The sequence below is a fragment of the Pseudoliparis swirei genome, chromosome 17 (assembly GCF_029220125.1).
Source record: "Pseudoliparis swirei isolate HS2019 ecotype Mariana Trench chromosome 17, NWPU_hadal_v1, whole genome shotgun sequence".
Classification (NCBI taxonomy): Eukaryota; Metazoa; Chordata; class Actinopteri; order Perciformes; family Liparidae; genus Pseudoliparis; species Pseudoliparis swirei.
The window spans coordinates 16,761,909-16,906,087 of NC_079404.1; the positions used below are offsets into that span (position 1 = coordinate 16,761,909).

Below are 144,179 nucleotides of genomic sequence, written 5' to 3' on the forward strand. Positions count from 1 at the left end.
CCAGTGCAATAACGTAATAAGGATTTACTTCTGAGGCAAGCCACCCTGCTTTAATGACTAGCCTTTGTCTTAAGGAAACACAAGTCACGTAAACACAAACACACACAGACACAAAGCAGCAAAGAGTAAATTTTTTTTTAATTAAGAGTAAAAACACAGCGCTCATATAATTCAGTAGTGTGCATTAACAAGGGTATTCAATAAATAGACATTCCTTCTGTATTTTTTTAATGTATGTAAGCTTTCATTATTATCTCTGGAAATGCACGTAGCTGTGCACACTTCATAAAGGCAGGCATGCAAGCAGCAGTCATGCCGAAATAATTCAATAGAATAAAGGTAGGCGACATTGAAAAGTTCTACAGTGAGCATTTAAATTGAAAAGTGCTTCAGTCTGTTCAACTTTGCAGCTACATCAAACCTGTCAACGCTTCTGACTTCAAGAAAACACAGAATCTTTCACTGACTATTCAGTGAAAATGGCTCAATTCTCTTAAAACTCACTGGATGGACGGACAGACAGCAATCAGAAACATTCCTATTGTTTTTGCTTTGATTTTATTACCATTTGCATGAAGCAGATTGTAAACCGTGACAGATTAAGCGTGTAGTCCTGGTCCCCTGTTAACTGGAAAACAGTCACTGTTCATCATCAAAATAGCTTGAAAACAAAATAAACAAGTAACATACACAAAGATTTGGGTACAGGTTATCGCCCCCCCCCCCCCCCCCCCCTTGTGAAATAATCAGAGACAATAACAGCAGCGTAAAGTACGGAGTCTGACTCCAGATCAGCTGTCACGTTACAAACAATACAATGTCGACATATGCTCCTCCGCCAGGTATTATGTCATTATTGAGATAATGCTCAAGTTCTACTCACTCTGAATAGAGAATCCATTCCAGAAAGGAAATAGATGTTTGTGTTTACAGCATCTAAGTGTTAGTGTCATGTAAAGGTCATGAGATTTTTTGGAGAGCAAGAGCTTTGGCACACATACAGCAGCATGGGAAAGTCTTATGTATATTAAAGTGAATCACGGAATTGTTATGTTTATCACATTATTTTTTATGTATACTTTAATGCTATATATATATAAACTATTCTCACTACAATATGTGTTATCCTATAAAGAATGATCTGCTGATCATATCATACCAATAAATAGTAGCATCATTTCAGTTGAAACGTAAGCAGGAAAACCACTTGCATTCCCATGTTGCCGCCTTTTATACATTTGATAAGAATTGGTAAACATAAACAGCAGTTCAAAACAATGTATTTTTGAACTGCTTTTGTAAATGTGAGAATAAATGTTCTTTCTCAAGACATCCTCTAGAGGGCAGCATGTATCCGCCATGACCAGATAACAATGGTCAAGTGGTTTGTTTTGTTTCATTTCCCACTGGCATCAGTGGGTCAGCTGCGTGTGACCTGTGTGTACACATGGGGAACATGTTGTGATGCAAGTGAGCGCTGGCGTACATATTAATAAACTGTCGCACAAAAAGAGCAGGCATAAGTACTGTATGCAGAAAACAGGCGATATCCGCCATAAACAATGTGAAATAAACAATTATTTATGATTACAGCGAAACCTTTTATGCATTCTGACCAAAACATGCTATTGTTCTTCCTGCTAGGTGAATTCAGAGTGGACCCTCATGACACCTGTGCTCCTTTCCCATTAAAACACTGGCGATAACACCCTGCATATTGTCCATAAATACATCCCCGTGTTGCTCTCACTGGAAGTGGTTTCTCAATTAATGGCTTTGGAAGCGCTCACAGAAAATTGTGTAAAAGTCTAAAAAACGACATGCAATCAGTCAAAATGCAAATGAAAGTCGCTAAAAAAAGAAGAAAGAAAAGTAAATTAGTTGTTCTATGTTAACGATCATGTGTGTGTACCTCCACGCGGTACAGGTCATATATGTTCAGGACATTACAGGCAACAATGTCCTTGAGATCAAACTGCAGCAACTGCAACTGTCTGATAAAAAATCTTTGTATTGATTTGGCCCTCTGGTCCTTCAGTGTGTATTCAATGAGTCACATGCGTTCAAAAGCATCCTATAGATATCCATTCAATTTGTCTCAGTTTCCTCGGATCTGTATATATTGGAAATGGAATGATTATCTATGAGGACAATGGCCTCTCTTCCTCCGAGGAAACACACCTGTAGTTTTTCAATGCCGGCTGATTGGAAGACTCCACACCGCGGTACATCTGGTGTTGTCTAACGAGCACAGCAGAAGAGGTGCATTATATAATTCAATTATGACCTCCATAAAACAAAACATCTTGATAAATAGTGCATCATGTCCTGGATGATGAGACGGCTGTCTGTATCGTGTTCAGTGCTTCTGGTATCGTAGATGTAAACACGGTGGACATGATTTAATCCACCAGCTCCTCCACTGTGGATCACCACTCAAAACCAGTTCTGGGGTTGTTTCCATTACAGGACTAAAGAGACCATTGTTTTTATTACGCACACATTATTAAGCACTGCAATTATTGATTATTACAGATTTATTGGTTTTGTAAAAGTAAAAATAAATTAAGTCAGAAGCCAAAATGGTAAAAATGCTTTTTTGTCATAAATAGTTAAAAACCTCAAAATTACACACAAAAAACAACAACAATTGTTAAAAGATCAAATGAAAAAGAGTTGCATTTTTGCATCATATTTTATAAACTCTCCATATGTGTAATGAAATTATGACATTTGTAACATAACTAAAGCTTTTAAATAATTGCAATGGAGTAAAAAATACAATATTTACCTCTAAACCGTATTGGAGTAGAGATATAAAGTTACATTAAAACAAAAAACTCAAGTTAAGTAGCCACATTACCTCAAACCTATATGTAGTACATTACTTAAGTAAATATACTTACATTCCACCACTCATCCATAGAGCAAACACAAACAAAAAAGTGTGTGTCTGTTTGTGGGTGTGTTTTTGACCTTTTCACGGATTACGTTTTCTTTATCTGATAATATCATAATTATAATCATATCAATTAACCAATTAATGCAGATTATTCTAAAATGAATAAAACACAAACAGTTCAATACATCTCAGCTGTAAAAGGTTGCCTCTCTGTATGTTTGAATCATGTATTATTGATCCTAATAAAGTATTTAAAAGGGCTGTGCTACTTCAACCGTACAGCGATGTGGTGCTCTCTGTGAATATTAGTGGTCATTATGTTTCTGTATGAACTTTAACCAAGCTCCATGGAGGCTCTGTCGGGCCTGACAAACAGCCAGTGCAATAACATAATAAGGATTTACTTCTGAGGCAAGCCACCCTGCTTTAATGACTAGCCTTTGTCTTAAGGAAACACAAGTCACGTAAACACAAACACACACAGACACAAAGCAGCAAAGAGTAAATTTTTTTTTAATTAAGAGTAAAAACACAGCGCTCATATAATTCAGTAGTGTGCATTAACAAGGGTATTCAATAAATAGACATTCCTTCTGTATTTTTTTAATGTATGTAAGCTTTCATTATTATCTCTGGAAATGCACGTAGCTGTGCACACTTCATAAAGGCAGGCATGCAAGCAGCAGTCATGCCGAAATAATTCAATAGAATAAAGGTAGGCGACATTGAAAAGTTCTACAGTGAGCATTTAAATTGAAAAGTGCTTCAGTCTGTTCAACTTTGCAGCTACATCAAACCTGTCAACGCTTCTGACTTCAAGAAAACACAGAATCTTTCACTGACTATTCAGTGAAAATGGCTCAATTCTCTTAAAACTCACTGGATGGACGGACAGACAGCAATCAGAAACATTCCTATTGTTTTTGCTTTGATTTTTTTACCATTTGCATGAAGCAGATTGTAAACCGTGACAGATTAAACGTGTAGTCCTGGTCCCCTGTTAACTGGAAAACAGTCACTGTTCATCATCAAAATAGCTTGAAAACAAAATAAACAAGTAACATACACAAAGATTTGGGTACAGGTTATCGCCCCCCCCCCCCCCCCCCCCTTGTGAAATAATCAGAGACAATAACAGCAGCGTAAAGTACGGAGTCTGACTCCAGATCAGCTGTCACGTTACAAACAATACAATGTCGACATATGCTCCTCCGCCAGGTATTATGTCATTATTGAGATAATGCTCAAGTTCTACTCACTCTGAATAGAGAATCCATTCCAGAAAGGAAATATATGTTTGTGTTTACAGCATCTAAGTGTTAGTGTCATGTAAAGGTCATGAGATTTTTGGAGAGCAAGAGCTTTGGCACACATACAGCAGCATGGGAAAGTCTTATGTATATTAAAGTGAATCACGGAATTGTTATGTTTATCACATTATTTTTTATGTATACTTTAATGCTATATATATATAAACTATTCTCACTACAATATGTGTTATCCTATAAAGAATGATCTGCTGATCATATCATACCAATAAATAGTAGCATCATTTCAGTTGAAACGTAAGCAGGAAAACCACTTGCATTCCCATGTTGCCGCCTTTTATACATTTGATAAGAATTGGTAAACATAAACAGCAGTTCAAAACAATGTATTTTTGAACTGCTTTTGTAAATGTGAGAATAAATGTTCTTTCTCAAGACATCCTCTAGAGGGCAGCATGTATCCGCCATGACCAGATAACAATGGTCAAGTGGTTTGTTTTGTTTCATTTCCCACTGGCATCAGTGGGTCAGCTGCGTGTGACCTGTGTGTACACATGGGGAACATGTTGTGATGCAAGTGAGCGCTGGCGTACATATTAATAAACTGTCGCACAAAAAGAGCAGGCATAAGTACTGTATGCAGAAAACAGGCGATATCCGCCATAAACAATGTGAAATAAACAATTATTTATGATTACAGCGAAACCTTTTATGCATTCTGACCAAAACATGCTATTGTTCTTCCTGCTAGGTGAATTCAGAGTGGACCCTCATGACACCTGTGCTCCTTTCCCATTAAAACACTGGCGATAACACCCTGCATATTGTCCATAAATACATCCCCGTGTTGCTCTCACTGGAAGTGGTTTCTCAATTAATGGCTTTGGAAGCGCTCACAGAAAATTGTGTAAAAGTCTAAAAAACGACATGCAATCAGTCAAAATGCAAATGAAAGTCGCTAAAAAAGAAGAAAGAAAAGTAAATTAGTTGTTCTATGTTAACGATCATGTGTGTGTACCTCCACGCGGTACAGGTCATATATGTTCAGGACATTACAGGCAACAATGTCCTTGAGATCAAACTGCAGCAACTGCAACTGTCTGATAAAAAATCTTTGTATTGATTTGGCCCTCTGGTCCCTTCGAGTGTGTATTCAATGAGTCACATGCGTTCAAAAGCATCCTATAGATATCCATTCAATTTGTCTCAGTTTCCTCGGATCTGTATATATTGGAAATGGAATGATTATCTATGAGGACAATGGCCTCTCTTCCTCCGAGGAAACACACCTGTAGTTTTTCAATGCCGGCGGCTGATTGGAAGACTCCACACCGCGGTACATCTGGTGTTGTCTAACGAGCACAGCAGAAGAGGTGCATTATATAATTCAATTATGACCTCCATAAAACAAAACATCTTGATAAATAGTGCATCATGTCCTGGATGATGAGACGGCTGTCTGTATCGTGTTCAGTGCTTCTGGTATCGTAGATGTAAACACGGTGGACATGATTTAATCCACCAGCTCCTCCACTGTGGATCACCACTCAAAACCAGTTATGGGGTTGTTTCCATTACAGGACTAAAGGCAACGCTTGTCAATTTCAGTGTGTTCCTGTGGGTCGAAATGAACTTGCAATGTTGAGTTAAGGTTCTCATATGACATTGGAATAAATGAACAGTTTAGTTTATAGTTGATTAAGTCTGGAAGGAAGATCTAAAGTTATCATTGGAAATACAAATTGTTTGCATTTGTAAGTAATTATGTGAATGCACGGTAAATTATTCATAATAATGCTGGAGATTCCCAAACCATCCCACATATCCACTCAGAGGAGTGCAGTAAGGCTGGAGAGTGCATCTTTGATGCTAACTGTAGCCAGTGGAGCTACACGTCCATCTCTGCATAGACATCCAGGCATCTTTCCCCCTTTTAAAGGGTGATACACGATGACTGCCACACAACAGCTAAAGTGACATATTAGTCAATCAATACGATTTCATCTGGTGAGAATAAAAATAAAAAAAATCGTAAGGTTCTAAGGTATTATTACAGTGTATTACGCAATGTTCATTCTTTTAAAAAAGTCCATCAAAAGTGCGAGACTGCAGGTGAGCGCTTCTTTTCCTTCCTGAGTTCTTCCGTGAACACGTTCGAGTCCTTCAAACCAGATTTCACTTAAATCTTCAATTTTTTTGTTTATAAACGATAAAATGCTACAAAGACCGAGCGTGTTACGTCCATTGTCACTGGAAGTTGTCCTCGTCACAGGGACCCGTTGAGGATCTCTCTGCTGCCGCTGTTCTCAGCCGGCTGACTGGGTGGATCCATTGGATTGTCACGGTAATCACCTTTGACCTCTACCCGTCTGTCGTCGAGGTGACTCATTTTGACTCGTCCCATCTCTTGGTAACTGGCTATACTGGGCACCAGTCCACTGGCCTTGCCGTGGCGACCAATGTTGCCGAGTCTGTCGTCAGGGTGCTTTGTTTGAACTGGCGTCTGTCCGTCATCTTTGTGATTGTGTCTCATTGGTGCCGGTGCGCTGTCGTGCCGGCCCGCTCTGGTAGGCACTGTTTCATTGTCGAGGGGGCCGGCTCTGACCGGCATGTTGATCTGGTGCGTGGTGCAGACGGGGAACGTGTCGGCCTCCAGTGAGTGGCTGTAACGTGAAAACCAGTCCCTCTCGAATGCAGCCCTCAGCTGCTCCACCACGGTAGAGTTCTTCTCCTCCATGCCCTCCGGCTGACTGATCACCAGGCCGGCTCCTGCATTAAAGTTAAACTCATTCCCCACCCAGTCCAGGTTACCTGTCAGGTCACAGAGAAAGAAACAAAGAAGTACTTTAAAAACACAACAAAAACACTGAAAAACATTTACAAAAATAAATAAAAATTGCCACTTAAAAAAATAAATTTAAACACTTACAAAAATAAATTTAAACACTTAAACAAATTAATTAAAATCCAGTGGACCACATCAGTGGATAAATATACTGAATCAGACCCAATCCTCTTTTTTATAGAAATCGCTGACCATTTGGAGAAATATTTTGCTTTCTTTCTGAAAGTTAGACATTGAGAAGATGATGAGAAGACTGAGACCACTTTAATATCTGTGTGTCAAAGTAAAGAGCCAGGATGCGATGAGCTAAGTTTAGCAAAAAGACTGGAGGCGAAGGGGGAACAGCCAGCCTGGCTCTTTCCAAACATACAAAATAAGAATATCAGTAACAGTAAATCCCACTATAATTAATTAAAATCCATACGCACGCTAATGTAAAGGCAACAATGTGTAGTCCAACTGAAAGAGGTGAGACATGTATGACACAATAATAAAGTATAGGTGATGAGCTCACCTAAATAAATGGCTCTATCCGTCACCATAAATCTGTTGTGGTTTATTCCCTGGAGACTGCCATCCCTCTGCACTCTGGGGTTGAAGAACTTCTACACACACACACACACACACACACACACATACATACACACACACACACACACACACAAAGAGAGTGGTGCATCATGCATTGATAAAGTGCATTTGTAGATTTAAAAATAGTATGCTCTGGCCTTGTACTTACGGCTTCCAGAGAGCAGTTGGCCTGCTCCATGCACAGACCCCTCAGGGACCAGAGGAAGTTGGAGGTAAGTGGATGAGTCTTTTCCCAGCAACTTATCAGCAGTCGGACCCGGACCTTCCTCAGGATCAGAGCCTCCCGGATAAGACCGTCGATGCGGGACCAGTAGCTTGGCATGGATAGAAACACAGAGACAAGTGTGGACGCACAGAGTTTCATCACTTGAACGACAGCATCCACGCTTTTTATTTTTTTTAAACCCATCCAAAGAAAAAAACAGTTAGAAAGCAGCACAGTGTCTCTAACCTGTGAGCGTTATGGCTGAGGAGAGGTAGGTAATCGATGATGGAGATATAGAGGAAATGGCGGGCCTCCTGGATGACGCTGGAAATGGCTTCAAGATCACTGCTGCGATGTTTGGGGAGCAGAGCCTCTGGGGAGCTCTGTCAGAGGAGAGATGAGAGGTCGCACAGCAATACGCATACAACTCGTCATCACAGCAACCGACTCATCGTCTTGACTGTTCACCAAGATGACCATTATGATGCGATGCCTTTGTTTTGTGATGTGTTGGACATTTCATTTAGTTTGTTGCTGACAGTGACATGTGAATGTTTACCAGCCAGCGCGTCGCTTTCTGGGTGTTGATATTTATCTTAATCTGCTGCAGGTTGGATGACATCACCATCACTCTTTAACAGGAAGACGTTGACAATGAAAGACACTATATGTGTTGCATTTTAAAAAGTTATGCTCTCTTGTTATAAAACCTGAATAGTCTGTGTCTGATTTCAGCTGATAAACTGTTTGTAAAAAAAAGAAAGAAGGAGACTTTTTCTCTTATCTTAGCAGGTGTAACTGACAACACTGATAATGTTTCTGCTCCATTCAAAGGCCCCCGTGTCACAAGGCGTTGCCTCTTCTCGGGACTGTGTGGGTACGTACACAGGCAGTACATTATGCTTTACTTACACCCCTCCTAATCTCCTGCAGCAGCTGTTTAGGTGGGACATATTGCATCTTTATCGGCCTTATTGGTGACCTCTCATAAAACAATCAGAGAAATTAAAAACACCTGTGTAGGTGTGCAGGCCCTTTAGGTTCCTCGGGCATTTACTTCCGAGTTGAAATGTCCAACTTCTGAACTCTGAGTATTCTCGGCGCACAACGCCAAAACATACACAAAAACACAGCTGACTGTGGCAACCTGATGTTTCTTGTGTACACTTTAAATTATTCGGAAATTGCTGACTGTAACCAGCATCCTACTAACACGGTGACATTGCATGACGTCAATTTACAAGCAGAACAGGTTGTACTATAAGATTGAAACGTACCATTTTAACAAAATACAGGAGATTATACGTAATGTTGCCTTTTTGTTTATGGTTTATTATTTACAAGGAGCACTTCCAGTTCACAAGCAGGAACTCTCACTTTGAGCGCCACTCTATTGTAATTGTACTAGTTGCGAGTTATCTGGAACACTGCATATATATATATATATATACAGTATATTGTGTCTTAATGCACAATAGACCTTTTGACCTGTGCACAGGTGGATACATTTCTATAAGGATGGCTCAGCTCCATTATGTGTCCCAGTAAACCATACCAGTGAGCCAGCATGCACACGTCTTACAGCTCTGAAACTAACTCATCTAGATTGAAGGCAGCCGTTATTCATTTGGACAGTTACACCCGCAGTGCTTCTAATACAGCCGCTAGTTCTCCACAACTGATGTACAAACTTTCCCCAAAAACACTTCAGTTCACCGTCTTCACTGACAAATGAGACAAGATTGAATTATGTGATCCACCAATAAGACTATAGGTCATCTCCTTTTGAATGTGGGTAATGGAATGCAATATAATGTAATGTAATTATCTCATATGTATTCTTTTGTTTCAGAGTCATGACCAATTACAGAGGTCTCGTATATTCAATGGTTATTTCACGAATCACATAATTTAGTGTTCGGACAAGTACATTCAGTGCTCAACTGATCCTTAATAATAGATTTAGATTTTTTTATAAAGAACATTGTAAATATTGTAGTTCAAAATGTCTCCGACCAGGATGAGGGTTTCAAAAAAAGGACACTCTCTTATTGTTTGTCATACCAACCACATCCTTAAACACACAGGTTTTCCCTGAGCGTTTACATGACTTTACATGTCATTGACCGAATGAACAAAACAAAGTAATACTGTAACTGTCACTCACAGAGATGTAGGCCTGAGCCTTTGTGCTGTTGAGAGTGAACTTCAGCGGCTCTTCCTTGTTGAAGAGGGCAAAGACCCGCTTGGACCAGAAGGTGGCGATGAAGTCTCTGTACTGGAGCCCCCAGTAGAGGCTGAACACTCTGTGGAGGTCCAGAGCCAGACAGCTGCAGTCGTACACCAACACACCCAGCTCCTTCCTCTGGAGAACAGACACAACCTCCGTTAGATCCCCACCGAGCACCGAGACAGCCCACGTTTACGTCAGCCCCTTTGTGATAATCATGAACATTATTGGCATTAATAAGATGAAATGCTGTTCCATCATCTCCATCGATATCGGATTTCATTGTGCCTAAGTCTCCCTTCCATTGCAGGACCTCCCTCATCAACACAGCCAACAGCAGAGTCTGAGAGGACACGACTGTGCTTCTTCTCTTTGTTCTCAATTTTCTGTCTTTGCTCGCTGCTGCCTTCTCATTTCAAGGAGGCACTTCTCAATTTAAGCTCCCGAATTGCTTTTTTCTTTCCCTCCTGACATTCTCTCTCTCGCTCCCTGTAGAGTTTTTTATGAGCAGCGCGTTCCAAGATAAAGCTTAGACCCCACATTATGAGGACTTACTCGGCACAACCTAGTTTATCTGCCTCAAAACACACCGATGTCCTTCGTGTCTGCAGCTTTGTCTAAAGATAGACAAAGCTGCCTCAAAAAATGGGTCCGCACTTTCATGAACTGTGCAAGAATCTCAGCTTTGAAGAAGAAGATGAAAGAATGGCCACTTTCTATTTTTGCATGCCCCCCCCTAAACCACCACAACCATTCACACCCCCATATCTAGGACTTTTTGAGAGTAAATAAATCAACTGTATCTTTTAATACATCAACAAAAATATGGATACATTATCAAAAAAATTCAACCTTTATGAATCTGTAAATTATAATTATAATTTTATTATTACACATTTTTATTTTTTATTTTAGTATTTTATTTTGTTTTCTCTGTATATTTAGTATTTTAGTATTATTATTTAGTATTTTGTATTGTTATTGTGTTTATATTTTTATCTTTTATTTCTAATGCTCTAATGTGCACCCGCTGCTGTGATCCTGAAATGTCCCCACTGTGGGACTAATAAAGGATTATCTTAGCTTATCTTAACATTTATTTTTTAATTATTATTCACAGTAAATGACTTATGTTAGATATATAAAATCTGGACATAATTAATTAATTAACAGGCAATTATTGCCTAAAATTATTGCCGTTTTCAAGAGGGACGCCCATATGTATGAGAGCGCTGGGAACTTCAAATAAAATGCTGTACTTTTGAGTCTGTGCCAGTAGGACATCATCAAAGCACTGGACATTAGGGGCTACAGAACTAGTTGTGTAATGATATCTCACGTAAATCTATTAGATACAACATGGCAACAGAGGCTCTAAGTCTGTGTTACAATGCAGCTCCAGAGTTCACAGGACTGAAGACATGCACAATATTCTCAAAGGTCTCAGAGTGTGCATATGTTTAAGTATGAATGCGCTGATGAGTTTTACATACTGTGGCAAGTGATCTCCAGTCCATGCTGGCGCTGCCAAAGTAGAAATGTCTCCTGTCAACCACCCAGAAGGAGGACAGGAGGTGGCCGTTGATCAGCGCTGTCATGTTCACGTAGTGGACGTCGGCATCTGGAATCAGAGAGCGAGAGAGAAACAGAAACCGAGGGAGGGTTAAAGACAGAGAGAAAGAGAGAGAGAGACTGAAACACAGGAAGTTACATGTGAGAGGAGGAGGAGGATGGCCACAGACAAACAATGTTCAACGAGAAAATGAAACACGGGGCCAGATGAAGGGCGAGATGGAAGGAGACTGAGAGATTTACAGGACAAACAGTCATGTTTGAACACAGACACGCAGGATGCATAATGCAGAGAGAGGGGGAGCTGACTGTGTTTGGCGAGCATCACGAGCTCATTCGAGTCGATCATCCCGCTGGAGATCTTCAGCTGGATTCCTTTCGCTTTCAGGCCTTGCAGCCTGGACAGCAGAGCCCTGCCCTGAGGGAAACACATGGCAACACATCTGCTGTCACGTGACATGTATGCTGTGTGTTCAAACAAGACTCTTGTGTATTGTCTTTAAATCGGGGCTCCATCAGCAGTCCTTTGTGTGCTATCTCTATGCTACAGTTCTCAGCGACTGCCATGTCAAGTTTCTTTTGTTAAATTCATATTTGTGGCTGTCACTCATTTCTTTGTTTGTTCAGCTGCTCTCATTCTTAAAACCCATTTACACAAAGATGTGTCTAATAATGCATGTCTATTCACACAATAATTGGACACAAGCAGATATAAAGAGACCTGCGGTGCACATGCCTGCCACTGATATCTCCACCTCCACATCTTGTGACTTTACCATGACAGTATAATCAATTTTACGGTCCAGCGTCCCTCCTGATGAGTTGCCTTTTTCTTGCTGCTTTTTTTGCAGAGAGCTGCAGGTTGCAGGGCCATTAGCTCCCCTCTGCCCTGATGGCCTTGGGAAGGAGCTATTACTTTCCAATCAACAGCCTCAGGCTTTCATTACTCCGGACATGCTCTATTCTTGAAAACACATATGTGTGAGTGTGGGTGTGTGTGGGTGTGTGTGTGTATTGTGATGCATCCCCTTTTGAGTTAAGGATCCTAATGCCTCTTCTACCACAGCTTAATATGTAGAGGAGGCAAAGACATGGAGAAGCATGCTCGCTCCGGTTTTACCTGTCTGGCAGCAGGCTGGAAGCTGGATTCATAATCAGAGGAGTTGAGGAGCCACAGCGGGGAAACTATCTCCACGACCCGGATAGCTCGGTCCAGTAGGTTGTACAAGCCCATCAAGAGAGGGAGATTTGATGTTCCATTGTCGAAGAAGGAGATGTCTTCTGGGATGTTCTCCACCAGCACCGCTCTGAGGAAAAAATGATAGAAATATATTTTTTTCTTCTTTCTGCATAAAAAAACACAATTTCAAAAGAGCATCATTAAGCCATAGAGCCATAGAGACCTGCTCATGGAAACATTCTGATGAAACGAGTTTGAGGTTTGTATTCTTTCACTAAGCAATTATCTGTTTGCAGAAATATTATAATCTTGGGTCCCACTAATATGAGGTTATATTCATTCTGTCATACTACTGACAAATTAGCTAACAGGACCCTTGCTCTGGATCGTTAGTTTAATGAGAGTTATTACAATCCCTAGACCACACATGCCCTTTGATTCCATCAAGCATCATTACATATTGTACAGGTTGCCTCTGGCAGGGCCCGAGAATAATTGAAGGTTGAGTTGTCAGCAATGCAGATTCAATTACACCTAGTCAAGAAGAGTTGCACATTTCGGCTGTATTCTTGCTGGCTTCTCAGAAACACTGCTCCCTAAGCTATCACTCAGTGCATTAACGTAATCATCAGCAGTCTGATGCAGTATGATATACGACAGCAAGCATAATTCATTCACATACGGAGGCAATATCAATATGCCTGACGGAATCAGATTGCACAGAGTACAGAATAAACATATATCCATGAAATTGTCTCCTTAAAGCAGTCATAAAACTGACCCACCAAATTGAAAAGTATGTTGATGTGAATATCCCTGCACTTTCTGCCAAGGTGCATTGTCAATTTATCTGGCAAGCCGTGACTCTGAGCTCAGCTAATGCATCGCCAGTTCACATTTTGCCCCTCCAGACTGCCTGAAAGCGACAGGGGCATTAGCGCCGGAATCAACAGACTGAATTAGCTGTGGCAGCCCCGGACCTGCAGCCACACAGAACCAGCCAATTACCAAGCTCCAATGCTCACCACATGCTCTCTGTATCTTGCTTAGACATCGATTTCTGCCAACAACAATTTATCAGAGCAATAGAAATGGGGAGAGGGTGTTCAATGAGGGCGAAGTCGGATACAAATCCTGCACGTCAATGGGTGATTAGGTTTCTGGGTAAAATGCTTTCCAAGAAACTCAGAACTACTTCTGCTCAAGACTTAACCCAATTTGTCGTGAGTTGATGCATTTGAGAAGAAATGTTATAGTAAACATATTTAATTTGTTGGCTCTTTATAGCATGGAGTTAGAGGGTGTCTAAAGTGATACATCTATCTTAACAAACACAACATTAATGGATCATCACCGTACAAAGTTGATACACTGAACATATTATAGTTGCTTCCCTCAGAATACAACACTATATGATTCATTTTGAGTCGTGTTTCTGGCCAATATTCATCACCCTTTTTGCTCCGTTTTGGTCTCCACCACCTCCTTCGGGACTCTTTAGCTGCTTATTGCACCGCCAGGTTGACCGGGTAGTTGCTAAGACACGTTTCTGAGTTGGGAGAGTGAATAAAGTCGCAGGCTAAAAAAAAGAAGAGTTAACCTAATCCTCATGTGATCGATTGTTAATATTACAACAGTGCAGATTTAAAATGAGCTTGTGTAGTGCAGGATGTTTTTGTTGTGATTGTGTATTGATTATTCCTCCCAGCGAACATAAGCTTCTCTTCACATTTCATGAAAAAAAGTCCTACTTGATTTATTATCTCAATAAACATTGAAAAACATGCGTTTATGGTCTCAAATGCTAGTTTCAAGTCTTCCTTGATTGTTTTCAGGTCTTGAAAGTTATTTGTGCTCTGAACATATCTTAATCAGCTTTTGGTCGCGTCCCATTGAGGACCAGTATAGCTCACAGCTTCAAAACGTATTCCTGGCCAAAGTAAAGCTAACTCAGGTTTTGGAAAGTGTCCAAAGGTCAATCTTTAGGACTCACAGCTCCTCTGTGTTCATAACGCGCTGATCTCTCCTCATTAAAATGACAGGCAACATGCTATGTGAAGCAGAGTTGTGGAGAATCGAGTAAAGTTGGCTCAAGTGTTGCTGAGGTTGGATATTCTTCCACTCGTCAGCCAGTGAGAGTCAAATGAAAAGAGAAGTGTAACAAGGTGCAAACAAACCGAATTATAAAGAAGATTAACATTCTCATCACACGGTCGGAGACTCCGCTTTGTTGTGAAGACAGCGGAAACTAGGACGGCTACAGTAAACACCTCGCGGTGAGGAAAAACAAGGGTGGATGGATAACAGATGAGAAGGCGAGGTAATATTATTGTGAAAGAAATCCTCTCATCCGACCGGGGGGAAAGGGGGGGGGGGATGATGAATGGCGCTTCTGATTTAAACAGGCAGACAGGCTTTTCGTATTAAATGTGGAGAAAGCGAGAGACATCGTTGTGTCTCTGCCTGCAAGAGCTCCATCGATCAATGCGTTCTGTGATCCTTCCTCTGCAAGCCATCGAGGGTGTGATTCATCCACAGCAGCCGATACCTAAGTGGCTTGAACAAAAAAAAGTGTGTGTGTGTTTGCGTGGATACATGAGACAGCAAGAGAGAGAGTGTCTGAATATAAAATCCCTCGCTATCTGTATGATAAAAGATTCACATATTCACCGTGTGGTAGGTGAGTGAGCTGAATATCATGGAATATGCCTACTATGAACTATTCATACACTCTGTCACATTCATTGAATGTATTTAAACTCTAAATCTGTCCTTCTGTACACATGACATCTATTGCACCTGTCGATCCTGGAGAGGGATCCTCCTCTGTTGCTCTCCTGAAGGTTTCTTCCCTTTTTTTCCCCCTGAAGGGTTATTTGGGAGTTTTTCCTTGTCCGATGTGAGGTTTTGGGGCAGGGATGTCTATGTGTACAGATTGTAAAGCACTCTGAGACAAATTTGTAATTTGTGAAATTGGGCTATACAAATAAACTGAATTGAATTGAATTGAATATAGCAGAATGTAATCGTATGTTTCACACCATTCCAGAGCTGCCTGGTTAAATTGTAAACAAACCAATCACGTACTATTCACGTTAGGATACAGTATGTAAAAAAGGCCAATTAAACATGTGAGTGCATGTGATGCTGTGTCCCGGTTGGACCCCGTGACAGCGAGAGCCGAACCAGTGTCCCTGACATCTGATATAAATCATCCTGAGCTCTGGGTGCACATTAACATGGATATCACAGGTGCTGCCGCTGCTCTGCTCCCTGCATGCTGTTCATTTGAAGGGTGGTTAGATGTCACGTCCAATGTTTCATCGGTAACATGAGAACACTGTTGCACACTTTATATGTAAATTTAAATTCATTAGTTGAAACATGAGCCACTTAAATAGAGGTTTCTTTGGCCATGATCCTCCCGTGATGTGTTTTATGTAAATCGATGTAAACCGCAAGTGGCTAATTTATCCCATTGTTCCATGTCTGTCATGACTGCTTTTATTGGGTGTTCCCTGGCCAATACTTTGTCACCACTAATCAGAGCTCAGTATCGGACGTACTGTAAACGTTACTGTTCCGGATACAGCTTGTAGATACAGCTCCTTTACCACAGTCAGTTGTGTCACATTTAAAGGAACAGTTATATATTTAGGGGGATTTATTGGCATAAAGGAATATAATATTGATAAGTATGTTTTTTATTGTGTATATAGTTCCCTGAAAATTAGAATTGCTGAGTTTCCGTTACTTTAGACTGAGCCTTCTGTTTACATACAGAGCAGGTCCTCTTCACAAAGTAGCCTAAGTAGCCCAGAAAGGACAAACCTATGTTGTGTTATATATAAAAAAATATATATGTATATATATTTATAAATAAAAATAAATATCTATGTATAAATATTTTATATTGCTGCAGTAACTCATGCCACATCTCCTATCTCTGAGATGCAATAATTAGCGGAAAAAATAGATTAAAGGGAAATTTACATAAAAAACAGCTTTGTGTGACATACATCGCTGAGTCATTATTTGAGGCTGCTTAAAGGCTCATAAAGTATTGTATTGCTGAGAAGAAATATTGATGATTTTTAAGTTATTCACTGAATAATTATTAACGCGTGAATATGAAAAGGGCTTTACAAGCATTCCTTTAAAAAATTACAAGTAACTTTACGAATTTAAGTGAGCATAAGAGAGCCTCAGTGCACCTCATTATGAAGGCGTCAATCTCAGTAATCGACCACTTTTTCCATTTTGTACTGGGACTCGCTTTGAGGAAAATACTTTACACTTGCACACACGTTATAGGTCTTTCCATTGATGCATGTCGCAGTAAAACATCATTATTACACTTGTGGGATATAAGTAACAGTGCACATCTGGAACAATTTATAAAATGTTTCTTAAACTGCAAATAACAGCTGAATAATCTGTTCATCTTTCACTCATTCCAACCCCAAATCTACCCTGACACCCTCTTTTTTTCTTCCTTTACCCATCAACCCTTTCCCCAGCATCGTATTCATCTCTAATTCTCCACCCCTCTTCTTTTCGGGGTCCTTCACAGCAGGAGAGGAATCCTATTCAGCTTTTCAAGTTTGAATTGCAGCCTTAAGTGGAAGAGAGGGATGCCTGATAGAGTTCTCTGAAAGGTTGTTAAATGGCGGATTTGGGGAAGAGGAGGGAGAGACGAGATGGACACAGACAGAACAAAAGAGGCAGAGAGGGGGAAGTAATTGGAGGGTGAATGGTAAATTGGGAGAATCTAATGGAGGGGAACCAGTAAAGGAAGTCGAGAGCAGGAATTGCTGTATCAGAGAAAATGACTGCTGATCACTCTGGACCACCAAGAGATGCTGCAGTGGTTTTCAGGCCTATTTTCTTGGGAACCATATTCTTAAAACTTAAATAGGAGGGAAATTGCTTCACATCCAGGTAATCATTTCAGCACTGCGAGAGAGGCGACACAGATTTGTTTCGTATTGGTGCAACTTGGCACGTAATATTTGTTACTTTGAGATGAAAGCATACATTCTCTAAATGAATGCAAGCAATTTTGTGAGGTTTGCAGATGCTACACTGCAGTATTATATTAGTTAGACCTTCAGGATTGCAACAGGGCACCAACTGAGATTGAGATATGGTTTGAAACTGGAGCTAAAAAACAGTGTTTAGCATTGTAAGTTGTTGGAATGAGCTTAAGGTTCAAGGCCAAGGAAAGCCAAATGATTAAATGGAAATTTGGATAGAAGTTATATATTGCAATACATTAGCTTTACTGCTTTGATCTACACATTATAGCTACCTCGATACATTTGCATATATGAAGAATTTTTCCATATTTCTCTTAACACTGTAAATGAACTATGAGGGGCAAATCTACAAAATAATTGTGCAGCTCAGTTGCAAAACTTATTCCTCCAATATCAGTGTCTTTTGTGAATGGTGGTTAGAATCCACCCTTTATGAGTCGTTTGTCACTTTCTCATTTGGAATCTGCAAAAAACTAAACTGACTGTAATTTATAAACTTACTAACAAAAAGATGCCAGAAAATAACAAAAAATCAGCGAGGGTCATCTGGAGAAATGTAACATGGCTCAACACAAGGCTGTCAGCCCCCACTGAGGCCATGCGAGGTGTCGCAAGCGGCAAACGTCCGCAACCACTAAGAGTGAATCGTGTGCTTGCGGTTTTGCAGTTCTCACCTGCAGTTCCTGCTACAGTTCTCCTCGGTGATGCCATCTTCGTCATCGCCCCAAATGTCCACTGCAGAGAAAGTGAGCACCACCAGTACGGCGCAGCAGCACACCAAGGCGAAGATCATGATACACTTCTGCTGAAACTGCAAAAGAGAGAGAGAGAGAGAGAACCGCATTGATTTGCAAGGTGGGTTTTCTCCTCTTCATCACTAATGTAAAAACAAGGCCAAATTGCCCCAACCTTGGCTCCCTAGTTGGCGGCTCTGGCTGACACAACGCCTGATTTAATGCACAGCTCGGCAGGTCATAACATGATATAGAGGGGAATTGAAAACAAACATGTAGGTCTACGTGTGACCTCGCAAGTTCAGGCTTTAATGTAAAAAACACGAGGCAGGGCTGAGGAGAAGAAAGTAAAGAGGGAAGGAAGAAAGGAGAGAGCAAAGAGGGAGACAGAGAAGAAAGACAGACATGCCAGTTCTTATTATCTGGTAAGCTATGTTATTTTCCTTTTCTATAACCCCATTGTGAAGTTTTATTTGACACATCTTCTTTGGTGGGGAGGAGACAGATCTCATTTTCTGTACTACACAAACTGAGAATAGAACAGATGTTTTTGATACCAACCCTGTGTCCTGGAAATGACGTGTAAGCACTACTAATCTGTTTAGTCTAATACGTTTTGAAGGCAACGCAATTGCTGGCAGCATATATGCTTACTGGCAACAATTTGTCAATCAAGACAGTAATATATTCTTGTACCACACCGAAGTTGTGGGACACTTGAGGAAGAGTGTGCTTGTAAATATTTATGAAATAAACAGTGTTTCTAATCAGTGTTGACTTTTTGATTATTTAACCACCACCACAATCTGTCTTTACCAAGTTATTTGAGCCAAACGATAATGCTGCAGTTAATGAGCAGATTGAGGGGGAAACAAACAAAATAGGTTGTCTCACAGCGTTTAGCAGATGTTCTGTATGAATCTTTAATTAATTAATTTCAGTAAACTTCTCTCTTAATGTTGACAAATGTAATTTTTCCAACAATACAGTCCTTAAAAAGTATTCAATGGTTGTTCAAAAACACACTGTACATTGTTAATGATCATAATAGCAACGACACAACTGCAACTCATACGATTAATGTGGCATTTTTTGTATTAACTTATCATTCTGAAGTAAATGTTGATTGCACGCTTTCACCATGCAATTGTGTCTGCTAAAGTTCTTTAGTGACTATCCCCAGTAGCATTCATGTCGGATGTTGGAACAACCCAAAGTTATTGTGGAAAACAACATGCAGTGTGTGTGTGGTGTTAGTCGGCTGTGAGGAAAACAGAAGGCGACCCGGTTGTCTTAACTACAACAATGTCAACAACAATACCACTTGGAGGCCCTACTTTCATCCTGGCTCTTCTTTAACTATCTGTCCCACAAAGTCACGTCAGTGTGTAAATGTGTGTTGATACATGAGCCCTGAACAAATGGAAATCAATCATAATTCCTGCTATTGAATGCACTTGTGTTTGTCCTTCCATGACAGGTGAAGACTTGAGTTCAGTGTATTGATCGCTACCTGATACTGTCGGCATTATTCCACTCGTGTAAAGAGATAAGCTTTTACATTGTTTATGTAACAACACAACCTCTTATTCTTATTTTAGGGATGTAACATGCGTTTCATTATCTATTATTATCATATAAATATGTATGTATTTATTATCTCATGTTATTACATTTACATCACCCCCGGTCTGAACGTCAGTGACACAGTGCCGTCGGTGGATCTATTGCAGCCTCATCCATGCTTTCAATATGTACAATAGGTCTGTGCAATACATTAACTGTTTGTGAAATGATAACAAATGTATCCACGTCCCTTTGAAACCTTCCAGAAGAGCCACGACTGACTAATTACTCTTGAACACAGCAGATCATTAGCAGAGCCAGCCAGACTCTACTCATTATCCTGAGAGACAAATCTCATATCACACCCCATCGACCTCTGAGAGCCGCGCACACGCAAAGCCCCGGTTATTTTATTGTGCTTATTGTAGCTAAAGACCATTGGTTGCCATGTGGGATTTAAATGAATCTACCAGCCAGTCAAAGGAGCGTCCCCCAGTGAACCAAATAGACACTGTCGGGGACATTTAACTTCACACTCTCATCCTCACAACCATCTGCCTGAGCGGATGTCTGACGTGGGGAGAGTGTTTTCTATTTCTGCTTCTCAACCAACTCGTTTTCTCCCGATCCTCCGTGTCTCAGGGCGTCAACAGGTTAAACCTCATGACCACAAAAACGGAAAAATGCAGGTGAAGGAAGAAAAAAAAAAAAAAACATTCATCTCTACTGAAGGCACTTAACAAACGCTTGCTCAGCAAACACATGTGCACGCCAAATGGATGCTAAATCAAATCTCTCTCACGTAAAAGCCATAACAGATGAAGGTCTACCTGCAGAATAGACTCCAGCCCTGCATGCTTCTCATATTTCCAGTGTGTGTATACCAGCTGCTGTATTCACATGTGATCAGATGTGTATGTGCATCATGGCAGGTCTGTATAAAGAGGTCAAACTCAAAGTGTTCACTAGGGACAGCTAAGGATCGATACACCGACAGCTGCAGGATGTAGTGTGCCTGACAGCAACTTTTTAAGAATAGAAAGACTCAGTTTGAATGTAAAAGTCATGGAAAGGGAAAGAAAGTGTAGGCTACTACAGTAATTTGCCTGTATTTTTGCATCGACTGCAACTGAAATCTCAGAGATATACATCTCAAAACCAGGACACATGAAGGATGAACTATCTGCATGGCTCGATCCCATAGGGGCACATTTATTTTTATCATTTGGGTGAATGCACGTTTTCAAAGGTGCGTAAAACGAGATTCAGTTTGCTTCTCAAAAGCTCCCAACATGGCTACACCTGAGCTGGCGGCTCACGGCTAACGGTGCTAAAAGCGCCAACTGCTGCTTCGATGATAATGGTCGTGTAAATCCAACTGTGACGGTGGATACCACTCGCGGAGCGGCATGGTACATTTCATTGTCACAATGTCTGCCTCTGGAGTGTATTTTCCTGCTCATTCATGCTCATTCCTTGGTATTTTTACTCTTGCCTACCTTGTGACTCTGTAGGTGTTTAAGACTTCTCCACTGAAGCATTGAACTGATCCTGTCTGTGTCTGGCTTATTCGCCTGTTCAAGGTTCAAGGTTTACGGGTTTTTTATTTGCCATTTGTGCCTAGACCAACAGTCCCGACACATTGGAATTGTTTTGCAGGGCTCTCCGAGTCAACAGAGGTACAAACACACTATAATAATACGAAAAATATATAAAAACACACTGTATTCACTTGGAAATGATGCCAACAGCTTAGTTAGCTTAGCTTAGCAGGATGTCTGCAAGCTATTAGCTATTATTGATTAGCATCCGAGCTTTGTGGAAAAAGACAACATTGCTTCATGACTGAAGTACTAAAAAATGAGCCAGTGTCTCTACGGGGGGAACTAAATTGTACTTGAATAAAGGCTGTGGAGAAGGACACAGGAGCATCAAAGTGTGTCCAGTTCTCACAATCTAAGGAATGACCGCGCTGTCAGGGCTCGTCGTTTGAGCAGCTGCTTGCTCCCGCCTGATGGAAAGTGACAGAGTGCGCCTCTCCAGAGAGACCGGGTGCTCTTAGTTCATCCCACTGACTGGCTGCTCGCGTCTCCTGAGTGAACGCAGGGCTCCGAGTGCCCCGGCCAGCCGGATGAGCAGTCAAACAGATCTGCGCTAACTCAAACGCAATCACAGCAGCTTTATAAGGAAGTGACTTCATGATAACAGGGCTCACCTTCAGCGAGAGCGAGAAAGAGAGAGAGAGAGAGAGAATGATATGATAATGAAGATGATCTGTAGCCACGGTCATGAGGTTTCTACTGGCCACGCTGTGTAAAATTCAAACCCTGTTTTGGTGTCTTTGAGTAAGAAATGTCTTCAAGACTACAAACTACAAAGCAAATCCAGTTGACTGTGATATACAGAGGGCAGACGCTAGCTGGCTGAGAGCCCTTTTTCCATCTCTGGTTAATCTTAAAGAGGAGGAATAACCTGAGCTTGACGCCACTGGTCAAATAAAAGAAAGAAACGAGTGACCAGATTCTTGGCGCCCCGGTCTGTAATGGCTGGAGGCCCAGATCTACACATGTCTTTGAGAATTTGCCATAATCAGTCTGTTTGACAGCTTTGTCAAGTCTCACTTTTGTGTTGATGACTGCGGAACAGAAACTCTTCCTAGAAGCGTTTGTAGTTATAAATATGTAAGAGCAGAGACAGCTTCCATGTTAACTCTTTTCTAAACTTTTGTTCTACTTAATTCAGCCTGGCGTTGTGTTATTGGACAGTTTGACGTAGAGTTTTTTTTGGGGACTAATTGATAGAAATGGACTATTCTATTCCAACAACATGCTTTTAAATAATGAAATGTCTTTTGCTTTTCTTCCATAAGACCGGGAGATCAATGCCACTCTTGTGTCAGCACGCACAATATGAACCCGGAGCCAGGTGACCCTCAGCCGGGTTCTGTCAGCCTCACAGTGACAACAAGATGCCAGGAAGTTACTGCTCACAACTTGACTTGACTTTTTTCTTCCACTTATTAACTCAAATTGACTTTTATGAAACATGTATCATTGCACCAAGCTCAGATGTGATTAAAACACATTCTAGATATGGCCTTCTGCACACGGATGATTGGATTATTATTATGGCCAAAAGATTTTCTGTGGGAAATTTTCTATGGATGCTCTGATGGCCACATGCTGATGGTGTCATTACTCCTTCTCCATAAAGTCCTCATAGGATTTTCTTGTGGTAAATTTGAAAACATATTAAGAGTCTTACAACATGATCCACTTCATTCCACATTACCTGCCTCTAGCCTGATATGTGTAATAATAAACTCTCCGAACAGAAACATGACCTGGCTTCATGCCGACGTTTGTCTTTTTCACTTTCAGTCTGAATCCACACACACACACACACACACATCTTTGCAGCAAATCAATAGAGCAGGAACACCATCCATCTTTAAGACAGGTGCACACTCAGGAAGGAGGCTACAACCTAGAATACTGAAGAGAAGAGGCATCCCCCATCCCTATCTCACATGCTGAAGGGTGTCCAATACCACATTCTATGAGTTTAAACTGAATACAACAATCATTCATAACATGATTTATAGAACTTTATTTCCAAAAGCATGTCAACAAATTGAAGCGACTACTTTGAACCTGACTTTATACAATCATCACATTTCTGCTTTGGAAATGTATTTGCAAATTTCCACATATTTGCAAAAAATACCTAATCTTCCTATTCATGAACTAGAATGGGCACTCGGTAGAGCGCATACCTTCGCATATCACAAGATTGGGCATTGAATTATGAACATTTTGGCATTAGTTGCATGCCAATTGGACAAAAATGTATCGTGCTATGGTAAAAAAAGAGTTTGACCTTTCCATGACCTTGACCTTGACCTTTGACCCGATTGATCCCAAAATCTAATCAAATGGTCCCCGGATAATAACCAATCATCCCACCAAATTTCAGGCGATTCAAGAACATTTCGACCTGTTCATGACCTTTGACCTTGACCTTTGACCCGATCGATCCCAAAATCTAGTCAACTGGTCCCCGGATAATAAACAATCATCCCACCAAATTTCATGCGATTCGGTTCAATACTTTTTGAGTTCTGCGAAAGATTTTGACCTGTTCATGACCTTTGACCTTTGACCCGATCGATCCCAAAATCTAATCAACTGGTCCCCGGATAATAAACAATGATCCCACCAAATTTCATGCGATTCGGTTCAATACTTTTTGAGTTCTGCGAAAGATTTTGACCTGTTCATGACCTTTGACCTTTGACCTTTGACCCGATCGATCCCAAAATCTACTCAACTGGTCCCCGGATAATAAACAATCATCCCACCAAATTTCATGCGATTCGGTTCAATACTTTTTGAGATTTACGAATAACACGCATACAAATAAATAAATAAATAAATAAATAAATACACGGCGATCAAAACATAACCTTCCGGCATTTTCAATGCGAAGGTAATAAAGAATTTTACTACAAAAAAACGTTTCTTTATGTTATTAACCAACAGAAGAAGTGTCACTGTTATCCCCATTCAACTATTGTATCAAAACAATCTATTATATAGCCCTTGTTAATATAAAGATATTGATTTGAGCAGCTTTACTCTAAATGAGCCTGAAATTCATAAAGGTGGTATTTTATTAAAAGTGATCTTTCATTTGTCAAAATAACTGCATATTCCTTTTACATTGCCCCCCTGATTCATGTGCTGCAGGTTTCCACAATAAACACGAAGCTCACACAGCTACAAACACACTCTAATCAGATGTATTGGTGTTGACACTGTTATATATCATCTAGTATACAATAGTTATGTTCCTTTGTTTAATTTATGTGACAAATGACTTGAAACTGTTGTCGTACCAGTGAGACTTAAAATAAATAGTTAAATAAAGTTGTTATAAATTGAATCGCTTCTGTGTGAATGACGGAAACTATTCCTCTGTTGAAACTGAAGGCGATGCCATCCATCCCAGACGTCCTCTGACAGTCACGCGCCCTCGTACCCAAACTCATCAACTCCTGTTCAACCGGGAGCTGGGCTCTCAACCTGGTCATTCCATCCCCCCACCTACACCCTCCATCCCTGGATCTATTCCCCGACTCGCACTCGGGGCTCGTCGGCACTCTCTGTAAGCCCATCGCGATGTTCGTAAGGCTTGTTGAAAATCATGCATCACGAGGGAGGCTGGGATGCGGAAGCGAAGCTCGTGTAGCTGATGTGTGTAATTTGTGCAAAGAAAACCAGAGTTTATGATTTTCATTGCAGCTGCACACTGCTCGCAGCATCCTGTATCCTGGATGAGAGAGAGTCAGTGGATGTCTGAGGACACGAGAACTGATTGGTTCCTGGTGAGGGTGCATTCTCTGCCTCTAGATACTGGACCCAGCCAATCAGGACTAATTAATGGTTACACAACGGGTGCGATGAGTGATTTGGAAACTCAGTGATGGCCTACTTACGGTTTATATTCATCTTCATGCGTGTCAAATAATTCACCTAATGTCCTGATACTTGACCGACGATATCAAGTACCAATGCTGACATTCAAACACTGAAGGCAACCGCCCCATGCGTCATCTTCTGAAGGCCGGTTCAGATGCAGTCTCCCCCTCCCTCGCCACACTGTAACTTTTCCCTGACCTTTCCCCCCCCCCCCCCATCCTGCAATGACTGACTTAACGGAGAAAGGTCAGAGGAAGACGGACGGCGGCGCTGGCCAAAACGCTCTCGGATAGAGAAGGAGGAGTCATGAGAGAGATTCATATAGGAGGGGCTCAAAACATGACAAGATGATGAATTTAAGGTCATATCTCGTGGGGAAAAAAAGAAGACTGTTGCTTACGTGAAAACCAGACTTATATTGATTTTTGAATGCCGCGAAGACAGAATACGAGCCGTGTGGGTATTCAGGCAGTGTACACGTATGCTATCTGAGACATTTTAAGACACGGCGATGGCATTTCAGCCTTTAAACGTGCATTGTGTTTCTCCGTGCTGTCTTTGAAGTGGCTAAGAATAGCTACGAATTCTGGGTTCTAGCTCAAATGATGGCACTGTACCCTTTTGCTGCATTCTTTTCTTCTTCCGTTAAGAACCGTTAAGTCTGAGTGACCTTTACTTCGCCATGAATGTGTCACGAGAGGTCATCGTACCTCTTTTACTAAACCACAGCTAACGATGCACCAAGGAATTGAAGATCCTCTTTCATAATTCCTGCAGTCTTTTTCTCATTCTCGAGACTGCGGTGCATTCTCAAGAAATCACGTGTTATGTTGATATTGCAGTTTTTTACTAATCGCTTTGGCTCATTTTCACGGTGCAAAAGCACTTAACACTGTCGTATAGATATTTATGGAATATAATATGTATGTCTGACAGATTTTGAACGGATCATATTGCATGTGTTCAAACGATGAAGGAATGTTGTGAAGAGATGTGCTTATTGTGCAAACTGGAAACAATTGCACTAACCCTAACCCTTCGCATATACGGGCCAAACACGTGTAATTTGTTTTAATTAATGAGACATCTGTTGGGAGCAAAACACCAACTGTTCAAAATGAGAAAAAGCAGTGTAATAAATCATCATTTCTTTCATTTTTACAGCGGTTTACAACATAATCCCAGCGGCTCTCTCTCTCGCTCTCTCTCTCTCTCTCTCTCTCTCTCTCTCTCGCTCAGCTGGCCTCTCAAAATCAATAAGTCAATTATAGTCCCTGCATTAAAATGACAGGCAAACCCTGCTTACTATGATGAGACCTGAGCCCAATGATAACTCCCCAAATCAACCCTATCAAGGATATACATAGACATATATATAAATTCAGCATGGAGTGGGTGGGACGCGGTGGAAAGAATTATCTTTCTTTGAATGCCATGTCAGCCATAAGAATGAGCAAATAATATGTTGTGAGTTTGCTTCTTTTGTCTCTCAGATAAAAGAGATTTAACAATTTAATTTGGCCTGTTTCCTAACAAACTGTAATTATAGAGAGACCCTATTAAAAATGCAATTACTGTTCTTTTTTGGCCTCATGAGAGCTTCGTAATTAGTTGTGAACACAACATCGACATATCTTTGCCTTTTTAAATGCTTATTTGGCCTTCCAGCAGTTACGTAGCAACATTATCTTAATTTGTTGTTGTGTTGCAGGCCACTTGGCGACTATAAGCGCTCTCTCTTTTACCTCTGTATTTGGTCTCTACAAATTCCTGAGGGGAATGTGTGGCTCTGGCGCTGCTAAGTGCTTCACATTGTTCATCCGCTCGTCCGTAACCCTCTTAATATGACATGTTTTTCCTTAAAATGAGGATCATTTATTCCTAATTTGGATTTGGATAGGTGTCTCGCGTTCTCTGGATATTTAGATACTTGATTGGTTCATTTAATGTAATTTTTTTGCAATTATTGGAGGTGCATTAGATGTTCATGAAATCAGTTTTATCTTACAGCCGTTTCATTATTTTCCTCCAACAGCGTTTCGTTTTCCCGGTGTTTGATGATTCCACCAACGCGTTCATGTATTCTGCTTTCGTTTTCCTTGGAGAGCAGTTTGCAATTATGTTCAGGTTGACTTCTACGGATTACGTTTATTATCCTCACTCTTCTGCCTCCCCTCTTCCCTCCACCACACACAAACACAAACATAAGCTCCTCCAGACCCACAACCCTCTGAGTCAGCACGCCAACCCTCCTCCTTTACTACTTCTATACTTTCTACATAGATCGGATACTCCCACCAATCAATAATAAAATCATGATATCACACTAACAATATGCTCCCGCTGGCATAGCGACACACGAGCTATGTGCTTTTTGTCGACGGCAGTACTCACGGCGTTCTCGTCTTACGAAGAAGCTAACGTTTTTTGCAGATCTCGGCATTTTTCGACCACACTTCCGATGTTTAATCCTGCCACTGCTCTTTTCTTGCATATCCATAATCACGAGTGTATTCTATTGCCGTCGGTCTCGTCACTACCAACTACACGTCAGTGCCTATGTGTGTGTGTGTGTGTGTGTGTGTGTGTGTGTGTGACTCAATGTGTTTGTGGTGGAATCAGCAGGATGTCCAATTACACTGGCTCAGCTGGTGTGTATAGACAGAGAGGATGGTTTACAGCGTATACACACACACACACACACACACACACACACACACACACACACACAGTAAAGCACACGCATCATTTAAGAGCCAAGAGTGTTTCATTAAAGCTGCTTGGGCTTGATCCCTTGACAAGCCGCAGGCCTTGGCTAAATTACCGCGATGGCAGCGAACAAAGAAAGAGGAAAGAGAGAGAGGGAGACTGCCATGAAACGAATCAAATAAGTCCTCCGTCTCCTCTTGTTTAATTCCACTGGATTTTTGATGGCCAAGCAGCTTTAAAAACAGGGCACGAGCCAACCAATCATCACAGCGATGTCTCCTTTAATTAAATGAGATGTCTACACGATGGCCAGAAAGCCTCTGAACAGGTGCACTAACAAATCTACACACAAGACAAACTCATTTTAACTTTGGCTTTAACTTGATTCAGAACCAGAACTCTTTTTTTTCTGTCAAAGTCTGAGTTTTTTTTTTATATAGCCACCTTGGGGACGCAGAGAACTGCTCTCAGGAAGGGGCTTTGGCACATATCTGCAGTGCAGCTAAAATAATGCTGAGCAACAACTCTTCACCGTGACCTTTTTCAGAGTCTTGGGGCCAATATAACTTTTCATATTGCAGAACTTTGTGAAATACAGTAGTGTGTGCCTGTGTGTGTGTGTCTTTCTCACATAAATTCAAACCCTGCAGCAGCTTTTTGACAATGTTACAGTCGCATTGACTGTATATTAGTGGATCTAGTCTGACCAAAATTATGTGTACAGTTTTGAAGCTTTGAGTTAAGAAAATCGAACACTAAACGAAAAAGAAAAATCTTTATCTGAAAACACACAGTGAAGGAATCAGTGGTGTAAGATGAGAACACAGTAAGTGTTTGTGTGTGTGTGTATGTGTCTGTGTGTGTTTTTCTTAGCAGTTGGGATGACAACGTCGGTCAGTTCCTCCCTTTGGTCCGGACTCAAATATCTGCCTTGAAATTCTGAACATCAGAATCAGAAACCTTTTATTGTCAAGTATGTTTTCACATACAAGGAATTTGTCATGGCGGAACAATAAGATTAAACAATCAACAACAATCTTGATATGTTGCAAGAATTGAAACGCATTACATTTACAATATAAAGTGCACAGATAAACAGATAACAGCACTTTAACCTCTTGTTGCCTTCTTCATCATTTTTTTGAATATCATTATTCCTCTCGCCTCATTATATTTTTTTTTTTTCGATTCATCAATTCCCTCTCCTGTTACCTTTATATATACTTTACCATAGTTTTTAATTGGGTCTAATTTGAATTAACCTTAAAAAAATTAGAAAAATTATTTAAATATTGTTTTTTTTCCAAGTTTATTGTTATTACTTGTTGTTTGTTGACGACCTAACAGAGAACCGACACATTAAACATTGAATGGGGGAAAAAAAAAAATGGTGGGGGTGGGGATTGACTATGAATGATGGTTAAACAGAGTCCATCGATGTGATCCCTCATCTTCTGTGTATACCACCTAACAACACTTCTACCATGGCTGTGGACTCTTAGACGTGTTAGTCTGTGAGCATGAACCATGAATCTCGCGTGGAGGCAGTTGGCACTTTGTTATTGTGGAACAATACAGTACATACATACTTGAGTGGAGTCTATGGCTGGAATTTAATCGTTATCATCAGTTTTTTTCTTTTTCTTTTGAGAAATGATCTGTACAGGGAGGATATGTAGCTTTGGTGGATCAACCATGAGAAAATAAAACTGTAGTGAAAGACTACTCGTGTTGAAAACTACTCATTTTCAAGGGTGAAGATTTGTTATTTTATGACTATGTTGTTTTCAGGTTAAATTCCAGTCATAGCAGGAAAAGGCTCAGGTGCAACCACTAAACCAAAAGGCTATAACTTAACACGCCAAATGTGCTGCAGTATAGAAATAAACCAGACTAAAAAGATGAATATGTTAAGTTATATTATCTCTTCTTATTTTGTATTAATAATCAAAATATTGCAAAGAAACTAGTAACTTATGTTATGATAAAAAGTACAATATTAGCTTCCAAAATATAGTGTAGAGTAGAAGTATATTATAGAGCCATTGCCAGGGTATTATGTGACATGCTGTGTGAAACATCGAAATAGTTGAATCTCTAATGCCACTGTTTTCATGAAGCTTTCAAGATAACAGCAAATTTTTTTGACAAACGTATAATTTCTCTGCATGTTGCATCTCCCAATTTACAATTAAATAAATGCACAGTGACAGCAGCTTAAAGAGAATTGATTGAGTCAAACTGTCGCAGTCATGAAAACGTTATTACTTTAGTAACACAAAGCACTCAACTATCAGGGACATGATGCGGCTGAAGGGCCTGAGGGCCACAAACATGCACATCACATGCACTGAGTGGCTGCTGCAAATATATACCTCTAGTTTCACAACAAAGCCATCTGTCACTTAGACAACGGCTATAAAACTGGAAAAATTATACTGATCTATCATGATTGTGGCACAATTTACACTGGCTCACCCTGATCTCAAACTATCACGTTAATCCGTATTAGCCTACACATTAGCGACATGTGTGTCATATATTATGCTCTGAAAAAGTAATAAAGTGTTTGAATCCCGAATGAGCGATTATGGAAAAAACCTCAGCATTCTCTCCTCTCCCCCTACGCGTCTCATGTAATAAAGGCCTTTCCATAATTAATGCTTTGATAAATCAGATTGTGCGTCCTCTGTTAAGATCTTGTAATGTTCTGAGAGGTGTTATTTGTTTTGCTCGGCTGAAGCCTTGTTAGCACGGGATGACGGATAGTGTGTCAGAATTGGGGTTACAGGAGGAGAGACTGTGTGTGTGTGTGTGTGTAGGTGTGTGTGTGTGTGTGTGTGTGTGTGCATGTGTGTGTCCAATCAGTCGTGAGCAGGTCAACGCTGTTGGCTCCAGAAATATGTCAAAGCATTTGTTTTTTACCCACAAAGGCATATTTAAACACACACACACGCGCGCGCGAGCACACACACGCTCGCTGTGGCTCCCATTATTCATGTGGTAGATAGAGAGGTCTGTTGCTGCAGCTTCTCTGTTTATTTCCATGGGATGTAAAAAGAGAGCGAGGCTTTATTTCCAGGGCTTCTTAAGAAAAAAGAAAAAAATGCTCCTCTGGCTTTGCAGTAAATGTCATTTGTGTGAGATCTTGAGTGACAAAAACTGATTTCTTTCTCTTTCATCATCTCGGAAGTCATTTTGAATGATGTTTTGATCCAAATGGGCCACCGCCACTCGCTTTGAAACTGTAAAGGAGCTCCTGCTCCTATAGAGGGACATATAGATAGATAGATAGATAGATAGATATATACTTTATTAATCCCCAAGGGGAAATTTGTCAAAATCACATTACCCATGGGCCACATCAACCGTTGCAGTGTATGAGACATCATGTATGCTGAACAACAGGGAGGTGTTATTGGTGGAAGAGCGTACACTAGAGGCCCAGTGCAATATAATCAATACGTGGGACAATCTTAGCCATGTTGTTTTAGTTCTTAGTTATGTTGGTGTAGTTCTTAGTTATGTTGGTGTAGTTCTTAAATGTCGGGTTCTTCAAATTGATAGACTTATCAATTTAAATATTTGTCAGTTTGAGTGAAAGAAGTGACGCATAGAAAGTCACAGAAGCTCAATGTGTGCACGGGTTCATCAGAGTTTAGCGTGTCCAAGGATTTTCTGTTATTCCTCTTAGCTTGGTACTGACCCTCCAATCAAACTGCCACACGCTGCTGACACGTTACTGCCAGGATATCAAAGTCTCAGTCTGCTCCTTCCATCTCAAGAACTGTGAAGCCAACCGACCACTTAACATCAAATGGTCTGGAACACCACTTGAGCACTGTACCCACCCTGTCTACCTTGGAGTAACCCTGGATCGTACTCTCACCTTTAAAGAACACATCAAAAAGACAAAATCCAAAGTCGGTTCCCGAAACAACATTCTACGGAAACTGACCAACTCCAAATGGGGAGCCACAGCACACACATTAAAATCTACTGCTCTGGCCCTGTGCTATTCCTCTGCAGAATATGCATGCCCTGTTTGGGAGAGGTCAACCCATGCCCAGAAACTTGACCCAGCCTTGAACAACACCTGCCGTCTGATCACTGGCTGCTTGAAACCCACCAACACAAGCAACCTGCACCTCCTCGCTGGCATTGCACCTGCTGATATTAGACGGAAAGTTGCCAGCCGAGTCGAGAAAACAAAAGCTACTAGCGATGAACGCCATCTCCTCCATGGATGTCACCCTCCGGCCCAACGGCTAAAGTCAAGAAAAAGTTTTCTCAGCCAGGTCCAGCCCCTAACAAAGTCTCGGGAAGAAACCAGAATACAACTCTGGATGGAAAAACTTGAGAATGACCCACCTCCAACTGACATGGGAATACCCCCCACTGAAAACCTACCCCCTGGCCAAGAAGCATCATGGGCTCAATGGAAAACACTCAACCGCCTTAGAACAAGAACGGGACGATCCAAAGATGCTCTGGTCAGATGGGGCTACAAGACTGGCCCAACCACCTGTGAATGTGGACAAGCAGACCATACAATGGAGCACTGCCTTGTCTGCCCTCTACTACCTAACCCTTGCAGCCCAAAAGACCTTGCAGTATTCAACAAAAACGCAAAGGACTGTGTAAAGAAATGGGAAACTGCCATATAACTATCACGCTTCAGTGAAACGAAAAGAAGAAGAAGAAGCAGCCTTCAGAGTGACAGCCAAGACAGCACCCGTCTATCCTTTTCTCAGCCTTGACTCCCAGCAGAACCTGCATGATAATGCGATGCTTTTCTTCCACAGCGCAGCAACGCTGAGAGCCAGACACGCTCCTGACACGCTCAGCACAAAGGCAGCAGCCTGAGCAGGACTCTACGAGAATCAGTCCACAGAGCAGATTTAGACATACAGTATATATGCATTTTGAAAAATGGGTTGCAATCACAGACATAACAGGTACCGACACAAGCGCACTACGCACATACAGTATGCCTCCATCGTGCATGTGCATGAGAGACAGCGTTCTACTGAAGGCAGCAATACAACTCAGCACTCAGTAAGTATTTCTACAACATAAGGCATTCAGAGCAAATTAATTCGCAACTTTTAATGATAATAATAATAATAATAATACATTCATTTTATAAGGCGCCTTTCAAGGCACTCAAGGTCGCCGTACAACATATTTAAAAATGGACACAATTAAAAAGCAGAACAGTTAAAAAGCAAAACAGTTAAAAAGCAGAACAGTCTAAAAGAGGATTGCAGAAATAATATCTTGCCTGTATAGTATATCATTATGGAAGAAACATGTTGCCTCTATAGCTGAATGCACATTCTTAACTGGAGACGTGGAGGCATCTGCACCTCATTCCTGATGCACAATTAAAATATTTGTTGACGTACTGTCAGTAATTTCCATCACAACGGTGCAGTGGGTTCTGCCACTTGTTGTTTCTCATTGAGAGAGTAGCAGGAGGTATAACACGACAGAGCCGGACCGCTTTGACCCGGAACTGATCCGCACCAGAACCTGAAATGTCACGGCGAGCGCACCGACTCGGCATCTTTTTTACCACTGGTTTCTTTTACAAAACATGCAGTGAGCCAGTGGTTTTGGTTGCCATGGATACCATTTCAGGTGTTTTGGACTCCACAGTTTGCTGGCGCTCTGCACCATGGTCTGATGGGCTTCTGGGCCGGTTTGTGTGTGTGTGTGTGTGTGTGTATGCCATGCAGCATATTGATGGTGCCTGCAGACCTTTTTCTTTTTTTGTCTTTGCCACGCCACCTTTTCTGTCTGTAATCTCCTTTTCCCCATGTTCTTCTCTTTTCTCCTCGTTTTTTCTCCTCTCTTCTCCTCTACTCCATGGAGTAACAATGCCAGATTTAAACCTATCTGCCCCTCTCATTCTCTATTTAACCTCTCTACTCTCTCTCCATTAATACTTCAGCTGTTCTCTCGCTCCCTTCCTTCTCACTTGGCCCATTTCGCCCCAGCAGCCCTCTTGTGAAGGATGAAAGAACTCATGAGACCAGAAGGAGAATCGGGGAAGTCAACAGAGAGAAAGAAGTCATAACAATGAAGGGAAAACCTCGCTGTAAAAGTCTGGGGATGATGTAAAGCTGTGCAACGTGTTATGGCGCATGCTGGAGAACATTACAGTAAAACACCATTACAGATCTTTGTCTTCCTTCAGCCTTCTTTGGTTTGTGTTGTGATGAAACTCCTGTGGGAGTTAAAGGGATATCTCACTGTATATTATGATGAATACAGTTAGTGAGGCATGCTGACTTGAAAGACAAATCTAGAGTCGTTGTCATGACTTTTTATACTGGAAGGTTGATATTGATATTGAGTTTTTAAAGCATGATCATAAAATATTGGCAAACAGTAAATACTTAATAAAAAACTATAAAACATTGTTTCTTAATTAACATAAACATATTTAACATTTCTGTAATCTGTCATATCTTGTTCATCCTATAAACTCTGTTTCTACACTATACTCCATACAAGATACTATTGGTTGATTTACTGTCCTAGCTCTGAATTGTTTTCATAAACTAATTACTGGATGTGAATGGGATCAAATCTTTCCATTACCAAATATAGCTGTAGCCAAAAAGAAAAACCAGATCATATCATCCACTAAAAGTCTGGCTTGCTCTGCCCAGCAACAGAGACACACTGCAGCTTCCAGTTGTGTGACACTCAGACAGTGTTGCCTTAGGGTTGGGAGTCGCTTCTTCATCAGGTGTACAACACTGCAAACTATCATAGCTTCATGAAATATTAACAACACCGAGTCAGGATCAGCACCTTCTTCTAGATTTACTGTGGTACGCATGGACTCGCATACACACATGGAGATACTTCTGCGTCCCGTCATGTAAACATCAGAGGAACAGACAGGATCTGAATCGGATTCTTGGAAACAACTGTCTTCCGATCCTGCGCTACAATTCAAGACTCGCTCTTGGCACAGACACACACACACACACACACACACACACACACCTACACACACATGCACACGCACAGTTAAAAAAGCCACTTGAGTGTGAAACATGAAACGTTCTCACTTTCTTATCGACAGCACAATGTCGAGAGGATCAATCTCAGTTCTTAGATAGGTAGATATGTAGATATACATGGATAGCTATATATATATATTATATATATGGATACATAGATAGATATATTCATAGATATATAGATAGATACATATATAGATAGATAAATGGATACATAGATAGATAGATTCATAGATATATAGATAGATACATAGATAGATACATAGACAGATAGGAACAGGTACAGTAATAAGACCTTACCTTCATGGCGCATCCATCTGTCGCTAGTCCACTCTAAAACACATGTGCTCTTCTGGTGTGTGATGAGAGAAACACAGAGATAGTGTGTGTGTGTGTCTGTGTGTGAGCAATAAAATCTGTCGCTTGCCCCGGAGTCAGGGGAGGGGAGTCGGTCCCTCTCCCTCTCTGTCGCACAAATATATGGCTCGTAAAATGCACCTGTATGTGTGTGAAATGTGTGTGTGTGTGTGTGTGGGAAATGGCTGCTCCTCCTGCCTGTTCTATGAATGAAAAGTCGAAGACAGAAGGACACTCCTAAATCCTCACACAATGCTTATCTTCCTCTATCCGTCCATCCTCTGGTCACTTTCACCATCATCTGCTCTCCTCTCTATGCTTCCTGTCCTCCCTCCTCTCTGCCTCACTTTCCTCCTCTCGTCTCACAGGATCGTGTGCTCATCCACCTCCTTCTAACTCTCCCTCCCTCCCTCTCTCTCTCCACCTTCTCCCAATAGAAAGCTCACATTTCTGTGTTCTCGACACAGAGGGGAGGGAAGAGTGAATAAATACGAGATGGATGGTCCGTCTCTCCTCGGCTTTTCCTCTTCCTCTCACCCAACGGTGCTTGATTGTGAGCCCTGTGCTCACTTATTAAATCTCCATGTGACTAAAACAATTATGCACATATTTTTAATTAGCAGTGAACCACTTGCAAACATTCATAATTGTATAAACTGCTACACATTTCGGTTTAGCTTTCTGCTTAATCACATATTATGCAGCAAGATGCAATTACTGCACACACACACACACACACACACACACACAAACAATCATGCATTCCTGCTCCTGTTTGCGAATGACACAGAGGGAAGATGTCCTCGTGAATTCATTCTTGGAGGTTAACGATGCAGAGGCAGCATATTGAGATCCTGTTCAGAGTTGAGCGAGTACATCTTTTAAAGTCGGTCTCTGCCCTGCAGCTATGTACTGACAAAGGAGAGCCACCCGAGGGCGCTGTTTCCCTTCACAGGCCAGAGCAGTACAAAAGGTATAAAGGAAATACTTTATTTCTCCCAAGGGGAGATTCATCTCCATGTCAATGCATATCAGACAAGACGACGACACAAGTCAAACTTTTGTTTGCCTAAAATTAGTCAAACAGCATTTGTAAGAACTGTTCAATTTAATGTTAAATGTTAGTATTCAGTATGTCAGGCCTGGACTAAATTGAGGACTCAGATGCATAGGATAGAACGTATAAGCCCACTTTATTGAATTCCGAACCTCTTTGAGGAGTGACAAATAAATGGGCTCTGGAAAAGAACTCTCTACATATACTAGGGCCTGGCAAGATAACTCGCGAAAGCAAAAACGTACAAATAATGAAAGTCTCCAATAAAAGGAAAACCCACACTACAGAGAAAACGGGACAAAAGAAAAGGCACACCTAAAACTGGAGGCGCTACCAACTATCTAGGTCTAATCTAAAACACAAAATCACTCCAAACGGGAGGACAGAAAAACGGCTGACAACTAACACACTCTGTCCCAGCTTCTTTATTTCAACAGTATATTACAAGAAGATGGCGATATTAAAATCCTCCATTTATATTATCCTAACTCCATGTAAATCATCCCGAAATATAAAAGAGATGGATACACAATGAATCTAAGAGGCTTTCAGTATTAACCTCATGCTTGTCTCATCTATAATATATATCTGCATGGCTCCTTTCGACCTCTAAGGGATCTATAGAATATAAGATGCACATCAGATCAATAGCCCATCACTCTGCTATACGGCTGAGTCACTTCAACCTGCTGTGACTGCCTCTGAGCTCTGAAACGTCTCTCTGTGTGACTCTGTGCTCCACATCAGAGGAGCCTTCATCCCCGAGGGGACACCGGGTCATTTAGGAGCAAATAACTGACTATAAATAAAATACAACAGTTAAAAAACAAGAACATCGCCATGTACACTTCTGAGCAGGAGCGTTATAGGTGGCTAATATGACGATACTCTGGTGTAGGATGTGTCAGTTGAATTTGGTGTAGCATGTGTCAGTTGTATTTGGGGTAGCATGTGTCAGTTGTATTTGGGGTAGCATCAGTGCATCTGTATTTGTCTCAGTGATGAAGCACTCTACTGTAGACGGTGGAGAGTATTCGTAATTGTGTCGCTCTGCAGAACTGAGACTTTCCTGCTGACTTGGCAATACTCGCAACACGGGAGAACAGAGACTTTGGTCGGCCCTGGCTTATAATGACAGTTTGGCGTGTGTGTGTTGGTGTGTGTGCGTGTGTGTGTGTGTGTGTGCACTAACACAACTATCTCAGGTAATTTTTTAGCCAATCAGATATGAGCAGTATAGCTTTACTTGTCCTCAGGCAGGTGGTGGTAAACATGTTGTAACCCTTATTTGTCACAACCCGGAGTTTGTGTCTTGTTTTGTGTCTTATTTTGAAGTCCTTGTGTCATCTGTCTCCCTGTGATTGTCTGCCCTGGTCCTGATTGTTTCCTTCTGTGTGATTGCTGGCCCCGCCCTCATTGTGTCCACCTGTGTCTCGTTCCCCGTTGTCCAATCACCTCCGCCTGCCTGTGTATGTAAACCCTGTTCGTCTCATTCCCAGTGTGGCTTCGTACCGTTTGGTCCGCGTTCTGTCGTTCTGTGGAATTAAATATTGTTTGTTGCAGTTATGTTGGCATTTGGGTCCTCTCTCGTTGCGACATCTGTGACAAAACCTCCTGACATTATTGCTGTCCTCTATTTCTGTTCATCTGATGTTCATCATGTAGGCCTATGTGGCCATCATGCCAAGTGTTTAGCAGTTAGGCAGCTTCTGTGAGATTTAGTGTCGGGAGGATGGGGGTAAAAACCTTGAAAAGAGTTTCACCAACAAACATCAGATGCTCGATGTTGTGCATTTGCCTCTTCCTACAAGTTGAACATCCATCTGCAGCAGATGGTGATTTGTTACACTGGTGGTTATAAACTCATTTAAACGCAGGATCTCAGAGGTGTGAAGACAGGATAGAGACTCTAATGAAGCGATGATAGGCTTAAATCCTTCTGACAGTTCGGTGACGTGTGTATTTCACAGATCAGTGAGCCCCCCCCCCCCCCCCCCCACACACACACACACATACAATCACACTCATATAACTAAAATAACTTCTCTTTGAGTATAATGAGTTTCAGCTAATTGCCTAATTAGTCCACCTCACGAAAAGGCTTCCAGTAGAGTCCCCATTAATGTGTGTGTGTGTGTGTGTGTGTGTGTGTGTGTGTGTGTGTGTGTGTGTGTGTGTGTGTGTGTGCGTGTGTGTGCGTGTGTGTGTGTGTGTGTGTGTGTAAAGAGAGTGTGAGGCGGAAGTAAAGCGCAAGAGAGGTAACATGTATAGAGTCACACATAGTAAAGAACAAAAACAGCCAATTAAAGCCAATGAGCTGAGAGAGATGTAAAGCTCCCATACGGCTTACTTCAAACCCTTTTTGTCCTGTGGTGACATTTAATTAGCTCGTGTTGAAGCTGATGGTGTTCATTATCGCGGTACTGACACACACCTGCACACTCAGGTGTGTTCACAGAGACACACAGAACCCTTTGAGACTATAGCTCCCTCTACTGTTATGAATGGTATTAATCACTCAGTAATCTTTCATAAAGCATTCATTTTAACAGCCCTGTTTTACATTTATGTGGATACAAATACATATATAATTATATCATTAGATGTTTATATATTATAACACACAGCAGCACTCTCAAGGGTGCGTTATGCTTGATAGGTACGCTGATAATGTTTTTATACTTTAATATTTTCTTTTCAGTATTCTGAAAGCATGACTATGTCCATGAGCCATATTCTCTGACTGTCACAATTCATACACACACTTCAGTGCAAACCTCACTGCAGATGGATTCATGCCCAAATAGAAACAATAAAACACTGTTATTAATGATGTCTCACGAGCAATAAGACGACTGAAAGGTGTGTGGCAGAATGAATGGTTACAATGTTGATCCACGTGATGGATTTCTGTAATTTGAGTGAATCGTCGTCTTGATTTTGTCGAACAGCTGCAGCAGCATCAAACATTTTGAGCAGCAAACAGATGGAAGAGGGAGGAACACTTTAACTAAAAGCCAGAAGCCGGGGCACAACTGAAGTAAAGTGAAGCTGAACTTGAGCCAAGCCGTCAAACAGGGAGCCAAACACCCCGAGCATCAGTTTAATTGGTACCCGCTCTCAAACACTCTACATGTATCGATTCTAAAAATCTGAATCACGACGGCGACATATTCCTCTCACAGGAATATAACTCTCCCTTTGCCTGTCAAATTACTGTTATAACCTGGGTAGGATGAACATTCTCGCGCCTGAAAGTTCAAGACTTTAATCAGCCGCTGCAGGCCATGAAGAGGGCCCTCTCTCATTGGCTGTCTTCATCTAACACACAGAGAGAACATCCTGTCTGACGTGCATGAGGAAAACACCCTTAATTAGCCAATCAAACGATGGCAGTGTTTTTCAACTTTATTTTAGCTCTGGCACATTTCTTTACAATAAAAAAATCACCACATCTACAGTCTACATTTTTCTTTTAAAAATATTTGTGCATAATTTAATTCTACTCTCTTAAATGTTCAAGTAATTACTGAGCGACCTACCGCCACCTACTGGCACGAAAGAGTATTTAATTACTAGGCCAGCCCCTATATTACTGACACTCAACAATGGCAAATTATTTGCGACAACTAAATACGATATATTTTTGGACCGATTAAGTGAAATTGGATAAAACTCACCAATTAAAAATGAAAGGAGCACAACTATCTTTATCTGAAATGCCAGGTATGGGGATTCTTTAGTTTTAAAGTACTATTTTGTTTAGTTGTGTTCTGTATCAGGAGCAAGCAGACATTGTTTCAGAATTGTTGCAGTGTTGTTTTCATTTTGTTTATGTAACTTTTAAAACCGTAATCAATACAAATTAAATATATCTCAACTTTATGAATCTTGAGAACGGCGTGCCATTAGATCACTATTTATTACGATTGAATGAGATTCATTGAAGGGTATAGTTCCACTCCACCTCCTCTAGTTTATAGTTTTTAAACTTTATATCTTACTTTATATCTTACGGTAACTCTGGGTACTACGGCCATGTTTCAAATCGACTATTTAAGAAAAATATTGGAAGTTATTATGATTTTTGTTTTCATCCCAGATTTTGAGGAATTACCTTGATTTGTCGTTTCTGTGTCGTTATTTGATCCATGACAAAGTTCCTAAATTGAATTTACAGAATATTTTATAAATTGCAATATTTATTGGTAATGCATTGTTGAAATGCCGTGCAGATAAGTTTGTAAATTGATTGAACCAATTTTATTGTATTTCTTTTTTCATTCTCCAAATACCAACTTTATTTTTTGTATCTGTGATTGCGCGCTCGCCAAATAGATTCCTTAAGTCCTTCTGTTGGCCACTCATACTTCTATTTGATACTTGATGACATATGTGCATCAGGAAGATGCATAAAGCTAATCAAAAGGTTATCGGTCAAACTTTTCAAGGCATATAATCAATACCTTTAATTGAAACAATGGCGGAATCGGTTTTGTTTCAATTTGAGCTCAGACCACTTTGTGTCCCGGAGAGAACCGGACCGACTCTACACATCACCGCGAAATTGAAAATGCGATCAGGGTGAGAAGCCCGCTCTCCTCGAAGCTGCCAACCTTTAGAGGTCCCCGGGGAGATTTCACCGTCTTTGATGCCGACTGCCTCGTGCACTTTGAGTCCATCTTGAGAGCATTCGGTGAACACACTTTGGATCCAGTAACAGCCTCATGAGAATCCTCAAATGGTTCATACACCTCAAATGCAATGTGCATTAGAAAGCGAGCATGTAAGCTAACGTAAAATATAAGCATCCATAAAGCCATAAACCAACTCCTAATAGTATAACATCCACTTAGATGTTTTAGAAGAGCAACCTCGGTCAGCAGAGGTTCATGTAACAGCGAATAACTCTGTCAGCTGGCGCTCTGCTGTCTGTTTAAAGGACGATTACACTGCGCGATAGCAACAATTTCACAAGTTCACACTGTAGACGAGTAGGATGGTCATACAATGATGCCGTAGCGACAGTCACATTGTGGTATTTTGGTCCTAAATGTGTGGCGTCATCACATTCGGATGGAGCCTTTCACCAGAACTCTCAAAATCTATGATGGACTATCAGAGTATTTCTCAATTGTATTTTTCTTGGTGAACCAAAATGGTATCATACATCATACATCCTGGATGAATCATGTTCAAAAGGCCCCAGTGTGTGTGTGTGTGTGTGTGTGTGTGTGTGTGTGTGTGTGTGTGTGTGTGTGTGTGTGTGTGTGTGCTGATTCATCATCCTAGTTGCTTATGCAGACGGGCTCTGAAAGCAGCTCTCTCTGAAGCCCCGTGCAGAACGCTGATATTGTTTACCTGCGAGTCTCCTAAGGACCTTACACCTGCTTTATAACAGAAAGACAAAAGTGATTTTACAAAGAAATAAAAGACGAGTGTAAAATGAAAAAATAAATCTGCTTGTTCCTCCAGCAATAACAGAAGATCTCCCACAATACGTCACATTTAGAGACGGACACTTAGCAGTGGTTAACAGTCCGAGTGTGAATGGGACACAACGAATATAGCTACTTTATGGTGCGCCAACATTATTATGTACACACAATTAGGGCTGCAAGGGATTCTTTTCGTTATCGATTAATTTCATCATCTCCAGTTAATCAATTAATTGAGCAATCGTAAAAATATGAATATAGGAAGAATTCAAATGACCCAGAGCTCATAATGATACATTCAAATGTTTTGTTTTTTCCAACCAACATGCCACAACCAACAATAGTCAATTCACAATGATACAAAAAAGAGAAGCAGCAGATCCTCGAGAATAAGGACACTGGAAGTAACACACACTTCACAAATAGTTTGTGATTAGATTCCTGTATATAATCATTATCTAGAAACAAAGCCTGATCTCCAGCACTTCCATATTATTATTCTAATACTCATCCATTCTTCAATAATAATCCAGTTAAATATTAAAACGTTGCAGTCAACAGAACCCACATCCTCTCAGATTTTCACTGTGATATTCTGAACCCCTTATTAATAAAGTAAAAGGCAAACGCCCATGTTTTGTTTAAAACAAATTAATCTCCGCAGCCAACTTGTTTTCCTCTGAGACCTAATTTGACAAGTGGAAAGTGGCCAAGAGTTATAGCACCAAGTTACACATTGCCAATAGCATGACATCATCACTGGCTTACTTTTATGTTCCATAAATTACATTTTAGCCACCACCGTCCTCATCTGTATAAAATCCCCCCAAAAAGTTGCAGTTCTTCTTGAGACAAACTCACACATTTGTCGTTCACATTAGTGAATTTTCAACATTTGTGTTCCCCTTCCTCATGAAAATAGTTTTTTTTTTTTTGCAGTTATCGTCAAATGCCAGTTTGCTAACATCACCTAACGTTACGTCGTCACTGCCAACTCTTAATTGACATGTGATTATCACATTGTATTTTTTTTGTCAGAAGGAGGCGAGGTGTCTTTCAATTTTCTTGGATACATTAGTCGAATAGAGTGGGCTTTTTTAGTTTCTATTGCATTACCCTTTAATCAAAGGATTTATTATTTTGTCACAAACAATGAAGTATTTCTTGCATATATACAACTTTTTAGCTCTTTGATTTCTGTCTCATCATCTCAGCCTCATTCCATCTGGTCCTCACACCACAGCTCCAGCATTCAGAACTTACATGTTCCAGTTTGTCCTTCCTGCGAAGCCAGATGCCGGCTGAGTATTCCTTCTGCTGCACTGACGTTATAATGAAACTTGCTGGAATGCCAAACCCTGACCCATGACCCCTCAGCTCCATATTGCCAACTGGATGATCTCTCAGTGTTGGTAAAAAAACTAAAAATAAATCAACCTGTTGTTGTGAATAGCTGAAGAGAACTAGGGAACAAGCACTTAGCTCCAGTGTGTGGTCTTCTCTGTTGAGGTTATGGTGAAGATGAGCTAAAAATATCATAAAGCTTTCAGTATAACCTCAACTCTTCTTTTCTTCTTCTGAGTTTGAAGCATCACATTCCTCAAAAGCATCCCCACAAAGCGTTCACTGTCGTCATATCTCTGTGTTCACGAAGCGGGAGCATCCCTCGTCTTCACTTTGCTCTTGGCAAATGTCCACAGGCTGCAGCACCTCCTCTTCCAACGTGGCTCCAGAAAGCAGAGATCTGGACCGAGTTTAGGAGCGCACGGACCTGTTTGGCTCAGGGACTTCGGCAACTCTGATCGGGACTTCCACTGATCCCGGCATCCCCCGGTGTGGGAGTGTATATGTGTGAGGAAGAGGAGGAGAGACGAAAGGGGAGGAGTTCTAGAAACACAGAGGAAGAGGTGAATGAGAGAGAGAGAGAGAGAGGATGGAGAAAGTTGTGGTGATGCAGATGCAGAGTCATAGAGGAAGGTAGGAAAGCCCCCCCCCCGTGTAAAACGGACTCCAGTAGAACCAGCGGCCCTGATGGAAGCCCATGGACACACCCAGACTTCTTTCAATCCCCACATTATTTCCTGTTCACTATTTCTCTCATTCTAATTGCACTTTTCTTCTATCTTTCAGATACTTCTGATCAGATCTCCTCATCCCTCTAAATGTCGCCAACTCTCTCTCTCTCTCTTGCTACCTGCATGTACAGTCTCGTTCTCTTTCTTTAACTCTCTCAACTGACAATTGTGTTTTTCTTTTACTTATTCTGGTGTGTTGCTTTTCTCTTTTGACCCTATTGGCCTAATGCTATTCCTGGATACACATGTGCACCACACACACACACACACACACACACACACACACACTCTCTCTAAATATTGACAACATTAGTGGCAAACAGCCTGTGCACTTGAACTCAAACTTGAAATGGAAACCATTATCATTGCAATATTTGACTCTCAGCTGCTGCTGTTGAAACACTTTCAGCCAATCATAGAATATCAAGATAATCTGTTTATTATACGAATAATATATACAAATAAAATGTAAGGACATCTTGGTGTCTGTGTGTTTCCTTTGGGATAAGCACTGCAATTTAATGAATTCAGGGAGATGTACAAATGTGTGTTTATTTTCTGGTTGCGTCTCTATTGACCTGAATGGAGTTAAACCTCCAGCCACCAGTCAAAACTACGAGCATTACAATCTGCTGCTGCAACATGTAAAAAGAACATTCACTCTTTTTTTCTAAAAAAGAATAAAGTTACATCAGATATATCATATCATATGTGTCACGATTTTCCCACCTTCATAGTTATATTCATCCTTCCTGCATTCTTAATTACCTCTCCTGTCATTCCAGATCCTGTCTTCCTCACCTGATTGTCTCTCATTCCCTTCACCTGGTCCTCACGCCCTTCTCACCTGCAGCCCATCCCCTCATTAGTCCCTCACTATTTAGCTCCCTCACTTCCACTTGTCTTTTGCCAGATTGTCTTGTGTGTCAGCGCCAAACTCTCCAGTGAATTCCACAATACTTACGACCCTGCTTGCCTGTTGACCCGACTTAAGATTTTTGCCTGCCCCTTTTTGGATTTGTTGCCTTGTTTGACGAACCACCCGGTTTTGACCCTGCCTGAATTACTAAGTAAATATCCTCCTTCTCCATTCCTGCTTCTGTGTCGTGTTTTTGGGTTCCAGAACCTGTAACAATTACACCCTGTTCCGTTTCTCCTGTTTCTCCTCTGGCTTGATTAGTTAATTCCCTTCACCTGCCTTCAGCCACGCCTCTGTCTCCTTGATTGGTTAATTCCCTTCACTGTACCTTTGTTTCCCCCCCCTATATATTGTGTCTGTGTTTCCCTTGTCTCCTGTCTGTTTGGTGTCTATTTCTGTTTCGATGGCTCACTCTCAGTCTTTGTTCCCATGGTGATTCCTAGTGTTTTTTGTAGTTGCTTTGAAGCCCAAGTTTTTATGTTTTACCATGTTTCTCTCTCTGCACCTGAGCCTCAACCCGTGACAATATATATATATTAGGAATGATCGTGTTGTATTGGCAGCCTGATCTGCCCATATTAATGATTCTGGGCTTCAGTTGACAAAGTCTGAACAAAACAAATCTGGGTGGAATAGATCAATTTCCACACAGCGTCTACAATTTTACCTTCTATTGTATTATCTCAGAGTGGGAGGTCATATTTATTATAACTTTACTAATTTTCATGTTCAACGGGACAAATAATCCATATAACAATTAATATAGTGCCCCTACTCGTTTTTCCAGGAGGCAGAAATTATTCCTTTGGTTATTCCCAACAAGGCCGAGTCATGCACATTCATGAGGAAGCTCTCAAACAAATCCTCCACGGACTCCATCTCATTCAATCCAACCCCACGACTCTCTGCTGGCTGAGTGCACTGTAGACCGGCGGCCATCAGAGGGAACGCTTGCTGAATACTGAGCAGGAGGTTCATGGGAGGACTCACTGAACACGAGCCAAAAACATCAACATTGAGCCACGGTGAAAGGCTTCTGGATTTAAGACGTCGAAATGGATCACATCTGCTGGCAAGGCTCTAAATGTGTCCCTGAATTGATTAAAAGCTTTCATTTCACTATAGCGATAATGAAGCAGAACTAAATATTCCCACAAATTATCATTAAGCACCAAGAGCAAAATAGTGCAGAAATGCAATCAACACGTCTAACACCCAACACCATGTGGAAGCTGCAACACTCCTTAGGCAGGGCTCAGGTTATGAAACTATAACTCATTGCTTTTGACACAGGGGAGGGATATATATATTATCACATTGGATATACTAAAAGCGACGTCAACACAAAGTTTAAAACGCTCTTTGTATGTCATCAGTTGTCTTTGTCTACTAGGGAGCAAACATGCTCTCAACTATTTAGAAAGCTGTCACATTATATGAGGAACCTATCAAGCAGAAATGATCAATCGATAATCCATTTGCTTCCATTTTCGGTAAATTCTCGTCTTTTGACGACTGCTTTCCTGCCTGTAGACGGAATTAACAGACATGCCATGTGTCCAGTGCACTGATTATGAAGTATAATCATATCTCTGCCTCTGTCCTGAAACTGATGGACTTTCGTTCCCCTTTGAACTCTAACAGCGACAGAAACAAGCTTTGCAATCACAGTCTGGAGTATTAATATGAATCTCTTTCATTAGAGTACAAATGCAGCTGGGCTTGTTTAATTATTGATGAAGTCACAAAGCTATAAAAGTCAGAATTATTCATTGTTTTGCTTTTCACTGAATATAAACAAGTTCATGTTTATTTTCACTGCGTATTTTGAGCACCTTGTTTCTTTTAACATTACAACAGATTCTTCTTCTTCTTCAATCCAACTGACTGTCTGTTTTTGGTATACATTTCCCTCAATCGCATCGCTGTGATGATTGCACAACAGGCTTCAATGACCTTTCTTTTACAGTGGCATCCAAAGATTAGTCAGTCAAATATGCCTCAGCCAAAATCAATAACTCTCCTCAACCATCAACAGCTTTGAAGATCAAAGATGGCCTTACAGCCACCGCTCCCTCCAGCTCTCCCCGCTTGCTGTGCGTGAACGGTGCTTCATCTCTCGCACTGAACAGACCATAACATCCTGCGATGCATAATCCTGGATAAGGACAGGTTAATGGACCGTCCGTCCTGCAGAATGTGAGGATTAAATACTTTCGGGCCGTCTCGAGTAACAAAGTGCTGCAGAAGAAACCATCAAGTGTTTATCGGATCAGACTTCACGCTCTCTACAATAGAAACCAGAGCCAATGAGATTGATTCCTCTTGTCTTCCTCTGTCAGCTATAGGAGTGAGAATATGGGGGTTTGTACAAACTTCAGTGTGGTTTTAATGTTTAAAAAATAAATGCTTTGTGTAATATGGTTCACAGATTATGTTGATGCATCATGAGCTCTGTGCTAACGGCAGCATGAAGACATTTGGAAATATGGGGGTGTGCTGACTGTTTAAAAACATGTGAGTGGGCTGGAAAAGCAACAAAAAAAATCTAATGCAATGTATATGTAACTTGTAACTTAAGGTACTTCAACATGTTAGTTGTTCTTGAAGGTTCATCTAATTATCGTAACCCTGAATCAGTATCCACACATACAATGAACGCTATGTTATTTATACTCGGCAACAATTTATAAAGTATGGAAAATGGTAAAAAGAATGAACGGGATTAAAAGGGAGTTTGGGTATCCAGTCCTAAATGATGGGGAAACAACAGCAGTGAGAGATGAAGAGAAAGCTGAGATGTTGGTAAAAACCTGTCAACAGCCATAGTTCAGGCAATATTGGTGAAGATGGCAAAAGGGGGAGGGAAAATGTTTTACAGCAAGAGGAAGATAATAATAATCTGCTAAACAAGCCATTCACAAAGACAGAATTTAGGCGAAGTCTGAAGGAAAAAAAAATGTCGGCACCAGGCAAGGATCAAAACTGTTACATCATGTTAATCGAAATGAATCATCGCAGGATATATTGCTTGAACTATATGATAAAGTATATATATATATATGTGTTTATTTTCTATGTTTTTATTTTATTTAGTATTATTTGTTGATAAGCAATAAGTTATAGTCACCCTGATCCACACTCTATTCCAGTTAGTGGCGGTAATGCACCAGACAGTTGTTTGCCCACCGCCAATAAACCCAGAAGATGCAGAAGCCTGTGCAGACTTCTTGTTTATCCAGTAGGGGGCAGTAAGCTCGCATTTCAACAAAGTCACCAGACAAAAGAAGAAGAGACTCCAAAACTCACTGAACAGGGAAGCTATGTCAGGAGACAAGGTCGGAGTTTTCAACTGTCCTTGCTAACTTCACATTGTAGCCACCGTATTAACAAACAACAACCCGCCGGACCGACCCTGTCTCTTAGCGGTCCTCACTTTAGACTCAGTGTATGACGTAATTTGAAGAGTTAGCAGGACTAGCAATCTGGTGTGTGTTAGCTTGAACCCAAATGCTAGCTAAGTGTCATTATCCTGCTACTAACTCATTTAATTTACGTTAAAATATTCTGAGATTAACGGCTCGATGTATTGTTGTCGTACGGTGCCGTAAAGACAAACTACATAAATACGTTGTTAAAAGAAAGAATGAGCTGATGACCCACTGCTGATATATCGCTGCTTTACGTTAGCTGATGTAACCTAGCAACTAACGTTCTTCTGTGTTAACACTTTTACCTTTTCTCACCATGACGTCATGTGAGGGCCGTGAATCAAACACTTTACGACAACAAACAAGTGTGGACTGTTATTTTTTATTAATTGTAACTGTGGCCTTCAACAGCAAAGACAGGCCGAATGTACACTCGTTTCTTTACAAATGAGCTGTCTTATTGTTTTAGATTTTCCCAAACTTTGAAGTAAATATTCCATAATTTAAACTTTTTTTAAACCTAAAGCCATTGTTGTGGAAATTATATATTAATGTAAAAGATAGGATAGGTTTATATTTGGTCTTCAGTGTTTTTAAGTTTAAGAATTATCAGCATGCACAGATTGTGTCTGTGTATATGTATAATAATAATAATAATAATAATAATAATGTTTGGATGTCTAAAATGCTTCTTTTTTATTCCGGAAACCCTTGTCAGCTAACCTGTTAAATGTGTTCCATTGTGTCATGCAGGGTCCTCTGGACCAGCTCAAGGACCTGGTGGAGCTGAAGGACCAGCTGGAAGACATTCAGAGACGGATGGAGGATGAGATTCAGGCTGGGGTTCCTCCGGTAAAGTTCACACATGCACTGATACGTACATGCAAAGTTTAATCTGCCTTGCATTTTGCTCACAGGCAAGGCAGTTATTAAACATATGTAAATATGAAACCACTGGTCGGGCTACCGACTAGCAGGTCTAACCTCTCCTTTCCATTTGTCTTTAGGGAGGCAGTCTGCTGGGTTCTCCTTTCCTGAAGGGTTTTCTGGCCGGGTACGTTGTTGCAAGGTTTCGCTCTTCAGCTTTGATGGGTGTTGCCATTGGAGCGTGTACAGGTATCTATGCAGCGCAAAGATATGCCGTTCCCAACATTGAAACCACCATCAAAGACTACATAAGCAACTTTAAAGGCGGTTCCAAATAAGAGGTCCTGAAGAAAAGTAAGAAGACTAGAAGAGCAGGAGAGACGTCTGGAAACTTAAGGTGCCACTACAGCTGCAAACGGGAACAGATATATATATTTCATTAAACAACTTTTCTGTTGTTCTTATTTCCAGCTTCCACATCAATAGGGAAATTCTGCAAGCCAATTTATGGAGTAAGGGGACTCTTGCTTGGAATATCGGTGACTGACATATTCTAAATTGAGCATATAGGCAAGAATGTATGAAGGATTACAATTTAGATGATTAAATCGAGGGAGGCACTATTTCTTTCCAATATGGTCAATTGAATGTTGGACTGCTGCCTGGAAGAGAATCAATAAAACTGCCATAATTGATTTCTGTCCTCAACCCTATACTCCCCACAATATGGGCTTTCTGAAGATGTATTGATATATAATAAGACTGACCATTATCCACATGCGCAGGCCAGCTGTATTTCATCTATTTTCTTTACACCATATCACTTTTGCTGTACAGATAGCTGTTTAGTCTCCAAGAGGAAATGTGTCATTTTTCGCCCTCTTGCGGTCAGAAATCAATTGTAGCAGCTTTTACTAATTTGCACTTTTTTTCCGCTCGAGGTAATATAGCTTTTACAGATTTATTCACCTCACACTCAGGTGGCTCTTCATCCTAAAACGTGTCTACACCCTTCATGTTTGTAGGTGTCAGAGCTAAATCTGCTGTTGTGTGATTTTGGGACAACACACCTCACTCAACATGTTATTATAGGTCAATTCTACACTTTGTCAAACATTTTTATTTTTTACTTATAGAAATCATCTTTAGAATGGTTCATGGAAAAAATAATCCATGAATCCAAAAATATCACTCAGTTAAAAATATAATACATATTTCTCTAAATATTCCACCTCAATCTGCGTTAATTATTTTTTTACTCTATGCCAAAATAAATATTTTCTTGAAAGATTGCACTTGTTTTACCAAAACATGAAAGTGTGTGTGTGTATTTGGAGTATTTTATGAAAAGTATATAATATTAACAGTGCCTATTCTGGTCCGAACATGATATCATCTCATGCTGTGTGCAATAATCTTTCTCGGTGGGGTTCTTCCTCTTTCATATGCTGGAAACTAGTTGATCTTTTGCACTTGTATGAATTTTAGGGATTTTAACGTTGTTACTTTCTTTTTCAACAAACAATTATTTTGTTTTGTGTCCGAAGACATATCAAAACCTGTCAAAAGAAAATCAATGATACAGTTTAACGCACAATAATTGTGTGGCCTGAAAAAAGTATTAGATGTAAAATAAGCCATATTTGAGTCCTTTTGGTTTGTACTTTGTCTGCAACGTGCGCTCTATGTTTGATAACTGGAAAACAAACAACGTGTGCCTATAGACGATCATTGTTACTGTCTTTGTCTTTATTGCATGCTCTGTTTCTTTATTTACCGTCTTCGACTTCTGCATGTTTGTTCTTTTTTTGTTGAGGACTACCTATCTTTGAACATTTGATATGCTGTGGGTAGTAGAATACGGGTCAATGGGTGGTGCTTTATTTCACTATCATGTCATTATGGGCTTTCACTCGGGTTGAAATTCCTTTGTGATATTGTTAAAGAAAACCACCGGAATTGTCAAAGATTTTTATTTGGATTGTTCAAATAAATGGGAAAAATACAGTCCACTGTCTCAAAAGGGGAGTGTTTCTTTGTGTTTTAATCGTGCCCAAATGTGTGTCATTGTCTTTCCTCTCCCTTTAGCTAGACATGTAATGATTCAAGTAAACACACTGTTTATCTGAATATCTTAGGTATATTTAGTTAAATATTCACCGCCCTTTACAAACTTAGAACTTTTTTATTTATTTTTTATTTAACTGACATGATACAATACTAAAACAACATACACATCTTTAACTTTAACCAACCATTAAAAAAACACCTTCAGATGGAATGTAAGCAATCGCAAAATCACCTGTCCATTTAGTATAGGTTGCAGAACACGTGCAATAAACTGATTAGATGATGGATAGCAGATAAATGACTACTTTTTATTTATTTTGTCAGCAGTATATAAAACCTTTTATGCTTGTCAAGTACTAACGATATGAAGGGAATTAGTTGATGAATAAGCAACATGTCATGATTTGCTCGTGTTTGGAGGAGATGTCTTCAGCTTCAATGACCCAGGAAAGAAACAAAAGGACAAAGTTAGCATGTAGAAAGTTTAAAGAAAAAGAAGAAAAAAACCACTTCTTGATAGAACAGAATAAAACTATGTTGTAACTACAGTGGCATAAAATATCCTGGACACTTTAACCTGCTGAAAATTCACTTCACTGGTTACGGTCTTGTGTATGTATTTTTTATTTTTTATTCCTCTGTATATTTAGTATTGGGTTTTGTGTTTTTTATTTTTATCTTTTAATGCTCTAATGTGCACCCGCTGCTGTGATCCTGCAATTTCCCCACTGTGGGACTAATAAAGGATTATCTAATCTTATCTAATAACTTCCTACATACAGCAATGCTCACAGCTATAAATGAATGGATACATAGAGAAGTAGAGGCACTCCAGATGTGTACTCACCAATCAAACAGCATCAGGCAGAGTCAACAGGTGTGTTAGGCTGCCTGCAAAGACGGAGACTTCACTGTCAACGGCATTGTAGCTCAAAAACAAGTTCACAAATCATCATTATCTTAATAATAACACTGTTTGTATATTTAGAAACTGCGTCAAAATACAATAAAGTGATAATAGAATTACATATGCCCGATGTAATCCATAAAAGGTAAAAAATAATTGATTGGGAAAAATTATCTACACGAAACAATAACTTATTGTTCCCAGGCTCTTGGCGAAATCCAACGTATATCCATTGAAACTAAGCCCATATAAAAATATAGGGAAAATATAACTTAATCCATTATACTGTACATCTGACTTCATGAACAGTTATCTGGTCTCACCAGGGAAAGATGCGCCGCAATGGGCTGGTCCTTTGGTCAGGGATCCGGGGAGCGGCTGCCCGTCGGCCGGGTTCACACACCAGCAGTGACGCACAAAGCACTGCTGCTCCCGGTAGAGGCCGCGCTCGTCACAGGCCGGCCAGAAACCTGGCAGCTGCACAGGCTTCATACCAGCCGCCTCCAGCTGGCACACAGTGTCCTGCTGAGTGACTGAGGGAGGAGACGAGGAGACGAGTTAAGTGTGTGCGTATATATATGAATATAGTAAATATAGACAGAACATACCAGTTTGTTCAGGTTCTTTGGTAGAAGCCTCCTGTAATTCAAGGAAAAGATGAAGACCATGCACATCTTCAAGCCTCTGATAAAATTGCTTAGCTTCTATATCAGATTACATCATCTTTATCGGCATATATGCAACATAAAATAGAAAAAGAGAAACACGAAAAATTGGTCGGAGATCAATGATCAAATAAAAGTTTATTTGCCTTACAAAACAAAATGTAGGGGATCAATATATTTTTTTTTAGTATGTCTTCTGATATAATATGTTGTACCTCGTCCACAGAGACATCCATCATATTGGACAAGGCGTCCATGGACATCCTCACGGGCACAACAACTACAGACACAAAGAGAAACCGTGCGAGAGGCAGACGGAGAGAAGAGAACAGGAGGAAGTGAAAGTTAGAGCGGCATCTTGGACCCAGTCTAGTTTAAAGATGAACCCACCGGTGCCGGCTGTGCATCGTGAGAAGAGACAGGATTTATTTATGTTTATATTTATGTTCTTATCATAAAATCACCCCTGTTTTTTCTCTAGACAAACACATAACTTCTAGAAAGTCCCATCAGATATCAGATCAGGTTCAACCAGCTTTTCGGCTTTTGAAAAAAATGAGGAAGTACTTTCTCACACATCTAATCACATTTTTTTCAATTTGAAATGTTCTTTCATCCAAGACATTTTGGTAAATGTCAACATCATACAATAATCTGAACTGAATGTAACCTCACCAGCTCTGGACTTGGTCAGCTCTGACTCCAGGTTGTTGATTTTCTCCCGCAGAGACTTGACGTCGCTCTTCTGGCTGAGGACGAAGTAGATGGTCAGCGCCTGGCCCACAATCAGGAGAGAGGCCAGCAGGGTTAGACCTGCCACTTTATAGGCCCGAGAGGAGCGGCCACTGGAGAGCAAGAGGAGGAGGGAGGAGGTTAGGAGAGGAGAGTGGCGAAACAAGTTTAATTTACAAACAGAACATGAAGAAAAGGCTTTTAACATGATACAGCGTTGTTGTGCATCAGCCATTTGAATTATTTTCAAGAATCAATGTGTCTTTCTAATTGATGATTTATTTATTTTTAAAGGGAAAAAGACACTCCCTGCTAATTGATATCTACCACAAACAAGGAGGTCATATGGACTGAATATTTATGTGGGAGAAAGAGATAGATGCAAATATCAGGAAAATGTAGCGCTCGGAGATTCCTGGCATTTTATTGAAACAGGAAGTTCAGTCGTGGTATTTTTCTGTGTAAACAGTATACGTCACCACCAACTGAGAGAAGGAGGCAGTTGTTGCCAAGCAGGTCTCAAAGTGAAAGTTTAATGAAGTTGTTTGTGTGCCTTTTCCTCTGTTGGATATTCACATTACTTTAAATGCCTCGTCCTGAAACCGCTTTAAATCTCAGCTCACTGAAGTCTAGTCTGCACTGAATTGATGTTAAACAAGTTAAATGTGGTGGAATAATTCTACTTAATTTAATTGAAGACTATTTTCAGAAAAAAAAATTGAATAGAATAGTGCTCATGAAAACCAAATTCATGGAATAAAATGAGACAATTTCACAAGGACATCCACAGACATATTGTAGAATAACAATCCATTTGAGATTCTTTCTAAATTGAGATCTATGAGTTTTTTAATGCCTTTTTCTTGTTTTTCAAACAGCTTTTGGTTTTCAACCTTTTTCGTACTATTTAAAAATAAATCAGTTTTTATCACAGTAAATGTTTCAAGTCAAGTCTATTCTGTTTATAGAGCCCGATAAAAAAATGAATTTACATGATTACTTTGAAATTAAAGTATAACTTCTTAGTTATGAATAGGTTACAACATGAATATTCAATGGTATGGTTTGGTTACACAGATACACATTTTAGACATGGTTAGTTAAGACAAAATAGGAAACTCTTTTTCTGTTTCTTTCTCTCTCACACTAACTTTGTGGGGACCAACTCTTTTGTCCTACGGTGTTGGGACCCCATAGAGATAAACATACAACATCCTTACCCCTGTGCAGTGGCTGCCTGCTGGTTGACTTCTGCCAGAAGAGGCTGATTTTGGATCTCGGGGTCAGACATCACAACACAAACCTGGAAAAGCACACATCCAAATCCACATGAAAAACATAGAATGCTGCTGAAAACACAAACATACATTTAGGTTGAGGACATTCATATGAAGTATACCTTAACTCAGATCAAGTTGCAAGTTGTTTTCCGAATATCAATCGTGACAGAATTCAGCGAGTTCTTAACTTTAAACGCTGAGAGACGGAAGGAACTGAAAGCAACAGTGAGAGGGTTAACCCTCACTGACAGCACAACAACTACTGCGTTTCTGATTGGTTCCTCGAGTTACACAACACCTGTTACCAGGAAGACAGGATATAGCAATTCGGAAACTGGTTAAGACATTAAATTACCTTTTTTATATCCATGTTGTTTAAATTAGTAAATAGTGACATATTTCTTTTACAGACCAATTCATGGTAATGATACAGTAATGATTAGGGAGCATATTGAATTAAGAGGAAAACAAAGAATGAATATACCTGTACCATGCATATTAGATTGAATATAGTAAATTATAAATAAATACTGTATTAATCGTGTTAGTATTATAGTGAATGGTGATTTGGTGAGCAATATTTTCTTTTTCCTTTCAAGCTCGTCACATCCATGGCCTCTAGCCGAATTTAAAAGTCCCACAATCTTCAGCAGGTACCAGCATTTAGACAGTCACTTTCATCATCTTTTATATTGTTCTTCATTAATATCTTTTAAACATATTTCAAATAATTATTATTTCAAAAGGATTAAATAATAGTTTTGACTGTCATTTTCGAGGAACAAAACAAGTTACATCAAATGGATACTAGTCTGACATTTAAGAACCAGTCGCTCTTATAAGGAAGTTAGAGCACAGTGGGTGAACTTCACCAACGTTTCCTTGCCCTCTTGTATTTAGATAATGAGCTGATTGAAATGCTGATTTTAAAATCACAATTGGGATATTCTCGAAGGCTCTCGAATCATCAGCGTGAAACCAAAAGGACATTTGAATTAGCCAACCTACTGCAGTACACTCCAATCCAGTGGGGGCGGTATAGCTGCCTGTAAGCTCACTTGCCAACCGAAGAAGAAGAACATGTTTTTGCCAACGTTGCCCCCCCCACCCCCCTACTGTTGAAGAAAGTAGGCATCTCTTCTGCACCAGCTACGATTTCACACGGAATACACACGCATTTGTTGAGCATTTTGAACGGTATGAATGCACAAATGTCTCCTACGCTCCCCGCTCTTTTGAGAGACAATGCCACACACGTGTGGACCACTATTTGCGACATTTAGCAAGCTAACTTTGCCAGCGTCAGCGTTCAGCGCCAAATTTAAACTAGCGGCGAATGTGAATGTATGCATGGCTGTTGATAGCTAGCTTGCAAACTCTTTCAAGTTCTTTATTAAAGACACTTAAACGTGTCGTCTAAAGTTAACAGATACGCTGTCCTTACTTTATGTGCAACTGTCAGTGTTTGCTGCCGAATTATTGTGGAGTTAGCTAGCTAACAACTGTAGATAAGCTAACGTAAAGCTGTACACCTGAGTCTCAGCGCTAGTAACGTTGGGTCAGTTAGCTAGCTAACCTAGATAAATCATTAAATGGTCATGGTACAGCTGTGTAACGCCAGCTAACTAAATTTTCTCACAGATGATGCGAAGGCGCGAAACAACTGCCAAAGCTGTAGAGAACACAGATATGGACTCCGACTTGTAAGTGATGTTCACTCATTTTCTGCAACATGCATCCGTGTTTTCTGTTTTTGTGTAACCGACACATACTTACATTTCCAAATAAAAATATGTAACTATTCCACTAGAGACACTAGTCAGTTTGTATAGTGTTGAAGGGCTGCATGTTAACCTCAAAAAGAGTATCTAAATGTAGCGTTAGAACGCTAACTCCGATTCTAGTATTGAAATTTGATGAATTTCCACGTTTATTCTTAATCTGCCACCAGGTCCCAGGCAACCAGTAGTGAAGAGGATAATGATGAATGGAGGCCGACACAGCCAAAGCCTAAAGCCCCAAGCAGAGCGGCCAAAGCTCCTGCAGCAGCCGGGGAGAAGAAAGCCGCTGTCAAGAGAACTGCGAAACCAAAGGAGCCAAAACCACCGAAAGCTCCTAAAGTGCCAAAAGTTCCTAAACCAAGGGCCCCACGCAAACCTGCAGCAGAGCGAAAAACACAGGCCCCTAAAGTTCTGAGGGATCCTGGTGCACCGGCGATGCTTGGAGTAAAGAGGAAAAATATTGACGAAGGAGAAAAAGATTATACGGCTGCAGAAAAGAAAGAAGAAAAACAAACGGACTGTCTCAAAGAAGAGAGGGCTGAAAAGAGTGGGCCAAGTAGCAGAATGAAGTCGGAGGTAAGACTCACACCCATTTTAGTAGTCGTAATATATAGATGCATACACACACAAACACAATAAGATGATGTAGAGTTGACACTAACAAACTGTTAGTTCAATTTACATACAGGTAGTTTGACTGAAATTAGAATATATCAGTGCATCTGCATGCATTTGAATCACTTCACATCAACAGCAACACTCTTTTTCATGCATTGCTGATACAACATAGTACACATGCCATCACTAATCTATAATATTTTGTTAATCTTTATAAAAAATAATTATTTCCCTGTATGTTTTTCTCTTTTTCTTGTCTATTGTTTTTTCTTGTAGAGGGTGTCATTTATTGTATCAGATGCCAATCAGGCAGGCGAGGGGCCGTCACTCGCTGGACTAAGAGCAAAGAAAGAGGAAGTGGAGGATTTCACATTTGACGAGCCCAATCAAAAGAAACAGAAGACCAGTGGGGCCTGCTTGGGACGATCAACTTTACCATCCTCGGAAAAGAAAACCCAATGGAATGAACTCAATATGAGCTGGGATCTAATAGAGGTATTAATATGGTTGTTTGTGTGTTTTATGTGTGGGAAAAGTGTAACTTGCTAGATATTAACAATGGACAAATGGTTTAAAATAATGTGTGGTTATATATGAGGGGACTTTCTGCCTACCTAACTATTTGTGTATATAGATTAACTGTTTGAATATTTGCATGTGTCCCTCTCCTCAGCTGGTATCTACCCTGACGTGTGTGGAGAAATGGGTGTGTGTAAATGTCATTGGGCTGCTTCGTGAGGAGAACACGGTGCCATTCATGGTGCGCTATCGTAAAGAGCTGATAAATCATATGGATGCGGATGCCGTTCGAGACGTCCAGCTGATATATGAGGAGCTATGGTAGGCAGATGAACATCTTAAATTAAACACAAATAAAGGAAACTATCACACCATATCACCATATCTTGTCAGCACACATACAATACATTCAGAGACACGTTTAGGTACAGAGTCTAATATATACAGTGGATATAAAAAGTACAAAAATAAAAACCGTACAATATCCTGGTTGCATAAATATGCATACTCTAAAACTAATACTTTGTTGAACCACCTTTTGATTTTATCACAGCACTCAGTCTTTTTGGGTAGAAGTCTATTTGTATGGACATTCCTCTCCAGCTTTCTAACAGAAGCCTGAAAGTTTCCATCAAGGTATGAAATGTTTTATCATGAGCTGGGCAGGCATTTCTGACATTGGACACTAGATGGTGCTGGTGGTCAAGCTATGAGGCCTGAAACGGTATGTTTGTGATGGTTTATTTGGGTACTTGCATGTCCCTTAATTGTGTGTGTGTGTGTAATCGGTTTACTCTGTGTATATATCATCAGTTTCTCTTTTTCTCTTTGTTTACTTGTGGATGTGTGTGTATTGCCTCAGCTCTCTAGCCAAGAAGACCCAGTCTGTGGTCCAGACCCTGAAAAAGGACGGTACTTTGACAACTGAGCTGGAACAAAATCTGAAGAGCTGCCGATCAGCTGATGAACTGGATCATGTGGTTAGAATCACATTTTTATGCAAAAGCAATATCTGCTATTTAAATTTGGCGATGTAACGTGTGGCTCTTACACCTATCTTTACCAGTCATCTCAGTCCTGTGCTTCTGTCTTTGTGTGCAGTATGCTCCCTATAAGAAAGGCAGTAAGCTAACGAAGGCTCGCAGAGCCAAAGCTCTCGGCCTTGAGGCGGCCGCCTCTGCACTCATGGACGCACCACATACTCTGGATTTAAGGGGATGGGTAAAACCTGGTACTGAAGGTAAGATATGCACCCAGCATTGTTTTCAGACATTAAACATTAAAACCCTCAATATTGTTATGATTACATTTGCTCTGATATTTATAGAGATCATTAAAGGTCGACACAGGGACTGTTATTGAATATGGAATGTGTGTGTTTTTGTATGTCAGGTCTGTCAACGATAGAAGAAGTAACTACAGGGGTGGAGCATATCTTGGCTGATATGATAGCCAAAGACCCCGAGACACTCACCTTCATGAAAACATTGTAAGAACGTATGCACGTAACGTTTCTTAATTTGTGAGCTTTGATTTCTATTTCCACAGTGGTCTTTGTCACATTGATATTGGTACCAGAGTTTATTGATCACGAGGCAGTACCCTCTTCTTCACTCTCTCCGTCTGTTTCTCTTGTTGCATCAGGTGTGAGAGAAGGAATGTGACCATACAGTCTTCTGTGTCCAAGGCGGCACTGAAAGAAAAAGAGCAGAAACCTGTCGACGCTTTCAAGAAACCAGGAGCGCAGCAAAACAAATCCAAGGACATTGACAAGTTCCACCTCTACGTCGACTTCTCTGCCAACATCCACCGCATCCAGCCCCATCAGGTAGCAAGACAGACCCGTTCACGGTTCCTCCCTTCTTTCTGTACTTCCTTCCTGAAGTAGAGCTGTGGTTTGCAAAATAGGTTAAAGTTATTGTGCTACTCATGCTTGGGAATTTCATGGTGCCTATAAGTGTGTAGTAACACTGGAGGGTGGGTTATCGTTGTTAAACTGAAAAGTGAACCCCGGTGTTCTTGTTATAAATGTCTCTCGCAAACCTTTGGCCATTGCTACTGGAAAATACAAATAATAAACAGGCCTTTATGGTATAACTAGGGGGGGGGGCAAATAATATCACAGCTTTAATAAAAGATATATTAAATTCACACACATGGAAAAACTAATCAAGTATGCTGAGCCATCCCGAAGGTCATTTACCTGTATTGTGTTGTTTGCGTTGACATGCATACATGCACACCATCTGTTTGTATCTGTGTCTTTTCTGTCTGCTTCAACTGTGCCGATTCTGACTGCTAGCCACGTCAGTCGCAGTTAGCCATGTCTGTGCCTCCAAATGTACCCCTCCTGTGCCTCCTCTGCTCCCCCTCTGTCCCTCTAGTGACGAGTGGGTTACTCAGAGTTGGTCCCGGGCCTCATGTGTCACCACGGCTTCCATCAGCCGCTGCCTCTCTGCCACCCCACACTCTCGGGCAACCGCGCTTCTGCCCTACAGTCATACAATCACAGAAACATCCATTCATGCGCACACACTCGCTCACACACAAGCACACACCCTGCAAGTCCCCTCATTCTCTCCTCTTAACATATGTGACGTGTCCCCTGCCGACATGCCATTGGATTAGGAGGCTTTGATTGACAGGCGCTCTCTTGCAGTGACAGCTACTGCAGCTGGGCCCACAGGCGGATGGAAGGAAGGAAGGGGTGAGGCAGAGGGGGTGGTGGAGGGAGGGAGAGAAGGAACAGATGAGCGACGTTGACGTGCGTCCGTCACTCTCTGTGTCCGCTCTGCCTCCCTCTCTTTTTCTGACTAAACCTCAGCCCTCCACTCCACACCGCCCCTTCTCCCTTCTTCGCTCCTGCGTATGAGAGGCTTTTAATTCGATGACTCGCCTTTGTCGCGGAGCGTTAATCCACAGGCTGCCGTGACCCTGCTTGCTGTCGGATTCCGGCTAAAATGAACCTTTTCTAGCCGTCAAGTTGTCGCGAAGGGGGAGCAGGTGGGAGATGTGTTTTGACAGGAGGCATGTGTGTGTGAGGAAACACTTGCCCGTTTGCTTTAGCACATTTTATTAAGCGCCTGCTCTGGTGGGTTTGGTAAAGGGAAAGGCCGGGGCATTTTATGAAGGGAGGGAGAGAAAGGTCTTAGAGTTGGCCCCGTGAACATGCAACATGCATTGCAAATTCACCAGTAGATGTATAATAATAATAATAATGTGGTGGCAACATACGCTAGTTAATTAATAATGTTTTAGTATAAAAAAAGGGGATTTTACAGGTTTTATTTATAAAAAAGACATACAAAGACACATTATTTAAATATAAAGACCATAGTAAGACTAAAGGAGGATGACACATAATTCAGTTCTCAATATTAATGCTAATCCTTTTCAGTTGACCATTATTAATGTCAATAAAATGCTCTGTGGGATGTTATCAAATCAACCATCCAAAACCCAAGGACATTTACAATATACAATCACACAAGATAAATAAAAACTTTGAGCTGAAACCTGAGAATGTTTTTTTAACTTTATTATATGAAATGTCAGTGAAAAGTTAGGTTTGTTTTTCATCCCTAAAAACACATTTTCTACTTTGGAGAGTTATGGAATATAAAATGTCCCCTGGATGTTTGCCTTTATATAATTATGAAACAGTTTCCTTCATTCTCTAGAGTTAGTGGATACAGCGCTTTGGTATTTGGTATGTCTTGAAGCCATTTGGCATATCGAGTTGAGATGCTTAGCTCAGATGTAATTCCGTCAGATTGGATTTGAGGTCTTCTTTCCGAGGGTTCACATTTACCTTATAGCTATAAGTGGCCGGTACGCTCTTGAGGATGCCATGGCGCATTGGTTGAATGTGCAGTGGGCTATTTTTAATGCGATTTGTGTTGAGATCAAATGGTAGTTTAGCGCTTCAGTGTGGGTCTCGCCTGCAGAGGAGCTCGGGTAAATGGAACTGTTTCATCAATTGAATTGAACACTTCTTTTTTGATGGACAGCTGGAGAAAAACTATTTTCTTTGTATTGTCACTCACATACAGTAACACTTAGTTTTACTGTTTGCAATTAAGATAACTAATATTGGTTCAATATTTGATTAAACATAGTACATTATCCAGAGATTGTACTACAACAAACATCATAATAAGATGAATCTATATTTTAAGAAGAACGCACCCACCCAAAAATGCATTGACGTAGTTATTTAACTATTTTAAATTGTGCTCTGTGGTCTGTTTAATCCGTTCCTGCCTTCGTTCCAGTGGTAATTGGTCATTTGTAAATATTTACAACTGACATAATAAAATAAATACTAACACGTTTGGTAAAGCCACATTTTAAACTAAGAAGTACAGTAAGTGCTAATTGAGAAGCTTTTCTCTCTCTCTCTTTCCTCATTCTGAGCTGAAGCTTGTTCTTCCATCAAAGACCTTTCGACTCCGTGTTGTGTTTGTTTTTGGATATAACAAGACGGTGTAAAAGGGGCCGAAGGAGTGCGGAGTTCACCCTGCTCAGCCAGTATGTTTGTGTGAAAGACCAGCGCATCGTGCTGGGCCTCGGTCCCCTGTGGTGACTTATCCTCACTGATATTTAGAGTCAATATTTATCTGGAACCGTAAGGTCGAAAGAATAATACTCATTAAATGTAGCTTACATTCCATGTGCTTCACCAGTGCTCATTCTTTATCAGGAATATAATCTTCCTTCTTTTAGTTTTTTACCCATTTGCGCAGATAAGCCCGAACTTTTATTAAAGGTAATCTCCTTTATAACATTTTATTTTACATACATGTTAACAGTTGGATTTTAAACCATTTATACACATAATAAAGTAGCTTATGTAGCTTATATGTAAAATATTGTCTGACAAATCTACAAAGAGGTCTGGAAATGTGAACATTTGTGGAATTTAGAAATATAAAGTGTGTTTCAGCGCCGTGTGGCTCTGCTGAAGGCTCAACAGTTCAGCTGTCACTGTGCAGAGGGTCAAAAAGTGTGTGAATCTGTGTGTCGGCATGCGTGTATCTTTTTGTGTATCCTTGATATGTCGGATGGATGGATGTGTTGATAGTATTCTTCTAACGAAAGGGTGAGAGAGAGAAGGAGACAGATAGAGAGAGGATGGTGGTTGGCCGACTGCCCACCCTTGGGGGCGAGTGGACGGATGACGGACCATCGAGGAAAGACATTCTGTCTGGTCTCGTCAGGGTTTGGCCAGCACTTGGCCATATGTCACTCCTGACCCATCTAACGCACATTCAGACACACACAGACACACACACACTTTTCACTCTGTCTCACATCACCCTTCTTTCGGGATCACCCTCCGTCTGCCACCAGTGACCTGGTGGCCAGCTACCAAGGAAACAGAGCAATGACGCAGAACGCACAACTGTTGTATTTGGTGGGGCATAGTCGCATTCACCGCAGTTATGGTTTGGCATCTGGGCAAAGGGAAGTCTCATTTTTAGTTTTTTGGTCGTGAAATTACAGGATCCTGGGATGCACTCATTTGGATTTTTGATTTGCAACAGTGCTCCTCTGTATTGCCTTAAAATATATGTTTATGATTAGGCGACATATGGCAGGATGGGCTTCGGCAAATGTTAATTTTCTATTACATAGAACCTATATACCATATACATCATAGCGTTGGGTATATAGACGGTTACAGTCTGCCGTGTGTCTTCTATGGTCTCTTCGTGATTGATGAAGGTATTCGGACACAAAATAGATGGTTATTTGGTCCGAGACTTTTAAGAAGTGCCATTTTTCTTTTTTTCTGAAAACGTTTGTTTATAAATTAGTTTTTCAGTTTATACTCGTGGAGTTTAAAACAAATAATAATACGTGTTCAACCCCACATTTAACAAACGGGTGAAGAACATGTAGGAATCGTTCTGTAATGCATGACTAATCATTTAGTGTACGTCATCCATTAACAACTTTAACCCAGAAAACACAGATTTAGGAAGGGCCACTCTGTGTTTACAACTTCAAATTCACTCATGGGCTTATTACCCAGAGCATCTGGAACACAGTGTGTTTCTTACTTGTTCAACAGCATGTTAAACGGGGCTTTGATGAAGATTGTTTGAGAAATCTCATCACAGTCGGTGTGTCAGCCCAGGGTAGGGTCATGCCAACAGAAGATAAATGTAACTTTCATCATAATTCAAGCAAGCTCGCCGCATTAATTCTTGCATCTGCCATGCCATTAGCTGTGTGTTGTATTTGTACTTGTGTGTGTGGTGCATTTGGGTTCAGCTCATCCGAGGGTGCTGCTGAGTGGTAATGGTTGTGGCACCACGTGTGTGGGTGCGGGTGGGGGTAGGCCTCGCGGTCTCGGCGCTGATGGTGGCGTCGTGGTGGCATTTGTCAGATTGCTTCTTCCGCTTGGTTTCCAGATTGACGTTTTGTTTCTTGGCCCTGTTCCGTGGCGGGCTAAAGATTCCCCACTGAAAAGGTCAGACACTTACTACAGTTTGCTTAACAGCATGTAACAGTTCCTCTGAGGGGGGGGACCGGCACACAACAGGCCACGGGATATACGCCTCGGCTCATCACTTTTACACGCTTGTCTGTGGAGAGTCCAAAGATTTGGTTTGTTTGTGTGGTTGTGTTTTAAAATGTAGTTTTTGACACGTACGTTTTGTATTGTCTAACCCCAAGAAGAAGCCCTACATGTAAAAATGGCATTTTAATTAAAAGTATTAACCCCCCCCCTCCCTCTCTCTCTCATGAAGGGGCTTTTAACTGGGAACAAGACAACTAGAAATAAAGGTCACCACCTAATAGATTGTTGTTCTTGTGTAAAAATCTTCGTTGTTAAATGCAATGTGAAACACAACTGCAGTTTGTTGCTGCAAAGAAATACAAATATGTCTGTTTTACAATGACTAAAAAAAGTAAAGCCTCCATTATCCTCTCTGCGCTCATGTGCACTGTTTCCACAGTTTGCTGTACAACGTTAAACGGGGGATGTTGGTGTGTTTCTGTGCAGACCCTGGCCATTAACCGAGGGGAGAGTCTGAAGATTTTGACAGTGAAAGTGAACGTTCCCGACGAGGTGAAGAACGACTTCACGTGGTGGTGCATAAACAACAGGTCAGGAACGCAGAACATTTGAACCTTGTGAAATAACATTTTTGGATGTAAAAAAAATGACAAAATGAAGTAATGAGAAACAAGGATTAAAATATACATGAGATTATAAATTTGTACTGCCGCATCATTTAGTTGTAATCACCTTTTTGATATTCGTTGGAATTTTAGGTTGAAAAAATGTCCATAACTTACAAACTTGGCATTTGCTATCGTGTATACACAAATAAAATTGTGAAAATTGGAGAAGGAATTTGTTGACATATGTCCTCAGAAAATATATTGTTTAAATGCAGGTGGAAGCCGAGGACGTTTGCAAAAGACGAGCTTCGTGCAGTCATCATGAGAGCTGTAGAGGACTCTTATAAAAGGCTTATTCTGCCTTTCTTCACGAGGAGTTACAGGTATTTAGAGTGTGTGTGCACTGTAAGGGTTTTCTTTTCTTTGATAACCAATTATTAATTTACACTGTTCCTTGTTCCCTCTCTTTCCCCATTCCTCTCCGTCTTTCCTTCTCCTTTGTCACTTTATTTATTCCATCTCACCTCTACATCTTAAATCGTCTTTCCCCATTCTTTTTGTTCATATCTGTCCCCGCTCCTCAACCCATCGTCCCCCGTATCTCTCTTTCAGGACCAAGCTGACAAGTGCAGCAGAGAAGGAGTCGATCGCCATGTTTGTACGAAACATCCGTCAGCGCCTGTTGGTGTGTCCAGTAAGGGGCTGTGTCATCATCGGGGTGGACCCTGGCTTTAGACATGGCTGTAAGCTGGCAGTTCTCTCCCCCACTAGTAAGTGACCACATAGTGTACTACCTTAGTACACTTTAGAAATGTTTTCTTTTTAAAGCTTTGGACATCATAGTGCTTTTCGTCACAGGATGGCCGCTTTGTCTGAGAGACAATGCTGATCTATTGTGGTTTTATCCTATGTTGATCCAAAAGAAGTATTAAAAATATAAGCAAATTAAGCTCTACTCATTGATATTCCCTTCTATTCATAATATTATTGGTTGTTGATGCATTCAATAAGCATTAAGACAAATTGCTAACATTTTAGGAATAGTCCCCTTGTATTTCACCAACAGTATTTTTCTGTTACTGTAGTCACAACTTCAGAGAGTAGATCATTTATCTGCTGCAGATTCATGGCTAATGGGCTACATATTAGTGTTTTTGTGCATGTCGTAGACGAGGTGCCAGTTGGCATGACCCTGGTGAGTAGATTATGTGTTAGCGTGCACATGTGCATGCGTGTCTTCTGTGCTCTACTGTATGTCACAGCTTGGTCTCAGTGGGTGTGGCTTCACACTGCGCGAGGGTAGGTCCCACCCTCTGGGTGACTGACGGTGTGGCCACAAGTAATGCTGACGCACTTAAAACAGACCGACTCAGGTGTATATCGGGTGTCGGGCCCGGCGGTGTGTGATCACAGGTTTGATGTTTCCTAGCTCTTCTGGTCAAAGCTGCACTCCTGAGGAAGTGCTGGACTTGCAGCGGCTTGGACAGGAAAGATGTTGAGTTCCTTAGATTTGTTTTGGGCGTTGTTGCTTCTTTAGACAACATGCAGTGCAAATACATTAGCTGATATTACATCGACAAATGTAAACAAAAGTCTTTATTAGCAACGTTGTGTCGTCTTCATCTCCCTGCTCTCAGGTCAGATTCTTCATACTGATGTTGTCTACCTTCATACTCAAAGCCAGAAAAATGAAGCAGAGAAACTGCGCCACCTCATTCTGAAATACAGGTAGTGCTGCTTGTGTCTTAAAGTCGCTGTTCAAGTGGAGTTTAAGTACAGTGTCAGAAAAAGTAGCATTAATGTATTGTATTAATCAATGTTTTCCTTTCTGCATGTAATAACTCATGTCTGTTTCCTGTTGTATCTATGAACATAATATTAAAAACGGGCAAAGAGAATCGTAAACCTAACTGCATTTTTATGGTTGCTTTTATAATGCTCTTTGTCCTTCTGCTCGTCCTCTCGTCCACACTAGCTGTTCCAAGGTTGTCATTGGTAACGGTACGGCGTGCCGTGAGACCGAGTCCGTCTTCGCAGACCTCATCTCGAGGCGCTGTTTTCACCCTCTGGACGTGTCCTACTGGTAAGATGCTTCCTCCACTGCATGCTAGAACCGGCCCCAGTTACCCGGAAAAGAAAACCAATGGCTGTAGGACATTTATGGTACGAACCCTCCTGTCCAGAGGGCTGAATTCTATGGCATCATTTTAAATTTAGGTCTCACACATTATTTATTGGGTGTTGATATTTGTTAATATTCCACATTGCATTTTGTATAATTAGGTACAAGACTTTCAAATATTCCAAACCGTTTGGAAAATATATTTCTGAGTGCTGTTGGTAAAAAAAAAAAATCATAAAAGAGTAAGAGGGATGTATGTAATGATTGTGAAGACACCAAGATGTGTGAGTGAGGTCTGGAATGATGACGATGAATGATGGTCGCGCCACAGCAAAAGGGAAAGTTAGCAGTGTGGAGGGGATTTGGAGAAAGAGAGTTAACGATGTGAAAATAAAGGTTCGGAGGAGGAAAATGTGTCTGGGCGAGAGAGCCGTACGCAGATGGAGAGAGAGACAAATTGGAATGTGTCCCTCAAGAGCATATCGTCTATTAAAGCCATCTGGACTTCGTTTCACTTCGGTCCAATTAAAGAGACGTTTTGCGGTGCACATTGTGTCCGTAACCAGGCCCGGTCCGCACTTCAGAATACAACCGCACAGAACCTGGTTCCAAGCATAATAACCACTGGCTCTCTCCTCGCTGCGTCTCTTTCTCCCTCTCTGCTGAGTTCCATGTGTGTTTGTTGACTTGAGGTTAGCGTTGGGAGCACAGCCTAGAATGATTCTGAGCTGTGCGTTGAAGTGTGTGTGTCTGCATAGTGGAGCTTTGTCAGTATCTTTGAGTTCATACACAGACGCACACACACACCTCAGAGCTCATACCTTTGGTGTAATAGCCCACATTCTTTTTCTCTTTAAGTTCCATTTTCTGTCTATTTGGAAGAACAGAAACAGTCAAAGTGAGGCGTTTATTAAGTTAACTTCCCCTTGATTATTTTCACGACGGATGTTCTTTTCCTTCGGGCAACCTCCACAGCAGCAATATCTAACATCTTGATATAATGTCTCTCTTATTCCTTCTTTTACTGGGGCTAATGGCATTCGTGCAGTTCCCAACGCGTGAGAATGTTGTACTTGTGTTTGATGTGGCGCCGGCTGACTGTCCCACATCACCTGATATCATGAACTATATTTTTGCAGCACGTAACACATGTGTAAGTGCTCTGCCTTTGCCTTGGTAAGGTTTATAGAATAAAGGCTTTTGCAAGTGCATGAACTTTGGAAGAGCAGAGAGACATTATTCTGACATTAGCCAAAAGTATGGTTGTTGTTATGCCCTGGAGTCGTCTGGTGTTATGCCTCACTTTGGTTTCTTTGCCTCAGGAACATAGATGTTAAATCTGTGTGCGTCTGTATCAAAATGAAAACATAGACTATTATTCTCTGCCCTCGTCTCCTTCCTATGGTCACTCCCCCTCTCTGCTCCCTCCATCCTACTTCGCCACTGTCTTCGTTTTCATCATCTGTCCTCTGCAGCATATTTAAAAAGCACACTATTTAGAACAAGCATTTCTGAAAAGTCCAAATACTGGTCTATCCATAACTCTGATTCATTTAAATGTTTCAAGATGATACAATATTCATTCATATTTTCCTTCAAAGAAAGTTTTAAACAAGTAATATAGATTTTTCATTGGTTTTCAGGACAAATGTATAACTTAAATGATCAATAATTTCATAAACAAAATGGAGCTTTCACTCCAACTATTATTATGTTGTTTACTAGACAAACAGAAATGTCTCTGGGGTGGGTTTATTGACATTTGGGATGTGTTGCCACATGTCCGTGCTGCCGATAACATTTGTAATATGTTTTTATTTCCTTTTATTTAAGACTTCTTAAAATATCTGGGTCACAGTTACTGTCATATGTTTAAATGTTCAGACAAACCTCCCTTGATGGATGACGATGGGAGGGCACTGACTGTTGTTGCTAACTATGAGGGACTTACTCCCCTGCTGGCTGACCCTGACCTGCCATTAGAGAAACCTCATTACCACGGCAACAAAGATGATGGCAATGACGGAGGCTAGCAACGTAGCATCAGAAACAGCAAGGGGTCTTGGCACTTGCTGCGAATGTCCCGGGTGCAGTTAATTGACCCAGTTTCTGGTACATGTCGTGATTCTTTGTGTTGCTACATGTACGAGGGCTTGTCGACTGACCTTAAAGCCGAGGAGGTTCAACCGGGCTTTGACCGACAGGTGTACGGAGGAAGTCTTTCAGTCAGCCCAGGAATAAGGAAGCTGGTTCAGTCGTGAGCACATACAGCGACCTTTCGCTGCACAGGCACACCAGTCCTGAGCTTAACTGTCCTGTCTGCTTCGATGTATTTACAAACTCGTTCTCTCCACTTTATCATCCCTTGTCCCCCCCCCCCCCTCGCTCTCTCTCTCTCTCTCTTTCTGTGTCGTCCTCAGCCACTAAAAATCGGCAGTGGTCAGTTTTATAGCTCAAAAACAACTATCCACAGGAATGTGAAAATAGAGAGTAATTATGTTTTGTCTTTGTGTTAATAAAAATAAAACAGTTTAGATTTTTTGGTGGAATCAGCCATTTAAATAAGACATTGCCAGTTGTCTTGGCAGAAGTTCGGTTGGAGCTCCTCTCCCCTCGACAGTGCAGCATTTCATTAAAGACCTCAGCCTCATTTGCACCATCTGCTTCATGTCTCCCAGTGAGCCTTCATTGTGTCACCACCCCCCAACCTTCTCCACCCTTTCTTCCCCACCCGCCTGTCTCGCTCTCTCGCTCTGTCCTTCTGCCTCAGTGCTCAGCTGGAATGACAGCCAGAAATGGCAGCCTGCGGGACACCCATACTTGTATGTTTTCCATGTGTTTGTGTGTACGCAGTTTTCAGTGCCTTAGTCCTGTTCGAGTTGACTCACTGACTCACCGCTTCCATATTTTTTAGAAGCGTGGCCTTTTCTAAAGACGGCAGAACAAGGACACAGATTGGTGTGTATGTGTTAAGTTGTGTCATTTAGGTGTGAATGTGTATGGAGGGCCAGCTAGTGTGTGTCCATTTATCTCTCTCCATGCCATAAACACATTAGGCATCGCAGATGATTTTCAAATACTTAATATCCGTCCATGTCTTTGTTTAAAGTAGCAAAACAAAGACATGGACGGATATTAAGGTTTGTTTTCTACACTTGGGCTAATTGTCAAAAATTAATTTAGCATATGTTCTTTTTTATTTTATTGTTTTTGATGTAAACTGGTTTGGTGCGTGTGCAAGCAATTATAATTATAATATATATTGTATATGTATATATATATACAGGACTGTCTCAGAAAATTAGAATATTGTGATGAAGTTCTTTATTTTCTGTAATGCAATTAAAAAAACAAAAATGTCATGCATTCTGGATTCATTACAAATCAACTGAAATATTGCAAGCCTTTTATTCTTTTAATATTGCTGATTATGGCTTACAGCTTAAGAAAACTCAAATATCCTATCTCTAAATATTAGAATATCATGAAAAAGTATACTAGTAGGGTATTAAACAAATCACTTGAATTGTCTAATTAACTCGAAACACCTGCAAGGGTTTCCTGAGCCTTGACAAACACTCAGCTGTTATAAATCTTTTTTTTTACTTGGTCTGAGGAAATATTAAAATTTTATGAGATAGGATTTTAGAGTTTTCTTAAGCTGTAAGCCATAATCAGCAATATTAAAAGAATAAAAGGCTTGCAATATTTCAGTTGATTTGTAATGAATCCAGAATGCATGACATTTTTGTTTTTTTAATTGCATTACAGAAAATAAAGAACTTTATCACAATATTCTAATTTTCTGAGACAGTCCTGTATATTTATAATTGCCAACCAAAAAACCTCTTAATGGTTTTTCTTAAGTGAGATCTTATTAAATTTAATCATCTGCATCATTGACTTCTTTATGGTGCAAAATCTCAAAAAGCATAGCTCTTTTTATTTTTTAATATGACTAAATTATAAAAAAATTAGTAATATAAAAAATAAAAATAAAAAATATATACCGTATTTTTTGCACTATAGGGCGCACTTAAAAGCCTTTAATTTTCTCAAAAAACGACAGTGCGCCTTATAATCCGAAGCGCCGTATATATGGATCAATTCTGGTTTTGTTTACTGACCTCTAAGCGATTTTGTGTGGTACAAGGCGCTCACGGCGCTAAATCAAAATGTTTTAGTACGACTTTGTAAACTACAAAGCCGCACCGCTTGCAGCATTACGGCTACCGTAGCCAGGAGCGTCGCGGAGTAATACATACTGTAGCGACCCTGGGTCAGGAACGCTACGAGACGTAGATGGCTTATAGGGTGTTTATTCAAGGAACATAGAACAAGCTACTGTTGGCCGTAGCCTACGCCAAAACGACAACAAACCGCTGTGAAACCTCAAAACCAGCTTCACGTCTGCTCCGGGTCATAGCTCTGCTCCGAACCCGCGGAACACAACAACACACAACAACAACATCACTCGCTGTCCAATCACAGACACGCCTCACAGCTACCAGCTCGTGAGACGTTCACTTACATCCGGACATAACATTTCCTCAGTCCGTTACAATACTGTGCTTCACCATAATATTACAGTGTGTGTATAAGGATCCCAAAATACAACTGAATAAGGTTGGTAGTTATTGTGAATACGCTCATTAACGTTTGAATAATGTTGAGAATTATTGTGAACGCGTTTAATAAAGTTTGATCGACTGACTTATCTGACTGTTTTTTTTCCGCTTAATGCGCCTTATAGTCCGGTGCGCTTTATATATGAAAAAAGATCGAAAATAGACCATTCATTGACAGTGCGCCTTATAATCTAGTGCGCCCTATAGTGCAAAAAATACGGTATATATAATTATTTAGCTGACATGAACACCAAGAATTTCGACAACAGATCAGGGACAACGTTCTGGATATGTACAGGTCATGATTAGGTTAAAATAATATTCCATTTAAAACTCATTTAAATTCTAGGTTTTAATGCAACAAAAATATGGATAACACCAAGGGGGTTAACACTATTGCTAGGCAATGTATTTTTAATCAAAGGATTATTTTAATTGTTGACGATGAACTTTCTGTTGACCTAATTGGTTAATTCTTCCATCGATAATTTACAGCTGTCGTCATTTTTGTTGTTCTAAACATTTCTTTGAAAAAAATATGATAATACATTTGCTCCAATTGGTGATTTTATTAAAACTGAGATGCTGTTGAAAATGAAGACATAAATAAATGATATATTATCTTATCATTTATCTGGGTGGGTACAACGGTGTATCCACAGCATGAACCGGCCGATTTTCAACTGGATCATATGATCTAATAATGTAGTACTGCATCACCTTTTACTGTCGTCTTTGCTAAGTGATGAATACATGACCAGATTTGGCCCTTATCGCCCTATTAGATGCAAAACCAAGTGACATAACATGACTAAGCTTGAACATTGCCGGACATTAAACAGCATGAGGTATTATTGAGCAGTCCTGTGCCTGTGAAGGACCCCACTGGAAGCACATCAGGTTGTTTGCCATACAACTGTGTGCCAATCACTTAAAGACCTCCTGCTGGATGTTAGCGTGTGACATTAGTTGAGTTAACAAACGCCACTTTTCTGATTTAAATAATGTGTTGTTGTAGGTGGTTTATAACCTGCATGTGAATGAATGTGTGATAACTAGGTGCCCTTTCCAGTTATTGTCTACTGCTCATGGCGAGCACAGCGCCCACTGTTGTTGAGCACCGACTGCTGGAGCACGCAGGCTTTGTGTCAAGTTGTCAACACTGTACAGACTGTGTGTGTGTGTGTGTGGTTTGCAGTATTTTGCTTGCTGACGTGCCGTCGGCTCACGTTTCCGGATTTTTGTGAGCGTACTCAGCGTAGCTGATTGGTACACAAACATGCCACTTTGAGCCTCGATCTATCAACACTCAAGTTGAACCTTGTGTACTTTTGAGAAGATCTAACATATTGTCATTGGCTCCCATTTCTTTACTGGCATCTTAAGTCTCACCACAGACAACATCCCTGAGATGGGTTGGGTTCACATTAAGCGCCGGCCGCCAAACCTTTTTCAAAGTTATACAAACTGTGTTCAAAGCTGGCGACGGCCTTTGTCAACTTCTGTACTCGGCAAACCGGCTCTTGATGTCAAGTGTTTGCATATCTCTAAAGAAGAGAACCGTTTGTTTTTTCTAGTTGCAACATGGATTGAATACAAAACCTCTTTCACTACTGAGCAAGATGCTTTGAACAGGTGTTTGTGGGTTAATGGTTGAAGCTGGTTCTTATGTTCAACATGACTTACTGACTTCAGTGTCACTGTCGTCATATTTATGTTTGTATGAGGCATGTGGTGTGGCTACTTAGCTTCAACTGAACTTAACTTGTATTTGTGATTGAACTCTCACACATTTGAATATTTTAATATGAGTGTGTGGGGCTGAATGAAGGATGAGAAGTTGACAGTGTTTGGCTGCAGTAAGCAGATGTTGATATCAGAGGGCAAGATTATGTGGGGTAAGGTTAGGGAGGTCTTTGGGCAATGGTGATGATAGACACACACACACACACACAAACCACAGCGAAAGGCAAACACAAACGACATCCAATTTCTTGACCACTTTCTCTGTCAGTCCTGGAGGCACTGAGATGACCGACCCGCTTACTCTTTTTCATAAACATCCTTGAGGGTCGACATCCCTGTTTGCAGTTAATTCATTTCGTCATTAATTAATTACAATGAAACTTGTCATATGAATTTGTCCACATTTTAAATTAACTACATAAAGCTACTCAGTCTGGTATAATTTGTTGTCATGAAGAACCTTTTTTTGTTGTTGCCTGATTATGTGAGTTATACAGTATATTTGTGGCTTGTTTCGCTATGACTTTGCCTGAAGTTGTACTCTGTAGCGTAAAATAAGAGTAGAAGGCCGTCTCTCCTCCGAGGAGCAGTAATTGGTTCATACTTAAAGTTGTCAAAGAGCAGGAGGAAAGATACTCAAATAGCCGCCGGTGTACACCGGCACTGACACACAAACATGGCTGATTATCTGGAGGGCGAGACCTTGACCGTCTCGCCCTCCAGCTCCCTCCTATTGGGGTGAGATCATTATTACTGGCGAGCTGATGGACCTGTAGGACAGTGGTGCAGACTGTATTTATGACTGTGTGTGTGTATCCCCTGTCATGTCCGATGGCCAGGCATGCTCCCGGGGCCGGGCTGAGCGAGTGATGAACATGCAGTGGCAGGACCAGCGATGACTGAGTGGGATCCAGGCTCCGAGGCCGAAATCCAAAATTCGACAGTAGGATAGAAGGGAGAGTCGGGGGACGGATGGATTTTGGAGGCATGGAAAGGCCTCAGTCTGGCTGTGGGGTGTGTCTTCATTTCAGAGGAGGAAATTTAACTCATGGGTATTTGAAGAAGAGGTTTTGCCTTTGAATTAATAGAGGATGGAAAGAGGAAGGCAGAAATGCTTCGAGTTGTTGCTCCCAGAAAACTGAAATGCTTTCTTCTGCCCATCTTTGGACTGAACGTTGTCCGATTGGTGCGTAAAAGGGAGGAAGGAGAGACACTACGATGGATCTGTGTCCTCCCTCTATACTTTCCTTAGTGACTTTTCTTTTTTCTTCCTTCTCTAATTCTTTACTTCTTTATTTCTCGCCATTAAAAGAAATATTTTCTTGCTTCCAGACCTCTGAGAGCAGGTTGAAATGAATGGAAATAGTTACGTCTCATATATATTTTCAGGTTTAATAAAGCACAAATCTCAACTTTGCTTTGAGAGGTTTTACAATCTGTACAGCATATGACACCCTGTATCCTTCGACCCTCAAGGTGTTGGCTTACACCTTTTAATTTACAGCAGATGATCCGACGATGAAACAACGTTTCTTGCAGTGTGTGTGTAGTTCGTCACTAGAAAAGAAGTGTCGGGCTGAGGACCTTTGGCATTCGCAGGTGGTGGACAGTGAATATCTGCCAGCCTCACCCACAGCTCCCCCTCATCTCCCACCATGCCTCACTGGTGGTCAGCCTCTGTCCCTTCTTCTTCCACCCGCTCTCCGTGCTGTCCTCCCCGAGGGTCTCAGTGTTCCCTGCGATGGTCCTACGTGTGACAAACATGTGTGATGACTCTCTGTGTGTTTGTGTGTGTTTGCATATGTGCGTGACACAAGTGCAGGCCTTTGCTGCTACCAGATTGACATGAGTGTCTGTGAGGCTTTGCTCTTTTCAGATGTGCCTCACACTGGCAGTTGGAGTTTATGTGTGTGTGTGTGTGTGTGCGCCCGCCTGCCTTCTAGCGCCGTGCTGGAGACTGACGGCCCCTGACACCTGCCATTTGAACGCTTTTCTCTGTGAAAAATGTCATCGTCTTCAGACCCGACGTGTGTGAGTGAGAGAAGAAGAGAGAGAGAGAGAGAGAGATGGTGCTTCCCTCAACGTGTCTCCCTGAGGTCAAGCTTTGCAGCTGACTGAACAATGGACCCAAGCTGTTTGAGCAGCCGGGACAGAGAAACTTATGTGTGTGCGTCTTTTTCGTATGAATGTATTTTGGACTGCTAATACGTGACATCACAGCTCCTTCGAAGGCAGTGAAATGAGGCCAATCCAAGCATCTTGAACACAAACTTGAGTTGTGGACAAAAAAAGTGACGGACCGAGCCAGAATACCATGAAACTACGTAGGTTTGTGTTCCCTCAAGTGTCCGAGTTGGAAGCGTCTTGAATGTTGAAGCATATACCAGTGGAACCAGGTTGAAACTGGTAGATTGCTATGAATCCACATCGAGCTCCTTGATGCCGTCATGGTTACTTATAGATACCATTTATCATCTGATGGCACACTAAGTTTGATTTGATTGATCAGGTAACTAACCATTATAACTTTTGCGTTGTGTTTGGCTCATGTAGAGTTCTCACACTAGTTTCTTTGTATTTTTTTAGAAGCCCTTCTTAGACATTTTAATAATAAATCTAAAAAAAAACGTTACCCTTTTCCCCCCCAGATATCTGAGGTATTATCAGATAAATGAGGGAAGGTTATGTATTGTTCTGTATTATAGATGTGTATCAATAACACATTACATAGTTTTTTTTTTAAACCAGAATTTGTCAGCCAACTTTTTTTTGCACATTATTTCTGAGTATCCAGCAACTTTCATTCAAAAGCATGACCTGGAGCTGTATTTGGGGAAGATGATCTGAAGTATACAATAAGTGACTATTAACTATCACATAATAGATTCCTGACAATGAAATGGTAGTGAATGTTTTTAAAAACATCTACAGTCCAACATCAGTCAGTTTTAATGGAGTTACTTCAAGGACACATTCACATATTCTCTGCATCCAAAAATTCAATCTTTGGTTATTTTTTCCACCCTCAAACCTTTTGTCCCGTGTATCAAATTAGTCGATATTATTTCCCCTTTTCTTTTCTGACTGATCTGATGAGCTGTTTTTAATTTAGATTTGGGCTGTGTAAGCCAGAAGGATGTAACGAGGTATCAAAGTGTGTATCCATCTCTTCCAATGTCAGGTTTCTTGAGGGGCAGCAGGGGGCCAGTCATGATGTGTGTTTGTGCGTCATGCCCAAGGGCTTGTTTTAAAGACGACCAGTACGGGAACAGATAAGGGAGCCAGTTGGTGACTTTGCCCCAGGACGGGGCAGAAGGCAGGCCTGTGTCTGTGTGTGTGTATGACTGAGAAAAGAGTGTCAATAAATGATAACCCTACAGGGCCACCAAGTCATCGCTTTACACCAAGAGGCGATCTTTGACTTTGTGTCTCAGAGTGACGGTGTGTGTGTGTGTGTGTGCGTGCTTCGACCATCCATCCACTTAGGCCAAAGAGCTGTGGTGCAGACAACCTTCTGCTGGCTGCCAGGATGATGCCCTCACTATGGCGACAGCCATGGACGCGATGGCGGTGAGGGCTCAGAGCTGTATCCATGACAGTGCTGTTACCCAGCTGCCCCAGCGGCAGCATTAATTAAGTTGGACATGATAGGGGCTGGTGGCCTCCCTTTCTTCTCCATACCCTCTTGTCTTCTATTCATCTCTATTCTTATCTATAACTTTTCACTTTAAAAAAACCTTTTTGTTTCCTCATTTCGTCTCAAACAAAACCGGCTGAGAAGCTGCCGCTCTTTCACTTGACCTCCATTGTCCTACTCTCTGAATGAGGACCGAGAGGAAGGGTCGTGGTGGTTCCAGTTTATTTCCATGTTGTATAATTGTGAGCCATGTCGGTCTTTATGCTATGTTTAAAGAGAGAGAGAGATTTGGGAATAATGAATACTTTAGAATTATATTCATATCATCTTCTGTGTTTTACTCGGCATAAATTATTTGTGCCTTTGTGTCTTTGTCCCCCCCCACACACACACACACACACACACACAGACACAGAGTGTCAGGTTAATGACCAGCTCTACTCTGACCTCCTTGAAGGTCATGTGCCAGTGCTCGTTAGCTGTGTCACCATGGCGATATGTCAGCTGTCAGCACGATGGATAAGGAGCTGACAAAAAAGAACAGTGAGGCGAAGGAAGGGATGAATAGAGGATGGGAAAGAAATTGGGGGGGGGGGGAGGATGGACTGGGAGTGAGGACAAGTTCATTTAAATGTGAGTCCCATCAGAAGGCCTCTGCCACTCCTCATTAACAAGATACTTATAATTGGCAAGGTTGTTGTGGCAAGGTCCAGGCCTCTGGGAGTGTGTGTGTGTGTTACAGAAAGCCTCATTCTGAGTTGTGGACATAGGGGTGGTGCTGACCCCTCATATTGGTCAGCCCTGAGGAAAAAAGCCCCCCTTTCTTCTTCGAGTCATCCCCCCCCTCTCCATCCAGTCGGGAGAATAGAAGTACTAAACAACATGACAGCTTCAGTTGTATGTCGGTAGCATCAACACGGGTATCGGTGGCTTTGTTGTACCACCATTCTGTCTGTATGGTGATGGATGATAAGCGGCCTACTTTAGACTGAATACATTAACGTGGGAGATGGTATAATTTGTTGCCATACAAACCCAATATTGCCCTGTAGAAATGGTTTATTTTCATATAAAAATGTAATTAATACAAAAACTTCAGCTCAATTCCATCTCAATTTAGTGAATCGTTGCAATTCAAAATGTGACTACGGTTGTTTTTGTTAAGTCGTCCTCGAATCTTGTGCAATACGCCCTTTACATAATCATATCCAAATGACTGAATTGTATGACATGAAATGTAGAAAAAAACTAAGCAGTACCAAAAATGGTATTTAATAGGTCTGAACCCTAATTCACCATTTCACTGCATCAAATAAAAGCTCTGACGGAAACGTCTCTTTTCACCGAAATATTCCACTGAAATCCGGCCCCTTCTCTGAAGATATGTCCGCTAGAAGAAGGATGTACAGTGCCTCAAATAAATGTCCTTGTTCCACTTTGATGATCTCAGTGACGGCAGTTGGCGTCTACAGAAACACACACACATTTGTGGCCTGTTTTCTTTTAGTGGTTATGTTCAAAAGAGATGGACACGTAGCAGTACATCCCACTGACCTCTAGATGGCAGTAGTGTCACATGGATTGGGATTGACCTCAAAGCTCTCAACTTCAACATCAGCTCACACCGTCTGTTATTTAAGTGGCGGTCGGTTCAATGTGCAAAGGTGGTCATACATAAAAATAGGTGTTTGAGAATCAATATTTACCCAAAGTGGGCTCTATATTATTAAGTGGGGATAATCATCCCAATCACTTACCCGACAAACGAATTGACCTATTCTGAATCTGTTTCATCGTTACATACTGAGTACATCGAATCGGGATGCGTGTGGTTCTTTACCCTGCTTTCAGTTCAATTCCTGCATTTGAAAGATTGTAATTGTGCATTTAATGCTTGGCAGGACTACTACTGGTGATGCTATTTTGGCCATGATGTCAGTAATGATGGTCAAGCGTTGGCTACACAGGAAGTCGAACGATTAGCCAGTTTGATAAGTTGTCAGCTGCATTATTTAAGGTGCAGAGCGGTGGGGATTTTCCGACCATTATGCCTTACCGTTATGTATTTCAAGCAGTAATAACTCCTCACTATGTTTTATTATGGCTCCCTCTGTATTATTTTCTTTCTCACCCCACACACCTGCCTGCCTCTTATTCCCTATTTTTCTATATATATGTTTTTCCCCCCCAGTATAACCAGTGAGGCAGGGGCATCCATCTACAGTGTGAGTCCTGAGGCGATCAAAGAGATGCCAGACATGGACCCCAACCATAGGAGTGCAGGTAAGCAGCCATACTTAATTGCCTTCATCTGATGGGCATCAAACGTTTTACTCAATAAATGTGTAATATCCTCGACTGTTCTTTTAATGGGGCCTTGTTATTGATGTTGTGGAAGACACTGTGTACAGGGTTGCAACTAACAATTGTTTCAATCATTGATTAAGCTGTCAAAAGGGAATTATTCACATCAATTTGTGTTGTTCAGCAATCAAAAACCTAAAGATAACTAATTTGTGAGCAATTGTGAATTGCCTGTGTACCACTGTAAGAATAAGCAAATGTTTGGAATAATATTTTAGTTTTAGATATTGTGGCAGAAGGGGAATACATTTTTCATATTATATACTCTTCTATTGGATGTCTCACTAACACAAAAGGATTATAATACTGCCAATGATACTATTTCTTTAGATGCTAACAAATCACGATTTAGTGTATAATGTGAGCGGTCAGCTCTCAGAAAACATTCCCACACAACATTGTGTTACACGATCTGTGTGTTTCCTATGTCTCTCCTGTTTTACTGTGCGTCTCTCGCTCTTTCTCTCACTTGCCACCTCTCCCTCGCTCACTGCACGTACTACATCATCGAAAAACACGGCCGAATATAAAAAGAATCGCACAGAGTTTTGGAGAACAAATGCTTCCAGCAGACTTCCTCTATAAAAGCCGTAAATCAAACGCGGCTGGCTTATTCCTCACCAGCTTCCTGTGGTCAGCAGCACTGAGAGCCGTGGAGATTCATATTTTTTACGCCTAATGAAAGCCATGAGAAATCTACAGCGTTCGACTTGGATGGGTATGAAAATAGGCGGCGCTGAGCCAAGACACGATGGCTGCGGTGTCGGATGTGGCGACAGCGTGTTTACGTCTGTGTGTGTATATGAGTGGCCATGTGACATAGCATATAGGGAATTGTGAGTTGAAGGCACCTTCCATCTGTCACTTCTGTTGTTGGGAGATCTAGGGACATCTAGTGGGGACAGGCAACATTTCAGCCATCTGTTTTTGTGTTCAGCTCATGTCTGAGCTGCCCTCTGATCATCTGAGACGGGAGTGAGAGATTAGCCAGGAGTCGCCACGGAGTGAAATCAATTGAGCGTATGGATGAATTTTCCTGGACATCCGTCCCTCCCTTCACTGCCTGCTGCAGCGTGACAGTCGGTCCATGCTGCAGCTCCTCAAAAGTCCGAACGAGAACAGTGCCGCCACATCACCGCCGTCCTCCTGCTGCAGGCCACGTTCTCTCCTGAGTGATGCGCTCAACATTTTGGCTCATACACTTTCATTAAGTTGTGTGCCGCACAACGAAACACGCACATGCTTGGGATACACTGTGTATGTCCAATTAATATGTATAAATGTTAATATTGCGTGAATGTTTACATTGGCGTTATTCTATACTTTCCAAACACGTGGACTAATTGTATGATGATACTTCGGCAACATTGTTCTTGAAACGTACGTGCCAAGAAAGCCCCATTAAATTGAGTCAGAAACAGAATAGATGGAAAGCGTTTTGGAGTCTTTTGGTGGTGCGCTGCACAGGGCCAGGGTTGGAACTCCATCCCTGTCTAAATATTATCTCAGGCAGCAGCCTAAGAGGAGAGAGGAGACCCATTGATTCCAGACATACTCCCTCATAAACATCCCATCCCGCTCTCTCTCTCTTTGTCTGTCCGTTCCCCCTCAAAGATCTGAATTCTGACATGCAGCACACTACATCTCTGACGAGTGAAATTCAAATATACACGACATCATTCACGCTTATAAAACGGTGGATCACAAGAGGGACAGGCAAACGGTTTCCTGTTATTTGTATATTCATCATATGGTCGGTTCTAGCTTAAAAAGGGTCTCTGTGTAACACATTTTTGTCAATCTCTACATTATAAGAGCTCTTTTATTGTTTTCTTAAATAAAGGACTGACAATTTAAAGAAAAATGACAAACCTAGAGATGGCACTTCCTTTGTCTTTTACAGGGACATGAACAGTTATTTGGTTGTGTTACTCTCCCTCTCGGTGCCGGTGTGAGTTCGGGGGTGAGGTCATGTGTTCTGGTCATGTGTATGTGAGTGAGGTTGTTTGTAATTATTCTCCTTGTCCCTGGGCCCTGCCAGCATATTCATAGAAAAGACATTTGGCGTTATGTGCAGCAGCGGCTGAGGCCATACGGATTTGTTAAAAGCGATCCCACTTTGGTCGATACAGACGGCGTGCGTCTTTGGTTGTGTGCTACATTTAGTTGTGCGCACCACCGTGCACAGGTCTGGTTTCCTGAGGGCTGCCAAAGGTTCGTGGCTCCAGCATCTATCAGGAAGGATAATGACAGGTGCAAAGACTCTATTCGAAAGCCAGCTTTAATTATTATTATGGGGTTGGAAGAATGACAATTAGGTTTGGCCTGCCCTCAGGCCAGCAGCGTAATATGCAGACAATTTGCATATCCGGTAATTAGAATATAATATGAATTTGCATATTTAATAACTCATTCAGATAGCAAGCTCATGAAAAACACAAACCATCGTCTCTCATGAGACACACAATCACGTTTCCTCTCCCTCCCTTTCTCCCTCCCTCTCGACAGTGTCCATTGGAAGACGTGTCCAAGATCCACTGGCTGAGCTTGTGAAGATTGATCCTAAACACATTGGCATTGGAACATACCAGGTGAGTGTGTTTTCATTTTTTTTGCCGTTGAGATGTCCCCTGTGGGTGAGTGTCTTGACCTGGAGCAGTGGAGCATCTGCTGTGAGTTACACCTTTTAAAGCAAAGGGCCAAGGGGTGCTTGTGTGTGTGTGTGTGTGTGTGTGTGTGTGCACGTGCACTTCCATGGTAGGGTCTTCACAACTTCTGCATTTTAGTAGTCATCAACTACTTCCAAAAAGTAGTCGAACAGTTAATAATGATAACAATCAGTCCTTCATTAGTCCCTCAGTGGGGGAATTCTTCTCTGCATTTAACCCACCGTGGTAATCAAGGAGCAGCGGGGGCTGCAGTGAAGTTGACAAATTTCATTGCTTAATCCCGGGAGAGATATTGTATTTTTTTCCATCCAATGACCACAAATATTTTTCGATTCCAGTGAAAGGTTAATGAATGTAGGCGGGACCTACACTGGAGTAGGCGAAATAGCAGAGTCCTTGATTGGATTGTGAGGCTGCGATCTGATTGGACTAAACCCGCAGCAGGCTTGTTGGATTGGGAGATACTCAACAGCTTTCTTGCAGTCATAACGTGTGTGTGCGTGTGTGTTTTAACAGTAAGCCACTATTGTACACATGGTCTGCTGTAGTTCATGTTAAGACAGCAAACATCCAAAGATTGGGCGTGTATTTAATATGTTCTCTTTATTTATTTAACCAGTATGGTCCTGACCAAAATGGCAGCATACTTATTTTACTTAAACCAACACACAACCAACATTCACACAAGGCATAGAAGAACAGAAGGGAGGAGAACATTTAAGCAATTGAAGCGCATTATATTGAAAACCCTAAAACAGATTTGTATATTTGTGTTGTATGGGCTAGTATTTATCTTTTTAAGCAGTATATAAAGTATGATCTGTTCTGCTGTTGCGTTTCCATTTAGACTTCGTAAGGAGTTCAGGTGCAACATTTGTTTTTCAGGCAAATAATTTGGACTTGAGGCATAATAACGGGAATGTGAGTGATGGGTTGAAGACGTGACGGAACAAATGAGTAAAAGTTAGAGGTGGCGAGGAGAGGCAAACGGGGAAGAAGATAAACTTGGCCACGGTCTGTGTCAACAGATGATGTGTAGAGTGCCAGCTAATTAAATTAATGGAGATCAGGCGTGACGTGTTTGCTCGTGCTGTATATGCTCTCAAGTGTGTGTGTGCAGATGAAGCCACAGTTAGCGCAATGTTGATTTTCTTGTCTATGTGTGCGTGTAATAGTGTAGGAGAAATGGAAGACGGGCATTAGGTCAGTGTGCCTACTATTCACGCCAGCTATTGCTAATGTAGTATTTTCCTCCGTCTACGAGAAGTTGTGTGGGGAAAAGGTTCATGAGAAAATGGAAATTGGAACAAAACAAAAAGGCACGGGCTGCAACACGTTATAAAATGTTTTTAATTGATCATTTAATTAGTAAAATGTCAAATTATAGTAAAAGGATTCATGATGATCTAAAACAACAGTAAATACTCCAATTTCAGAGCCTAGAATTTTTTAAAGTAAAATTAACAATAAATGAATTTCTATGAATAGTTTTCAATTGATAGTTTTATGGATCAACTAACAAACTAATTGTTTTGAAATGTTAAATCAAGTCTTCCATGGAATTGAGCTAAAGCCTGAAGACATCAGGAGTACTGACTGGATGCTCCTGTACACTAAGCCAGTTGTGTATTGCATATATTTTTGCTAATAGATGCCCTGGTTAAGATTTATTTATACTTGTCAATGTCAAAATGTCACTTACACTCTTTTTCTTGCCACGTAAAAGTATCATCAGTTGTTGGTGTTGGCAGACAGAGCCCCAATTGCAGTGTTAACAAGAACAATAATCAAACATTGTTGAGGAAGAATCCCCATTGACGACCACTTCAGATGAGAGGAGGAGGGGGACGGGGTTACAACAACAAAAAGGCCGCAAAGAGTGACAACGGGTATACAGAATAATGGGGGGGTTTGAGGATGAGGGCAACATGGATATTTAAAAGAGAAAGGAGAAGGTTATATTGTGCAAGTGCTTATGTATGTGTGACTGAGTGTGTCAGGGCTCAGGCCCGTGTCTCTCATCACGTCCTGACTGGGCTCTCTGGGGTGCCTGGGGTTCTGCACCTCCTGCTCTCAGATCATGTGACTAGGTCAACAAATGATAATATAACCGGGTAAATAAACTCTGGGTGCTGACAGATATGAGATGGGACATCGCTTTGACCTGCGCGTCAGCTCACACTCACACACACACTATTCTCCCCATCCCCTTTTCAAAGTCTATAGGGTTAAGTGTGTGTCTATGTGCTTGCACATTCAATGTTTAAATTCTTGCACTATGTTGACTGTTGATTGTTGTTGGTTTGTTTGTCTGTCTGATGTACACACCAGCCACCAAGTCAAATTCTTCATGTGTCTTAACACACGTAGCAACGACATGTTTCTGATTCTGGTGTATGTGTCTGTGGGGAAATGAGTGTGAAAAAAGTGCACTCATGCATATGTGCGTTTTCTTGCATGTTCTTTGTGTGATTCATGGCATTTTGAGCTTTCTGAGAGTTTATTGCCATTAGACCCTAACAGCAAAAGGGCAGATGTAACTCTAGACAGCTGGCACAGCATGCTCTCTCTTTCTCGCTCCCTCTGCTGACCCAGTGACTGACAGCTCTGAGAGAAAGGAGGAAATGAGCTGAGGGCAAAAAAAGTGAGGCCCATTAAAATCAGATTGGACGTAACTATTGGTGTGGGAACCCTGTTTTCACTACAGTACCTCTGGCGGCCGGGCTTTTCTGGAGACTGTACTGAGCCTGCCAGATGCACGTCTGTTTGAATGGCAGTATCATATAGAGTATTTATAGATACGTGTGTGTGTGTGTGTGTGTATGTATGCATTCCGATATATTTTTGCGATAAATGACGTTTGTGTTTCAGAACACTTCCAGAGAAAAACATTTCAGGAATCTTGTGTTCTTTACAATTAGACACTGTGTGGGTGTGGCCTTTGGACAGCTCCTCCGTCTGTCAATCAGCTCTTTATGTTGCTGTGGTCTGTTGACAGCTGGGTGATCCCCACGGCTGTGAAACTAACTGCGACTGGAAAATACACACTCAGACACACACTGCTGTGTAAGAAAACATCGCCCACCAGCCGGATATTAAAGAAACTGTCACTCTTCTCCTCACCTCTCTCGGCCGATCTCCTTCCCTGGCTCCATTATTCATCTTTTTGATAGAATTTCCACCGCTTGTCCCACTGGCTCCCAGTCCTTTGCCTGCCTTTCCTATGCCATGCTCTCTCTCTCTCTCTCTCTCTCTCTCTCTCTCGTAGAACATTTATTGTGTTGCTCAAGTGTTGATTCTTTTTTCAGCTAAAAAGAAGATCTTTTGGCATTTCTGAGCTGCAAATGTGTGTGTGTTTGAGCATGCAATCTCTCACCCTTGAATGCGAGTGCCTACAGGGAGACAGGAGCAAACAGGGCTGAGAGAAGGAAGGGGAGCCATGGAGGGTTGACAGTGATTGATTGTTCCTATCTTTGTGTTTTGAGGCATGAGAACAACGACACTTGCCGTTAAAAGACTTGATCAGTGGCATAAGTTGCCAAAACATTAGCTGCTACTATTTTAATAACTTCCCTTGCAGAAGGTCTGTCACAACATGTGTTTAGTGAGGTGGTGTGACGACGAGTCACACGTGTGTCTTTACTAATATAATAGTTTTAAACAGGCTCATGCCAATTCTCCACAGATTCAACAATTTATATTAAAAAAACATTTTACTAGCTTTTGTCATTTCAGGCTACTTATTCTAGCGCTGAACCGTTTATAATGAGTTAAGATGTTCTTGTTTCGGTGTTGAGTAAATCTTTAATATTATCAGTACTGTCCAATATTAAAGTTGTCAGTAAGCATGCACCAATAACTGATATTAGATATCTGACTCAAATAGCTGTATCAGGTATCTGTGACAATGGAGCCGAGCTATTCAATTACATTCTACGTTTCTCTACTTTGTATTCCTGACTAAGTTTTTACCAATTTATAGATGCAATAAGAACAATTTAAGATTTGTTTACCAAGTTGATGCTGTACAATTTTTCTTCATGAATAATGTTTCTTGAATGATCCCAGTCACTCACATACAACTACTAGTATTTGATTGGTTCTCAGTATGGGGCGATGCCCATAGCACTGGTATTGCTTTTGTTATCTGTAAAAGATGGATTGGTGCATCTCTAGTTTTTTTTATCCGTTATATGGAAGGGAATTAAACCAGTGCTTGATGGGTAAAACACACAAACATCAGACAACTTTAAGGCTAAATTAAGATCAGTCCGATTATACGGTGGGAAAAGAAGGTCAAAATGTGTTTTTGGGTGTGTAGAATGATGACCTGCAATCAGCTGATCACCCTACTGGGAAAGTTGATCCCTGTGCTGTCTGGAAACTTCTCCTGTTTCGATTTTCTCATGCTCTGTTTTGCAGTCCCTCAGGTAATGTGTGTGGTTGCATGACTGTTTTGCAGGAAGTAGAGAAATAGCCATTAGGCATTCATGAAAGGTGTTGGAAAACCATAAAGCCATATCCTTGCTGTCATATCACTTTCAGCTGCTGATTTACGACTGGTGTTTAACCATTTAACTATGCACACATTCAGACACGCACACACACACAAAGACTGTTAGCCACGCCTACCTGATGGGAATAGTATGCAGTATGACGGAGTTCTCAGTAGCCTTATAAAGCTGTCAGTCAAGATGTGCATGACCTTCAGATAACCTCCGGCACCTTGTTAGTTGGTGCATAATTATCCAATTGTGGTAGATGGGAAGTGACAGGTTCACAGCATTGTTGTACACGAGCACAAGAGGGCAAACATTTGGACACAATACTTCAAATGCTCTATACTAATACTCATAATACTTGTATTTTTTTATTTTAGGAGTCAAAGACCTTTCAATGTCTTTCTTCTCCAAATGTCTCCACTTGTTGGTCCTTTAGTCTAAAACAAATATTTTATTTTAACCAGACATGCAATCAGAAGAAGTGAAAAGCAAACTGTAGGCTATAGACGAGCAACAGAACGGTGACATGAGTATGTAGAACGACAAAGCTGTGAATGCGGACTGGTTGGCAAACCCCCCCCCCACACACACACACACACATCCAAATAATGGAAATATGAATACAAGTCTAATTTGCAATACAGGAGAATACCCTTCCTCATGTCCCAGGCTGAATGCCATTTGATCCCAAAGTCATACCATCATCTCACAGTTATCCTTCCATCATGCACTGCCCTCGGGCTCTTGGTACGTGCAGCCATTCTGGCTCCAGCATGTTTCCAGTTGCCAAGTTTATAGTTGGAGCATCATAAACGGTATTTCAGTCTGCCGACAGTCCGAGACACCTCCGCCATCATTGTCAGTCAACACCTCAACTCTTGAGGAGTTGCCTCACCTTCCTTTTTTCCTCTTTATATTCCGTATCAGAGAAGATAAAATGTAAACGCTTCTTGTTTTGGTTTTCTCTGAATTTCTGTCGACTCTTTTTCACTATCTCTCTCAGATTGACATGCGGTAACTCGGCAGCATTCAAGTACTCGAGGTGCAGACAGAAGCACTTTGTTCTTGGGTCCTGGTTGGCTGGCTTCAGCTGGTTTCCGGCCAATCTAAACATGACCTTCACACTTAGTGTAAAGATCCTATTGGCTGTGGATGATTTTGAGGTTTGGGGGCTCGGGTGTTGGGATTGAGGGAATGGAGGTGGTTTTCTAAATGGATGGACGTGTATCCATGGCATGGACAGAATAAGAGTTTGTGAAGGTCTCGCCATAAGGTTGCAAGATGTGCTTGTAATTGGGGACACATTTGATCATATATATATATATAGATATAATGTTTGTCTGGAAATGTCTCTTGTAAAAAGCTTTCTTGCTAATTTCTCTAAATCTATCTCTCCATCACACCTTCCCCCACACAGCAAACCGAAGTCCTGATCTATATGCTAAGAATACGATTTGACTGGAGTAGTCAGATAGTACCACAGAGATAGAAAAGTAACGTGGTTAAACAAAGACATTTGAGAGGAAGCTGTAAGTGAAGTGATGAGTAGGTGGAGTTCATAGTCCCCTGGAAAGATCAACGCTCCACACAAACACTGCACTGGCACGGCTTAGATTATGCTAAATTATGATTCCTGACAACCTCTAAGTGAGATTAATGAGCGATACATAGATTGAGAGGTAGATGGAAAGATACACTGGACGACATGCTCCATTTGGGCAGTTAGTGCCACTGTAAACCGAGTAGAGCACCACAAGGGCCTCTGCTGTCGGGACACACCCACACACAACACACACATACATACTGGATTGTGTGAATGTATGTTTAATAGAGCAAAACATGCTCATTTTCTGTAGCAGCTGCTCTCTTCCATTCAAACTCTGGCACATTAAATCACCGCTGCTGCCAGAAACACTCTCTAAATCTTTGCCTGTGCGTTTGCCTGATTGTTCTGGTTTACTTTACACCTTTAATAAGACTTGTCTTTCTTTCTTCCTTGTTTGAGTGGGTATGCGCTGCTTTTTTATATTTTCATGCGAGGCGATGCATTTTGATCTGTGGGATGAGTCGGTGACCAGTGTGTCTTATTTCTTAGACCAGGTAGCTGTTGGTACTGAGCCTGTTCACAGTATTCACTTTGGGTAATACCAGCATTGTACTGTTCTTGAGCAGGCCAGCAATAACATTTATTTTAAATCTAGCCTTGGTCTTAGTGGTTGAAGTGAAGTATGAAAGGCCAGTTTCTTCACCAGACGTGCCAATGTGAATTTATGATACATGGCATTGTTCATGTGACTTATGGCTCAGCTCACTGAGATTAGTGCTGTCACACTGTACCGTTTCCCCCTCTTGGCAATAAATAGCATTTAAAAGGGCTTTAGAATAAGTTTAGATTTAAGAGTGCATTACTGTACAGTTAGTTTGTACAGTAATGCACTCTAGCTGTATTTCACAAAAAATAAATCCCCAACTCTTTTTGTCTTTTAGCAAATCATCAGAGAGTCATTAGCAAGCAACACACACAAGCATAACTATTTATACAGTAGGGCACAGTTTATGACAATAGCTTAAAAACTGTATAAATATACAGAAATATGAGTAAATGAGTCTGCACAAGTGAACAAAGGGATGGGAATTATTCGCTGTTAAACATTAACACACGATAATAAAAATATGTGGTAAGTCAGGTTTCCATTTAAATAATGATTCAGAAAACCGGTTTTCAAATGAGTGAGGATTGTGATTGAACATTGTTGTTTTAACTGGGATGAAATAAGAACACATTTTTAGTTACAGTTACAGTTCTGCGCCTCACGTGCACTTCTGTGTCAGCAGTCAATATCTATAGTGCTGCTCCCACCTCTATACGGTTTCAATAGGAATGTGAGAATACATTCATTGGGGTTCCTTGCAGGTTAAAACTCAAACTGCCCTGCACACCTCCACCTTTCTCACGTGAGAACATTCTTCTCAGATGTGTCATTACAGGTGATTTCCTCTCTCTCGCTTCTCTTTGTCTGTCTCTTCTTTCTATATCTTCTCACTGGAAATCATAACACCTTCAGTGGGAACTGCGTATAGTTTGGAAAGTTATTCTTATAGGTTCCAAAAAGGCCTCTGGTTGTATTGCCTCTGTATTCTCAGTCAGACTGCAGGTCACAGGAAGAGTCACCGCTAGGGGTGCTGTGCTGTCTCTCTGGTACTGACTCCACTCTTTCTATCGTCCTCCATCTTCCCCTCTGCTGAATCACACAATGTCTAATGGGTTTAATCTAACCATTTTGTTGTTACACTTTAAGCTTTCAAAGGAAGTGCTTGCTGAATGGACACATACAAAAAGAACCTGCGCTCATTAAATCCAACAATTCAGATACAGTAATTAATTACTGAGATGTTATTTCTAAATGAATCAACATTCAGTCATAGTTAATTGTAAACAGTACTGGGAAATCAATTGTTTAATTAAAAGAACCACAATCACAAAAATACTCATTTAAAATTTTAAACTGCAGCGAAGTGAGAGGGAATGTAATAAATGATTGGCACAATGTCTAAAATTAACGAAAATATATTTGTGTAAAATACTGTGTGTAACTAAGTGTAATAGGTTAATTCTAAATGCCATCATCTGAGTCCTAGTCACTCGCTTTAGTAATGCTTTGTCACAAAGAGCAGTGATGCACTCTAGTAGCGTGAAGGGGAAAATGTGTTATGATGTAATCGATCAGAAACAAAAAATATTAAAAATACCAGCGATAATTTGGTTATAAACTTGGTTCAAACTAGTCAACGTCTCTCAAAGGCCAAGCAAAACCTAGGAGGCTGTCTCACTCTCCCTGTCTCTCCTCATCTGTCCCTGTCTGTCCTCGTCTTTCCCCGCCTCTTCCAGTCTCTCCCCATCTGTCCCCGTCGGTCCTGTTCTGTCCTCTTCTTGCTGACAGAGAATGGTGCGTTTGCTAGCTGCTGTTATCTGTTTACAAGCCAGCGCTTGATCATGTTACAAGACAACAACCCGGCTAGTCCATCCCGTCGGTCCACACATGGCACACACAAACAGTTGCGCACATACACAGAAGTAGCCCAACAGTAGTCTGGTTTAGACTATCTGCTCATCCTCCAGCAGTTGCTGAGGCGTCCTTCTGCAGCTGAACTTCTTGGTTGTTGCCCCTGTATTCCGGCCCACGGCTTCTCTCTGACCTCTAGGCCTCATACAAACTATTAACTCGTATTTTGGTGTGTTAAACATATTGTTTTTCTTCACCTCACTCTGCTCTGATCCTTTATTCATTAAAACTGTTGGCGATCTTCCCTGCTCCTTATTAGGGAAAATTATTCCAGCCCTTTAGTAAAATGTGTGCTGAGGTGATTGCTGATTGGCAGGTGGTTGGGAAGTGTGAAGAGTTCATAAGAAGGATCTTAAATCGGTGGCGAGCTACAGTAACGAGAACACTGTTAGTGGAATAGAGAGAGATTGTTAGCCAAACTAAACATTCTCCCTCTCTTTTCACATCTGTGCTCCTTATCTCCCTCTTTCTCCCCTTCGGTTTGCTCCATCTGTCTCGCTTCGTCTCACTTGCTCAACTACGTGTCAATCAAGCCGCTTTCGCTCTGTTTGACACTCTGCGTTTATTTATCTGTTTGAGGATGACATTTTATTAATCCCCTTGGGAACATTTTGCCTACACAGAACCAATTAGTAGCTTCAAGCTAAGATGGAATATAATAGTGAGTAAATATACAGTTGGGCCTTTATGTAAAAAGAACATAAAGTCCATTAGAAGTCTGCAATGCAACAGACTGGGATCAATCATTATGAAAGTGTGTGTATTTGTGCAACAGATGAATGCAGTAATTTATTGTAGTTTTTATTGTGTGTGTGTGTGTGTGTGTGTGTGTGTGTGTGTTTCTAGCATGATGTGTCAGCAGGAGGTCTGAAGACGGCATTGGACGGCGTGGTGCAGGAATGTGTGAGCTTTGTCGGGGTGGACATCAACATCTGCTCCGAGACGCTCATGAGGTAGACGACACATGAGGACACACACACATATATATTAGGGCTGTGAAACGATTAAAATTTTTAATCGGGTTAATCACAGGTTTTTGTGGATTAATCATGATTAATCACATATTACCGATATTCTCGGTATATTTTGTGAGAACATAGAGATTTATGACAAAAGACGGATATATACATTTATACATTATACAATGGTGCTGCAACTCAGCAGTTATTTAGCAGTTTTCTTCCATATGGAACATTAATACATCTTCATCCTAAACAGAATGTTTAACCCTCCTGTTACCTTTCGGGTCAATTTGACCCCATTCAATGTTTAATGTCGGTGTTCTTTGGGGTCAATTTGACCCCAGGCTGTTTTTCACTGTGTCAAACATATCAGAAATATCAACTTTTTTATTTATTTAAAGGGCTATTTATGTAGTCAACAAACAAACATAAAGTACCTCACACTTAAACTTGGGAAGCAATATTAATTCTAATAATTTTCTGGAGGTTTTAATTGCTGGGGTAAATTATGTTAGTAAATGTAAAGGTAACAGGAGGGTTAAACAGAACATTTTTCTCTTGTTTGTCAACCATTAACTCCACCATGATACAATCTAAAGGCCTCTAGTCTTCCTCTAGCAGCTGCTGAGGCAAACTGACTGTGTGGGTTTTCTTCATGAACTGGGGTCATGATGAAAGGGACGGCGGGGACACCGCTGCAAAGCTGAAACCTCACCGACACGGACAGGTGGACAGATTGACAAGTGACTTTTTTTTTGCTCGGTCCCGATGCGCGCGCACGGAGCTCTGTGGCGCGCGAGACGGAGATCGATAAGTGTTAACGCAACGCGAAGAGACAGAAATGACATTCTGCTGTGGAGATACGATCAACAACAGACGTTTAGTTTAATAAAAGAACAAAGACGTGCTATAGAGAACATGTCAGGGGGCGGGCCAATCTTTTTAATGTCATGCGATCTACCGACACTACGCGCGATCGACTGGCAGGTCGCGATCGACGTGTTGAGACCCTGATCTACAGGAAGTAAAAGTCGTAACAAGGTTTCCGGAGGTGAACCTGCGGAAGGATCATTACCGATGAACAGACCGTCTGCATGAGAGCGGACAGAGTTCAGATTGAAGTGGTGTATTGGAAGCTCATTTTGCAAGTGACTTTTTTTTCGTCCCGACGACCAACAACAGACGGATTGGAAGCTCATTCTGCGCATGCGTTAAATGCGTTAAAAATAAATAACTAGTTAAACCTGAAATTGAATTAACTGAGTTAACGCGTTATTTTTCACAGCACTAATATATATATATGTACTGTATATATATATATACAGTACATGTGTTCACAAGCATGTAAACTCTCTACCACACGCACACAGACACGCAAATTGTGAAACCGAGATGAAATAGGGCTTAGACCTCTGACATACTTTCCCTTAGCAGTCACAACATGGCAAAGCTTCATCCACACTCATGCACAGGCGCATGCTATCGCACACACAGACACAGACATACACACACGTTCACATACATACACACACACGGACATACACGTCTCTTACATCAAATGTAGATGGATGCATAGTCACAAATATCTTTGCTAGTGTACTGTGCACTCATGCATCCATTTACTAAAGCATGTACAGTGCACATGCACATGATTTAAAAGTGCAAGACGCGCACACATTTGATACACACACACTTGAAGTGGATACAAATGGTATGAAATGAGCTGGCATTAGCTGCAGGGCAGGCATCAGGTCATCTGTTTACCAGTCTGCTCTGTAAGTGAGCTTTTTCCGTTCCTGCCAGAAGTTATGCTACACACATTAAACACACACCAGCGTGTTGATGACTGAGGTATTATGTGGAGTGTTGACATTGCCGTGTGTTTTAGTGTGAGTGAGTCACTGTAGGCATTAACAGAGCAGACCTAATTGAGTTTCAAATCGCCTCACTGCATCGCTCGGCCAAAACTGGACAAATATACTCACTAAATATTGGCTTGTGAGTGTTTCCCCTGCTTGTTTAAATGCCAGGTCACAGTCTGCCCAATCTGCTCTGCTTGTGTATATATTGTAGAAACATGGGGCCAGATGTAGAAACAATATATTTGCAAAAAGACGCACAATATAGCTTTTTATAAAAATGTTTTTCTTAGTACATTGAGAATGTTCTCATGTGGGTTTCAGACATACGGTTCGACGATGCGATGATGGTTTACCGGTGACGTGATGTCATACCAGTACTGACGTGTGTGCTGGTATGACATCACCATTTTTTACCTTTTGGTTTCCTCCATTTTTATTTTTGACTCTTGTTCCTGACATTATCATCCCATGTAGAACAGTCATCAGAAAAATACAAACATAATTCAGCAAACTTATTTGAAATTTGATAATGTTGTATGACATTTTCCCGTTTTATGTATCGTTTTATTTCCTAGGCATGTAGCAGGCCTGAATGCTGGCAGAGCGCGAAGTATTGCAGATTGGAGAGAGCAGAATGGTCCCTTCGTCAACAGGGAGCAACTCAAACTGGTCAAAGGCATGGGACCCAAGACCTACCAGCAGTGTGCCGGCTTCATTAGAATCAACCCGCAAACCCTACTCAGGTGGGCAAACTATATATATATATATATATATATATATATATGGATGAGTAGTTGTTCCTTTATGGCGGTGTGTGGAAGGAGAGGAGTCTTTATAATATCAGTGTTCAAGGCACTTTTTCAAGTATTGAACTGCGTATGTGAGTTATCCTTAGGAATAAATACACTCTATTTCTTAGAAAGGCACTTTAAGAGTGAGTGGTGCAAACTAAATTAATTAGCCTCCACTATATTGGAGTGTAAGCTGGAATCTCAGAGTCAAAGAAAATATAAAGTAAACCGCCTGCATGGCTGTATTCCACTAAATCTGTTTTTATTTTATTATTTGGTGAATCGACTCTTTGATGCTAAGTTGTGTTTGCCTCTCAAGACTTGGACTTCCTGGTAAAATTACAACACCTTTCATTCCAAACAGCGCCAAATCTTCACCGCACCCTGTCCCAGAGAAACCAGCAGCTAAGAAGGGCAAAAAGAAGACTTGCGTCACCATGCCAACCTCGGTTAACCCCCTGGACCAGACCTGTATACACCCAGAGTCCTACGTTGTGGCACAGAGGTACGGTACACACAAACCCACTGGTCAAAGCGTGTTCGGGCTAAGATGGAGTTGATTCTGACACCGTCTCATATGGGGCTGGTTACCGTGGTGGAGGATTCTGATTTGATTTACACAGACACTGGATACTAGAGGAGGCGTTGGCTCTTGTGTATGTCAGTGGGACTTTGTGTGTGTCCTCATGTGAGAAATCAGTGCTAGCGCTGCCGATATCAAAAGCACATTGAACATCTGCCCAATACTTGTATTGTCCTGTGAGAGAGAGAGAGAGCCCGCTCTCTTACAGCTGTAGTCACTCAACTGTGTTTAGTCTACACAAGTTCTGACACTAGTGGCTTTAAGCCTCGCTCCCCTCACGTCGATGCACCTTTAATGGCCTCCGCGCATGTGTGTGAGTGGATGCGTCCCTGTGCGAACATGTGTGAAGATAGATTGAAGCCGCTCGTGTGACTGTCTTTGCTTATCTTTCCTACTTCAGCTAAGTGACCATGTATGTTTGTGGGGTTATGTGTCTGTGTGTTCAGCAGTCGGCCATATCGTATAGTATATCAAAGAGCTGTTTGGAGGTCAGAGGTTTGAAAAGACAAATATCCACCCCCTGCTATTATAACACACCCTCTATTCTCTTTCTATCTTTTTAATGGTCCTCTCTGCCTCACACATACAGCACATGTGCACACCTTCTCTTCCCCCAAGTTCACAGCTCAGGTTTCATTAATTTTCTGTTTTCATTCTCTCTCTGTCTCTCTCTCTCTCTCCCCTGTAGTCATGGGGCCATCTTAAACGTCAGTCATCATTGCCCACACCTGGCAGAGTGTGTTGTTGTTTTTGTGTTGTAGATGTTGCCACCTTTGTGAATCCAATGACAATGAAATATACACCACCATTTTTTAACAGTTTCAGCAGTTTAAACACGTTTTCTTTCATCTTTCTTTTCATCTAAAAAGTCTTGTTCAGCGTCTAGAAATCTCTTGACTTGTGGGAACATTTCAAATGACTTTGGTAAATGTTGTACTCTTTGCTATGACTATCTTATAATCCGCGTCTAGCAAACTACACAATTCAATGCAAATTAATTTCTCACCTGCTTGCACATATATTTTGCGACGGCCTCAGTTTCACAAACCCTTTCAACATTTGAGAACCCTTTGTTGTTGTTTTTTGAGAACCTCCCAAAGCGTGTCTTGTGGTTTCACAGCATGTCACATCCCTCTTTAAATGTTAACGACGATGGTCTGAGAGGTTGAGGTCTGATGGCGGCTCTAGAAAAGCAAAAGCATGTCAGCGCTTGCTCTTCCTTGGAATTTAGATGGCCTGGTGTAGTTTTAATGCAATGGAAAAAAGTTATCTTCCCCTGAAGTTTAAATGGGAGAGTAAGTCATGCAGCTCTCTGCTAAATAGAGAAAACTAAAACCTGATTTGGCTGTCTCCTCACATGGGCTCTCCAGTACAGGTGTAGTCCTCGACTTTGATTCATCCATGAAAAATCTTAAAGATTATCGTCCTTAATAGAAAATTATCATTTAATTTAGAATTTAAAATAAATAGTAACATTGCAATTAACAGTGCATTACTTTTCCTTCCTTCCTTTGGTCAGTAAAGACCTTTTTTATTTTTCTTATTCAGTTTTACATTTTGTAAGTTTTTTTTCTCTTTAGAGTGACTACTTAGCATATTTAGAAAATATTCAACCCTCGAAATGAAAGATCTCAAATTGTGTGGATCATTAAGTGCCTCACAGCTCTTCTCACATCCTCACCTACAACCAACAAAAGCAGGAGGCACACAGGGAGGATTGTGGAGGAATGCTGTGTGTGTGTGTGTGTGTGTGCGTGCGTGCGCGTCTTTATGGTGTATATGGAATATCATGTTCATCACATTAGTGAAACTGGATCTTCCATTACTGCTCACAGCCCCCACATCACCCCTTTCTGTAACCATATACCACACATACACACACACACACACACGTGTGTGTTTAGACTGTAAATGCACACACACACAATTTATCCACCTTTTAGTTTCAGCAGTGAGATATGTTTGCATTAAAGTAAATATCGATATGCAATCTTTCTGTAAATTATGTTGAGGAAGTTGTACAGGATCTACTTTGTGAGAATATCTAACATCAAAAATGTCAATAAAGCATTGTGTGCGTGTGCATTTGGCTCCACTCCATGACATATTACTGTGATATGAGACAGAGGGGTTCCACTTTATGATGCATACTCCTATATTTAACAGTCGGGGCCCAATATTTCTATAATACAAGACAGAGTGGGTTCTTGCTGAGTGCCTGGATAAAATCTATATCCTAGCCCACCCAACCCCATACACACACACACACACACACAGCGTCGGCAGTAATTACATGAGTATGAACCCAACACTTGCGGCCTCTGGACTCCTGGTACCCCTTAAATACTAACACACACCCTTGGAAAAATGAGAAGGGCAACACAGACATACTCACACCCACACACATGCACACGCACACACCTGAAAGTAGAACTCACCACCCACCAAAACAGTTGTACGGTCTTGAGCCAGAATGCTCGCTGCTCTTAGTTGAACGCTGCAGTCGCCCTCTCTCCTCTCTCTATTCCGTCATCAATGTTTTTTTCACTCTGAGGTTGAAGGGATGCTCCTAATTATGGTCTGCAAACTAACCGAATGTGTGTACCCTCTTTTAACTGTGTCTGATGTCTGAATGGTTTGCGGTTCAGCAAGTATCCGTTGACAAAAGCCTCCAGTTCGGCTTCAGCGTCTAAGAACAGAAAAGCTGACCGTATTTTAAGTTGTTGAGGTCCTAGTGGCATGAAAGGATTTTTTCAAAATGTCCAGTCAACGATAAGTTCATCTTTGAATGTCTGTAAGAAATTATAAAATCAGAACTGAGACTTATGACGTGAGCTTTTTACACTTCATTAGGGAGAAAGTATTTCCTCCTGCGCTGCATTTGATACTCTAGTGAGTGCTGCAGATTTGTTGGGGCATTTTTGAAAATGTCGACCCGGGAGAGAAAGACAGGAAACATTGCGAGTAAGAGTGATGACCTGCACCAAAGGTCCCAGGCTGGATTCAAGCCATGGGGGCTGTGGTATGCGTCTTAGACCTCGAGGCCACCAACATATTTTCCTGTAAAGCGATATATGGTTGGAAAGTCCAGAAGCCCGGAGAGACGAGATCTAAGTGTCGGACAGGCTTCCAGTTCGGTCCGAAGGTGCTGTTTTCTCACCACTAAGCCAGTTCTGGCACACACTCGCCGACTATTTTGCACTGATCAGGCTCGCGAGTGTTGAGGGATTGATTCCTCTTGTCTCCCCCATTTTTGGACGGTAGACGGTGACTTAGCTGGCCGGGGCCTCTCCACGCCCAGCTGTCTCACACATAGTTTGTACACAAGCCGTGTCCCGTTACATCCGCACTGTCTCTGCCAAATGAGGATTTCTGAACAACACTGCGTATGAATCAACTTTGTGTGTGTGTGTGTGTGTGTGTGTCCACCTGTTCTGTCCATCATGTTAAGGGGGAGGGGACAGCTGCGGAGTCTGTTAGGCGTCAGGCTGCCAGTGAGTGACATTCATCAAGGACGCTGCCCAGCTGGTCCGCACATGCATAGAGGCAACTGCGTTCATATACAACGCGAGCTGTGAAAAGTGCCCGCTGTAAATAAAATCCACAGTGCGCACAAGACGCACACAGTTTCCATCACCTCCATTTGCTACTCTGGCTCTCATGCCAGTGTGTGACTAGGCTAGCTAATTAGTTTTGATTCCAATATCGGGCTCGGTGAGCTTTTAAATGGTGCAACCTGACTGACTGTCTAGACATTTTGGAGGTGGGACATCCTGCTCGAACAAAGTGATACAAGGAGATTTTTCCAGGCGCTGCACAGATGGACAAACAGGCCGACCTTTGCAAAGTGGAGGCAGTTTCATGAGACAAGGTGTCAGGGTGTTTACAGCCCACTGCGGATTTACCTGATTTAAAAGTGGGTAAAATAAATGTGCATTTGTGCTCGTGTGTGCCTTCAGAACAGAAAGCCCTTCGCCCCGGCAACTCATGGCTTTGTGTTTGTTTACTCCCACACCTCTACCCCCCCCCCCCCCCCCCCCCCCAGCTCCCTCTCACGTTACCTGCATTAGCTTAGCTTTACGCTCCCTACTTCCTACGTCTTTGCTTTCCTCGGCTTTTGTTTCCCTTCTCTTTGACAGTTCTACTTTTCTTTTCCTAATCATTCTTCCCAGTCTGTCGTCACTTTCCCCCCCCTCCCCCACCCCCTTCCTCTTTTTCCTGCTCAGTTACTCCATCCCTCATGGACCCAGGTCTCTCATTCAGCCTGCAGTCGAGGTGCTGCATGTGCTTTGAGCCCAGCGAGGACCACTTGCATTTACACACGCTGTCATGAGCTTGTGTGGGCATATACAAAAATATGGTTTAAGATTCACACTCTGCGCTACATCTTTCATATTTATTTGTGTTCCAAACTTCACGTGTTTCCAGCTTTCTGTCCCTCGTGGGTGGGAGTGCAGACCAGATCGGGAGTGCAGGCCTGCAACAGTGTGTGGAGAGCAAGGTTGGGACCAGCAGTGTCGAGAAACTGGCCGAGACACTGGGCACCACACCCGAGACCCTCCAGCTCATCATAGACGGCCTCACGCAGCCTCCTGGGTTCGACATCAGACAAAGTAAGACTCCTGCCGGTCACAGTCCCACTGCATGTGTTTGCGTGGCAAACGCCGTGATTTAAATTGTCGAAGGATGCGAAGCAAATGTTTCCCAGAGGAACAAAAAACATATTCATACAACAATATTTACACTCATCTATGAATGATTTTATTTCAGATTGAGCAATGTTTACATGCACACACCACATGTATTCATCAATAAGAATCCAAAATTAACCACAGGTAAACTCCCCAGTAGGTGTCAACAAAATGATTTGTATTTAGATGTACCATCTTGGTTTCGAGGGGGTCCCAACAGATTCAATACAAAATAGTGACGGATTATATAAAAATAAAAAAAATAGAAATACAACTATCAGTATGGCAACGCTCAGACAGACGACCAACAAAAAGACAAAGATGAACCATATACATTCGTTAATGAAAACATTGAAATCATTACAGCCAAAAGGGCCAATAGGTGAGGAGTGCGTGGATAAGGATAGGATAGGATTGCAGAAGGTGGAGACAGGGACAGCGTCATGGATAACAAGAGCAGTTCATCTCAAAGTAAGAAGACGGGCATGCTTGACACCAAGTGACGACATAAATCTGAGGTCACACATCTGCTAGAATTACATGTGTACATATTTGCAAAATGTAGTGTCACTGAACACAAAACTATCATTGTTTTGAATCTTATAAAAATGAATAGACTGCACATGTGTGCACCCTGACAGTCATGGTACCTTCTGTTAGTCTCCTTCTAATTGTCATTTATTGGTCCCTACTGACTGACAGAGTTGAAGGTGCATCGGTCCAGTTCTTCGACTGGTTTGCTAGTTACGACACACGCTGTCCTTCCATGTGCCTTTTTATTATAATAGGCATATCTTGGCCGTGTAACCGAATAGGATCTGACCGTGCTGTGGCTTCCTCCTCGTAGCCCAACAACACAAGGATGTTTCTGAGAGGGTGTGATGGCTCCAGCAGACTGTGCTATACGACTACATATCTTTGCACACAAGTACACAATGACCTCCGTCTTTCTGCTATCACAAACTATTGAGTCCACGGGCACATGAACATATTAATACATTGTACATACATTGATTTGTAACTGTGTGGCTGATGGTCAAATTCATTTTAGAAGAATTTCTGTCATCTCAAATAAATCCAATATATTAGATTTTAAAAGCTTATTCAGTGCTAAAGAGGAAACATGAGTAAATGTTGAAACGAAAAATTGTTTTGTGTTGATTGCCTGCTTTTTTATCTGTTTTATTGGTTTTGATGTATGCCTTTTTATATTGTATTGTTTTAATAATTTTATCGACGTTTAATTTACTTCCTCTTAGAGTTAAATCAGACTTTTATTTTGAAATGTTAAAAGGAAGTGCACCTTTATTTTATATAAAAATACAAATTTGACGGTACGGCTACAGATGTTACGGACGGATGCGCATTTTATATAAAGTTTCATAGTTTTAATGGACCCGTATGAGGCTAATGCTCTTACGGTGGTGACGAGGTGTATTGTGTACAATACAATATAAAAAGGCATACATCAAAACCAATAAAACAGATGCTAAAGCAGGCAATCAACACAAAACAATAAACCTTTCATGGGGTTATTTACACTCTGTTTCTTTATAAAGGGGGAGACTATTGAATCATGAGTGAGTACCGTCTTCAAAATACCAGCTTGTAGCTTTAATCAGAAACATTTACTCATATTTCCTCTTTAGCACTGAATAAGCTTTTAAAACCTAACATATTGGATTTATTTGAGATGACAGACATTCTTCTAAAATGAATTTTACCTTCAGCCACACAGTTAAAAACCAATGTATGTACAATGTATTAATATGTTCATGTGCACCTGAACTCAATAGTTTGTGATAGCAGAAAGACGGAGGTCGTTGTGTACTTGTGTGCAAAGATATGTAGTGGTGTATTTATTCAAGAGTTTTGGTTCATGTTTATTCACCGAAAGAAAGAAAATAAAGAAGTTTCACCAGCAGTAAGTCTCACGCCAAATCCTATATGGGGATCCGTTACACAGAGGGCTACTTGGACGAGTGCAAATTTAAATGAACCTGGGTTTCTAAAATATTTTTCTAATTTGTTGTCTAATTTCTAGACTAGTGCGAGATACAAAAGTCAAGCCCAGATACCCAGTTAGTGCTGGCTAACTTCTTAAAATAAAGGAACCCAGCTTCAAGGTTCACGCTCAGGTTGGCCCTATTCGGTTGCAGCGCACTACGCTTGGCCTCCTAGTCGGTGCTCAGCTGAGTAAACAGATGGGCCGAGGCTACCACATGAAATCAGTGCTGTGGGGAGGATAATTGGACGGGACTATTTCCTGGGGGGCGAGCCTTCCTTGTTTGTGTTAATGCTACAGAAAGGAGAAAAAAAAGATCCCTCGTGAACAGGCCAAGTGGAAAGTAGGGTCGCACAGAATACTGGGAAATGTGGAAGTATGCAGACACAAGTATTGGGTTGCTGCTTGAAATGTAATATCTGTTTGTCATTTATGCCCCGCCCCCCTTTGCTTTCCTGCACCCCCCTTTCCCGTCTCTCCTCCCAAGCATCTGTGCCAGCTGCCACCCGTACCTGATTTTGTCATCGATCCCTCGTTCCCTCACTTCTAGCTTCCTGCCGCCTGACATTTTTTGACGCTCTCTCTCTTTTTTATCTCCATCTCCAGATTTCGGGCAAGCAGACTTTAAGCGAGGCATTGTGTCGATGAGCGATCTGCGGGTCGGCGCCGTGCTGACGGGCCGGGTGGACAACACGGCTCTGTTCGGGGCTTTTGTGGATATCGGCGTTGGCCGCGCGGGCCTCATCCACAAGAGCAAGATCACCCTGAACAAACTGCCGGTGAACCAGCGGCGCCGCAGCCTGGCGCTGGGACCTGGGGAGCGGGTGGAGGTCCGGGTTCTGAGCGTGGACCAAGAGAGGGGGCGGATCTCGCTGGACCTGATCAGGATCCTGCAATAATAAATACTGTATTTGTATGTATAAAATCAAACAAATGGATACTGAGTCATGTCATGGTGTTTTCTTCATGAACTTGGGCCATGATTAAAAGGGACGGCTGGCGACATTCGTATTGTGTGGATGAGAAGTGAGATGGTTCTTATCAACAGATAAGTTAGCAGACAAACTGTTAAGGGTGTCTTTAGGAATTACTTTAACCATTGTGATAACACACACTCATTCAATGTCGACATTACTTGCAATTTAAAAATGCCCTTTCTATGTTTTCTTCAACATACATTTTCAAATGGACCAATAACTGATCTCTGGATGGCGGTTACGAGTCCACTCCCATAATAAATACACTGTATTTGGATGTATGATATCAGACAAACGGATACTGAGGGTCGTGTCATGGTGTTGACAGTAATGTGGCTGAGACATACCTGCAAACTTGTCATCTTTCGGTGAATTTCACCGTTTTTAAATCCAAATAGGTCATCCACGTGATTCGTGTAGATCCGAAGAATTTTTGTTTTGGGGTAGGGGGTTGGGGGGGGTCAACTGGCCGGCCGGCGTTTATGAGATTGCAGTGAGACATGGAGAAAATGCGATGTGGTGATCTTCGCAATAAAACGCAAGTTACGAATGTAACTATGGTTCTATGAATCCTGGATGACCGCCAGTGGCGGTGCTTAGCACTGGATATCTTCCGTCTCGCGCATACGCAGGTCGAGTATTAATAACGACAAAGTCACCTGTGACCTCGGATGACCCCCCCCCCCCCCACCGGGTATAAGTTCCGGTGTCATCCCGAGATCAGTCCTACGGAATCTTCTCGCGAACTCACGAGATTCCGAGTGACCAAGAACTCTGGCGGTCATCCAGGATTCATAGAACCATAGTTACATACGTAACTTTCGTTCTATTTCATCCTTCCTGACCGCCAGAGGCGGTGCTTAGCACTGGATGACTTATATCAACAGAGTCACGAGGAATCCCAAGAAAACTACCTCGTATGACTCAAGCAGAGGATTTGGACGGAGAACCACCTGCAATGCATGGAGGGTGGCCACGTTCACTCTGTAGTCTCTGGTGAATGTGCTCGACGATGCCCCTGAGGCTGCAGCACCTATATTCCATACGGGCATACCTCTCAGGGTCGCCCGTGATGTGGGAACGCTGTTGGTAGAACGACCCCCTGCTCTGGATGGCAGAGCACGGACGTTCACTCCCTATGCACATGCAATGGCCTCCACTATCTAGTGGAACTGGCACTGTTTTGCAATGGCATTTGCCGACGGCCACCACAGCTCTGCCTCTGCCAAGGGTTTGAAGGGAGGCGAGCATAGGGTGTCCAGTACCACGGGCAAGTCCCCTGGAGGAGCCCTCGGGGGGGCTCAGGGGACACAGTCGCTGAGGCCCTCCTTCTGAAGAGGGACACCAGCCTGTGGCTGTACCGCGTCATTGTCGGCCTTAGCATGCTGCCATGACATGGCACCTATGTAGGCCCTCAGGATAGAGACAGACATGCCCTTAACTAGAAGGGACGACGGAGGCTTGAGTACCGTAGGCATGAGGCACTGTACTGGGTCCCTCCGTCCGCCAGTCGGGAAGTGGCTTCCGTCTGCACCCGTTTTGTAGACGGATGGCACTCTGGCGTTCAGAATAGTCTTCGGACTGATTCTGTGCAGTTGCTTCTGCTCTCCAGCGGCCAGGCCCCTTGATGGGCGCGGCCGGGATTGGGATAGCAGATCCCACAATCTAGCTGTGCTAGGGGGTCCCGCTTGTCAGCGAGGCGCCGTGGCGTCTCACAGTAAAGTCTGTGCAGATAAGGGAACCGAGTCCTGGCTGAGCAGCAAAAGTCTGTGGCTCTGTTGAAGCCCCTGAGTAGTTGGCAAGATCAGCGGAAATGGGGGGAACGCCCTGGTTCCGTTCTCCTGGTCGATACCTTGCCCGAAAATTGGTCAGGCGAAGGGTTACGCGAGTAAGCAAAGTCAGAAGGGTACGGGACCTCCGTAGCAGCCCTAGAGACCCCTGGAGGTTCAAGTCAACACGTGGTTGAGGCGATGTCTCGCCAAGTACATATTCCCTCCCAAGTGTGGCATGAACTGTTTGAGCGCTAGGTGCATGGCCTGTGGCTCCAGACCCCCAAGTATTGCGAATAGACTGTCCTCTGGAAGCCCTGTTCCGCCAGACTGCGCCCCTCCTTGAGAAGCGGGAGTCTGCTGTGGCGATCTCCCGGCGGGGCGGAACCCCTTCCCTGGGGACGGGTATGCTCTCACCCTCTACGGGGATAGAGCAGAAGGCAACACTGTGGCACATGTCTTGTGCCTGTGGCCACTGGCGAAGGCTGTTAGGCCTTCCATGCAAAGGGCGCAGCGACAGCAGCCCAAGAAGAGACAGCTGATGCAGCTGTCAATTTGCCCGATAGGCAAGGAAAAGAGGATAAAAGACAACCGCCTGCCCCCTCAGAGAGGGGAAGGCTGCGGAGGATGCCGTAATTTACCGGAACTTAGACCCGGTGGGCGGGTCATCCGAAGTCACAGGTGACTTTGTCGTTATTAATACTCGACCTGCGAATGCGCGAGACGGAAGATATCCAGTGCTAAGCACCGCCTCTGGCGGTCAGGAAGGATGAAATAGAACATCTTTGATGGGACGTGTCGCATCTTGGACAATCAGCGTTAAGATGTCGACAGAGTTTGGGGGGTTCGGGTTAGCTTGAATATTAGCCCGCTACATCTACTGCTGTAGTGTATCGATACTAACATGGTATTCGTACGTCAAAAACGATATGATTTAGCATATTTGTAGTATCAATACTTTATTAAAAGAGCGCTCAATCAGAGCGCACTGCTCCGCGTCAAGCTGTCTGCACGCGTTGCGCTGCGCAGCTCTCACAGTGAGTGAAGTGCAGTGGCGTCCCTAGGCTAAAAAACCCGGGGCTAAAGCCCCGGATGTTTTTTAATTAGCCCCGAATGTTAATTTCAACAAAACAAAAAAAAAGATTTGGCACACAAGTGGTTAACACCTCCAGGTCGCACGTGACGTCATTCACCCAAAACAGCGGAGTCAGACTGGCAGCAGGCGCACGTAACAGCAAGCTGCTGACAGTGTTTCTATGTCTACACATTTCGCTGCTTCACTCCTCTGGGCTAAGCCCAGCGCCGCCGCTCCCATAACGCACATCGCTCTGCCGTGATGCGCGCCGACACATCCGCACACACAGGTGAGCACACTCTCACTAGAAAAACTCACTAGCCCCCCGTCGACAACGATCGCCGTGGGCTAAGCCCCAGATGTATCCAAATCCTAGAGACGCGCCTGGTGAAGTGGCGGAGCTTTTGCCAACTGTCTTCGGTTTAAAAAATTGTTTTCTAAAGATGCCAGAAGTGAAATGTTTCAGTACTTTTTCTCCAATGCAGACGGTCTGTAAAGTTATGTAACTACAATTGCTCATACTGGTCATTTCACGCCTCGACTACTGCAACTCCCTCCTGGCTGGTCTACCTGCTAAGGCCATCCGACCCCTGCAGCTCATCCAGAATGCAGCAGCTCGACTGGTCTTCAGCCTCCCGAAATTCACCCACACCACTCCGCTCCTCCGCTCTCTCCACTGGTTACCGGTGGCTGCTCGCATCCGCTTCAAAACACTGGTCCTGGCGTACCGTGCTCTGGACGGATCGGGCCCGTCTACATCCGGGATATGGTCACACCGTACACCCCGGCATCGCCGCTCCGCCACTCGCAACAGCCAATCGACTTGTGCCTCCTGCACCTCGAGCTAATCACTCGAAATCCAGACTGTTTGCTGTCCTGGCTCCTCAGTGGTGGAACGGGCTCCCCACTGACATCAGGACAGCAGAAAGTCTCTACATCTTCCGTCGGAGACTGAAAACACACCTTTTCCGACTATATCTGGATTAAAACACAGATTAGCACTTCAGTGGCACTTAGATAGCACTTACTTATGGTACTTTTGTAGTTCGACTATGTTGAGGAAATGTTACTTCCTGTATTCTTGTTGTTCTTAGTTTGTACTCTAGGTTGAAATGCACTTATTGTAAGTCGCTTTGGATAAAAGCGTCTGCTAAATGACATGTAATGTAATGTAATACTGAAGGAACCCTGTATCATCTGGTCAGATACAGACTAAAGGCCTCAGAGTGTATAATCAATGCTGTGATGGCACCATGTAGTTTCATTCATATCTTGCTGTAGGTTTATACTAATAGTACTAATATTGTGTGAAAAAGTTGGTAAAAGGTGAACCATCCAGATATTTTATTTATTACTATTATAGATAAATATACCAGTATCGTATTCATGGTATCATATTTTTTTTATGGTATTGTATCGAAATCTGGTATTGGGTATAATGACTTTGATGGCAGGGAGGGTATAGAACAGGGCTATTCAACTTCAGTAGCAAGTGGGCCAAATAAGAAAATCACAGGGGGTGTGAGGGCCGCACAGAATATTGATGAGTTGTTGACGGGGGTGCTAGTGAGAGTCGCGAGCCGAGAAGGATTGTTGACGGGGGGGGGGGTGCTAGTGAGAGGCGCGCGCGAGCCGAGAAGGATTGTTGACGGGGTGGGGGTGAGAGGTGAGCGCGCAGGGAGTCGAATTGTGGTGCTGGTGAGAGTTGACGGGGGTGCTAGTGAGAGTGGCGCGCGAGCCGAGAAGGATTGTTGACGGGGGGTGCTGGTGAGAGTCGCGCGAGAGCGAAGGATTGTTGACGGGGGTGCTAGAGAGGCGCGCGAGCCAGAAGTTAGGTTTAACTCAAGGCTGCATGCGGCCGCTAGTTGAAGAGGCCTGGTATAGAAGATCCTGACAACCAGGTAGAGGCAGAACAGACTCCAGGAACAGACTCATGGCTAAGCAGAGCACAAGACTTGAAGACTTGTTCAGGCCAAAAAAAAGGAAGTTGGTTCATGAATGACCATATTATATATAATGCCAATTTATACTTATTACTAATATTATAGGGCCCGATCACTGACTTAGTCACAATTGAGGACCTATTGTTCTTAAAATGGTTATTTCAATGTAGATGCGTGGTCAGAACAATCAATTGACCGTAGTTCATACAACGTGGATGTGGTGTGACGACAAAAAAAAGTCACCAGCACCTGCCCCCCAAAATGTCTGTGCACGTGCCTTTCTACCGGAATCATTGGAGACTCACTTCATCCAGCTCACTCTGCTCAGACACACTGCACATACAACCTGAGACACAGCAGAGCGGACAGCATCGTCACCCGCGGGACACGGTTTTTCAACAGCTTCGTCCCTGCCACAGAACTATTGAGAAATGTGCACTATCTGTGAAAATGTGCAATACTCCAATCAGTGCAATATCCCCACACAACCTTCCTCCAACATCTGAACATGTGCAATATCCCCATGAACCTGTCCCCTTCCCCCTCTCTCACAAGATAGGTACAGCACTAGCCTATTTACCTATTTATTAACCTCTGCACTCTCCTTTTTTATGTTGATAACCTGTTCCTGTACTTAATACTGTATATTTTGACCACCTTATGTAGCCTACAGTGTTTTTGTACAGTGTTTTCTATTATTATTATTATTATTATTATTAGTGTATTTGTTTTGTACCTCTGTTGACTCGGAGAGCCCTGCAAATAATTCCGATGTGTCTGGACTGCTGGTCTATAGGCACAGATGTCAAATAAAAAACCTTGAACCTTGACTCTGGTTAGAGTCTAAGCAGTAGCATGCCACCCGTAGGCTACCTGATTTTGTCATCGATCCCTCGTTCCCTCACTACTCGCTTCCTGCCGCCTCACATTTTTTTACGCTCTCTCTCCTTTTTATCTTCATCTCCAGATTTTGGGCAAGCAGACTTTAAGCGAGGCATTGTGTCGATGAGCGATCTGCGGGTGGGCGCCGTGCTGATGGGCCGGGTGGACAACACGGCTCTGTTCGGGGCTTTTGTGGATATCGGCGTTGGCCGCGCGGGCCTCATCCACAAGAGCAACATCACCCTGAACAAACTGCCGGTGAACCAGCGGCGCCGCAGCCTGGCGCTGGGACCTGGGGAGCGGGTGGAGGTCCGGGTTCTGAGCGTGGACCAAGAGAGGGGGCGGATCTCGCTGGACCTGATCAGGATCCTGCAATAGTCACTTAACTCCCATAATGAATACACTGTATTTGGATGTATAAAATCAAATATAGACATTTCAGGTCAACTCTTTGCCTTGTAAAAAGGCTGCTTTAATGTCCATAGAGTTAAGGTGCCATTTCTTTTGACATATCACTTCCATAATAATTTTTAGAGACTGAGGCACATGTAGGCGAGTCTTTTGAGAGCTCCTTGGTGTTCATTTCTTCAAAGCCTCTTGCAACTAATCTAGCTTTCGGTGCAACACCATCAGGTGTCTCCTTGAGGGTGCACACCCACCTCCAGAGATGCTTGAATCTTGAATCTTGAATCTTGAAACACATCATTCTTTTTCCAGTTGCTGAGTTCATTGTGTTTGGCAGACATGAAGGCATCATCATTCACAATAAGTATGTCTTCTTCAGGATGGCTAGCACCTACTTTAACATGCTTAGGTGGGACCACTTGAACATTGTGTTTTACAGATTTTCATGAAACCATCACGAGTTCCATCGTTTGATCGGAAAAAAATTACCAGTTATAGTTGGTCAAAAAAATTGGTAGTGCCATCAATTTCCTCAGGCTTAATGTACTCCAAATAATACCATTATTTGTATGTTCCAGTGGCTTTTCCTGCCCCGCTGAGGATGTTTCCAGTGTATGCTTGGCCACTCCCACTGTGTATGTGACTACCTGTCCAGTTTTCAGACTTAGGTCTTCACAGGTTGTGGTTGAGTTGTTCTGTGATCCGTCAGACTGAACATGACTACCTCCTTCTGGCTGTCTGAGTGTGTGTGAGAGGGTTCGCTGTTATACTCGCCATTTGTAGGTGTCTTCTCCTCACTTTCATTTTCAGTGTCATAGTTATTCTCATAATATCTGGGTTTTGGTAATGTGGTAGGATGTTCAGTCGCTTCCAGCTGAATGTTCCTTTCTTCCAGCACTGCTTGTGGGTTATCTACTTTTCGAAGCCTGGAGTGATGCACACGAACGTAAGGGCCTCCATGCCTCACAAATATCACCACACCATCTTGGCCGATGACCACACCTGGACCTTTCCAATCTGTACAATCCACACATTTAAAGTAGACTTCGTCTCCTGTTCCGTATCGGTCATCAATGGGCCGTAGTTGTTTACGAAGGGCTCTCTGGATCCTTTCAGAGCACTCGGCTTCTGTAAACGCTCTTCTTGCAGTATGTAATGTTGTGATATGCTGGGCTAACCAAGTACTCATACTAGTACCTTCCAGAGCTGGCGGCTTGTTAGTGAGAACTGAGGGCAGATTCGGGTTCTGTCCGAATGCCAGCTGGTAGGGACTGTAGCCATGCACATTGTGCATGAGTTCTTTGCCATCAGGGCCATCCTCTAGTCACATCCATTGTCCCTCTTCACTTTGATCAGGATTTCAGTGAGGGTTTGATTATGCCTTTCCAAAAGCCCATTGCTCCATGGGCTGAAGCTGTAGTTGATTTTACTTCAATATTGAAGCTTTCAGCCATGTCCCTCATATCTTGGTTGTTAAATTCTCCCCCATTGTCACTGAACAGTCTGCTTGGAGGACCATGACCACTTATATAACAATGTATAAAGTGCTTAACAATCTCCCTGGGTTTCTTGTTGGTGACGATGCTCCCTGCACTGAAACGTGTGAAGTGGTCAATTGCATGCAGATACCACACACCCGGCTCGAGGGCATGCAAATCTACAGCTACAGTTTCATTGTAGGTTGAGGCCATGGGCAAACCCACCGCTGGTGTTGGCTTCGGCTTGCTATATCTAATGCATGTCTCACAGTTTTTTACAACGTCCTTAAGGATTGTGGTGCATTCAGCATCAGCGTTACCTGAGCAGGCCAGTAGTTTCTTCCGTCTGTCGACAGAGGCATGTCCAAATTGATTGTGTACTTTTCACAGAACTTTCTGTTTTTCTTTTGTTGTCATGTTTTCTGTCACGGTGAGAATGTCATCCTCATTCTGGAGCTCATTTTCTTGTGGGTTAGTCTCATTTCTAATGTTCACACAATAGTGTCCTGAAGATGTTCAAGTTTCACTGGTTGTTTAAACATTGTGGCTTTGTCATTTTCAATGTCTAAAACGGCACCTGCTCTTTTCAGTGAAGTTTTGCTAAAAAGCAATGGGATATCTACAGGAACTACTTCAGCTTCAATTTGACAACTAGTTCATCCTGACATCTAGTCTGTCCTATCATGGCTGAGATTTTTACTTTCTTTGTAGAATGAACAACTCTCCCATCACCAAACTTGAATGCTCTTCCACTTTTTGTGTCCCCCATTTTCAATAACTCACTTTGCGTTAGTCCCCTCACATAATGATTAACCATTGTTCTCCACACACAGTTCTAGTCAGTGGCGGCTGGTGAATTTTTGGGGGGGGGGGGGGGACGCAGTTTAAATAGCACTCAACAATGAGAAGAAAAGAGGTTTTGAGTAGAATATTGTAAAAAACAAAGCTTTATTTAAAGAACACAGCGTGCTCAACACTGTCCAATAACAACTATCAACACACTGTACCGGTAACTTTGGGCATGAGAGGTTCAGAGCAGCTTTAAGGAACATTGGGTTGGGTTTCAGAGGTTTGCAAAATAAAAGAGTTTCACCCTCACATGAAAGAGGTTCAGAGCAGAATAGAGTCAGAAAGATCACATGTTACATTGGGTGACAGAGCAGACCCACTACTGTAAAGACAAGTAGCCTCCTCTCTTTAAAGTGGGCAAACGTCTCAATAACTCTAATAAGACAGGGTTAGATTCATGCTGTTAGCGAGTTAGCTCCATGCTCTTAGCTAGATAACTGCGGCAAGATTCGTGCTTTACACTTGTCTGCAGCTCTTTAGATCCCTCACCCCGTTGTAATCCAGAGAGTTTCAGTCCCTTTGGAACAACAGACAGGGGAAATTAAACAGCGCATTACTCACTGAGCCTCCAGCTGACCAGCTCCGTTAGCTACCTGCTCGCGTAGCTCCGCTGAGGGAACGCCCGGTCTCTGATCTGCCGAATAGTCCAATCATGTGAAATAATAAAACGATGTCATTGGCCAATGAGCGCACATTTTTGCGACCCAAGATTCACGTTTCATCCGCCAATGAGAAGCCGTCCTTACTGAAACGACCGTGAAATGTTTTCTCGATGCCGTACACACACGTTAGACCAGCGACCCGAAAAAGGGGAGGGGCTTCTCTCCGTGATAATGAGTGGCGATATATTATATTTTTTCACATTAACTTAAGTGGTTGTTGACAGGCTGACGGTCTCCCACACACATGGAGCGCGTCAACACGGTATATTTACTATTTAAATGATTTGGCATATAATGTTTTTTGACAGGATGTATTTTATTTTTTTTCTTCTTTTTTTTTTTCCATCTAAAAATGTTAAGAGGGGCGGCGCCCTAGCGCCCCCTATGGACGAACCGCCACTGGTTCTAGTGCAAGCTGTGTCAATTACAGCTGATCCTAGAGACTCCACCATGAATATCTCTGTCAGTCAACGATTCTTTTGATAATAAAGTAATGTTGCATTCTTCAACATCCATTACTCCGTCATCTTCTGTCAATGTTGCGTGTTCATTGTTGACACTCACACGGAGGTCATTAGCTTCCTCTTGGGAGAATTATCGCCAAAGATTCTCTTCAATCCTGACTTCATGTTCACAAATGAAAGCTCTGGGCAAGCGGTAAGTGCCAATTGTGTGTCTTTACCATGACGTCCTGCAGTGTCTAGTAGCTTGAAAGCTAACACAGCACCTGGAAGCTCCATCTTGAACTTACGTAGTCGGTGGTGCCGGCGCTCAAACTCGATAACGTTGTCGACCATCGAGACGCCATTTTCTCTTCCGATCCGGTCAAACTCTGTGTACGCCTCGCACTGGCGATCTTTTTCCTCTTTCAAAAAAACAGAGTCCAATTTCGCGAGAAGTATAAGCATTCCTCCATCAACGTTTAAATCCGCTGCGGCGATTTCTAGCGCACTATCCCTCGCGCTTCCCGACAGCGACAATGCAACCGCCGAGGCCTGCTTCTCCTCCAGCTCCGTCACCAGCCTCCAAACTTCAATCTCATTTTTCCAGTTCTCGTAAGACTTCTTCTCGTCGAACTGCGGCAAAGTTTTGTAGTTTCCAGCCGCCATCCTCCGCTACCATGTTAATTCAATAAATCCAGTGGCAACGGTAGATGTTAGCGCGAGTAATAACTGTTACGTTACATACGTTCCTCTAGAACAGACTGAACTCATGCACACTAAACTGAATACTTCACATTTACTACTTCAATACTATTCACATGTTTGCATTCCTTAGCTCTTCAATGTGAGCTTTGTTTAGTACTGCTGTGTACTAGTGTGTCAAGATTTTTTTTTAAATCTTTATTTAAAGCAGATGTTGTTTACAGTGTTTGTGGACACTGGAAAAAAACAAACAAGTGAGGAACATGTAATCTTAAACAGATTTCAAGCTGTCACAAAGACAGTGTGACAGAGATTTGGACATTAAAGATATACCTGTATGCCTTATGCACGTGATGTATATTTTCTTAAACATATTCATCATGTGACACACTGGACAGGAGCGGAGGAGATTTGAATAGTAGGAGGATGGCAAAGCGGGGAGAATAAAAGGAAGATGGGTAGAGGATAGAGGAGCGGATGTGTCGAGTGATGGAAAGAGGAAAGACGCCAGTTAAAAAACAGGTTTTATCTTTCAGACAACAGGAACATGTGAGAAGACGGGATGGAAGTGGGTGTGGGGGGGGGATTTAGGGGTGGAGACTTGGAGAAAAATAGAGAGAGGGGGGGGGGGGGGGTTCTATCCCAGACTGCAGTAAAGCCTGAAGGCTTTTTAGGCATGGTCCCAGACACAATTATCCCAGGACACACACAAACACACACTAATCAGCTGCTTCAAAATTAATCCCAGACTCCCCATCCACATTATCTAATTTGTTTGTTTTTATGAAAGTGGAATAAAACAATTGAACAAAAGATACATCAAATATGGTTCTGAGAGCCCGAGGTCCTCTGTGCTGAACTCTACACTGAATACCTAATCACTGTTCGTGCCGCTGCTTCAACGTCTCCCCTTTGGGGGACAAATGGAATATATTCTAGACGCACAAACACAAAGAGAAGTTCGATCAAGGTTAATCAGAAGTGGCAGTTTGCTCAGTGATGATCTGAGAGAACTACACACACACACACACACACACACACACACACACACACACTCGTGTTACATACTGTGTTCTAGTCTTTCTTTGCACACTCATACAAACAAGATTCCGTCTCATCAAAAAATGGCTTATTGTATTTGACGTTAACTCCATCTGTCATTTTGTTGTCCTGCGTTTGTTTTGGCCCTCAGTGTTTCTGTCGTGGGGCAGCACATGTGTTCGTACGCGTAGCACACAGCTTCCCCTCAGCATCGCTCCAGCTTTTCCCGCCTTTAATTTTCCTCCCTCTTGCTAAAACGTGAGCACACAGATGGGACAGGCAATCTGGCAGCCAGCTACTGCCGCCCCTCGGAGTGTGTGTCCAACACTGACCAGTAATGAGCCCGTGATAAGAAGAGGAGCGGCTGCGGGAGGAGGCGTGTAGTTCCCCCTGTCATCCGCGGCTGCACCGACTCTCAGCTGCGCCGCGTCACGGGGTGAGCTCAGGTGTGCCTCCCAATGTTTTGGTGAAATGGAAAGTGAATTAATGGCCTGCTATTTGTTGTCTCATCCTTTCAAGGCGTTAACAAATAAAAGTGTCCCGAGTGCACATGCAGGGACACTTTTATCTTGCGTTTGAGCTCCAGCCACAGACACGCAGGTGGATGCACACATAATTAAACTTTCCTGAGAGAATGTTTCTTACAGATAGTAAATGCGTCGAGCACCGATTTCTCACACCACCTGTCAAAAAGCGCGAGTGGAAGTCTGAGGCACTGTGAGCCATCCCTCAAGGCTGCAGCGCTTATTACTCAACAACCCATTGCACAAGTCACTGCAGCACAGGCTAAACAACATATTGATTATTTTTATATCTGCTATGTAAAAAAAAAAGTTTTTCCTGAAACTGGTGTAAACTACAACAAATTAGAGCAAGAGTCGTGGTAATCTGTTTTAATAGTTCTGTTCTCCACATCTAAGCTTGTACACATCCAAGGAGGTATATGTGAGTACCGGAGCAGACCTGTCAACAACAATATATATTGTTGTTGACATATTATATATATACATATTATATATACATTTTTTTAAATTTAGATTTAGCATCTTTCTGATGGTCATTTCTTATGGGGCATTTTCTGTTTTTGTGTGTTCCTTGTAGTTTGTTTCTTGTCTGTTGTGGACTGTGTTGTTGTCTGTATAACTTGTTGGTGCCAAATGAGTTTAATAAAGTTATCTAATCTACCTTTCCTAAAGCAGTGCAGACAAAATGTCGTGGCATTTTTACAGTGGACATTAATTATACACATCATGATATTGCCTGACTGTCTTACTGTACATCACTAGCCACAGTGTCCTTTCCTCAGGTGCTTGTGCTGTCCACACTTGTCCTGTTCCCTTTCCTTCGTGTTGTTCCATGACGATGATCTGTGATTGCAATGGTTTGTTCTGGTTTCTCCTTCCATACAGGAGATAACTGCGTGTCAGCGGTGGGACCACTGACATCGATACGGTCTTCCTCCGGCGACAGATGTCGATCTCTGTGGTCAACACACGTCTGCACTGATAGTCATATCGAAGATGGTGCTCGCATGTCGACTCCCAACAGCTGGTGGCGGCCTCACTTTCCTCCCAGTAGCTTCCGTCCTGCAAGCAGCTCTGTTGACTGGAACTGGTCCACATCTCGTCTGTAAACCTCGAACGCATTTCGAGAGTTTTGCAAATCCACATCAACCTTAAAAATACCTTTATATTTCGGAGCAGTTCTGTCTTTAACACTATTTAGTTTTGTCTTCCGTTGACTCAGAATTTTTGTCGGTGACTGCATTGCCATAAAAAATATTAACACTTCTTTATAAAATTTCTATTTCGGTCTGTATTTCAAACATCTGCTCCATTAAATCTAACTTTTGCGTGTGTGGGTTTTCACTTTTGGGAGATCATTAATGAACAGCATGTGGGTACTTTGAGTTGGGTAATCTTTTGTTATACTTGTTGAAATTGTCCTTACACTCCGACCGCAATTAATAAATAAAGTGCTCAGACAAAAGAATAGAGGAAAAATTCAGCACAAGCTCGTTCACTTGTGGCCGGTCACCAGACAAGCTGCTAGCGCGAGAGCTGCATGTACCAACAATGACTTTATTCACTGTTTACATTCATCCTCATCATTTTTAGGGAATGGCTTTTGTCAGTGTTACTGACAGTTATTAGATTCAATAATCAGCATAATAATCTGCAGCTATTCACATTACTGATTACTTTTTTCAAGCAATGTTGCCCAACATTACCTGGTTCAAACTTATCATTTGTGAAGATTGTCTTTTATGATTGATGCTTAATATTGTTAGTTATTGGACTGTTTGTTGGACATCACGAGACATTTGAAGATGTCACTGTGGGTTTTTTGTAGTGAGGATTAATACATCTTTAGTGCAGCCCTAGTTTCTTGACTTGCTTCTGTATTTTGAAGAATCACAGTACAACAAATTATGACCATATGATTATAATAAATACACAAACACTACATGTGTGAGCACTTCAGTGGTACAAAATAAGAGAGAAGAGTTTAAATGTGAGAACATCCGTCACTTAAAAGAAAAAAAATAACATAAGACTCACTCATATTCTTATTTTCCAGTGTTGGGTGTCACTGAAACATTCCAGATAAGCAGAGAGTGAGAAAGGCTTTGGCCTTTGGCATCGGAGGTGAAGAAACCAAAGAGAAGTGTAGGCAGAAAGTGTGGAGGAGAGATGGATGAATGGAGGTAGGAGAGAGAGGGATGGAATGAGACAGGAAATGAAAGGCTTTCTCCGATTTCACTCCCCGTGACCTCATCAGTGTGATCATGGGTTTTATGAGCTTTCCCTCTCGACGCCCACACACCACCTCACACGTGCCAGGACACACACACACACACACACACATACACACTCTCTTCAGCCCGTATATTTCATTCACTGGCTCAGAGACAAAAACACAGTACATGTGTTTTTGTCTCTGTCTGTTCCTTTTCTCACACTCCCTCCGTCAACCTTTCACATACTTCATCACACACCAGGACACTCAAAGCAGCCGACGCACACTTAGAGCCACTGACAAAAATACTGACAGACGAGACAAATTGTCCTTATAACTCATTCAATTATCCTTATCCTTTTGTAGGAAACAGTAGGATCGACTGTGATAATACAAAACCTTTTGACTTGAAATATATGAACGCCAGAACATTTACACATCACACAGCATACACAGTTTAACAATACGGGTATCCTGGGGGATGATGATGTAGCATCTCACCGATATAGCTCATGATGGCCGTGAACGAGCCATCGTCTGATTAGCTTCCAAAATGTACTTGGAGGAGGACGTAGCTCCTTTCTTCTGTGTGTCCTCCTCCTCTCGCCTCCCTTTTACTCAGGTCTTTCGAGACAACTATACGACGTCACTCACAAATCCCCAGTCTCCGGCAGCTTTGCCACTTATCTCCACAAAGTGGGTAATGCATTAAGACTGTGTGTTTGTATTAATCAGTCTTAAGTGTTCGTGAATGTGCAGCGGACGTGGAGAGAAATGTCCTCGTGTGCAGTGATTCCTGCCCGGGTAAATATTTAAATAGGTGCCAGGTGTGCCCTCAGTCTTCCTCCACACTCTTATACGTAGAACATGGGAAGTGATATTTTTGATTTCTATATTTACCTTCGCATTGAAAATGCGGAAGGTTAATGTTTTGATCGCCGTGTATTTATTTATTTATTTGTATGCGTGTTCCTCGCATAACAAAATAAGTTTTAAACCGAATCGCATGAAATTTGGTGGGATGATTGGTTATTATCCGGGGACCATTTGATTCGATTTTGGGATCAATCGGGTCAAAGGTCAAGGTCAAGGTCATGAAAAGGTCAACATCTTCTTTTTACCATAGCACGGTCAACTTTTATCCAATTGGCATGCAACTAATGCCAAAATGTTCATAATTCAATGCCCAATCTTGTGATATGCGAAGGTATGCGCTCTACCGAGTGCCCATTCTAGTTTGTATTTGCATCACCGCAGTACAGACACAGACCGCGAAGCAAAAAGAGGAGAACCAAATAATCGATGAGTCCCGAGAGCGAGTGAGACTGCAACAGGAAGAGAAACAACGGCTAGTGTAACGTTCCAGTTGTCAGGTATGCCAGTGTGAACATGGGGAAGAGTGAGGGGGGGGGGGTTGTAGATGTTGCTGATCTACTTCAGTGGCATCAGTTGTTTCACACACTCACTGAAGCCTTCTACATGGACCCAGACGTACCAGTCCAACTCATTTTTCTTCCCTCCAGACACCTGAAGGCACCGTTTCTGCTGCCGTCGTGCTGTTTTTACAACATTTTAAATCTTCATACTTCACTGTGTGGAAATCATTGAACTAGGATTCACCTCCAGCTCAATCGCTCGGCCGGTTGGTCGGTTTAAGGAAAAGTCCCCCTCCTTCTGGCGGTCACAGTCCTCGCCCTACGTGTTGGGTAACATTGAGCCAGGTCAACATGTTTGTGGGCGCTAGAAAACGGAGCTCGCAGCGTGAATGAATTGAAAAGAACCGACGGTGGAAACGCCGAACGTTATAACAACACTGTTGCGTAACGCGGGTCACTTACATCACGGCCGATACCTCATCTGCATGATGAGGTCAGGGCCGACACTGACTCGGCGTATCGGATGCATCCTTATTCAACAGAAGATCAGGCGATATCAGGAATATTTGTACTTCGCTATGATCTTGGGTTTTGTAAAAAAAAACGACAGGCGTGGCTGATTCAGATTTTGTTTGTCTCAGTGTAGTATTCCACCAATAATATTATGTAAAGTGGGCGAGTTTTGAGCACATTCCACAGAAACGGTTATGCTTTATCACATTTATCATTTTTAGCCGTGGTCATAAAGGTTGTCATACGAGTCAGATGGAAAAAAGTCCACCGCTTATGATGAACTCCCAGAATTATACCGAATAGTAAGTTAAACACACAGATACATCTCTACAGACACGGCTCCCTCCAGGGGAGCACAGTACGATCTGTTCAGGGACAACGGGGCCTCTTCCTGCTCCCGGGTCATGACCGTGCTTGGTGGCTTAGAGTGATTGACAGCTGAATGTTTGGGTTAGGCCGCCACCTCTGGGGTTTTACTATAGGCAAAGTCTTTATACACATCCAATACGGATCGCTAGTGGGATCTCTCTCCCACACACACACACACACAAACAGACTTATAGCATACACAGTCACACATAGTGGTGAAGCACACGCCCTCCACCCCCCTCGCTGACATACATACACATATATACAGAGAGTGTGTGAGCATATCTCATGTTCATCCCACAGGGAGCCCGGTCTGAGGCCATAGCACCTTCTGTCAGGGGGAGCCAGGAAGCCGGCGCTTAGGGGGAATTCACTTAAACGACAGTTAAGTTTTTGAATATTCTTCTGTTTATGCATGTATTACTATTTTTTTCTTTTCCTCTTTTCGTGGGAAGCCGGATGGAAAATTCAAATTTTTATTACAGCCATTTTCCATATTGAGGGCGAGACAATTACTGATGTTCTAGCCGCTATGGATCTGGTGCACTGCGTTGATTGTAGACTCCTCTGAGGTGTTCAGCAATATAAGATAAGATAAGATAAGATAAGATATTCCTTTATTAGTCCCTCAGTGGGGAAATTACAGGATCACAGTAGTATAGCTCACTGATAAACGAATAATAAAATAGAAACAAGTAATATAATAAGCATTAAAAAAGAAAACATCAGTAGAATATAATAAGCATTAAAAACAGTAGAATATATGTACAGACTGAATAAAAAGTATATATATATATATAAACAAAGTATATAAACAAAAGTACTTCAGCATATTGCACATGTTGTTGCACCAGGTAGTGGTAGAGTGATAAAGTGATAAACTGCTGAGTGACCAAGTTCAGTTTGGTTGTGAAGTGGCCTACCGGGAGCTCAGCCGGTTGTGTAGCCTAACCGCAGCGGGAAGAAAGGACTTGCGGTACCTCTCCCTCAGACACCGGGGATGAATCAGCCGGTGACCGAAGGAGCTGTGCAGCGCTACCAGAGTGTCCTGCATGGGGTGGTGACAGAGCTGACACATCAGAACACGTTAAAATCCACTGAACTATATGCCCATCAACATGAATGGGAATCTAGTGGAGAGTGATGTCTCCTTAACTGATATCTGCCATTTAAGTAACAAAGGCTGCACTGAGGATGCCCTCCTCATGGTTGGCCTTGTGCAATACATCGTATAGATCTGTAATACTAATGAAGCCATTATATATTCCGATGTCTTCATGGTACATCCGTTTCACTGGCATTAAATGAATGTTGACCACCTCGTGCTGGTGAATGATTCTTCCTGTTCAACTTCAGCTGCTCTTAGATTACAGTATCTTGAGTGTTATCAATTTAAGAGGCTGTGTCACGAACCATTACTTTGATTGGAGTTTATTTTACTTGTGGATCTTAGACATTGATTTATTTTTTAACCATATTAGCAGTATTTGTATTGGTTCTGTATCCGAGGCCGGCCCCGTGTAGACCCCTCAGGGCAACGACGGGGTACGCTAGCCGTGGCAGTTGTTTGTTTAGCTGTGTGTTTCAGCAAGCCATTAATACCGAGGCCTAATAGTTCTGTCGGTAGCATTGACACACACGGGAGCAATTTCCTTGACACAGATTACACATGGATTTGGCTACCAAAGTAGTGCTTCCTGAACATGGATTTAACCTGAAGTCAGAATCTTAAGGGTGTGGTGCACCTTTTAGGGAGCACAGATAATAAACCCAGTGAAAATGATTTTGTCAATTCCCCAGTAGCGATATTTTTAATGCACTTGTGAGAGGAACTAAACACTTTAGGAAGGCTCTGAAGTCTAATTGATGGCAAATCATTTTCCCACACCTTCTGTAATTAGTAAATGTTACAGCCTGCAGTGCAGTCTGTCAAATGCATGTTACCATTACATTTGAGATGAAAAGAAAACAGCCATTTGTTTTTCAAAAGGTGGACTACTTTGTAGGTTCCCCCAACAGTAAACTTCAATTTCCAGTTTCCATTCACACAGCAAATGCAGTGCAGCTTGTATTGAGGTGCCTAATTTAATAATAATAATAATAATAATCATTTATTTTATATAGCACTTCTCAAGTCACCCGAAGTCACTTTACAGAGTGCAGAGTCCAGTAGTTACACACACACACTCATCCCGGTGGTGGTAAGCTACATCAGTAGCCACAGCTGCCCTGGGGCAGACTGACGGAAGCGTGGCAGCCAATCAGCGCCTACGGCCCCTCCGACCACCACCAACATTCATTCACATCCATACAACCGGGGTGAGGCTGCGGTGCATGTCTTTATGATGGTGGGGGAAACCGGAGTACCCGGAGGAAACCCACGCAGGCACGAGGAGAACATGCAAACTCCACACAGAAAGGACCTGGAACGACCGGGACGACCGGGATTCGAACCCAGGGCCTTCTTGCTGTGAGGCGACAGTGCCAACCACTGAGCCACCGTGCTGTACAATAATGAACCCGCTTCCACCTTCAGTCCAGGAGACACAGTCACCTCATTTAAGAGTAGACTTCAGACTTCCCTCTTTGATAGTTTATAGTTAGGACAGAATCAGGTTCACCTGGTCCCGCCCCTAGAGATGCTGCTATAGGCTTATAAGCTGCTGGGGGACATTTTAGGATACACTGAGCACCTCTCTCCTCTTCTCTCTCTCCTTATGGATGAATTTACATCTATTCATTGCACATTATTACCTCTGCTTCATCTCCGGAGTGCTTGTGACTTCACGTCTCACAGGGTCCATTGGACCTGGCTGTATCTGATGTTTATGTAACTCTGTAATGATTCCTTCTGTACACATGACATATGTTGCTTCTGTCCATCCTGGAGAGGGATCCTCTTCTGTTGCTCTCCTGAAGGTTTCTTCCCTTTTTTCTCTGTGAAAGTTTTTTTTCTATTTCTTGGGAGTTTTTCCTGATCCGATGTGAGGTCCTGAGACAGGGATGCCTATGTGTACAGACTGTAAAGCCCTCTGAGGCACATTTGTAATGTGTGATATCGGGCTATACAAAATGAACTGAATTGAATTGTTAAACCTGTGACATGCAATCTGGCCCCGCCCTCCAAGACATACAGTAAGGGGGCATCGATGTCCTTCAAAGGATGCTTAAAACCCTCCTCTTTGCCACCTGCTGTGCTGCATCATCACCTTGCTGGCTGGAGAAACTTCAGGTAATCTTGGAAATCATTTTTACATTTTAAAACAAATCTTTGTGATTTCTGGCATGTGGGATGGAGAGAGGGTGTCGAGTCAAACTGCTGCAGCCATAACAAACAATTGGACAGATTCTCTATTCTTATTATTTTCCCAACCCATCATTGATTTCTCTGTTCTATTTACCTGCCCAGGTGCCCTGAAATGAGCTGTTTTCATCCAGTTAAATCCCCCCCTTCATCCCTCCATATTGCAGAAGGACACAAAACACTCCCCCAGCTGTGAGGCTGGACGAGCACCAACAGCGCAGGTACGTATTGTTGTCTGGTGAGCGGTATTCGCCGTGCCCACAGCAGCAGGGCATTTTGTGGGACATTTTGGAGAAAAAGCACATTTTAACACAGTGGGCAGCACACACAACAATCATGGTTTAGGAGGGGCACATTTCTTTTGCACCAGAAAGCCCATTAGCCTACTCCCAGTGCTAACGCTGACAGCTAACAGGCTCGCTTGAGATTAGATTTGTATTCACCTTGCAGGAATGAAGTAGTAATTTAGTGGAGTAGGTTCACTCTGAACTAAAGGCCCGTAAGCAATCTTCCAGCGAATATTATCTATGGTAGCAGATTCACTATTGTATTGTTTAGGACTGTTTCACAGTGTTTCATATTTTAGCAATCTGATAGATGCTTAAGTTGTTTCAGGTTGTAGCTGGTAGCGGACTGAATGGATAAAGCCACGCCCACCCAGCTCAGACACTGGGGGTTCAGCCCCTTGAGAGGTCGGTTGCTGTAAGTAAGTAAGTAAGTAAGTAAGTAAAGTGTATTTGTATTTCACTTATCACAGACAAAGTGTCACAAAGTGCAGTACAGTAGTCAATTAAAACAATTTGGCAATAACAGGGGGCCAAAACATTTCAACAGCTAAAAGAGCAAAGTGCAATACACAGTAAAAGATGGTGCAATAAAAATAAATAAACAAAAAAGATAAAAAAATCAGGCCATAGAATATGTAATTAAACCAAATTCCAGTGTCAACGGGTATGTTTTGAGATGGAGTTTAAATGATACTATTGAATCTGAAGACCTTCGGGGTGCAGGCAGAGCGTTCCACAGCGTTGGTGCGACTGCGACTGGCCCGTCATCTCCTCGGCAGCAGGTGAAATGAAGTAGCTGGACTCTGCATGTTGGTATTTTGGAGAAGTGTCAAGCCATGCGGTGAAAAAAGAAGAAAAAAAAGCAATGAAATAAAATACAAAGTGGCACACAGTTGTGGTGTGAGTAATTGTACATTTATAGGGAAAATGGTAGGATTCCAAAAAGCTAACTTGCAAGAAAGAGTATATTATATTGCACTTATATGGTGTAGGACCCAAACAGTGACAGGCTTCTCCAAAAGGGCTAATTCCTTTATTTTTAGAGAGTGACTGACCTCCCACCATACAGAGAACCAGAGAAGCACCAGCAACACGAATATTCCACAAAGAGTTTGTTTAGCTGTTTGCCCCTGAGGCTATTTCCAGTTGCTTTTGTTTATTTTCCCCCCATTTGGGGTTCCCGTGTAATGATGGAGAAATATTTTACAATTAATTTTCCTTCAGGGAAAAAGGGGTTGTTGAATGAACCCAGAGACGAATGCCATGCAGATGGATTTTCTTTTCAAGCTCCCCCCAGCCCACCCTCTTCAAGTAAATATTGAAATGTATACTACAAAGTTCACAAAGTAGGAATGAGATGAGACTATTTTCGGACGCCCAGGCTCAGATTGCTCCTGGTCAATAAAATCAGTGTCCTGTCATCTTCTTGAGCAATTTCTGGGCCGCCTGCGCAGCGTACCCCAACCAGGCGTGTCCTAGAATATGATACGGTTGTACACAGGGCAAATACTGTCTAGTCATTTGGCTTGTGCAATGCACTATAAACCAACACTTTATTGTTAGTCAAGTGAGATCTCAGTAGTCGTAGTGTTCAAAATCTCTTTAATGGGGGAAAAAAATCGGTCTCCTCTTTAGATTCACTATTTTACAGCTACATGGATGTTTTTGCGAATACATAAAGTTACATTTTATTGGGAGATTTCTTGCTTTCTACCGAACACAATTCTTCTTCATTGAAACCGGGTATTCAATATATCCATGTTTTCTCTGGTCAGCCTGTAACAACATGAATCTTGTGTAACTTACAGTCTGATTTTTTTGTTGCTTCCAATATACATCTTGCAATGGAAAAGAGTCTCAGTTCTGCGTTTTGTCTTTTATTGATTTATTGCACCTCTTAGGCAGATAAAAAATGGCTTTAGAATCAGGAAAGGAAAAGAACGCCCCCCCAAAATAACTCACATGTGCATTCATTCCAGTGAAACCTGAGACGGTAATTAAACATAATGAAGATCTATGCCGAGCCAAATAGCCTGTGAGGCCTGGAGAGTGAGCCAGAAAGAGAGAGAGAAGAGAGAGAGAAGAGAGAGAGAGAGAGAGAAAAGTGTAGGTTCAGGACTTGTCTTGTTAGTGAGTGTGTGTGCGCGTGTGTGCATGTGGTTGTGTGTGCACTCACCTCACCTGCCTGTGGAAAAACCCAATGGTTCGGTGTGGTTTCCTGGGGATAAACTTCCTCTCTCTTCCATCTGTTCCACCAAACGTCACCCAATCAATCGCTAACCCGATACTCTTGCTCTTCTTCCAGGCAGCCAATCGTAGGAGGCGGCGGTGGTCATGTGGTACTCCAGAGACAGTTGGCAGCCCATTCGTAATGTACAGTTAACGGTATAATGATATTTCTACTCCACTGGAAAACCAACTAGAGTTACCGTGTGCGTGTGTGTGTGTGTATGTGTGTGATAATCAGTCCACTCTTGCATTCTTCAGGTTTGCTCTGATGTTCTTTGACAGTATTTCCCAGTAAGTGCATTATGTATACGTGTGTGTGTTTGCACACACGCGCGATATCAAATTGCGTTTCCGATAGTCGTATTACAGTAGCTGGTCCATTCCTGCTGGGCCTTCGATCAACCGGAATTAGGTTCCACATCTATTTGCATAAACAATGAATCTCACACCTGAACCTTTGTCATCAAGTCCTGGACCGTGTTTTCCTCTTTTTGCAACCGGCTGCCGAACGTTCCTCAAACCAGTGTTTGAGGAACCGGATCGTGAGCCGATGTTAATGGTTTTCTCACGGTCTCCGTGACGCTTCTCAGGCCGCCGCTGTGGACGGCTGGGTGCACTTCGAAGAGCAAAAAAATACGCATAACGTGGAATGTGGAAGTAAAGAGAGTGATGATACGGAATGAGGACGGGAAAATGGGGGAATTGGGCAGAAAATAGGAATCGATGATGAGAGGAGAGGGAACTCTCAAAGGCGCTCACTTGGCTCGTCTCATTCTGAAACAAGCCAACACGTTGCTTTCAAAATACCCTGAAGTGTATGGCACCTCTGTACTGTGCAAGCGAAAATCTATATAAATACATGAATAATATATATTTTAATTGTTGCATTAGTGGGAGAGCAACTGCCAACACAACTTGCCAACACGGCTAGTCGTTGCATAATGTTTCACACTGTGCAGTGTTTTAAAATCATATTCATCCCGTATCCTGGCAAGTCTCTGCGTCCGCATGTGATTTTATCTGATGTATTAGTAAATGTTTTGGCCTTCAAGCCTCCGTGATGTGTAACTGTAGTCAGATCCTTGTCATGAGGACAGCTTTGCACTCGTCTGGGTCTGTTGTCAGTGGAAGCACATTGTCGGTGCTCTTCAAACCATCCCGTGTCTACCAGATAAACACCTCTTTGTGTGCTCTCTCAATAACGGCACGGCATACCGTGTATCAACCGACTCGCCTCTGACATGCAAATGATTGTTTGGACAGGCATTGAAATGACTATTTTAGTGTGCATCCGAGAGGACGTGAGGGTGGGGGGGGAATAGATTTTCTGAGTGAAGAGGGGGGAGAGAGAGTTGAAAAGGGAGTGATGAATGAGTGAGGTTTAGTTATCACGCTCTATCTCCTGAGCCTCTTTATGTTTCGGTCAGTTCGCCCAGAGCCAAGTGATGATGATGATGATGATGAGGAGATATGTGTGTGTGGTATTGCTGACGGAGAACAGCTTAGAGAGGGCAAGCCAGCCATGTAAAGGTTGCCAGAATCCTGCACACACACACACACAAACAGGAACCGTCATTATTAGTATTACTTTAGTGAGAGGCCATCCTGACGTGGGGCCAGTTTAGACCCACTGCTACACATAAATCTACTCCAGAAGTCTCTGCTTCTGTCTGGCCAACTGGTAGGGCGCGTTGGAGGAGTTGGAACGAGGAGAGGAATCCGTCCTGTTACCTTCTCCTCGTCTATCATGTGTGAGAGAGAGAGAGCGAAAGAGAGAGAAAGAGAGAGAGATTTCTTGAGGCAGGTGTGTGTATAAAGTATACACGGATATGAGGTGGTTGACCGTGGTGGGCAGTCGGGATGGGAGTGGGCTTGGATGTATAGGGTCAAAATCTTAAATTGGAGTTTGAAGGGTTAAATATTGGTTCTTCTTTCTTTCAGCTTGCCACTGACACACAGACACTAACTGAGATATCCATCTTTATAAAAAAGACTTTACTTTGGTCTAACTTGCGTAGCTTTGGCCTTAACCCTTCTGATGGGAACACGGACAGGTAACTGACTCACAGACAGGCGGAAAATAATGGCTGCCATGTTTACAGATCCCAGCAATTGACTTAATGAGTACGTTGTTATTATTATCAAAAGTAATGACACAAAAGTAATGCATAACACAACTAATTATCCTTTGATAGAGGGTAATTAAAGAACCTCTTTCACACTTGTGAGGTTTAGGTTTGTTTGACATTTCCAGGACGCCACTGGTCTCACATCTGTGTACTTCAGGCGCAGTGGAATCGATGACAGGAAGAGAAGTGTGAAAGCTGAGCTTTGTGTGAATAGACAAAATAAAAGCACCGCAAGGGGTTGTAATTCAATGTTCCGGATGACTGACGTGATTCATGTACAAACACGCTCACAGTGAGTGGCAACATCAGGTAATAAAACTGGCAGCAATGTGAGGCCAATCGTGGCACACATTGGCATTGCGCAACGCCTGGTGAATTAATACATTATTAATAAATGAATGTATCTGTGTTCCAATGCACAGGACATCCAAAGCATGCTCCGTTAAATTAACGGGTTAGAAATAATTTAATTTAATTTAGGTATCCTTATACCCACAAGTGCAATCACATTTTTCCGTCAAGCCAAAGCTGGTTCGTAAAAAATATAATGTGACAAACATCGGGTATAGAGGAAGTTTAAATATTATTCAACGCATGCTGAGCTTCATTAACACGCATTTGTGTTGCCTCCTCTCCTCATGTTGTAGCACTCAGTATTCTGGATTGAGACGATATGTTTCTCTTCCTTAGAACTCGCCAGGGCTAAAATGGCATCATCACACACACACACACACACACACATACACACACACACGCACGTACACACACACACACAAACACACACACTCACACACACACACAGACACACACACACACGCACCCACACACCTACACACCCACACACACACACAGACACACACACACACACACACACGCACACACACACACACTCACACTCACACACACACACACGCACGTACACACACACGCACGTACACACACACACACGTACACACACACACACACGCACGTACACACACTCACACTCACACACACACACGCACGTACACACACACATACACACAAACACTCACACACACAATTGCATTGACTATAATTCTCCATGCTCAAGCTTGGCTTGTGTGCGTTATGATGGATAGTGTGCTCAGTATTCTGTAGTAGATTCATAATATTTACCCAGATACTCAGGAAATGAGCGGCGCCAAGTGGAGCCGTTTCAATTTACACATTTTCGGACCTAATTCTTTGGCACTTTCATTTAAATGGCTGAGAACATTATCCCCATCTCCTTTTGTTTTATTTTCTCATAGCTCATTCTACACGTCCACCCGGCCTCTACGCTTTGCACGTTCACCAGAGTGTCGAGACTCTGATTGGGTGAAAGAAAAGGACCCCCCCCCCCCCCCACACACACACACACACACACACAGTCACCCCCTCAACCGAGCCTACCCTGCCAAAGCCGGCCTTCGCACACTCTTCTCCATATGTACAATATGTAATCCAACTTCTCTCTCTCTCTTCTTTCTCTCACTCGCTCACAAACAGCAACACAACCAGTGCTGCATCATTCCAGATGGACTGATGTAAAAACAAACAGATTAAGGGCATTAAAGGTAGCTGGCCTCGTACACACACTCATTTCTTTGCTCTGACTTTTAACAGCCTGGCAGCTGGACCAATTACTTCACTTTGAATGTAGCATTGAAGGCATTGAAGGCCTCGCAGCGCTGAGATGAATCATGACTGTACATGGTCGGTGTAACTATATTTGTATTGAAACGGGTTCACTCAAAAGCTCTTTTGGGTGGAGTGTGACAACTTTTCCAGCAAATGCCTTTGATGATTGAAAACCAGAAACAGAGACCGAGTGGGTGGTGTGTTGGTTCAGAGAGCTGTGGGAAGGAGAGGCCCGTCTGCGATCAGATTGCCCGTTTAAAAAAAGGTTTGAAGTGCAAGAATCTGTTGAAGAGACGAACTAAAACAACAAATACCTGTCCCAATAAAATAATTAAAGGCATCCTGCAAGCGTCCAAGTTATAAATGTACACCATTAACTCCCATTTTCATTATTAATTGTTTAATATCCACTTAATGTGTTGTAACTATGTCGTAGACTGACAACTCATTCAGCGCTCATGCCTGTTATCCTTAATATAAATAGGATAACAACCAGGTAATTGCAGTGCAACCTCATTCCAGTGATTTATTGGGTGGTGTGGGCGGACTGGTGGAGGCGTGAGGAGGTACGACTGGTTTTGTAGCTACCGGGGCCTTTGAGATTGTACACGGCCTCTCTCTTACTTATTCACCTGGGAAAGAAAGCTTTCATGCAATAGAAACCCCACTGCCACACACACACACACACACACACACACACACACACACACACACACACACACACACACTGAGATCATGCCCGCTCACTTTGGGTCTCTTTGTGTGTGTGTGAATGTGTTTTTAGTCCCTGCTCTGTGTATTTAGATAGATAGATAGATAGATATATACTTTATTAATCCCCAAGGGGAAATTTGTCGAGCCAGTAGCAGCAACACACAAGAATAAAAATAAAAATAAAAAACACAAATATAAGAAGGGTTAGGGTGATCTGGCAAGAGGTGAACTGTTGTAGAGCCTCATAGCCGTCGGCAGGAATGTTCTCCTGTATCTGTCCTTGTGGCAGCGGAGCGTGAGGAGATGTCTGGAGAAAGTCCTCCTCTGTCCCTGTAGGAGGTGGTGGAGAGGGTGGTCCGGGTTGTCCAATATGGACACCAGTTTCTTCAACGTCCTCCTCTCCACCACCTGTTCCAGGTGCTCCAGCTGGCAGCCGATGATGGAGCCAGCCTTCCTAACCAGTTTGTTAAGACGGCTGGTGTCACGGCTCGGATGCTGCTCCCCCAGCAGACAATGGCAAAGTGCAGCACACTGGCCACAACCGACTGGTAGAATAACTCCAGCATCTTGCTGCACACGTTGAAGGATCGAAGCTTTCTCAGGAAAAAGAGTCGACTCATCCCCTTCTTGTACACAGCGTTGATGTTGGCCTTCCAGTTCAGTCGGCTGTCGATGGAGACGCCCAGGTACTTGTACTCCTCCACCATGTCCACGTCCACTCCCAGGACATGTTTGCGTATCAATGATGCACCCTTGTGACTATGTGCATAAGCTTTGCGTTTATCTGCACGTGAGCCTTTAGGTGCGCTGCGATAACATGACAGAAAGGACGGCGAAAAGCGGGAGATGAATAAGGAGGGATGGAGGAGGTGGTTGGGGGGGTAGGGGGGGGGGGCTTTAAGAGATGGAAACTCGAGACGCCCAGACCTCACCTGGAGGCGGAGCCCGCTGCCTCGGGGCCATGAGCTGTCACTCAACGCAGGAGTAAGCGTGTTGTTCCCAGGACCTTTTCGCTCAGGTGAGACAGACAAGACGAGCACGAGGGGGAGAAAGAGAAAGAGAGCCCGAGTAATGTTTTTCCACACACACACCGTACTGATACTCGATATTACATCCGCTGTCACACATTCACATTCCTCCTCAGCTGCCTATTTATTCATTTGCTGTGTACTTTAAGTCACGTCTGACATCTCTCTCTCTTACCGGCAGGCTTTTCTCTCTCTCTCTCTCTCTTTTTTGTGTGTGTGGGAAGCATTTCGGTGACATGTTTCTTTTGAACCCCGATGGGAAGGAGTCAGTGTACAGAGTAACACGAGCAATGGATGTGTAAATCTGTGAGTGTTTATTCTAGTTGAACCAAGAAGCTGTCGGTGTTAAACAGTGCGTACACACTTTACCACTCGGTCATGTACATTTACGAAATTTGGAGGTGCGGTGGTACTTATGTTGTGCAGGGGATTCCCAGAACTGTGTCGACACGCATACGGTGTCCAATTCCCCCGGCCTGTGCAGATTCTTTGTGTATTTGCATGGACCCATCATGCATGTGTGCGTGTGCGTTTCTACTTGTGCTTGTTTCTGTAGTGCGTTGTTTTCTGCACCACAACACACACACATTGAGAAGGACTCAACACAGTTTTAAAAGGAATCGAGTGTGTGTGTGTGTGTGTGTGTGTGTGCGTGCGCGTGTGTGTGTCTGTGAGTGTGTGTATTTCACGAGCCATCCCTTCTTACGGTATTTTATTCAGGCTCCAATTACGGCCCTCCGCCTCATGCTCATTGTCGTCACGGCGGCGAAACCCGAGCGCCGCACACCGGGTGTTTGTTTCACATGTTTATTTTCACAGGAGAGTCTCATCCTCCTCTCCATCCTTCCTCCTCCTTCCGCCTTTTATTGTCTGCAGCATCGAGCTGCACAGATGAGCGGGGTGAGATGGGGATCAGGATTCAAAACAAAAGGATGTGTGTATACTTATGTGTGAATGAGAATGAGATGTAGTTACTCTGTGGCACACACACATGCACTCTGTGTAATAATATTGTACATGTAGATTAGCATTTAGAAGGAAGTGAATGATCTGTCATAGGTAGTGGCAGAACATAGTTTATGGTGACAGTGAATTTAAATGATCTTCAGTGAATGTCCATCAATATAAATCTGACACATTTTCTTTACTATTTCTTATTTTAGCAAGCTTGGAGTGAAAAGCCTTTTTTAATGAATATTACGTTACAAAAATCGTTGTAATAACGGAAGCTTATCATTCATTGAGGTGGGTTTAGAGCCGTGCGTCTTTACCGTATTCCTGTATGTAGAGTTTGTTTTAAACTGTAGAACCCCCCCCCCCCCCCAGACACACACACACACAATTTTTTAAGTGTGCCTTGAGTGCTTGGTAGTCTCGGTGGGAATTGAACGTGTAACCATGACTGCGTCGGTGACATGTGATGACACGTGTCCGTTGCGAGTGCGCAGTTCTGATGCCGGGTCGAGGTGTGTGTAGGTGTGAGTGCACAGATGACAGATGACTGCCGAGGATAATGAATGAAGTGCTGAATGTATTTCTCTCCAGGGTCTCCCTAACAGGGGCGCTGTGGGTAAATAACACACACACACACACACAGACACACACACTCTCTCATCTACCCCAACATCTACAAATAAGACACATATCCCTCTTACTGTAAAGAGGGACATTCCTCTTCTCCCCAGCGAGAGAGCCATTAGTCGGCCTTGCCTCGTCCACTCACTCCCCGGGCTCTCGCTTAACCCCCTGCTCACTTAGCACCTCCCGGCTCCAGGCCCTTCTCTCCGTGCCACCACACGGCCCCAAACAGAAGGCCTTTGATGGGGATGTGGCAGAGTGGGAGACCCTGTCCCTCTCAACTTTCATGGGGGAACTTCGACACAATGCCAGGGAAACGGGGAAGATGCAGGAAATACGTTCATGCTTTGTCCCAATGTGAGATCCTGTCCCCTCTCTCTTTCAAATACGTACAGGTAAAATAAAATGTTTTCATGCAGATCAAGTTAAATGTTGTCAGAATGAGATGGCAATAAAATAAGGAAAGAGAAAATGTGGTTTGTCGACATATTTATACACAATCTGTTCCTTTTCGCACAATTGCTTCCTCCTTTTACAAATCTCGTTTTCTTTCCTGCCCCCACTACCCCTAAATTGAAGCCGAAAAATCGCTCATATTTGAAGTATAAAATACAAAGGGCATTGTCTTCATTGTGTGAGCGTGTGCGTGTGTGTCTGTGTGTGTCAGCTTTTCCGTATAGGTGTTGAGACATGACAGCCCTGGCACATTTTCTTGTTCTTGTTGGATGAACTCTTTGTGACTCTTTGCTGTCACAACTTATGTGCTCATATTAGTCAGACACATACACACACACACACACACACACACACACACACACTCCAGTCCCACCTAGAAACGGGTAACAATCAGGAAATAGATTTCTTTGTTCGTTCGAGGGCTCGACTTGACGGTGTCGATGTCCGCAGTCAGTCTGAATTCTACGAGGAGGGATGTGTTGTTGCCTCTGTAATAGACAGACAGATGTAGTCACACAAGTTTTTCTCTCCGCAGTAATTAACTGACTGAGCTGCTCAATTGTTACCTGACAGTGTGTCAGGGAACGTGCCAAGAAAGGGATGTTTGTGTGTACGTGTTAGGCGCACAAACATGCACACGAACACCCACTGCTGAAACGGTTGTCAGCAATGGTTGCGAGTAAAGATAGTTTGTAGTGTATTGTTATTAACTTTATTTAAAAGGGACCATGTACAGTTAAAACATAACTGTACCAGAGTGTAGCTTCAGCTAATTTGCATCTGTAGTCCCCTGACAGACCCTACAACATAAAACATAAGACAATGACACATAGTATATTTGTTAATAGTTGGTTGGTATGAAGATAGTTTGGACCAAAGTCCCACAAGGTGACCGCTACCATGTTCACCCGTAAACCAACCAACTAGAATATGACATGACGAGACAGAGAGTGGCACCGATGGATGGCGCTGACGTAGTAATCTCACCTGCCTTTGAAAAAATATTTACACTAAAAGGATATTTATGGCAGCATCTATATGAATGTCGTTCAGTCTGAGACCGATTTGAATCAAGATTTTATTCGACACATCTTGCACAGTATTATTTGTAAAATGGTGGTTACTCCACTGTCTAGATGTGCACTTTGGAGCATGTGGGCCAACAACTTCAATTTATCGCCTTTCCCATCTGGCCACCTTGTGCTCAGCTGTTCACACGCGTAATCTCTGCTGGTTTAAACCACTTCATCATGCTAAATCCACCACTTTACAAACACACACAGACACACACACACACACACACAAACAAATTCACACATTCACAGAAACAGAGAGAGATTGACCTGCCCTCCAGTGTTAGAGAGCAGCTTATTATGAAAGAGCATTTTCTACATTCCACATGTCACCTAAAACCTGCTGTTTACCATTTAGTGCTGTGGGAGCTGTCCATCCAGCCACTCTGTGTGTGTGTGTGTGTGTGTGTGTGTGTGTGTGTGTGTGTGTGTGTGTGTGTGTGTGTGAACTGTCGATAGGCCAGTCTAATCTCACTCTTAGGGCTTTGAGTGAACATGTCAAGACCTCCCTCGCTTGTGCACATGTATTTCTGTGTGTGTTTGTGTGTGCGTGTGTGTGTGTGTGTGTGTGTGTGTGCGTGTGCATGCGCTCTCTTCATCAAGGGAGGTTTCTTCAGGAGGTTTAGGCACAGTGACAGCTTGTCATGTTATCCAGGTGCTTCTGCTGAACTTACTGTTGACGTCATCAGCAGGAGACACACAGGAGTATTAGAGGATAATGGAAAATCCGAAAATAAAAAAAAGTGTTTAAAATAAATAGTTATGTCAGCAAATACTTGATGATTGATGATTGTAATTCTTTTAAATTTCATAATGTTCCAGATATTTTACACACATCGACCCCAAGGATGCTAACTGATCCAATATGGCAAAGAAAACATAAATCATTCATCGCAAACTCTTATGTGAAGGCATGAAATAAAGTGAAAGAGTTATTTCTCTCAGCTTCTGCTGTTTTGTAATTCATTAATGGGACATTCCACCCCAAAATCAAAATCACATATTTGTCCTCTTACCTGTCGTGCTATTTATAGTTTGTTTTGGTGTGAGTTGCTTCGATAGTAGAGAGTTCTGCCTTCTCTCCAATATAATGAGACTGTGGGGATCAAAGCACCAAGAAAATACATAATCCACGACTTGTTGTGAGCAGTTTCATGTAGGAAAGGATTAATGTGAGATTAATCTTTGTAGGTTGATGTCTACTTGTTTTCTGAAATCACAGATGAAAAGCTACATTTAATTGCAATAGTTTGCACATGTTAAAAGAGTAATTAGATCAATTCAAAACAGGAAGTAGCTCTGCGAGGCAACGGACCAACGCGGGAACTTATAAATGAAACAATATGTACATTCATACTTTTTTTTTTGCATTTCACTTTCCAGCTAAAAGTGAAAGAGACGGACAGTTGGAGTCAGCTGAACTTGAAAGTGACACTCAAAAGGCAGCAGGTGAGCGGAGTTTGTACCACAGAAATAAAGAAATAAAAGGCTTCAGAGTCAAATTCACATATCCCTGCTGTGACATTGCATTCCAGGTCACAACCTTTGACCGTGGCCTTGAGGAAGTGAGCTGAACCAGAGGAGAGGTGCCCTAAACCTCTAGACATTTGTAACCCACAGTGCGCTCACCTGCGCTGCCTTCACTGTGCGTTTCCATCCTACTACATCTGTCTTGTGCTGTTCACATCTGCCTGCCTGGCTGTTTTCCCTCAAACAAATCATCCCAACACAGTGGTGGGCATGCAGCGAAACACTCTGCAGTATCACAGAGACGGTGAGACGAGAGTGATCAATAACGAGAGACATCTGCCCACGATTTAGCGGCATGCTTCAAAGCCGTTAATCCTGTTTTACCTTCATGGGTTGGCTATAGATCATTGATACGTTTATTGGTTTGATTAATTGGAGTCAAAACAGCAAATGCAGGTTAAAGAGAGGTGTGTGTGTGGGAAAGTAAGCTACTTAATAAATATGTAATAACAGTGTCATGGTGGATACTGTGTATGGGTAGAACCACTAATATGTTCCCACTTTTTTATTTTGTATTCTTATTGGTGTGTTTATCGTTCTAAGATGAACAGTGTCTTGAGACTCTATATGGTGCTATACACACTCTTTGTGTGCCTGTGTGTGTGTGTGTGTGGCTGCCAAGCAGTTCTTTGTGAACGGGTGTGAAAAGGTCATCGTGTGAGTTTAGAGGTGATGGAGAGGTGAAAGACAGCAAAAGGGTGAGAAACGGAGGCCCACAGTGGAAGTTGATGTTCCTGTGCCCCAGGGTTGTGTGTGTGTAGGTGAGTGTGTGTGTGTGTGTGGAGGTGTGTGTGGGCGTGCATGCCCAGGGCAGAGTATTAGTAACAGGATATGGCTGCAGTAGAAAGCTGGAAACGTGTACCTCCTTATCTAGAGGGCAAGTGAGTCTCTGTGTGTCGTTTTTCTCATACATACCTGATCACGACGATAACATCCAACCTCTCTCTCTCTTAGTGTTTGCGTGTTTGTGTGTGTGTGTGTGTGTGTGTGTGCGCGCGCTTGAGAGAAGTCTCAACTTTCTGTAAAGTCCCCCTGCTATAGCTCGTGGCTCACAGGGCGAGTCAGGGATTGAACTGTTCCAGATGAAATTCTGTGTCTCAAGATGAGAAACCATTGTAACTAGAAGTAAGTATAATATCCTTTAAGGGAGCTACATTTGATAGTCAGTGTAATAATTAAGCCACAAACAACTATTTGCTATGCAAAGACAGAGTGAAGCAACGTCTACCTGAGCAGAGAAGGAAGTTGCTCTCCCGCCGTGTGTAAGCGTGCCCACGTGGCGACCTCATGGCCGCCACTTCGCCCTGGCGACGCCGCACCAACCCTCTGGCGCCCCCTCAGGTCAACACCGGTATCTCTGCCACCACTTCCGGCGTAGTTAGCCCCGATAGCCCCTGAGAGGAAATATAAATCAGAAGACGACAGAACGAGGTTTCTGAGAAGAGGTTACATTTTTTTACGAGGCATGTTTATTCTTTATTTGAAATACACAGTGCTCTCTCGTTCACCTGTGAAATGATTTCCAAAGTGCAAGTGCAGTGCAACAGGATGATCAGTACCTGCGGTTCACGAAAAGGTCAGAGATATTCCGGTATGGATGACTGACAGGAAGAATGTAATGAGATAAGTCATTAACAATGTTTAGTATCAACTGTAGTAATTAATGTCATGATTCATGTGCAGGAGAATGAGGTTGCATGAGTCAACATGTGCATGTGTGTGTGTGTGTGTTTGTGCACATTTCATCCTCGCTGTAAAAGGTTAAAAAAAGTAGTTTGTGTCCGTAAAATGGCATTTATGTCTCTGCATGCAGTACGATGAGTCGGCAAAAGTTTCTCATCAGAGGTTTATGATCAATATCCCTCCCCCGCCACTCCTTCCCCTCCGAGCCCTCCCCCATCTCCCCCTTCCTTCTCACGCCACGGCCATCAAGTTCCCCGTTTCCCCCTCTGTGTTTTTAGGGAGTTTTGGGTTCTGCCTGTTTAGTTTTTTCTTCTTTTCTTCCTTCCTGTAAAGGTAAGACGATCCATCCTCTGTTTTTTCCCCTTCTTTTTCTGAGAACAACGCCGGGGGACAGTTGGAGCTGGCGCAGGGTGAAGGAGGACAGAATGAGACGGAGACAGACGCATGTGGGGGGGTGGAGGTGTGAAATGTGAAAGCTGATCATGTTCAGGCCAGACCACGTAGACTCTTAGACTATAAGGTTCACTAAACTACGTAACTCCTCTTTTAACTCGTTTTAACTGCTGTCTTCTTGATTTGCTTCATGTCCTTGTTCCATATATAGTTTGATCACATCTCCCGTGGTCTTGTACTTTATAATCCACCTTATACTGTTCACTTATGCTAACTTTTCATCTTAATTGACCCTATTTACCTTTAACCCAAAAGATTAACTGTATTCTTGATGATATATTTTATAACAGCTGGGCTGGTCTAGCAGTATGATGCATATATCACAAAACATAGTCATGGTCCCTTCAAGCTAGCCAATTTCACTTGTCCTTTATATGGATATCTTCCACTTTAATAGCATTGTCTATGTTCATCTCTTAGTCATCAGCCCCGCCCTTGAACAGTGCAACTGTAATAAGGCATGGCAGCATCAGCTAGTGACGGGCCTTATGACTCAACAACTGGATGGTTCAGCTCCATACAAGTTGTCACACACATTACTGATGTGTGTGTTTGTGTCGCGTGTTTGAGAGACATGCACATTTAATAACGCAAGACAAATATGCCACCAGTGCCTTTTGTGCTTCGGTTGCCAACAGCTGTCTGCCCTGAGCACATCCACCCGCAGTCACTCTCAGAATCAGAATCAGAATCAGAATCAGAAACAGGTTTATTGCCAAAGAATGAATGTTTTCACAAACAAACGAGGAATTTTTTTTGGTGGAAGGTGCAACATTTGGACATGACAAACAACAATCAACGCAAGGAGGGAGGAGGAGTGGGAGGAAGAGGGAGGAGGAGGAAGAGGAAGGAGCGGGAAGAAGGAGGAGAGAGGAAGGTGGAAGAAGAGGTGGTAGTCCTGGGGGTGACAGTCAGTCAGTCCCGGGGTCCATTGATGAGCCCGACCGCCGTCGGAAAAAGCTATTGGTGTGGCGGAGGTCGTGGTCATGATGGACGCAGCCTCCTCCCGAGGGAGGGACTCGAACAGGAGTGTCCAGGGTGGGAGGGTCGGCGACAATCTTTCTGGCCCGCTTCAGTGACCTGGAAGTGAACAGGACCTGGAGGAAGGCAGATTGCAGCCGATAACCCTCTCGGCCGAGCGGATGATGCTCTGCAGCCTGCGCTTGTCTTTGGCTGTGGCTGCAGGGTGCCAGACGGTGATGGAGGAGCAGATGATGGACTCAACGATGGCCGTGTAGAACTGTACCATCATCTTCCTGGCAGGTTGAATTTCCTCAGCTGCCTCAGGAAGAACATCCTCTGCTGGGCCTTCTTGGAGATGGAGCCGATGTTCAGCTCCCACTTGAGGTCCTGGGAGATGATGGAGCCCAGGAAGCGGTAGGACTCCACAGCGTCGACGGGGAGTCACACAGGATGAGAGGGGCGGGTGGGGCTGCATTCCTCCTGAAATCCACAACCATCTCCACTGTCTTCAGAGCGTTGAGCTCCAGGTTGTTCTGGCTGCACCAGGTCACCAGGTGGTCAGTCTCCCACCTGTAGGCGGTCTCGTCCCGCCAGAGATGAGTCCAATGAGGGTGGTGTCATCCGCGAACTTTAGGAGCTTGACGGATTGGTGACTGGAGGTGCAGCTGTTGGTGTACAGGGAGAACAGCAGAGGGGAGAGAACACAGCCTTGGGGGAACCCGTGCTGGTGGTCCGGGAGCCTGAGACGTGTTTCCCCAGCCTCACGTGCTGCTTCCTGTCGGTCAGGAAGTCTGTGATCCACCTGCAGGTGGAGTCGGGCACGTGCAGCTGGGAGAGCTTGTCCTGCAGCAGGGACGGGATGATGGAATTGAAGGCAGAGCTGAAGTCCACAAACAGGATCCTGGCGTAGGTTCCTCGGGAGTCCAGATGCTGGAGGATGTAGTGAAGGGCCATGTTGACTGCATCGTCTGCAGACCTGTTGGCTCTGTGGGCGAACTGCAGGGGTCCAGGAGTGGGTCGGTGATGGTCTTGAGGTGTGACAGGACCAGCGTTCAAAGGACTTCATGACCACAGAGGTCAGGCGACGGGCCTGGAGTCATTGTGTCCTGTGATCTTGGGTTTTTGGGGACGGGGATGATGGTGGAGGCCTTGAAGCAGGCTGGAACGTGGCATGTCTCCAGGGAGGTGTTGAAGATGTCGGTGAACACCGGAGACAGCTGGTCAGCACAGTGCTTCAGGGTGGAGGGGGAGACGGAGTCCGGGCCCGCTGCTTTGCGGGGTTCTGCTTTTAAACAGCCTGTTGACGGCTCTCTCCAGGATGACGAGGCGTCGCTGAGTTGATGGAGGGTGCTCCAGAGGTGTGAGCCCTGATGGGCTGGGGGGGGTGGGCTGATGGTCTGTGGCTTGTTGGTGGGGCTGTGGTGGATTGTCTCAGGACTGCTCCATTGTCTTTCAAAGCGGCAGTAGAACTCATTTAGCTCGTCTGCCAGAAGCACATTGTTCATGGAGTGGGGTGATTTGGGCTTGTAGTTGGTGATCTGCCTGAGCCCTCTCCAGACAGAAGCAGAGTCGTTTGCTGAGAGCTGCTGTTGCAGTTTCTCAGAGTACAGTCGTTTAGCATCTCTCACCGCCTTGCTAAACCTGTATTTGGACTCTGTGTACAGGTCCTTGTCCCCACTCCTGAATGCCTGGTCCTTCTGCAGTCTTAGCTTCCTGAGCTCCGCTGTGAACCAGGGTTTGTCGTTGTTATAACTCACCCTGGAGCTGGATGGAATACAGCTGTCCTCACAGAAGCTGATGTAGGAAGTTACAGCCTCTGTGTACTCATCCAGGCTGTTGGTAGCAGTCCTGAAGACATCCCAGTCAGTACAGTCAAAGCACGCCCGTAGATCCTCCAGAGCCTCACTGGTCCACTTCTTGAACTTCCTCACCACAGGTTTGCAGAGCTTTAGTCTCTGCCTGTATGAGGAATCAGATGAACCATGACGTGGTCAGAGTTTCCCAGTGCAGCTCGAGGGACGGCGTGATAGGCCCTGCTGATTGTTGTGTAGCAGTGGTCCAGAATGCTCTTCTCTCTGGTAGGGCATTTAATTAACTGTCTATATTTAGGGAGTTCGTGGCTGAGGTTTCCTTTGTTAAAATCCCCGAGTACAATAACTAAAGAGTCCTGGAAGGTCCGCCCCACACACCGTATCTGTTCGGCGAGGGTCCGCTGTGCCTCGTGCACGTTCCCCTGCGGCGGCATGTAAACTCCGGCCAGGATGAATGAAGCGAACTCACGTGGGGAGTAGAAGGGTTTGCAGTGAATGATAAAAGATTCCAGGTCCGGCGAACAGTGCTGTAGAATCACCGTTACGTCGTTGCACCAGCCGTTGTTGAGGTAAAAGCAGATTCCTCCACCCTTTTTTTTACCGGAGAGCTCCGTGACCCGGTCCGCTCGGAACAGCTGGAAGCCAGCGAGCTGGAGCGCAGAGTCTGGTATCGAGCCACTAAGCCATGATTCCGTGAAACACAGAACGGAGGATGAGGAGAAGTCTCTGTCTCTCCCCACCAGCAGCTGGAGTTCGTCCAGTTTGTTGCACAGTGAGCGGACGTTGGAGAGAAATATGCCCGGCAGCGCTGTACGAGATCCCCGTTTCCGTAGCCGTACAAGCGCTCCCGAACGTTTCCCTCTCCGCCGGCGTTTCACCACGTGGGCGAAGGTGAGCACACCTTTTACAAAAATGTCCAGTAACTCCACAGAAGTTAAAAACGTTGGAAGTAAATCCGCTGGAGTTGTTCCCCTGATGTTCAAGAGCTCTTCTCTGGTGAAAGAGCTCTGGGAATCCCAGCAGAAAACAGTATTTAAAACGAAAACAATAAAAAACATCGCGCACCAACACACCGAGGCGACCTTTCGCGGCGCCATCAGTCACTTAGCCGCCCGCCGGCGACGGACACACTGCGCTGCCCTGACGCCAACGTGATGCTGACGTGTGGATTCTGATCGGTGTAAGTAACTTCTTACGTAACAGCGTAACTCGTCGGGCGAGGCGAGACAATCAAAGATCTGCGCCTACTAAATGTCTGTGGGTTTCTAAATCCTGGAGGAATAATGAATAAATAAGTGTGTGTGTGTGTGTGTTAGCATTTTAGCAGCTTTGCTTGTGTTTCTGCTAATCCATTGTTTACAACACGACTTCTCCATGTCAACGCCCCAATATGGAGGGCCTCCCTGAAGACTTGTGTTGGTTCTGCTACGCAGGTTTTTACACAACTACCCTTTATCATATTTTTTACAGAAAAGAGTATTTAATTTTTGGTTAATAAGTATTGCTGTTTATACTTATTACATTTTTGGCCTCATTTATTCTTATAAATAAAATGTAAAATGTTGCGTTTTCTGCTAATTTCTTTAGTGCCTCTTGAAGTATAACTTTCATTCGTTATGGCAGATATTGTTGGCTTATCATATTTATATTAGTAAGTATAGATTGCTGTGTATTTTAAATTGCGTTCATGTCTACCTGATTTCATTTTTACATCATTCAAGTGTAATCAAGTAATGTTACTATTGTCATCTTTGAGATTGTTTAAGAAATAATACTCACGACCCGGCATATTTTATTAGTACCAGACTTTCAGAGGACTGTCTTAGTCACGTTTACTGTTTGGAATCAAAGTTTCAATTAACTTTCCTCTTTCATCATGTTTGATTTGTATAACATTTTTGTATAATTTGAACAAATTTAATAAGCAAAAAAACCCCACACATTTTATATCGGAGAGTCTCAGATGACCACCTGTGGGTGACGGGGGCTCACTACATTGAAAACCTACCCACATCACTGCAGTGCGATCTCACTTCATAGCCATCACACAACGCATACAGTATATATATATATACAGGACTGTCTCAGAAAATTAGAATATTGTGATAAAGTTCTTTATTTTCTGTAATGCAATTAAAAAAACAAAAATGTCATGCATTCTGGATTCATTACAAATCAACTGAAATATTGCAAGCCTTTTATTCTTTTAATATTGCTGATTATGGCTTACAGCTTAAGAAAACTCTAAAATCCTATCTCATAAAATTTTAATATTTCCTCAGACCAAGTAAAAAAAAGATTTATAACAGCTGAGTGTTTGTCAAGGCTCAGGAAACCCTTGCAGGTGTTTCGAGTTAATTAGACAATTCAAGTGATTTGTTTAATACCCTACTAGTATACTTTTTCATGATATTCTAATATTTAGAGATAGGATATTTGAGTTTTCTTAAGCTGTAAGCCATAATCAGCAATATTAAAAGAATAAAAGGCTTGCAATATTTCAGTTGATTTGTAATGAATCCAGAATGCATGACATTTTTGTTTTTTTAATTGCATTACAGAAAATAAAGAACTTCATCACAATATTCTAATTTTCTGAGACAGTCCTGTATATATATATATATATATTTAGATGCTGTTCAGCAGCCATGATTTCATCTCCGTCACTCTTTCACTCTTTGCAGTGTCGCAAACTCCCAGTCACCCTCGGACATGCAGCGCTTTATCGAGGGCTCAGCTCAAATCCCTTTCCCGAGTTCCAAAGGCATCGCGGCATCCAAAGGCATTCCCTCTGTGGGAACCGGGAAAAGTTCTGACTATCTGGCTCGTGTCCCACTGTGTCTGCAGCCGTCTGTGTGTCTGTTGACCGAATCAAAGTGTGGGAGACCTTCATCCTCATGTGCACTGGAATCTGATTTCTTTGGGGGTCAAGGGTCGAGAGACACATTCTACTGGTGTACATTCCTCATGCTCCTTCTCATTCTCTCTTTGTGCGTCTTAATTTCCTTCTTTTATCTATCCTCTCACTCTTCAGGTTAATACGTCAACCGGTCCTGATGTTCTATCGATCATCACAATCCCTCCTCTCAGTGCCTCCCCGTTTCTCTCTCTCTCTCTCCCTCCCTCCCTCCCTTGCTACCTGATACGGGTGTCATGTCATCGGCGGTTGTGACAGACAGTCATGAGTCACGCTTCTATTCTGAAGGCTCGCCTTTATAAACCGACTTCCGTATCGGGTTGCCGAACAAACAAACTCCTTTGCCAGGCAGAAAATCTGTATCGATAAACACAGACACACGCATGAATGCATGCGTGCACGACCGATGAAATGCAGACGGGGTCGGACGCCTTCCTACACACACAAATACAAACGTGCACGGAGCAGGTAGCAGACACTTAACTTAAGGTCAAAGCAGCAAACATCCACAGACACGGTGCCATTAGCTCCGTCAACAAATGTGAATGGGACTGCAGAGAAACTCTCTCACAGGGGCCATAATGAACATGGCGTGTCTTTGTGTGTGTTGCCGTGTATTCTAACTAAGTTAAGTGTGCCAACAGAGCAAGGATATGCTTAAACACACAAACACGCCTCACATGATATGAGCGAGAGAGGAAATTAGTGTCAAAATCACCAGTGGTTGGTAGAAAGAGGACATGACGACAAAGGGCGTGGTTTTATGAGGGTTCGCCTTCGCCGCACCAATTTCTGTTTTTCTTTTTCTCCTGCACACCAGAGTAAAAAAAAAAAAAAAAATCCTGCCTGGAAACAGTGAGCTTGAACATCAAAATTAAATGACTGCTGAATATGAGAACTTTAACATAAATTCCAGTCTTTACACTCATGCTGACTGGCCTTCCACACACACACACACACACACACACACACACACACACACACACACACACACACACACACACACACACACACGTGTTTCCATGCGGTTAACACAGTGGTGGCCGTTTGCTATGAAGGTTTTTTTCCTCAATTACATCCCTGTGAGGAGTCTGTGAAGGTGCGTTAACCCATCAGTGAGAATCACATCATTCTCAGCACTCGCTCGTTGATGAGCTGGGAAGATTTTGAATAGTATCACAGCTGTGAAGCACTTTATCATGATATCAGACACCCAGCAAATACCACTTTTGGGACTGTCTTCATTTACTGCTATACACTTACATCACGCCAGGTGTGTTGTTCAGTAGAGTGACCCGGGTCAACACGTCGAAGCAGAAC

The 144,179-nt window shown here is 42.5% G+C and overlaps 4 protein-coding genes across 6 annotated transcripts; 2 read left to right on the forward strand and 2 right to left on the reverse strand.

Moving 5' to 3' along the window:
• Nucleotides 1-3,398: 3,398 nt before the first annotated feature.
• Nucleotides 3,399-36,006, reverse strand: LOC130207608 (inactive phospholipase D5-like). The gene is made up of 10 exons (XM_056436258.1): nt 35,662-36,006; nt 18,507-18,643; nt 12,734-12,920; nt 11,923-12,031; nt 11,535-11,662; nt 9,979-10,176; nt 8,058-8,194; nt 7,755-7,920; nt 7,530-7,620; nt 3,399-6,981 (listed from the first exon to the last, which is right to left on the reverse strand). Exons 1-10 carry the CDS (start codon nt 35,665-35,667, stop codon nt 6,437-6,439), a joined length of 1,704 nt encoding a protein of 567 aa, XP_056292233.1. The 5' UTR covers nt 35,668-36,006; the 3' UTR covers nt 3,399-6,436.
• Nucleotides 36,007-48,489: 12,483 nt separating this feature from the next.
• On the forward strand, nt 48,490-51,515 carry LOC130207525 (SLC35A4 upstream open reading frame protein-like). Its single transcript, XM_056436173.1, has 3 exons — nt 48,490-48,545; nt 49,392-49,490; nt 49,646-51,515. Exons 1-3 carry the CDS (start codon nt 48,531-48,533, stop codon nt 49,841-49,843), a joined length of 312 nt encoding a protein of 103 aa, XP_056292148.1. The 5' UTR covers nt 48,490-48,530; the 3' UTR covers nt 49,844-51,515.
• Nucleotides 51,516-51,683: 168 nt separating this feature from the next.
• LOC130206991 (H-2 class II histocompatibility antigen gamma chain-like) lies at nt 51,684-55,383 on the reverse strand. Its single transcript, XM_056435332.1, has 8 exons — nt 55,279-55,383; nt 55,100-55,182; nt 53,823-53,992; nt 53,363-53,427; nt 53,091-53,121; nt 52,806-53,015; nt 52,423-52,466; nt 51,684-52,008 (listed from the first exon to the last, which is right to left on the reverse strand). Exons 2-7 carry the CDS (start codon nt 55,168-55,170, stop codon nt 52,426-52,428), a joined length of 588 nt encoding a protein of 195 aa, XP_056291307.1. The 5' UTR covers nt 55,171-55,182; nt 55,279-55,383; the 3' UTR covers nt 51,684-52,008; nt 52,423-52,425.
• Nucleotides 55,384-56,281: 898 nt separating this feature from the next.
• On the forward strand, nt 56,282-102,778 carry srbd1 (S1 RNA binding domain 1). 3 transcript variants are annotated; one of them, XM_056435425.1, is made up of 21 exons: nt 56,282-56,356; nt 56,801-56,862; nt 57,111-57,516; nt 57,835-58,053; nt 58,232-58,398; nt 58,940-59,057; nt 59,179-59,317; nt 59,470-59,566; nt 59,722-59,905; nt 65,093-65,196; nt 65,490-65,597; nt 65,827-65,984; nt 66,852-66,942; nt 67,190-67,297; nt 79,539-79,630; nt 82,220-82,302; nt 91,793-91,899; nt 94,346-94,513; nt 94,926-95,066; nt 99,573-99,757; nt 102,447-102,778. In XM_056435425.1, exons 2-21 carry the CDS (start codon nt 56,801-56,803, stop codon nt 102,737-102,739), a joined length of 3,030 nt encoding a protein of 1,009 aa, XP_056291400.1. In that variant the 5' UTR covers nt 56,282-56,356; the 3' UTR covers nt 102,740-102,778. The 3 variants fall into 3 exon arrangements, with proteins under 3 accessions (XP_056291400.1, XP_056291401.1, XP_056291403.1); XM_056435426.1 differs by lacking the exon at nt 102,447-102,778 and adding an exon at nt 98,954-99,060 and having other exon boundaries at nt 99,573-99,661; XM_056435428.1 differs by lacking the exons at nt 56,282-56,356; nt 56,801-56,862; nt 57,111-57,516; nt 57,835-58,053 and having other exon boundaries at nt 58,338-58,398; nt 58,631-59,057.
• The last annotated feature ends 41,401 nt before the right edge of the window (nt 102,779-144,179 follow it).

Coding starts and splice junctions, on each gene's coding strand:
- LOC130207608 (XM_056436258.1), bottom strand. Junction 8,195..9,978: donor AGGCTCAGGCCTACATCTCT/GTGAGTGACAGT, acceptor CTCCTCTGACAG/AGCTCCCCAGAGGCTCTGCT. Junction 7,921..8,057: donor CTCAGCCATAACGCTCACAG/GTTAGAGACACT, acceptor ATCCATGCCAAG/CTACTGGTCCCGCATCGACG.
- LOC130207525 (XM_056436173.1), top strand. Junction 49,491..49,645: donor TTCAGGCTGGGGTTCCTCCG/GTAAAGTTCACA, acceptor ATTTGTCTTTAG/GGAGGCAGTCTGCTGGGTTC.
- LOC130206991 (XM_056435332.1), bottom strand. CDS start 55,170: ATGTCTGACCCCGAGATCCAAAATCAGCCTCTTCTGGCAGAAGTCAAC. Junction 53,122..53,362: donor TGGATGTCTCTGTGGACGAG/GTACAACATATT, acceptor CTTGAATTACAG/GAGGCTTCTACCAAAGAACC. Junction 53,016..53,090: donor CAAAGAACCTGAACAAACTG/GTATGTTCTGTC, acceptor CTCCTCCCTCAG/TCACTCAGCAGGACACTGTG.
- srbd1 (XM_056435425.1), top strand. CDS start 56,801: ATGATGCGAAGGCGCGAAACAACTGCCAAAGCTGTAGAGAACACAGAT. Junction 65,985..66,851: donor GGCAGTTCTCTCCCCCACTA/GTAAGTGACCAC, acceptor CCCTGCTCTCAG/GTCAGATTCTTCATACTGAT. Junction 79,631..82,219: donor CCCCAACCATAGGAGTGCAG/GTAAGCAGCCAT, acceptor CCCTCTCGACAG/TGTCCATTGGAAGACGTGTC.